Source organism: Myodes glareolus, chromosome 2 (assembly GCF_982192425.1).
Source record: "Myodes glareolus chromosome 2, mMyoGla1.1, whole genome shotgun sequence".
In the NCBI taxonomy this organism is placed as follows: Eukaryota; Metazoa; Chordata; class Mammalia; order Rodentia; family Cricetidae; genus Myodes; species Myodes glareolus.
In genome coordinates this window covers 66065589-66181628 of record NC_142027.1, presented here as the reverse complement: position 1 = coordinate 66181628, position 116040 = coordinate 66065589, and the positions used below count along the sequence as shown (strand labels likewise).

The 116040-nt window shown below is 43.0% G+C and overlaps 1 protein-coding gene across 1 annotated transcript; it reads left to right on the top strand.

Annotated features, from left to right (window-relative positions):
• Window positions 1–12618: 12618 nt before the first annotated feature.
• On the top strand, window positions 12619–107789 carry Hacd2 (3-hydroxyacyl-CoA dehydratase 2). The gene is made up of 7 exons (XM_085685499.2): window positions 12619–12798; window positions 16188–16305; window positions 33793–33811; window positions 67423–67511; window positions 96223–96344; window positions 98573–98751; window positions 105005–107789. The coding sequence occupies exons 1-7, from the start codon at window positions 12644–12646 to the stop codon at window positions 105085–105087; spliced, it is 765 nt and encodes a 254-aa protein (XP_085541625.1). The 5' UTR covers window positions 12619–12643; the 3' UTR covers window positions 105088–107789.
• The last annotated feature ends 8251 nt before the right edge of the window (window positions 107790–116040 follow it).

Here is a 116040-nt window from a genome sequence, read left to right as displayed (position 1 = left end):
CTACATCCAGAACAGACTCAAGATGACTAGCTGAGATAACCCAGCCTCACAGAATACTCTAGTCAGGACTTGACCATAATCCTAAGTTTTCTTTGGATCCCCATAAGTTTATCAGCACCCCCAATTGGCAAGAAGTAGCCTAGAAAACTATACCCACATTCCCAAAAAATGTATCATGGATGTTTGTCTTTGTTTTGTCAGTAGTTCTCAACTTGTGGATCACAACCCCTTTGGGGGTCAAGTGACCCTTTCACAGCCTAATACCATTGGAAACACAGGCATTTACATTGTGGTTTAGAACAGTAACAAAATTATATTATGAAGTTGCAATAAAATAATTTTATGGTTGGGGTCACCACAACATGAGGAACTGTATTAAAGGTCGCAGAATTAGGAAGATTGAGAATCACTGTTCAGGAGAAGGAGTCCTTATCTTTTTATGTAAATATTTTAGGAGATTGAGATTTGTCAAGGGGGAAACCACTGTTCTCAATGGAAGCATGGACAACAGTTCCATTTGAAGTGTATTGTTTCTCCTGTAACACACCCTACGTGTGTGTGTGTGTGTGTGTGAGAGAGAGAGAGAGAGAGAGACAGACAGACAGACAGACAGACAAAGATAGATTTTTCTGCACTGTGACTAAACATCCTGATAAAAGCACCTTAGGGGAGAATGAGTTTCTTTTGGCTCAGGGTTACAGAGAAATACAGTCTATCATTGCTTTTTTATTTAATTCAGTAGCTGCCCCTTAAGCAACTGCTGTCCTAATCGGCAGCTGCAACTTTGCAGCTTCGATGCAAGACTGTAGCCAGGCAGGAATTCTGTTCCCTCAGACACTGGCTCCATCACAGCCAACAAAGGGAGCTTCATCTAGAGCTCTATCCCTCTAGAGAACTCAGGATTCAAAGGGAGAGGTGAAGCTCTGCTCACTCAGAGAGGGTGCATAGGAAGTAGCAAACCTCCTCTTCTAGCTTGCATCACCCCCCAAAACAGGGCACCCTTTCGCTCCACCCCAATTAAAGAAAGCTTTTCCTCCCCACAACTTCCTGTCAGCTACTTGCTGACTCAGCCTCCTGACCACTGGTAAATATTATTTCATCAAACACATCTTTGCAACATTAAAACAAATGTTGCAGAGCCTAAACAAATGTAACACATCTTAAAATAATATTCTACAACATATCATGATAAGGAAGACATGGCAGCAGGCAGGGAAGGGTTGGTAATACGAAAAGGAGGCTGGCCATATCGTGTCCACACTCGGGCAACAGAGAGTAAACAGGAAATGGAACTGAACTATAAAACTTCAAGGCCACCTCCAGTTACTCACATCCTCCAGCAAATGTGGTGATATTTCATTTGTATTTTAATAAATAAGGCTTGCCTGAAGATTAGTGCAAAGCAGCCACACTAGTCAGCCACATAGGTCAGGCAGAGGTGGCACACACCTTTAATCCCAGCAGCTATACTAGTTAGCTATAGAGGGCAGGTGTAGTGATGCATGCCTTTAATCCTAGCACTAGAGAGGAAAAGGTAGGATGAGACAGTAACTAGTCCTTTTTCAGTCTGAAGATTTCATGGAGGTAAGAGCTCTCTAGCAACTTGGCCGCTTTGCTTTTCTGATCTTCAGGTTGAACCCCAATATCTGTCTCTGGGTTTTATTATTTGTGCTACATTTGTGTCCCAGTGTGGTGCTTTGAGTTTGGGAAAGGCTGGTTCAGTAATCACACATTTGCTAGAAGTTATGGCCATCATGGGTATATCTGTACAAATAAAGACAGACAATGCTCCAGCATGTGTCTCTAAAAAATCAAAACTGTTTTTTGCTTATTATAATATAAAGCATATTGTAGGTATGCCACACAATCCTACAGGCCAGGCAGTTATAGAAAGACCAAATCAAACTCTAAGGGATATGTTAAATAAACAGAAAGGGACATGTTAAATAAACAAATACCCTCAGAAATAGATTGCATAATACTTTCTTAACTTTGAATTTTCTAAATGCTAACGAGAAAGGAACAATAGCTGTAGAAAGATATTGTATAGTAGAAAAAAACTACAGAATTAAATCTGTCAATATACTTTAAAGATGTACTGACCTCAGAATAGAAACCAGGACATGTGTTACATTGGGGAAAGGGTTTTGGTATTGTTTCCACAGGAGAAGAAAAGCTATGGATAACATCAAAATTGATGAAGATTTGATTTGAACAAGAAACACCTCTTAATTGGAAGAAATGATAGTTCATTAAGCACAATGGTCATTTAATCTAAACTAATGTATAAAACTAACAAATGTTTTTCATTTGGACAGATGTAACTTGCCAAAAAAAGAATCTCCCCAAAGTTAGGCTTAGGGAAGTGTTTTGTTTCTGTCTTTTCAGGAAAATAAGGATATTCAGTTAAGGAATCTGAAGACCACTGGATAAATGAGACAAATCATTCAGAAAAAAATGTCTCAAGAAAAAGAGTAAATTGGCCTATTGGTTTATCACATTTCCAACAAGATAAAATTTCATAAATCTTCCCAAATGTTTGTTTCTGCTATTCTCTACAGACATAAAATGCAAATGATCTTTTCATACTTCAAGTCTAATTAAAAATTAAAGCTTCCTTTAGAGTTAGAGTGTGGCTCTCTTCTTCTCTAAACCCAAACATGCTGTCGGGGACCAGCTTCAACAAAAACACCTCTTGTCAGGGTAGGGGTGTGGGATTCTAGAAATATTAGTAAAGAATATGAAGACACATGAAAGATAATAAGAAGAGAAACCACAGAAAGCACCGGGAGGGCATTCCAGTGAATCCTGAAATCGCCGAATTTATCTTTCCATACGTTCTTATACCCAATACAAATGGAGGGGGGGAATGTAACAAAAGACTTTATTAACATGATATAAAGGATATCTCAAACAGTTAATTGCTTTAACACTTTGAGACATCAAAACATTAGCATTTTGCTATTTAGGCAGTGAAGCAGGCCCCCTCATGTTACAGATATTCTAGGCCCTGTATGCCAAAGATGGATGAGTCAACTTTGCAGAGGAACTTTGGGTGAATGTCCAGGGAGCCAACTGTTTCTGTCATTTCTCTCATTTTTTGGAAGTTGCTTTCTCACATTTCCTGTTAACTCAGTTAATATTATTTCTTTCTTGTATCTATGAGGGAGTTGAAGACTAGATATTTATAGTTATAGTTTTCCTTGTTTACCAGACACAGAAAGTAAATTATTATATAAAGTAAATTAGGCACAAGACTTTGGACTCACCAAGATAAGACAGATCTGGAATATTTTCTTTGAATTTGTCAAATGCAAATGGACTAGACATTGTTGATGTATTTATTGCCTGTATATATTACATATAGTTATCGTACTTGTTGTATATGGTTTTTATTATATTAGTTATAGCCTTCTTTTTTATTTTAAGCAGAAAAAGGGGGGAAATGTAGTTCTATTTCATATTTCATTTGTATTTTAATAAATAAACTTTGCCTGAAGGTCAGTACAAAGCAGCCATACAAGCCTGCATGGTGGTTGCACACACCTTTAATCCCAGAAGCCATACTAGTTAGCCACAGAGGTTTGGCGGTGGTGGTGCATGCCTTCAATCTCAGCACTAGAGAGGAATATAAGACTGGATGTGACAGGAACTCGCTCTCATTCAGTCTGAAGATTTCCTCAAGGTAAGAGTTCTCTAGTAGCTTGGCTGCTTTGCTTTTCTGATCTTCAGGTTGAACCCTTGTATCTGTCTCTGGGTTTTTATTGTTCATACTACAAGCAAGACTCTACCTCCCCAAAACCCCACAGCTTTGCCAAACAGCTGGGAATTAAGTATTTAAGAACTTGAGCCCATAGGAGACATCTGATATTCAAACCACGACAATGTGTGTGTGTGTGTGTGTGTGTGTGTGTGTGTGTGTGTGTGTGTGCCATCTGCTGATCACTAGCACTCTGTGTAGATGGGACTTGAGACTCGACACAAGGCCCTGCTTAGTTGCTGCTTTTGCCAGCAATAGTTTGCTGTTTCTGACTCCTTTGCCTCTGCTTGTCCCATGTATCTGACAGAATATTGTTTTCATGTTAGGACACATGCCAGCCAGTCTTGGTGTGTCTTAGACCATTTTCTGTTGCTATAACAGTAGTTTGCTACTGAGTAGTTTGTATAAAAGAAAGGATTTTATTTGGTTCATGGTTCTGAACATCTTCTTGAAGGAAGAGGGAGGACAAGTAAGCACTGTGGAAGAAAACTTAGATCTCCTTGAAACCCTTTGCTCTCTGAAAGTGAACCCAATTCATTTGGAAAGTCATTAATCTCTCAACAGCCTAATTGACTTTTAAAGGCCCACTACCTACACTGCTACAGTGACAATCAAACATCCATAAGGGTTTCAGAGGGGACAAACCAGATTCAAACCATAACAAAGGACTAGCTCACTGGTAGTTTAGGGCGGACTTCATTGTCAACCCTGTGACCACGTTTTCTTCCCTCCAAGGTTTTAGAGTAGCTAGAACTCCAAGTAAATGAGATTCTAAATGGTAGCTGTCTTCGTGGTTGACCAGGGAGCCCCCAAACACGCCATTGTAGACCCTCTCCTGATAATCAGGTGGGAAGTGACGCTGAGGTCCTTTCCTGGCTTTCTCAGCACAGAATTCCTCTCCCTCCCCATCCTCAGTCACAGGCAAAGAAAACTAGACAGGAGCAAGAACAGTGCTCTGCCAAGCAGAAGGAGCGGCCCGAGCTGCCTTTCACTTCAGTGACTACACAACTTTGTGTTCTGAGCAAAGACAAGGGTTCAATGACTCTCCCAGATCTTAAGTAATTATATTACTCAGTTCTCCTTCCCTTGGATGGACAAGAGCCAGATATGCTTATTTTTGATATTCCCTAAGATGCTCGTTTCTCATCAGAGCCAGCTCACCACACTTCCTATTTGGAGCGTGTACACATAAGGAGCCTCCAATGCAGCCAAACAGTCCTTTCCCCAGCTCTTTTGTCTGTAAAATTTGAACATGAGATCTTCCAGTCAGATGATACTAATTAAGGCCTTGACACTGGAGTAGCACAACCAAATGGCAGTCTAGAATCTTCCCAGGGGTGGCAGGAGAAGCAGTAAGGGTGGCATCCAAGGTCCAGTGACGGCTGTGCCGGTGACCACATTCTTTCTGTGTATTGATTTGGTCTCTATTTGGGGCCGCTTCTTTTCCCACGGTTCCTGTCCATGTCCAAACCTCATTCTTCAACTTTTCCATCAACTTTATGAACTAGTCAATGTCCTTTCGATAAAGTCTTCCTCTCTAACCAACCAGAGTTAGGCTCCATTGTTTAGAAACCTAGAAATCTAACTGGTACATTACAACTTCCATGCAGAAACTTGCCCTTTGGTGGGAAGGCAAAAAGATGTGGACGAGGTCCACACTTTTACCACCTCTGTGTAGTATGCAGTCAGAATGATGACTGTATGATACAAAACACAGGGTGAGTTGGAGAAGGCTATGTATAGTGTGAGTTCAAGTGTGTCATACCTGGAGGAAGCTAACACTGCTGTGGTTTGACTGCCTTCTTCAAAGTTCAGGTCAAAATGGTATTGTCATTGTAACAGTGCTAAGAGATGAGACTTTGGGACCTGGAGAGATGGTTCACTGGTTATGACTCTGTACCGCAGTCAGGCAGTAGTGGAACATATCTTTAATCCCAGCACTCAGGAAGGAGCAGAGGCAGGTGGATCTCTGTGAGTTCAAGGTCAGTCTAGTCTACAGAGCGAGTTCCAGGACAGCCAGGGCTACACAGAGAGACCCTGTCTTGAAAATGAAAAGAAATCAAAACAACAGACTTGTGTACTCCTTTTGCAGAAGATCAGAGTTCAGCTCCCAGCACCTATGTTAGACAGCTCGCATTGCCTGTAACTCAAGCTCCAGCAGATCTGATGTCTCCGACATCCATAAAACTTGCATTCTCCTATATATACCATATACATAGATATGTATGTATGTATGTATGTATGTACATACTTTTTAAGAGACAAGGCATTTAAAAGGTGATTAGGTCATAAAGGTTCTTCTAAATGAATTGACAGGTTAGTTATTGTAAGAATGGATTTTTGTAAGTTGGGCTCCTTCCTCGTCCACTTTTTTCTATATCACATGTACTTGTTTAACTGTCTACCATCTTGTGCAGCATGAAACTTCTTATCAGGTGCATCCCTTCAATCTTGGAATTCCTAAACTCCAGAAGTATGAGCAATATAGATTTCTATTGTTTATAATTTCTTCTTTTGTGATACTGGACATCAAATCCCTCCAGGGCCTTGGCCTTGGTCAGTGTGTTATCACTAAACTACATCCCCAGTTCCAGTTGGCATATTGAAAGACTCAGACTGTGAGACCTGCATTTCGGGAGGGCATTCTTGCTGTGTCATACTGTTGCAGAAGGTGGGAGGGCAGAGATCTCAAGAGAGGTGGGAAGGCAGATCCTCTCACTAAGAACACATTCTCTTAGCCCACTCCGGAGGTGATGGTATTGACCCATGAGTCTTCATGGCTCCACCACCTCATCAGACTTCCCTCTCACCAGTGTTACCCTTTGAATTAAATTTCTAGTGCGGGAAAGCCGGAACACATTCAAACCATTGCACATAGTTCACAAAAATCATTGCCAGACTTCAACATGGAGATAATATTAGAACTTTTAGAAGCTGGTATAGACGAGTAACTTTACCAGATCAATGATAAAATAATTTTAAGACTAGATATCAAAGACACCAACCAGTAGTGAAAAGATTGATACAGTTTCAGTAACAACAACAAAGTTTTGTTAGTTGAGACATAAAATAAAACAAGCAAAAAAATCTAGGCACAGAAGATATTGGCCACATGAAAAATAAAAAATTAGTCTCCAAAAGGTGTGAAAATTCCTTCAAGTAAGTAAGATATACTCACACTGAAAGCATGAGCAAGACGTGGGGACGCTGGGCTGGGGAGAGGCTCTGTGCGGTGACAGTGCAAGAAGGCCTCTGTTCAGATCTCCAGCATCCGCATGAAAACCAGGGATGGTGCGTGGAACTTTCAAGGGTCCACAGCAGAGATGATTCCCTACAGAGGATTTTTATATGCTTATGCTAGGAACCAGCTAGCATATGGACCACTTAGAGCCCCTTTAGGGATCCTGGAGGTCTGGCTTCCTCTGGTTACCATGGCCTCCAGGCCTTAGTTCCCCCAGCCTCACTGGTATTAACATTTCTCCTCAGAACTGATCTTGACTTTTTCTTTCCCTAACTGATAATTATTCTAGCATTGACTTACCATTCTTTACTACTACAAGCTCTTGCCACATTATCCCTCATCTTGGATATATATCTTACTGTCCAGAAATGGTTTAAAAGGAATACTTGTCATTTCTCCAATCTTGGGGTTTTGATTTTCTGGTAATAAAATATGGAAGGCAAAATAATGCATCCTTCCTAAAAGTGTCCATTTCCATTTCCCCACACTATGGTGGCCTAATGTAATCATGAAAGTCATTACGAGAGACCGGCTAATGGATTAAAATCAGAGAACAAGAAAGAGAATAAGAAAGAGGTAGAGATTGGAGTGAGGTATCCATGACCCAGTGAATGCTAACGTTCTTAGAACCTGCAAGAAATGGATTCCCTCCTGGAACCTCTAGGAGGAACTAACCTTGCTGATACTTTAGTTTTGTTCCTTATTAATAATGTTGTACTTCTGACCTCCTTAAGGGAGTAAGTCATGCTGTTTAACCCACTAAGTGTGTAGTAATCTGTTACAAAGGTAAAAAGAAAGTAGCATGCATGTGAAGGACACTTTTCTTTTGGGATAATATTTCCAAAACCATTTAAATTTACAATACTTTGTTATCTTGTCTTAGTTCAAGTTTAAATCCCTAGCCTGACACTCAAGATGCCACTCTTTACTAAAAATCATTTTTGTCATCTCAGCCTGGTTAGCTTTCTGTGGACACACCACTCACCCATGAGCTCTTCTCACTGCCTTTTTATAACACTTCATCACCCTCTTCATCACTGTGTTCAATACCTTGTCTGAAAGCCTTTCATGACTTATTTTTCCTCACAGTAAAAACTGCTTTGAGGTCTTCAAATTGTTTATATAGATCACCCAAATGTGCTTATAGTCTGTCGTTCACATAGTGCCAGACATAATGCTTCAAGATGTAATGTTTTCCCTGCTGGACTTATGTGTTATGTTGGCCCAGTCCTCCTTGCTATGATCCCATTCCTCCTTTTGAAGAAGGAACATTTACTCTATGTCATTTTATGCTGGAAGTATGTAAATCTTATTTTATAAGGCTTATAATCAAGAGTCCCAAAGAGACTTTGGAATTTTGGGCAATGTGTTAAGACTTTGAGACTCTTACAGTTAGAGTAAATGAAATTCATACCATGATGTGGCACATAGCTATGAACCTAGGGGCATCAGGAGCAGATTGCTATGGTTTTAGTTTGAACTGTCCCCCATAGGTTTATGTTTTGAGTATTTTACCCCTGCATAGATTTAATGTTTTGGGGGAGTTGTAGAGCTGTTAGGAGGATGGCCTAATAGCTAAAAAAGGTTTCTAGAGGTGGGTCTTTGAAGGTTATGGCCCTGCCTCTAGTTCCAGGCCCATACTGCTTCCTGGTCCTTTGTAAGATGAGGTTTTTGCCGTATGCTCCCACTTGCACGAAACCTGCCATATCTTCCCACCATTGTGAACTAAGGTCTTCTGAAACTGGGGGCCAAAATAAATCTTTCCTCATATAGTTTTGCTAAGCATTTTGTCACCACAACATAAATATAACTAATACAACCATGGCTGTTTGCTTTTTTTTTATTCACAGTATCTATACACATAGAAGAGAGGGTGGTTACCACAACATGCAGTACTGCATCATTTTAAGTAATCCAAGAAAAAACCACAAACACACACAAAATCTAAGCATCTATAAGTCAATTTCATAGTAGGGCTATGATCATAGTTCTAAAATTACCAAGGTCAAACCAGGCCATATTATCTTGACAGGTCGGTGTATTGGACAACAAAAGAGAAACATATAAATAACTCAAATGAGCTCCCACCAACAAAATACACCACTGTTTGTGTCTTCTAAAACTTGTAGTGTAGTGGGAGACTGAATCCACACAAGTAAGTATGAATTTGCTTTGATATTTATCACGAGAAATACGTAGACACCACAGCTGGGAGATCAATTCATTCCAGAAATTCAAAGAAATGAATTTAAGAATGTGATTGAAAAATTTAATTATGAAGACAGGGACAAATGCTGTTCTAGGTAGATGGAATAGCATGAGAGAAGTCATCTTTGCAAAAGGAAAGCTTGCTCACCAGAGGAGCTAAGACAAAGATGCTATGGCTAGGCAGAACAGGGTGTGAGTGAGACTTGAGTAGGCATGCAATAAAAACTGTTTTTGCTTAAAAGGTCTAGCTCTCCCCATGGGGCCACAAGGTAACTAAATGCAGGATGAAACCCTAGCATGTCTACCTTCATTTCTTCCTCTGTCTCCTTTGCTTTGAATCAGTTAGTTACCTGCTTCATTTTGCTCATGGACAGATTAATCAAAGAGTGTCTACCTAAAACATGTTGTGGTGGTTTGAATAAGAATGCTTCCCCCACCCGTATGTTTGTCACCAAGATGTAACATCAGTTAAAAGGATTGGAAAGATTAAAAGGTATGGCCTTGTTGGAGGAAGTGTGTCACTGGGGGTGAACTTTAAAGTTTCAAAAGCCCAGAGTCTCTCTCTCTCTCAGTCCATGGACCAGGATATCGCGTTCAGCTACTGCTGCGGTGCCATGTAAGTAACCCCCTGTTAAATGCTTTCGTCCATTAGAGTTGTCTAGGTCATGACGTCTCTTCACAATAGGACAGTGACTAAGACACATGGCAATGCCTGTCTCAGCACCCTCTAAAGCTAAAGGCACAACAAGAATGGTAACTGATAGTTTACTGTCAGTTTTTTACATTATCATGTTCAGAAACCCTCAGAGTACCTGAAGGCCTCCCGTCATTGTCCTAATACTGTAGTCACTGTGGATCCATCAACAGCAGAGCCTTGCCGACAGATCATCCTACCATGAGAGTACTCTCAACCGAGAACAACAGTCTCATAGGAACCAGCCTGTCTTCTCAAAGGATGAGACTTCTCCCAGCTACTTTACCGTAGCTGAGATAATGATCAGCTCAATCCTACATTGGCCAAGACTGCTTACCCATGAATGCTTCTTGCCCCATGTTCCAATTCTTCTGTTTATACCCAAGGCTTGTATCAGTGCTCCAAAAGTGAACTTGGAATCACTGCACCCATTGATCTATATTTCCCAATGTAGTCACATTGATTAAATCTCTTTTCTCTGATCTTCATCATCACCATCATGTGTGCATTGGGATGAGTGGCTGTGAATAGAATGTTGGCACTTGGATCCAGGACTTTTTACCTAAGGCTCCAGTAACAAGACCAAAGGGGCTGGTAGAGAATAAACGGACTGTTCAGATGATTGAAGGTCACATTGAATTTTTTATACTGTATCTTAACTGCCATTAAAAATCAGTTAAGTGTCACGAAAGAATAGGATGAGGAAGTAGTAGACATGAACGAATTTGTACTTAGAAAACCTATATTTTTGCAGAACTGAAGGGATTGGATATAAATGGCTAGAAGAAGGTATACTGAATTTTAAATTGATTTTCAATTTTATATATTTGTGCTTCCTACTTCCCCATTAAGTACATTATATTGGAAAGTGAATCAATTAAATGAATGAGAGAAACTTTTAGGTGAATGATTGCTTTGCAGAATATTCCATCCTTTATGAAAAAGGGGGAAAGGTTTTGCTGCACTTTTGATATGCCTACTTGTTTTTTATTTATTGTTGTTGTTTTTGCCTGCATATGTGCATATGCACTGGGTATGTGTCTGGTGCTTTTGGTCAGAAGAGGGCAATGGATCCCCCTGAAACTAGAGTTGGAGATGGTTGCGAAACATCATGCGTATGCTGAAAACCAAGCCTGCTCCTTTCTCCCTGACTTGTTCTTTACAGAAGTCAGGAAAACAAGGTCATAGAATGTTTTTACAATCTTGGAGAGCAGTAAAGAATGAGAATTCAACAGTTTCTCAGTTTCTACTTCTCAATTTTTTGGGGACCTCGTGATTTTAAATCCTATCATCATCCTGATGCTCTCAAATCTCTCTCTCTCTCTAGTCTTTGAGTGTTCCTTAACCTCAGAGGCTAAATTTAATTATCCAAAATCTCCACTTGGAATTCTAAAAAGGATTTCAGACTGAACATAAAAGCCCTGATTTCTGCCTTAAAAGTCACTGCTTTCTCAACAGCTTGTTCTACCCAATGTCTCTTTTGCCTTCCATTAGAATTTAATACTCTAGACATTTTACAAAATTCTAAAATAGTCTGAGAATTCAGCATTCGTCTTTTCAATTATCATCAAACTGGCCTAAATCACTATCATAATGTAATAATTTTCTAATTGATACTACTTTTACCAGCTAATGCATGTTTATTCATATTCCTTCTGTGTAATCTCTGGGAGACTGAAGACTTTCCTCTCTTTCCATTAGTATGATAAGCTCCAATACAACCTTGTAGATGCTTCATAAATACTTCAGGGAATCACTGCATATTTTATTACATTACATAAATAGTGACTTATTTAATAAGATGATTGGCTGCATGAACACTGATAGCACGGTACTTTAATGAAGAAACACCTAGAAAAAGGAGTGGGGCCAGAAGATAAAAGCAGCTTCCAGAACTTGTTTCTGTTTTAACTCAGTAGGAGAGTTTTCCACCAAGCTAAGACCCTGTGGGTATAAACAACTCTTTTACACTACACATGGTTCTCAACTAAACACTGTCCTTAATCCTCCTTCACAAGAATCAGGCCTATGAATGGAGACGAACTGCCTAACTCTTGGCGAGTTCGGAGTCTCCACTGTGTAGGTTAATTAAAAATCAAAAGACAGGGAAGACACTACTGAAGGCTGGCTCACTAACCTGGCTACAGTTTGAAGAAAAAGATGCATGCGGCAAAAATACTGGTTCCTTCTGCTCTTTTGACAGGGTTGAAAGCTTAACAGACGTCAATCGTCCTAATCTAAAATGACAAGCTACTTGGGCAATTGTGTACAGGGGTGAAGATATGACACCTGGGAGAGGCTAAGAGAAACAAGGACCAGGGTGTATCATTTGGATCCAGAAGGAAGAAATGGTTATAAGATAGAGAATGGCCTGAGACAAATTATCCATCTGTGCGTAGGGCAAGGCCTGACCTGTGGGCCCCAGGTTCACATGAACCTATTCAAACATGGCAACATGGCACTGGACGCCGACACGGGCAGCGTGCCGGAAGTGGGGAGGGAATGACCCCCATCCAAGGTGGCCGCGGTTACGGCGACGAGCCGACAGGCGGGAGCGTCTGGGACTTTTTTCTTTTTGCCCTCATCCAAGATGGCGGCCTCCGTGGGCGCTGTCCCGGCTCCGCCCCGCGCCGCGGCCCCGCCTCCTCTCCGTCCCTCCCTCCGCCCCCTCGCAGCACCCGGTCGGGGCTGAGGTGCACGCGCGCCGGCGAGCGAGCAGAGCGGGCTGCGGGCGCTTGACATGGCGGCAGTGGCGGCGACTGCGGCGACCAAGGGGAATGGGGGCGGCAGTGGCCGAGCCGGAGGCGGCGAAGGCAGCGGCCCGCGGAAGAAGAAGGGCCCCGGGCCCCTGGCCACGGCGTACTTGGTCATCTACAATGTGGTGATGACGGCCGGGTGAGGCTGGGGCGAGCGCGGGGAGGCGGGGAGCGAGCTCTGCGGCCGGGCGCCGTGCGGTCCGCGCGCGCGGCCAGGAGTGGGAACCCGCCCCCGGGGCCGCCGCGGTGCTCGCTCGGTGCGGGCTCGGCGCGGGCTCGGCAGAATGCGGGGAAGGCTGGCCCGGGGCTGCCCGGCCGGGGCCTCGCTGGGGCGGCCACAGGTGCGGCTCGGGGCGGAGGGAAGCGGAGCGGAGGCCAGCCCGGCTGACCGGTCACGAGCCGCGGCGTGGAAGCGGCTATGGCCGCGGCGATCATTCATTTCAGCGGTCGTTTTCAAAATCCAGGCAGAGCTTTGCATCTCGGAGGGAGTAGGAACAGTTCAAAGTTTCTGACCAGCCACCCAAGTCGGAGCTGTCCGATGGACGGATTTAGACTTTCTAGGGAGGACTGGGCCAAGTTGAGGTTGGGAGGGAATGGACCCTCGAAAGGACTTTACCCTCTTTCGGTCTGCCCCCTAATAATAGCAGGGTTTTACTTCTAGTTCTCACACAACTTGCTGTGCGACTCTGAATGAATCTGCTGCTGTCTCTGGGCCTCTGGTTTTTTCAGTGAGGGGGAACTGGCGAGGTGAATCCAGTTTCGCAATCTGGTGGCTTTGGTGAGGTGGATCCCAATATGATTTGTTAGGCAATTTCTAAGTTGTAAAGCACATTTTCTTACTTTCCCTTACTTCTTTCCCCTTCCCGTTTCCCTTGTTTTTTAAGACTAGAGCTCATTATGTAGTTTTGCCTGGTCCGGAACTTGTGATCCTCCTGCCTCAGTCCTCTGACTACTGGATTAGGGGCCTGTGCTTGACTCCCTAGCAAGCCTTCGTTTGTTTGTTTAGTGGTCCTGGGATTGAACCTAGGGCCTGCTTGTTTGCACTCCACCTGAGCTATATCCCTAGCACTATAACCATTTTTCCCCAACAATTTCTTCTTCTTTTTGTCTTTCTTTTTGGTTTTTCGAGACCAAGTTTCTCTGTAGCTTTGGAGCCTGTCTTGGAACTAGCTCTTGTAGACCAGGGTGACCCTGAATTCACAGAGGTTTGCCTGCCTCTGCCTCCCGACTGCTGGGATTAAAAGGCATGCACCATCCCCGGCTAATGTTTAGATAAAACTTTCAAATATACAGAAAAGAATTATGGACTGTATATTGAAAGTCCAGCTTTAATTGTTTTATAGAGTAGGAGATAGGTTGGCAGGGTTCAAATTTTAAAATACACACAAAGACATACATCCAGTGCTGTTCCACCCAGATCACCTTACTTTTAAATCAGCTAATTTTTGTATCTCCTTCAGATGTTGTTATTAGCACATGCTAATATACACTTACACAGATGTTATAGATTTATAGTTAGTATGTTGCTTTTGAATGAAGAAATAGGCTGGGAGGGTGGTAGGCTTATTGCTAGATTAGAAATGGGGGTGTTAAAACATAGGCTCAGGATGGGCACGGTCTATCTCCGAGTTCAAGGCCAGCCAGGGCTACACACAGAAACCCTGTGGGGGGCGGGGGAGAGAAAGAAAGAAAAAAAGAAACATAGACTTTAAGAAGTTGTAACTTGCATAAGATCATATACAAGTTCTCAGAATCCCTGAATCTAAACTCAGGTTAGTGAAAAACTATTGCAGATCCAAGTTGTCTTTCGCATAAATGCCCCCAGATCAATTAGAGTGATTTTTTTTTTTAGGCTATTCAGAAATCTCTATGTGCTCGTGTGTGAAGTTCCTGTACTAGCAAAGGTGTTAGTAGACGTATTGCATTGCTTCTCTGAGGAAGAAGGAACGTCTTTTCCTGGGTGATGAGCTTGAGATAAGAATGAGGAGTGAGATCTTAAACCAGGAAGAGAAGTTGGGATTTTGAGAGGGAAGTTATGCCTAATACTGATAATAAACCTGAGCATGAATTTATAACAGGAGTCTGACCAGTTCTACCAGTAAGGAATTCATTTCTTCTATTCTAAACCCTTCTGTGATAGTTTGTAGGTATAGAGTGTGTCAATTTAGTTAAATTCAACTGTTGTCTCTGAGATGTGCCTTAATGACAGAGTTACTTTTGCTTCATTATGGAATTTAACAAGGAATACCAGGGCCGGATGTTTATTTTTGAGAAGGGAGGTTGAGCAGAACAATAATGTTCGCAGCTGTATGTTCCTGCGCCTTCTTGTTTCATGTTATTCTAATCAATAAGCCTATTGATCTCTCTTCTCATTTGGTTTTGGGAAATTTAAAACTATTCTTTTTCAAAGGCAACTTTTATTCATATTTCATTGGCAATTTAGATAAGAAAGATTATATATGGGCATGTCCCCACTGAGACTCTTGTGAAAATAGTTTGAAATATTTTCCAGTCTTAATATTATTATTAAAGGTACTTTAACAGCACAAAACGATTAAAATCGAACCCTTTGTTCCCCTTTAGACTTTTCTGGGATCTGATTTAACTGCACAAAGACCTTCTTAGCGTATTCCGTTTATATTGACCTTGTCCTCAGCAGACACATTTGCCGAAGAGTCAAGTTCCAGATGAGTGAGGTGCCACCGTGCAATTTTCTTTTAACAGTATGCTAAACTATTTAATTTTCTTTTAACAGTATGCTAACACCTATTTGTGCTACAACTTGGCCTTTGTGAGTTATAGTCAGTGCGCCCATCACTTTTATACCACACTTGAAGTAATTCACTTGCGAGGAAGAAAGTTTTGTTTGGGCGCACAGTTGTGGAGGATCCATCCCACAACTGAAGGATCTCCTTGTGTTGGTCAAGTGATAAATCAGGAACAAAACTGTTCACCTTGTGACCATGCCACAAAAGAGTAAAAAGGGCCGGGATCTCACAGTCCTCTTTCAGGGCATGTCCCCAGTGACATAAAGACTTCTCACTAGGTCTCACGTCTTAAAGGTTGACCTCCTTCCTCCCAAGAGTGTTTCTCTGGGGACTGTGCACTTCACATAGGTGTGGAGCAGGATAGTGGCATTAGAGCAGTGGGTCTCAGCCTTCCTGATGCTGTGACTCTTTCATATAATTCCTCATGGTGTGGTGACCCCCAGCCATAAAATTATTTTTATTGCTAATTCAAACTATAATTTTGCTATCGTTACGGATCATAATGGATACCTGTGTTTTCCATTGGTTTTAGGAGATCCCTATGAATGGGTTATTTGACCCTCAAAGGGGTCTTGATCCACAGGTTGAGAACCACTAGTAGAGTCAAACCATAACATTTGATAAATCTAGAATCCTTTTTGTTGTTGTTGTTGTTGTTGTTTTTAAAAACAAGCTGTGCTTTGTGCTTTTACCATACCTTTTTATTATCTTCCACCTTACTCTTTGTTCTCTCTCCTAATTGTGCTCTCTTTTTTCCTAGGTGGCTGGTGATAGCAGTTGGGTTTGTGAGAGCATACCTGGCTAAGGGCAGCTACCACAGTCTTTATTACTCAATAGAAAAGCCTTTGAAATTCTTCCAGACAGGAGCCTTACTGGAGGTATGTTTGAGATTTTTGTTGCTAATTTCAAATACTATAAAGTAGAAAACATACTGTTATTATGATAAAACATATTGAAATTGCCTTGTCCTTGTTGGATTTTGCAAACAAAATTTAGAAATTTTGTTTTATGAAATCAGCACCTCAACTGTCTTTGAAATTCTAAAAAAATTAAAATTCCACTTAATGTATTGCTTGAAATATATTTTCTATCCAGCTTTTATAGGAAATCAAATGACATAAGCTTATACTAAGATTTTGAGAAATTCTAGGAATGCCCTTGTGAAGTGTTGACAAGCGCATACTTTCAGGGCCCGTGTAACAGGGATTGTTACAGCAGGAATGGTGGGTGCTGGCAGATATATTAGTGATAGGTGGGAGACACAGCAGAACCTGTCCAAAGGCATCTAAACTTAAAATAATTAACTAAGGCTTTGAAGGACAGACAGTAGAGATTCTCAGTGCAGCTCGTGGTTCTGTGTTTTTCTTGATCCTCTCTGCTGAATCGATGTAGTTTGGGTTATAAGTATAATTGGACTTTTGAGTTAGGTCTGACAGAAAAAAAATCCAACTCAAAGAATTTTAAGAATAAAGGAATCTTTTGGTCTGAAGCTGATAGATATACAAAGTTTTGGGCTGGAGGGATGGCCCAGCAATTAAGAGTCCTGACTGCTCTCCCAGAAGACCTGAGTTCGATCCCCAGCCCCCACATGGTGGATTACAACTGTCAGTAACTAGTTCCAAGTAATTTGAGGCCCTCTTTTGACCCCAAAGAATGTGGAAAAACACTGATAAAAATAAGTTAGTAAAGTAATGTTTTAAAAAGATAAAATGTTAACTTACAAGATAAAGGGAACCAGATTGGGACTGAGAACCAGTGATTTGACATTAGAACTCTGTTTCTCTTAGGCTCTGCTACTGTAGACATCCTTTATGTGGTGGGAAGGGCTTAGTTTTTCTGAGCGGCTGTTTCAGATATAGTTCTAGGAAGGGTTCTGTTTGGCCCTGTTTATACCAACTTGATCAGCAGGCGTAGAGTGTGTGCCTGCTCTTCTGGCCAATGGATTATAGAATTATAGATTTTGGTAGTGGAAAGAGGGGCTGAGGGTCATACAAACCAAAAGCTACATAGTTACTGTAGTGGGAACCTTTGGGTAGTATAGAGGGCATGATGCTCAGTTTTATTCCCCTCATTCTCCAGGGCAAACCCAGCATGACTTTAAAAACACCAACTAGGGAAAGATGTTGAAGCTCTCCGGTTCTCACACTCACTTTTAAAAGCAGAAAGTCATAGCTGCTGCTGCTGCTTTAAAGTAAGCACTCTCGACTTCGGACCTATCAGGGATGCTGTGGTGACTTGAGCATCCCCTGAGCACCTACTCCAGCTGGGCTGTGGATTCATCTTTTATCCCTTGTTCACCTTTTTTGATTTGGAAAAGAGTTAGGCTAAAGCCGATTTCTAGTTTCTTCCTGCCCAAACAGTATGAGTCCAAGAAAACCAACAGATTCTTGTAGTAGGCTTTCTTGGACTGCCAGTCCCCAAATCATGACATGGAGATTTATTATTAATTATGAATGTTTGGCTTTAGCTTAGACTTTTTTCTAGCTTTTTTTTTTCATTTAAATTATCCATTTCTGTTAATCTATGTGCTGCTGTGAGGCTCATTTACCTTATCTGTTTACATACTGTCCATCCTGCTTTTTTGCTTTTCTCTGGCTGGCTGCCAGCCCCCACCAGCCCCTGCCTGCCCCCTCCTCTGCTTAGCTATTGGCTGTTCAGGTTTTTTTTTTTTTAACCAGTCAGGTGCCATAGGCAGGCAAGGTGAAATAGCAACACACCTTTACATAGTTAAATAAATGCCGCATAAACAAATATGACACATCTTTATATAGGTAAGCAATTGTTCTGCAACACAAATGCAACACATCTTTGTATAGTTAAGCTAATATTCTGTTCCACAGCAGACTCTAGTGTGAGTCATTTTAAGCCTAGAGCTGGGGTTTCCTGAAATGGGGAAGAGATAAGTGATACTTATCGTAGTCTCTTGTCACCTTGTCACACAGTTCCCTCAGTTACAGAGACACACATCTGAGATCAGGGCCGTCAGAAACTGCCTCTGTGCTTGACATCGGAGGGCTTACTCAGGGTTGAACACGTCAGTGATTTTAAGGGGATTTCCTTGAAGATTTTGTAATGTACAAATATAATTTTAAAAATGTAAATATGTGATATCTTAGGGAAGGTAAGTAAATTAAATAGTGCGTTATAGAATTCACTCCAGAGCCAAGTCTTAAGACTTTGAAGGATGGTTGGCCTGTTCATCTCTGTTGAATTTTTAATAGGAATTTAAGAAATTAATTTTTTTTTTTTTGCTTTGTCTTTGTCAGTCTCCACTAAAATCTTATTACATGACAAGTCCTGGATTTGGTTTTAGGAAAAGACTCTGCCCTAAAATGGAAAAGTCTTTCGAGCTACCCACCCCTCAGAAGAAAGAGATAGTAAAAAAGAACTGTGTGTGATGAAGCTCTGACTTATAAAAACAAACAGGTGACCATTGCAGAGGTCCGTAGTGGCTGTGGAGAGCGCCTGCACAAACACACTTATGTGCAGTGCCTAAGAAGGGTTTTATCACATGCACAGCAAGCTTTGTATAATCGCTAGGTGTGTGCAGCTTGGTTAATTACTGTATCCCATTAACAGGATGAGAAAATTAATCTAGATAAGTTAGCTACTCATTTATTTGTGTACTGATGGATGTTCTTCCGTGGGGCCTTTGGGAATTTTGGCTTAAAAGAAAATAGAAGTTAGTTGTTCCTAAGAAATTTCAACTCTTCTTAGGAATATATAAAGGACTTAGAAGCATTTACTAAGCAAGCCCAAATGGTCATGCAGTGATGTGGGATACCAAAACAAAATAAAACTCAAAATAATCTACTTTCTGAAGAGATTTATTTGTTTATTTTTGCACAATGGATACATTGAATTGGTGGTACACGATATTGGTCTTTTTGTGTGTGTGGAGGTGGGGTACTCGGGGTTGAACCCACGACCTTGCACACACATACCAGGCTAATACTTTTAACACTGAGCTATGCTGCCAACCCACTGGTAAGGAATTTCAGTAAGATTGATAGAAACCTACTTATCCAAGAACATTCGAGTGTTTTTTTAATGGATAAATTTCCAAATTATTCTACAGGTATTAATTTAAGTGTTTGGTTAATGAGTACTGTGAAAATTGAACCCTTACTAAAAAGGAACTAACTTAAGGCCTAGGGAGGGGCTTTGTGGCAGTATACTCATCTAGCATGCACAAGGCCTGGGAGTCACTCTACAGGAAAAAAAAATTAGGAGCCTACAGTCTTGTTGGGTAGGTAATTGTAGGAAGGCTGTTGGCTGGAGATCATAGAAACTTCCTCACTTAATCATCAAGAGGAACTTATTAGAAGTATTTTAGAAAGTCCAAGGCAGGAATGTAGCTGGGCCGTAGGAACGGCTAGAGTCGTTCAGGTGTTCTTGCTCCCTTGCTTACGTCTGCTGTTCTTCTCTGTCTGCAGACTAGTTTTCTGTTTCTGTGTGCCAGGTGACGGTAACTGTTAGACTCCTAATGTAGCTCTTCCAACCAAGATGAGGACAGCTAGCTAGAAGCAGAGTCTTGGTCTGTGTTTGTAGTGAGGAGCTAATAGATACAGCTTGAATCAGTTGTGCATCCTGGACTGGTCACCTCTATAGACAGGGATCGAGGCTGTAGTAATTATCCAGAAAGACAGGAGGAAAGGGACAGTCTTTAGAGTAAGATTCCGGATAAAGGCGGGAAGTATTTTACTAAACTTTTCACAAGACCCTCAGCAAAATGAAAATATCTTGTATTTTATTATGTATAATATGTGATAATATATATTATTACATATAATAGTTAATATTTTATTTAGCTATGAGTTTTGTTTTAGGATTTAAGTAAGGATGTTTTCCCATATTTTCCAGGCTGGTCTCCCCATTGTGGGTTTAAGCAATCCTCTGTTGTAGCTTTCCAAAGCACTGGACCTACAAACACACACCACTGTATCTGGCTATAATATGATTTATAAGTTGACCAGTGTAAAATGGTATATGTTGCACCTTGGATCAAATCTTGAGTAATTCTGTGCTGATTAACATAAGCAGCGCCAACATATTTTTTAAAATGCTATTCATAGATAACAAAATGTGATGTGTAGATATCAGAAACACAAATTGTTGGTGGCATGTCCACCCTGGCTAAATCATGAAAACACACTGTGTAAAAAGAAGGCAGACACAAAAGGTCAACAGATAATGTGACTCCTTTGCATAAAATGTTCAGGACGCCAGTCTGTAGAGGCCGAGAATTGACTGTTAATGGGTAGAGGGTTTTCTTTTAAAGGGATAAAAATGTTCTAGTGTCATGGGGTGGATTTTGTCGTCTTGTAAATTATATCTTGGTTTAAAATGCTATTTGTCTAAATGTGCTGTGTGTGGGTCAGTTCCTTCTTACTTTTGCTTTGTTTCGTGGTAGTCATTGATAAGGCAGACTTTTTCTATTTGTCTGAGCAGAGATTGTAGTGTGTGGTAGAGTCCGAGGTTCAACTCCTTGTACACAAACAAATACTTGGTTGATGTTACAGTCATGGTAGTTTGTTTTTTTTAATCTTGCTTTGGTTTTTGGTTCAACTGGGGTTGAACCTAGCATTTCATCATGCTAGGTAAATCAACATTGTACTACTGTGTTATATCTCTAGCCCTCCCTTAAAAAAACAAATAAACAAAAACTTTTTATTGGACAGGCAAGAAGGCTCATTGGGTGAAGGCATTTGCTGCACAAGCCTAGGCACCTGAGCTCATTCCCTGGAGCCCACATGACGGAAGAAGAGAACTGACTCCACAGAGCTGTCCTCTGACCTCCACACATATGTGTCCCCACTGTCCTCTGACCTCCACACATATGTGCCCCCACTGTCCTCTGACCTCCACACATATGTGCCCCCACTGTCCTCTGACCTCCACACATATGTGTCCCCACTGTCCTCTGACCTCCACACATATGTGTCCCCACTGTCCTCTGACCTCCACACATATGTGTCCCCACTGTCCTCTGACCTCCACACATATGTGTCCCCACTGTCCTCTGACCTCCACACATATGTGTCCCCACTGTCCTCTGACCTCCACACATATGTGTCCCCACTGTCCTCGACCTCCACACATATGTGTCCCCACTGTCCTCTGACCTCCACACATATGTGCCCCCACTGTCCTCTGACCTCCACACATATGTGTCCCCACTGTCCTCTGACCTCCACACATATGTGTCCCCACTGTCCTCTGACCTCCACACATATGTGCCCCCCACTGTCCTCTGACCTCCACACATATGTGCCCCCCACTGTCCTCTGACCTCCACACATATGTGTCCCCACTGTCCTCTGACCTCTACACATATGTGCCCCCCACTGTCCTCTGACCTCCACACATATGTGCCCCCCACTGTCCTCTGACCTCCACACATATGTGCCCCCCACTGTCCTCTGACCTCCACACATATGTGCCCCCCACTGTCCTCTGACCTCCACACATATGTGCCCCCCACTGTCCTCTGACCTCCACACATATGTGCTCCCCACTGTCCTCTGGCCTCCACACATATGTGCCCCCCACTGTCCTCTGACCTCCACACATATGTGTCCCCACTGTCCTCTGACCTCCACACATATGTGCCCCCACTGTCCTCTGACCTCCACACATATGTGCCCCCCACTGTCCTCTGACCTCCACACATATGTGCCCCCACTGTCCTCTGACCTCCACACATATGTGTCCCCACTGTCCTCTGACCTCCACACATATGTGTCCCCACTGTCCTCTGACCTCCACACATATGTGTCCCCACTGTCCTCTGACCTCCATACATATGTGCTCCCCACTAATAGTACATAGTTCAGGGGAAAAAACTTTCATTTTTGAGATAGTGTCTTGTTAAGTTGCCCAGGCTGCTCTTAAATCCCCTTTGTAGCCCAACCATGCAGTGAGCTCGAGGCCCTGCTGTCTCGTTCTCAGGAGTGAAGACAGTGGACCTGCACCTGTAGACTGGGCCAGAATGGCAGTTTAAAATGACTTCTGAGTAAAGTTGGGTTCCTGCATGCGTTTGGTTAAAATAGGAGTATATGTTGACTGTGGCCCAGGACTGAAAGTGAGCTCTCCAGCAGGATGAGATTGTTTGCACAGACCTGTTGGGCTGGTACAAACCGTGGAGATTGCTATGTACCTCATTTGTCTGCCTCTGTCCTTCTGGCCCAGTGGCCCACAACAACTCTTTTATGTCTCACTGTCCTCCAGATCTTCTACTGTGTAGAGCCCTTATCGATGATAAGGGGAAATATACAGGCTCATTTCTTACCTTTCCTAAGAGCTTACCTATTGCTGGGTTCAAAGTGGCAGACTTAGTTCTGGAGGGCTGTGAAGGACCGCAGACAACTTCTGCCAGATATTGAAACCCTGGTAGCAATTCTTGCTCTACCTCTGTATCTTGTCAGAGTCTTCTTGCCTACTCCATCCTTCAGATGGAATAGGAGATGGTTTTGAATGCTTTTTATGTAGAGGGCACTCTTAATCCATATGTCTTTAAGAAAAAAGCTCCCAGCTCCCGCCCCTGGCCCTGTGGCTCAAATCTTGCCTATTTCCTGTGTTTTACTAATAGAGCTGTATGCTTCAGGCACCTACCAGTCAGGTTTGCTTCTGTGAACTGGTGTGGGGATGGTTCACAAAAGGCCAGGGTTTTGTTGTTGTTTTGTTTTTGTTTTTTGTGGGAACCTGTTGGTTTTCCAATAGCAGTTTTATGTCTTAAAGGGGCATTTGAACCAATCTACATGCACTTGTTATATTCCCTCTGTTCTGAAGATTGCTTTTAAGAGAACAGATCTAGAAGAGTTTGGGAGGGCTAGCAGAGCCAGTCAGGTGAAGACATCTAGTACAAACTTGTTGAGCAACAAAGCCCAGAAAAACCAGCTTCAGAAACGATGTGAGAACTGATAGGAGAAACGAGCCTAGATGTAAGCAGTGTCACAACATTTGACAGGAGGAGGGAGTCTGTAGGGAAGAAGACCCACCCACACAGGTGTCATTGCTTGACAACTCAAGCAAGTAGAAGTTAAATAATACAGTGCTCAAAGAACTGAGAAAGCTAATGATTTTAGAACAGAATGTGCTAAAATTAAAAAACAAATTCCACCCCCCCAAACTAAATCTATTGATAGTGACTATAGGGCAGGAAAGACAGGCAATAACCATGAGACAGTTAGTCCCAGTCATAGAGCAGCCCAGGTAAGAAACGGTGGTGACACAGGCAATAACCATGAGACAGTTAGTTAGGTCCCAGTCATAGAGCAGCCCAGGTAAAGTAGATCAGAGGAGAAGCCATTGAGAACTTTGCAGAGTTCACCATGTAAGGCCTAAAAAGAACACTACACAGGCTGCCTGGCACAACGACGATGCAGTATATTGAACTGGCTAGTGGGTGCAAGGTACTAGAACGGAGGCCCAGTCTGTGAAGATGTGGAGCCGCTGAATTAACCACTAATGTTAAAACCAGTGCGTCCATAGAACTGAACGAAGACATAAAACCTTTAAAAGAATAATAAGGCTACCACAAAAAATAGGAAAAATTGGAATGTGTAATTCAAAGTAATCGTGAAGAAAAAAAATCCAGAGACCTTTCTGAAGAAAAAGTCTGGTTTTTGACAGTTTATGGCACACCACAGAGGCGCACTTCTGCCAGGAAAAACATTTTTCCTCTTTTTGGATTTCTCTTTAAGTTCTTAAACTTAGATCAAAAATCTTAATTCCTAGAAGAAAAGAAACTTGGAAATGAAATAGTAAAAGTGAGTTAGGGCCTTAGACTTGGACCTTCCTGGGAAACAAAATCCACGTGATGTTGGCCGGGAGCAGTAGGTCCCAAGGAGACAGCACTATTTCCTACAGGTGGGGGATCCTAACACCTCCAGAAGCAACAGGCTTGGGAAGAGAGCCAATTTAGCTGTTACATAAATAATAAAATCTTAAGCTATGTGTGTTTAAACTATCTGCTTAATAATGTTCCAGATCTGTATTGTCCAATGCAGTAGCCACTAATCACATGGTTATGGAGCCCTGAAGATATGGTTGGTGGGACTGAGAACTAAGTTTTAAATTTTGTTTCCATTTTGGTAGGTATGTATGACTAGTGGCATCTGCACAGCCCAGGATAGGTAGACCATGATCCAGACTGCAAAGTATCCCCTGGAATTCCATGACTTGGTTCCTATTCTGCCAGAACAGAGTGAAGTAGGAAGGTGGTGACTGACTAAGGGGGCTGACATGCTGTAGACGTTACATCACTTTAGAGCAATGAGACTAATTACTGAGATGCGTGAGTGTTTTCTGATGGAGAAAGGCTCAAAGGGCATTGTCAGTGCCAGTGCTGTCCATGCGGAGTGCAGGGGTGCTGAGTAAGAGCTATCCTCTTCTACTTTCTGTGCTTTGTATGCATTTGTGTACCTCTTTATATGAATCTTGAAAGACAATGATTATATGTAATAACATAGGAGATAAAGCAGGATGGGTGAAGAAAGTAGGATTAAAACCGTTTTGAATAAGGAACGCAATAGCTGAGGTAGTTCGTGGGTTCAGTCTTGAAGCCTCAACTTGAGAGCTTGGGGTCATGGAAACGTACCTGAGATCTGCATTTGCTGTACAGAACCTATCAAAGTGGAAAGTGAGAATGGGAGGGGCTTCAGAGATGGCTTCAGTGCTCCTCTAGAGAATCCAGGATCCCAGCACCCACAATCCACCTTGCTCACAACGGTCTAACTCCAATTCCAGGTGATCTAATGCCCCTTCTGGCATCTGTGGACACCAGGCATGCACATGGTAGACAAACAGACATGGAGGCAAAACACTCATATGTAGAAAATAGAAATAAATAAATCTTTAGAAAAAACTGTGTGTGACAGGAGAATTACTATAAACTTACAAGACGATAGACAGAGAGCATAGTAAATGCTCTTGCATAGCATATGTGAGGCCCTGGTTTCAACTCCATTGCCACAAAAAAGTGAGTGGAGAGAAAAAGAGAAAAGAAAAGCTAGCTGAGATTAGATGGGCATGGTGGTACATAACTGTAATCCCAGCTGAGTCTGGAAGCCTGGGAGTTTGAGGCCAGCCTTGGCTAAGTAGTAGGACTGTGTCAAAAGAGGAGCAGGCAGAGGGGGAGGAGGGAAAGAAGGCAAGAGGAAGATCCCAGCATAAGCTAAAGCTGATTTCACAACAAGCAGAGATTAGGAGTTCAGTGTGTCTCTAGCAGGAACATGGGAGATCATTTGATGAGTAAATGTTTATCTGAACAGAGAATCAAAATGTGTAGAAAGGCTGGCAGAAGTGCTTGAGAAGTGAAAATGGAGTCTAAGATTCGTCATGCTGTGTATGCAAACACTGCAGACACGAATCTTAGCCCTAAGACAGTTTTTGTCATTGATTAGCACGGTGACCCTCTTTCTCTTGAGCCTCAATTTATTGTGAGCAGTTAACACACTGTATTAAATTACCTCCCAATCTTAAGTTCCGTGAAACTTTAGCACTTTACTCTCAGAAAATGAAATATAAGCAAATAATTAGTCACTATAGTGCTACAAGATGGTGAAATTAAGAACAACGAGAAAATATTAGCAATTAGGGAAATTTCACTTGTTTTCTCCTTCAAGGATGTAAAAGGATTTTGGAAAAACACTTGGTGTCTCTGAAGGTGATCAGTAAATATTTCGTTTTGTTTTTTTGCTTAGATTCTAAACATTTGAAAAGGAGTTGCCTGAGAATGTTAGAAGTAGCCTGTGTAGTGAAGGCTAGACTGGAAAACATGCTTTCATCCCTCACTGAACCCCAGAAGTGACTTCACACACTGCATCACAGGTGGTAGCAGCCAAGTTGACCTGGAAAAATCCATGAGAACCAGGGTTCTTTTTTCAAGAACTTTTATGAACACATTCATTGTAGAAGATGATAGATTTCACTATACATTTTCACATATGTGTATCACACACACAGTGGTCGCTTGCACCCCTCTTCCTCTCCCTGCCCTACTGGTCTCCCTCCACACAAGGCACTTTATGGAATTGTGGGTTAGACTGAGTTCAACACACCCTATTTATTCCTGCCAATTTGACACCAGGATGAGTCATCCGCTTTTCCTGAGTAAATAAATTAAAAGGTGGAGAAAGACCGGTAGGATTTGGCAGAAACCCTGCTCTTGGCCACCCAAAGAGAGAGAAGCTCTTCCTTCTAACAGTAAATGCTGTATATATTCACTGGATGGAAGATGGTGAAGGAGGTGATGCATATTGTTCATATGCTCCATCCTCAGAATTGCTTGTCACGTTTGGTGTCTGTCCCTCGAGACTACATGTTAAGGCTGGGAGTATAGCTCAGTGGTAGAGTACCTACTTAGCATGTATGAGACCCTGGATTTGGTCCTCAGCACTGGGGGAAAAGATTACATGGTATATGCATAGGTTTAAAGTAAAATGAGATTATCTGTACATGGTATTTTATTTTCCAAATTGAATCAAATTTTAGTTAATGTACACAATTAATTATAGACAACTATAGTAGACATGATTGAGTTACCCAGCTCAGAATTTTGTCCTGTCTGGAAGTTTTCTCTGTTCTTGAGACTGAACTCACAGCAACTGCATCCCTTGCCAAAGACTCCTTTTCTTAAACCATAGCCAGTTGAAGCAGGTGTGCATACCTGACCCGTACTGGGCTGGTCAGGTTCTTATCCTCCCACATGGGTTCCTGTTCGCCTTGAGACTTGTTAAATTCTGTGTGAGTGTTTTACTGTTATTTTCTTAACTGAAATTAAAATGGTTCAGTGGTTAGGAGCACTGACTGTTCTTTCAGAGGACCTAGGTTTGATTTCCAGCAACCACATGGTGACTGACAGTCATTTGTAACTAGAGTTCCAGGGAATCTGGGGCCCTCTTTTGGTACTAGGTGTGCATACAGTACACAGACATAACTTAAGGCAAAACATCCATGCACATTAAATAACAAAATATTTTTAAGTGAAATTGGAAAGGTTTGTTGATAACTCACAAAATTTCCTCAGTTCAAATCATAGGAACTTTTTCAAAAGGGTATTTCTAAATAGCCATTATACAAGATGGCATTTGATACTGAAGTTAAAATTTAAAACCAAAACCAGTGTATATTTTGGTTGGTAGATATTGTAGCATTTGAATCCTCTGGGAAAGGCCAAAGACTTAGACTCAACTCAAATTTAGATTAAGTGAGTTTATTCTTACTGCTAGCAGAAAAACAATGGCCTTAGAGCCAAACAGTATTCCATGCTAAATGGGGGTAAAGAAGAGGTTTGTAAAGGTGGATAGCAAGGTGTCCATTACAGTTATCTATGGAATTCATAGCTGGGCTGTTGTAAAAAGGAGCGCAGGCTGCCGCCCGACTCCCAGCTAGCTTTACCCGAAATAATTACACGGAAACCGTATTCATTTAAACACTGCCTGGCCCATTAGTTCTAGCCTCTTATTGGCTAACTCTCACATATTGATTCAACCCATTTCTAATAATCTGTATTGCCACTTGACTGTGGCTTACCAGCATGAGTCTAACCAGCGTCCATCCCGGAGAGATGAGCCATGCGTCTGCCTAACTCTGCTTTCTCCCAGCATCCAGTCCTGTCTTCCCCACCTATCTAAGTTGCTGTCCTATCAAAAGGCCAAGGTAGTCTCTTTATTTAACCAATGAAAGCAACGCATATAAAGAAGACCCTCCTATACCACTAGGCAAGAAAATTGTTCCACTTCCCCCAGTTATTTCTTTTCCCCATTGTATAGTAATAAAAAGACCACTTCATCCCAGTCCCAGAGTGTTAAGTAGGTTTGCAAAGCAGAAAGCAGGAACACCATTATCCTATTCTTAATGCATCTTCAGGCCACTGGGGTCTCATAGGCATTCCAGGGCAAAAGTCAACAGCCCTTAAGGGTTGCCTGGTACCATATTAAATTTCTTTAGCCATCACAGGGGAGTTAGTGTGTGAATTATTACACAGGTCTGAGCACTTTGGGGGCAGTGTCACTGTAATTTAGCAGGCAATTACACAATGTCATCATGTTAGGACAGGCTGCCACATCCCCAGGCTGCTGAGAAAACCCAGTCCAGGGGGACCAGCAGGGCAGAAAATATTTGTAGCAACATCCTGGTGCCAACGTGGCGCTCAAACCCATGACCCTGAGATTAAGAGTCTCATGCTCTACCAACTGAGCCAGTGGAACAGAAACTTGAATTTACAGGTATGCGTCTTCTAGTCCAGTGATTTTAATCTATGGATTCCAGAGCACTGGCACTTCTTAGGACAGCGGTTCTCAACCTGTGGGTTGTAACCCCTCTTGTAGGTTGAGCGACCCTTTCACAGGGATTACTTAAGATCATTGGAAAACACAGATATTTACATTATAGTTCATAACAGTAGCAAAATTACAGTTTTTCGTTGAAGTAGCAACGAAAATAATCTTGTGATTGGAAGTCACTACAACATGAGGAACTATATTAAAGAGTTGCAGCACGAGGAAGGTTGAGAACCACTATCCTAGAAGGAGGGAAATTATAAGGGTGTCTTCATTGTCACAGTCGCTAGGGACAGTGCTCACTTGATATGCCATGGTGTGTGAAAGAGTCCAACTCTATAAAGATTTGTTCTGCCTGATCTCCCCATCTCCCCAGGCTAACCTCTTGTAGTATATACTAATATTAAAAACCTCCACAGGATGTTAGAGAACAGGCTTAGAGCTTTGCTGTAGGCTTGGCTGCTGCACCCCTTACAGTCAGCAGTTTGCAGCAGCACTCACTCAGCTTCCAGTTCTGTAAGTTAGAAGCTAAAGCCCATGGATTCTCTGGTCAGGGACTCACAAGACTGAAATTAAGTATCAGGGAGGCTAGAGGATGTCCTCAGGGTTCTTGTTTCCTAGTTAGCTGTTGGCTGGCAGCCATTCGTCACTCAGGAACTATTCTGCAGTGTAGTACAAATTCTAATTGGTCTTAATAATAAAAACCTAGAGTCAGTTAATGCTGAAGATCAGAGCTTTAAAGCAGAGTGACCAACCACTAGAGTTCTTAACCTCTACCAATGCTCAGACCAAAGGGGCGATAATGTCTCTACAAATCCTCAGACGAAATCCTCAGACTGTGTCTGTCTATACAGATCCTCAGACTGCGTCTGTCTCTATGAATCCTCAGACTGCATCTGAGCTCCTATCTCCTCCTGCTTTATATCCCTCTCTCTGCCCACCTATATCCATTTCTGTCTCCTCTTTCCTAGTGCTGGGATTAAAGGTGTGTGACTCCCAAATACTGGGATTAAAGGTGTGAGCAGGCCACCACTGCCTGGCTCTGTTTCTCTTTTTAGACTGGATCAATCTCACGTAGCCCAGAGTGGCCTTGAGCTCACAGAGATCCATCTGCCTCTGTCTCCCTACTGCTGGGATTAAAGGTATGTGCCATGCCACCACTGCCTGGCCTATATGGCTAACTAGTGGCTTAGCTCTGCCCTCTGATCTTCAAGCAATCTTCATTTATTAGATTACAAACAAAATATCTTTACTCTGCAGTCCTTACACACAGCCCCTTCAGCCTCTAAGCATGCTATATTGAATCTGTGTTTTTTGAGTGTCATTGATTTCCCTGTGACAACCTGCTACAGAAGATTCTTGTTCTCTTTCCAGTTCTGAGACTCAAACCCAAGGTCACATGCATGCTAGAAAACTCTTAAAGTGTGCTTATGATTGGGTTGTGTCCACCAAAATCATCTCTGTACCCTAAGATCAGTTGACTTAGGTACGGTGGCCCATGCCTATAGTCACAACAACTAGGGAGCTGAGGCAGGAGGATTACCATAAGTTCTAGACCAGGTAGCTATATTGTGAGTTCCAGGCCAGCCTGGGCTACAGAGTGAGGTATTATCTATAAATAAACAAATATTAAATAAATTGTCATTTTAATTATATTTGCAAAATTTCTATCCTACAATATCTAGGTCGGTGTTTGGGTAGACAGGCAGCTATAATCTTGGGCGATTGTCTTTAGAATTCTGTGTGCTGACACCATCAATTTGAAGGAAAAAGCTAATATGAAATAAAGATACTACCTCAAAATAATTTGTTTTCTCTCACATTGTGTTGTGTCTGGAAGAGCTTTGGCACTCCTAGCGTGCATACTTACAGAGAAGGTTTCAGAGGGCTTGTGTTGTTACAGCCCAGAAATGTTGGGGTTGTTACTCAGATTTTAGCCATTAAATCAGTGGGGTAGCTCCGGCTGGGTGGTGCACACCTTTAAACCCAGCATGCAGGAGGATCTCTGTAAGTTCAAGACCAACCCGGTCTGCATAGAAAGTTCCAGGCTAGCCAAGGCTATACTATGAGACTCTGTCTCAATAAAATAAGGTGGGAACACCTTCTTTAATATAGACTAATAATACTTCATGTTATCTGTGTGATGATAAGAAATTTCAGGCCCAGGCAGTAATTACATATGCCTTTAATCTCAGCACTTGAGAGTCAGAAGCTGACAGATCTCTGTGAGCTTGAGGCTAGCCTGGTCCACAAAGCAAGTGCTAGGACAGCTGGGGCTGCACAGAGATACCCTGTTTCAAAAAACCAAAGAAAGAAAAAAAGAAAAACGAAAAACAGAAAAGAAAAAGAAATTTCAATTGTGAAATAGTTTTATTTTGAGATAACTTTGGCTTTAAAATTATTATTGTTATTATTTATGTGGTTGTGTATGTATATACAAATATGTGGAAGTTGGAAACAAGAGAACACCTTGGGTATCCACCTTAGTTTTTTTGTGTGTGGTTTTATTGTTGTTGTTCCTTTTAATTGGTTTTTTCCCCACTAATTTGGAACTTGCCATGTAGGTGAGGCTTTCTTCTCATCAGTACTAGATTACCAGCCTGGTTTGTTTATTGTTTTATTTATGTGTGGTTCTGGAGACTGAACTCAGGTGTCTTGTGAGCACTTTACTGACTGAGCTATTTTCCCAACTCTGTTTTAATTTTCTAAACATGACCCAACCTAGCAATAACTACGTTGTTGCCCCTTGAAGTTCTTTATGTCGTTTGCTGAGGTGGTGATGGTTTGTTTTCGCAATTTATCTTTCCGTCCTTTCACTATTTAAAGAATATGGTGTGCAAGAAATTTTTCCACACTCGGCCCAGAATTTCAGAAGGATAAGTTTTCTGTACTTTCTTAGTTGACTCCTTGGAGTAACCTACAAGATAAGTTTCGTGTTGTATTTATAAGTAAATAAGATCTGGTTAATCTGAAATGGAATTGCATTTGTGTGCTCTGCTGTGTTTCTGTTACTACTTACCTTAGTGATGGTTTTGTTTCTCATGTTAGTTTGGACTCTTCTGTTAGTATTTGCTAATTCTTACTCAGGGTAGTGTCTGAAATTCTTATTATTTTTTAAGTTTTATTTATCATTATATGGGTGTGAACATAGGAGTGCACATGGTGGCAGTCAGGGAATACTGGAGTCAGCCCCTCCACCTGCCTTTCCATGGGCTCCTTGCATGGGTGCCTGGCTTACACAGCAAGACCTTCACCTGCTGAGCCATCTCTCTGGCCTCTGAACATTTTATTTTTAAATCCAAATTTATTTATTATAAGTTAGTATTGTATCTGCTTTTTGTAACATATTTATGTCCAAAAGCATTTACATACTGAAATATGTATTTTTAATTAACTTACTTTCTTCTTATTTCTTCTTTGTGTATTAGTTAGGATAGTTTTTGAAAATTTTGTGTAAGTAGGTCATGTCAGCTGTGAGTTTCATTAGGAAGGGGGCGTTATAAAATACGTGTGATGAGAAAGGATGGAGACCTAGAAAACAGGGTGGCACAAGTTACTGTCATCTTTTCCTACAGTGCCCTGTCCTAATGAGCAGTCAGGATGTCTTGTCGCATACATGAAGAGAATGCACGCTGCTTTGTCTCCTCAAAGGCTGCTCTTCATTCATGTCCTTCATTGCAGCCCTCACTTTAATCTAGATTTGTCCTCTCGTTTTCCCAAGTTGTGCAGTAGGGGCTTGCGCTTCTCTTGTAATAGTCACACATTTGAGACTTTCTGGGCGTCTTTTGAAAGGGATAACATGACTGGATGGATGGAAATTTCTCTCTTCTCTTTTCAGGTAGCAGGGACTTTGGCATAGCTCAGTTTTTAAAGCCAGGCTCTCTCCCTCTGCTCTGCTCTCTGCATGGGATTGGGGACGTTAATGAAATAAGTAGTCTTTAAGCATAGAGCTGATCAGGGATAGTTCAGCTAAAGTCTGTCTTGTGACATTCTTGCCTCCAGGGCTCAGAACTCAGAAATAGTGGCAGAAAACATAGAGAAGACAGAAAACCAAGGTGCAGATTGTTGCCCAGGCTATTGCTGACCGCTGTAGCAAGCTCTGCAGCATTCTGTGTCCTGGTGTTCCCACCCACTGCCCTAACTGCCCTGTCTACCTGTCAGGGTGACTAGCAGGATCAAATAAATAACTGCTAGAGATGTTTTGTAAAAGTGATACCAGGAACTGCAACATACTTTATTCTTATCGCCCAGAAGAACTCTGTTCATGAACTCAGTCCTATAGGTGGCATCAAGACAGTCATCACCAGTGCTAAAGCAACAGGGATGTAGAGGGACACAGTTGGCCAATTGGGAGGCCATTGAGATAGGGTGGAAATGGCATTCTCACTCCAGGTGCTAGAAGTGAAAACAAGCAGGAATAGGAAGCCAGTTGAGACTTGGAGGTGAAGAGTCGTTAGTCCAACAGCCTGGGAGTCCAGTGGTCTCGGGTAATGGAGAGAGGAAGGAAGCTATGTGCCTCATTGAGGTAGCCATTTTGAGATGCTGATGCAGTGCATGCAGATGTCCAAGGTGGTTTGGAAAGTGGAGCTGGAGCTGGGAGACAAGTCGAGAAGTTAGACTAGGGAAGAACTCTGCAGCAGGATCATTGAGTGAGGCAAGACAGGAGCAGGGATGGAGCTTTGAAGAATGAAGAACAACCAACAAAGGCGCTACTGGTGCCTCGTTGTGTGGTCTGTGACAGGTCTGTTCTGCACGTTATAGGACACAGGAGAGGCTGTGCTGTGGCTGTGCTTGTGAGCTGACGAGTTATAAAAGAGGTCATTGACATCCAACAAGCCACTGTGTGACCATTAAGTCTGTACTATCTCTCAGAGATACTCAAACTAAAATGAACAAACAAAACTAGTAACAAGTTATAAATAGCCTGTAGCAAGGCTTAAAAGTAGAATGTTCGCTTTTTCGGGTTAAGTATTGCTGGCCACTGCTGTTCTGTTCTTAACTGAAAGAGCAATTTATGTGCAATGAAACTGTAATATTGGTCCTCACTAATTTTCTTCCCCCTTTTTGTTTTCTCTCTAGATTTTACATTGTGCTATAGGTAAGTAGAACCCCACCTCCCCACACCCATACATTCTGAATGCATTAAATTGTGCCTTTTTTAGATTCATAGATGATGGGCTTGGTTTGGTCCTTAAAACTCAGATTATTTAATTACTATGTATACAATTGCTCATTTAAGTAGTTTTGCTTTCTGACGTAGAAAGTATTGTTTAGATGTTGTCACCACACACCATTATCTGTTGTAGCTCCTTTCCTGTCGGTTTAGGAGGTAAATAGGGACGCTCCCCCACGTTTCTAAGCATGACTCGGGTTCAGGTGCTGTGCTTTGTTGGAGAATTCCCACGACCCATACATGAATGCTCTGTGTATTGAAAAGCATAACGGTTTTAACACTTATGTACAGGCGTTCTAATGAAAGTAGGTCGTGTGCATGGTTGGCCAGTGGGTTCCTTTTTGTTGGGAGAGCCATCACATTTTGCCCTGAAACTTGGAGGCATAGCTTCCAGTATGGGATAGATAGACACCTGTAATTAAACAAAGGTCAACCTCGGAAAGTGGATAGACCCTATAAAGCATACCCATAGCACTCTAGGTTTGTCTGACAAAGGGACAGTATGCAGATGATATTTATCGAAAACCAAAAGTCTGAAAACTTGAGAACTGTGGCTGCAAGCCAGTATCGCCCGGTCAGTTTACCTCACAGCTGAAGTGGACGTGTGTACTGTTGTATGTATAGTATTATTTTTATTAATGTTTGAATATTTTAATGTCCCAAATTACTTTGATTATTTTAAAATATGTTGTTACACCTCTTTAAAATTTCTATCCCTGGGAGTAAATACCAGTAGGTTCATTTGTTCATTCATACAAAATAAACAAAAAAGCCTCATCAAACTCCTGGTGGGGCTGGGTCCCAGCTCCTGCCTGAGATAGCAGGGATGGAGAATGGGAGCAGCTACAGACATGGTTCGGGGAAGCCATGCCAGTTGGGTCCTCCATTCTGTGGCATAATGTGCCCGGAGGACTGGTGTCTGTGTCACTCTCTTGTTTGTTGATACTGCTCCCCTGGCAGACTGTGAGCTCCTAGGAGGCCCCTGATACATGGGTGAATCTTGCAAAACCTTTCTTTTTTCTCAAGGACCCTGTTCTGTCAATGGGTCTTCCCGACTTCGTCATTGTTCTTTGCCATTGTCTGTGTTCTATTTTCACAGATCACAGAATGATCAGAGTTCTTTATCTTACAAATAATGATTTCCAGCACTTGAGAGGCAATAGGAAGAGAATCTCTGTGAGTTCCAGGCCAGCCACTTAATGAGACCCTGTCTAAACAAAGAGCCAAAACTATAATGTTGAGCCAACCTTTGAGTCTGCAGTTTCCTCCTGGGTAGTTCCCCCTTGTCCCATCACCTAAGTGTATGGCAGGTTCTTTCCCCTTCTCACTGCTGCTTATACCATGTCGTGTGTAAATGTATACACACAAGTATGCATCTGGAGGTCAAAGGACAAGCTCGTTGAGTCCTGGTCTTCTACCTTGCTCGAGACAGGGTCTGTTGTTGTTTGCCACTGCATGCGCCAACTGACTGGCCCCAGGCTTCCAGGGATTTTTATGTCTTTTCCTCCTCCTATCTCCCCATATAAGAGTTGAGATTATCTTAGTTTTCCTTTGCTGATGCTGTGACAAAATACACTGACAAATGCAAGCTAAGGAGAAAGAGTTTATTTCGGCTCACAGTTACATGGAAGTCCTCTGACCCCCTTTAGGCATGTCAAGAGGCCCTTCTCTAGGTCGTGTCCAGTTGACAACACTTGCCATCATAACTGTTGTACTCTTCTGTGTTGAAATTTTTCGTGCGTTCTTGGGAATCTGAACTCCAGTCATTCTTAAAGTTAGTTAGCCAGCGCCTTTAATCCCAGCACCCTAGAGGCAGAGGCAGGCTGATCCCTCCCTGTGAGTTTGAGGCCAACCTGGTCTACAGAGTTACTTCTAAAGACAGCCAGGTCTACATAGACAGAACCAATCTCAAAACCCAAAGTTCTTAAATTAAAATATAATTATATCATTGCTCCTCCTTTCATGATCCCTTTCCCCCTGCTCCCTTTCAAATTCATGGCCTCTCATTCTTTAAACACACACACACACACACACACACACATCATACACATATATGAAAGTAAATATGTTAATACAACCTGCTGAGTCTGTTTAGTACTGCTTATCCATACATATTTTTAGTGCTGACCACTTGGGATTGGATAACAATTTAAGGGGCTCATCTGGAGAAGACTAATTTTCCCTCTCAGCAGTCTCTAATTGCCTGTAGCTCTTCATCTGGGCATGGGACCCCATAAGATTTTTCCTATCTTGCTCGGCTCTTGTTGTTAAACAGCCATATTGAGATTCCATGGGCTTGGCTTCCCTGTCAGATCTAGAAGACACAGTCTTGCAGCAGACTTTCTGATCCTCTGGCTCTTGCTGTCTTTCTGCCCCTTCTTCCTTAATGTTCCCTGGGCCTTAGGGGCAAGGGTTGTATTATCGTGTTATAGATACCCCAGAGTCAGCTGTTCTCTGCCTTCTGACTAGTTGTGACTTGATTCATTGATGAAATGTGAGTGATACACATCCCTGCAGGTGTGAGGTGAGCGCCAGTCTTAGCATTTGATGGCTGGTGCTTCACTCACTGAGCTGGGCTCCAGTCCACTTTGTACTTCTTTTCTTCCTTGGGTACCCCTGCCTCTTGTCCTGTCGATGTTCTTAGGTTCCGTCCTGGCTCACTGAGCTGACTGAACATGCCCTCTCCAGGCGGTGTCTTCCCTTCTCATGGTGTGAGGTGCTCATAACCCCTCTTGTCTTAATACCCAGCCACACCTTGTACCCACACCCCAGACCTGCCCACTGATCTTTTAGGTCTCTACTCCTGCATGCACACGAGGGTCCGCTCCTCAGCAAGACCCCACATTGCCAGATTCATTCTGCCTCCATATTCTCTGTCAGAGGAGCCACCAGCCACAGCCTTCCGTCACCCAGCCTAGACCTGGAGCTCATCACTAACACCTTCTCTCTCACACTCTAGGCCTGGGCTGTCACTTAAGTTTTCAATTTTATCCCCTAAATATTTTTCAGATTATCTTGTTGACAGTCTGAAAAATTGAAAGCTACTTCTCCTGTGAGGGTTTTCAGTAGATCTCATCACACTCCCATGTAGATGTTCCTGAAGTAGTGACACACAGTCTTCGTGTCAGCAGCTGCCATTTATTACTTGAGTTTGTTTTGTCTTACTCCATTCTCCATTTACAATTGGCAAGACCAGTGTAGATCTCATCTGTTCTCACCATAGATAAGTATGTGAGCTAACACAGATGTTAATCTTCGCTAATGTATGTCTCCAACCATGGAGTATATTGGTGTGTGTGTGTGTGTGTGTGTGTGTGTGTGTGTGTGTGTGTGTATTAAAAAGGGGGAAATAAAAAGGTTTTATCTTTGTGGTGGTTTGAAAATGGCCCCCATAGACCCATAGGGAGGAGGTGTGGCTTTATTGGTGTAGATGTGGCCTTCTTGGAGGAAACTGTGTCGGTGAAGGTGGACTTGAGGTCTCAGAAGCTCAAGCTATGTCCAGTAGCTCTCTCTTCCGCTGCCTGAGGATCTGGATGTAGAACCACCTCTCCAGCACCTTGTCTGCCTGTGTGCTGATATGTTACTGCCATGACAATAATGAACTAAACCTCTGAACTGTAAGACAGCCCCAATTAAATATTTTCTTTCTAAGAGCTGCTGTGGTCATAGTTTCACTTCACAGCAGTAAAACCCTAAATAAAGAGTCTTGTGTAACAGTTCACACAGCCAAGTGTTGAACCCACCCCTGTGCTGCCCACGTTCCTGCTTCACTCTGTCCCTGAGGCCTTAGTTAAGGGATGGCTCTGAACGTGTTGCTTCCTGCTTAAAACCGTGACTGGTTTTCATTTCTTCATGGTCTGCACCCAGCCTTCCAGTCCGCATTAGGGCAGCTCTGGCTTCCTGCATCTGAATCTGTGTCTGGGCTTTTCCCTCTCCTGGAGTGAGCCGAGCACATGGCCAGCTGACTGACTTGTCTCTTTCCTTCTCTACATTCCCCTGCTGCCCTCTGACTATGTGGCGCACTGTTGGTGGCTTTGCTGTGAGACCCAGTGCTGTGTCCTCTTTGTAGAATGTGTGCTTTGTCACTGTGTTTCATGCCCTCACTAACTGTTTGGAAATCAAAAGCTGTTCTTACCGGTCCCCGTGTTCCAGCACATAACAGTAGGGATTTCCTGTACACCTAGTGTAGCCTCGTGGACAGTGATCATGGGCCTACCAGATCCTGGTGGGTTTCTAAAATATATTCCAAAATAGTTTCAGTTACTTTAAATAATTAATAACAATAAAAATGAGCTATTTTTAGTATTTATCTAAAGGCACTCATAAAACTGCAGTTTATTTTTGGAATAACAATTGATTTTCTTGCCGTTTTGGAAGTTTACTACAAGCACTTGATCTTTTAGAAACTTGAAGGCTTAAAATATTTTTGTTTGCTTCTAAACTGAAAAACCTGGACCTTGAACAGACTGGGGGTACTTGTGAACTGTGTGGCTCCCATAAGTAAGGCAGACTTTATACACCATCATTTCTCTCTCAGTAAAAGGAGCTCAGGACCCTGCTGGACAAGGTTGTGAAAGTCAGACCAACAGTATTGAAGAACACGGCGCACAGTGCCTGAAGCATGCCGGCCTGAAAATGAGAACAAATAGCATAGAGTGTCATATGTTATTCTGAAGCCAGTATAATGGTCAGTAGTTAGATTTATCTAAGTGTTAGGGTGTTGGCTCAGTTGGTGGAAACATTCACTGTAAAAGTATGAGGATCTGAGTTCAAATCCCCTGTACCTATGTAAAAAGCTGGGCATGACTGTACATGCCTGTAACTCCAGTATTGAGAGGCAGAGACAGGCAAATCCTATTGCATACATCATAAAGCTCACACACGCACACATACATGTACACCAACAAAAAATAATCTCTTAAGGGCTAGTAAGATGCCTCAGTAAGATAAAAATACTTTCCAGGCAAGCCAGAAGTCTTAAGTTTGATCCCTGAGACCCAGGAAGAAGGGGAGAACCAATTCCTGTCAGGTGCCCTCTGACTGCCCACATGTGCCGTGATATGCACATGCCTGCATTCACACATTGCCTTCCCCCTTTTCTCTCTCTTAGTTACTCTTGCTGTGAGGAAACTCCATAACCAAAAGCAACTTATAGAAGCAAGAGTTTATTTTGGCTTAAGATTCCAGAGGGAGAGTCTGTGGTGGTCAGGAAGACATTGCAGCAGGCTCAGGAAGTTGGCTGATCACATTTCATCCACATCCAGGAAGCATAGAGAGAATAGGAAGTGGGCGGGGTTACTAACCCTGAAAGCCACCCACTGTGATTCACTTCATCCAGCAACAAGGCAGTATCTCCTAAAGGTTCTGTGCTTCCCTAAACAGTATGGCTGGTGAGTTGGGACCAAGTATAGGAGACATTTTTATTCAAACCACCCAACATATACGATCACATGTGCAAATGAAATCTAAATGTAATTAGATTTATTTAATTATTTTCTTATTTTTCTTTAGTTGTGATCTTTCTGTGAGCAGTTCAGAGGCACTTACTTCTAGCCTGAACTGGCCCAATCTCACTGCTGCCTGGGCTGGAGAGATGGCACAGCACTGGGCGCCCTTGCAGGGGACCTGGGATCCTTTTCCAGCACTCACTAGTATCTCATAACCTATAACTCCAGCTCCAGTAGATATGATGCCCTCTTCTGGCCTCTGCAAATATTGTACACATGTGGCACGCAGACATACATGCAGGCAAAACACATGTACATAAAAGATAAATAAATCTTAAAAAAAAACCAAGAGCAATAAAATCCCAGGAGCTACCACATGTTGCTGCGCTAGGGCCACCCATGCCATGCTGTACAGTGATAGACCATATATGCTCAAACACTGAGCCAAACTAAAGCCTGCGTTACTTCTTGCTAGTTTATGTGCTCATAACAATAAGAGAAGTAGCTAATACCCCTAACATTTGCTTCCAGCTTGTACCCAGCCCTCAGGGTAGCTGGGCACACAAACAGAACTGCTTTCTTTGAACCCAAAACTGCTTTATTTGGTTGTACTTAATGTGGGCGACATTTTAAAACTGAACTTTACCAAAATAGTAAGGAAGGAAGAAAAGGGGGATAGTTATCTAAAATAAAAACTTCATATCACCAAAAAACAAGAGTTATAAAGCCTAACTCATGCTTAGTCTCTGGGAGCCAGCACAGCCACACACACCTTTCTTCAAGTCCTGACCCCTGTTCCAACCCCACATTTTTATCCTCCTTACAGATAAGAATACAGACCATTTCTCACTCAGTCTCAGGTGCGGCCTTTGTCTGGACTACAGTGGTACAGGTGGAGTAGGTCAGAAGAATGGAGAATCATGCTCAGTCGGCCAGCTTGTGCTCCATCTTCAGGTTTCTAAGGCTCGGCTTTGGACAGCTATCTTTCATCCGTTCTGGTGTTACCTTTGCCTTTTACCTCAAATACAGTGGTTTCTTAGCTTCCACACTGCATACGTTCATGTCGGGATGGTACTGACCAAACTGAAACCTTTGCCAACTCAATTACTTCCTTTAGACTGCATTGGCTTAGCCTCCCTGTCTTGCTTACAGTTCATTCTGTTGCTTCCTGATGTATTTTCCTTCCATGATCCACAAAAGGAAGGGAGGGAGGGAGGGAGGGAGGGAGGGAGGGAGGGAGGGAGGAAAGGAAGGAAGGAAGGAAGGAAGGAAGGAAGGAAGGAAGGAAGGAAGGAAGGAAGGAAAGAGAGAGTTGCCCCTGCATGTTCTGCTCCCGATGCACAAGTTTTTCACTCTTGTTCTCTGAACAAGCTCCCTCTTCACACCTCTAGTTTTGCACATACAGCTTCTTTGCCAGGAACACCCGGCTCTGTTACTTGTTCCCTGCGTGGAACAAACATACTGAGACTAGGGAAAGGGGAGAGAAGTAGAGTGTGCTCCTTAGGACCCCAAGACACTTGGACTGGTAGACTACCTGGTACCTCACAAGCACTTGGTAGTTGGAACCCAAAACCTGTGCAAAACAGTACCTGGGTTTGTGTGGCCACTTCCGGTTTAGAAGGGAACATGTGAAAAGAGCCCAGAAGCTGCGCTCTGCTGCCCTTGAAGGAGAAGCCAGGGCCTCGTGATCGGAAACATCTCTAAAGGTGTTGAAAATGCCATCCTCATATACCATTAGCTCCTTCTAGTCTACAAGAAGCTGGTGTGAGTGAACTGTATTCTATCTAGGTGCCTAGTCAAGCATTGATCCTCTAGGCTGAGATCTGAGAAGCTGGGATGTTGACACCACAATACCAGGTTTTCTGAATTCCATGAAACTAAAAGATGCCATATCCTAAATGAAATTAGTGATCTGAGCAGCAGTGTAAGCAGTGTTTATTACATGTTTTGGTGAGTCCACGTGTGTGTTAGGAAGCTCAAACATGGTGGTATTGCTACCATTTTTTGGTGCATTTTAAAAGTTATTTCAAAAAGCAGAACTGGGATAAAATAAATGCAATTTTTTTTTCCTGTGTGCATGTGATAAGTCTCAGTAATCAACTTGACATGATCTGGAATCACCTGAGAGGTGGGCATCTGGAAATGCTTATAGGAGACTATGTTAAGTTCATTGAAGTAGGAAGCCACCCACTGTAGGTTGTACCACCATTCCTGACTGGAATCCTGACTGTATAAAAAGGGAAAGTTAAATGTGTACATCATTCATTGTTTTCTTCATCTTAACTGCAGACGCAGTGTAACCAGTTGCTCCTTTTTCCTTAACTTCACCACCATGATGGGCTGTACTTTGAACTGAGACACAGTAAACCCTTCCTTAAATTGCTTTTGTTGATATTGTGTGACAACAGAAAAGTGACTAAGACAGTATGTGTGCTTGCATACATAGGCAGGTGCACATATATGCATATAGAGGTCAGAGGTTGGCATCAGGTATGTTCCTCTTAATTTTTGAGGCAGGGTCTCTAACTAAATCTGGAGCTCACCAACTCAGCCAAACTGGCAGTTTAACATGCTCCAAGGATCTGCCTGTCCTCCTCCACCTCAGCTCTGAGCTTATAGGCATCCGGCACCAAACCCAGCCTTCACGCGGGGATCTAATTTAGATTCTTAGGCCTGCATGACAAGCACGGTGAACTGAAGCAGTTTTCTATACCATATTGCCACAGTCGTCACTAGGTGGCACCCTTGTGTTAGTAAGAAAATACTTCTTAAAAATTTTTCGTAGTGAACCACTAACTGAAGCAGAGGCGTGAGTACGTTTTTTTTCCTAATAATTTTTTATTACTTTACAAATAATACCATTCAAAATTTTCACTTCCTCCCGCTTCCCTCTCACTTCCCTTCACTCCCTCCCCTTCTCCCTCCAGTCCTAAGAGAGGACAGGGTACACTGCCCTGTGGGAAGTCCAAGGCCCTCCCCCCTCCATCCAGGCTTAGAAAGGTATGCATCCAAATAGACTAGGATCCCAAAAAGCCAGTACATGCAGTAGAGACAAATCCCAGGGCCATTATCATTGGCTTCTCAGTCTGCCTCAATTGTCAGCCACATTCAGAGGGTTCAGTTTGATCCCATGCTTGTTCAGTCCCAGTCCAGCTGGAGAGGCATGAGTAAGTTAACCAGAGAAAGGGGATGCTTTTCTGTTGCTGCCTCTTGATTTAGTCATTAATGCTGGAGATAATGAAAAACTGGAACTTTATGTGTTATCTGGGAGGTCATTATACAGTATTTCTTAACTCTCTTTTAAGTTGAGCATGAGCTTGGTTTGTCTATGAAGGCAAATGCTCCACTTCCAAAATTCCCTGTGAGAGAGTTGTGGCAGTCGGAAGGCAAGAAAACGTTCCGTTTATATTCTTAGCTTCAAAAGCTGGATCAGACCAGTGAAGGTAGAGAAACACTGTGTAGTGACCAAAATGAGACATGTAATATCTGTTGATCATAGAGGAGGTGTGAATCGTCTTTCAGAATTATTCAGGGTCAGCAAGATGGTTTAGTGAGTAAAGGCCCTTGCCACCAAGCCTGACCTGGGTTCAGTCCCTGGAACTCATAGACTCCCACAAGTTGTCCTCTGACTTCTACACATGTGCTTTGGCACGCACCCCCCTCATCCAAAAAGAAGTTGTTATTAAACTGCGTAAGTTATTTGTTGTGTAGTTCTGTGGCAGGGTACTGGGTAAATAATGAAGTAAATGGAGCACGTTGTTTGAGTGTGTGCAACCTCTGCATCTTTCTCTTTGCTAACAGAGATGGTCTTGCTATATTGCTGCACTGGTCTGACCTGGATTATGATGTTTATTATATTATATTCTTGACACTTCGGTTGTGAGCCTCACCTTTAATTGCTGTGCTCTCTCTCCTGCCTACTTCATTATATTCTTCACTCAATATGGTAAACCTTTTCTCAACTCAGTTTTTATTGCACAAATGATTTTGAATAACATATACTTTTTCGTTTATATTATCTAGCTATATAATTCAGTATATATTTTCTTTTTTAAAAAGCTATTCTGTTTCATTGCTTATATTTGTTGTTCGTTTGGCCTGTTTAACTTTCCTAGAATTATCAATATATGTCTTACTTCCCTATGATCTTCTGTGGCTTTTGTTTTACTAAAAATGTTTGTTGTAGGTCATGTATGATTTCTCTTGCCTATAGTCTCAGCCCTCAGTGGCCAAGATAGGAAGATTACCATGAGTTTGAGGCCAACCAGTACTTCGTGTCTCAAAAACAAAAAGTGTTCGTAATAGTTGTTGCATAGGTATTTCTCACCGCTATACTTTTGTTGAAAAGTATGGCTTTTAGCATTTAAAGAGTGTGTTCTGGGGCCAGAGAGATGGCTCAGGGGTTAGTAGTGCTTGCTGTTCATTTGAGGACTAGATTTCGGCTCTTAGGACCCTTGCTTGGAGACTTTCAAACATCTGTAACTCTGGCTCAAGGGGTCCATTGCCTCTTGCTTCTGTGGGTAACAGTGCACTCATGTACATACAGTCTCTGTCCTGGTTACTTTTGTCAACTTGGCACAAGATAGAATTATCTGGGAAGTGGAACATTCCCTCATTTGAGAAAATGACTTCATCAGTTTGGACTCATGGTTAATGATTGATGTGGAAAGGCCCAGCCCACTGTAGGTGGTGCCAGCCCGGGCCAGCTGGTCCTGGGTAGTATAAGAACACAGACTGAGCAAGCCAGTAAGTAACAGTCCTCTGAGGTCTCATCTTCAGTTCCTTTTTCCAGGTTCCTACCCTCTTTGAATTTCTATCCTGATTTCCTCTGTGATTCACTGCAATCTGGAGACGTAAGCGTAATAAACTCTTTTCTTCCAAGTTTCTTTTTGTCATGGGATTTTTGTCACAACAGTAGATGCCAAAGTAGGACATACATGATAAACACATGCATAATAAAATGTATCTAAATACAGTCTGTCTCTGTCTCTGTCTCTCTCTCTCTCTCATACACACGCACACACACACACACACGGGGTTGGGAAGGGGAATTGAACCCAATGCTTTGCACATGATAAGCAAGTGCTCTACATTGAACTATATCCCCAGAGTCCTTTGTACTATCATTTTTAGCAGCATCTTGCTAAATTGTTCTGGCCTTCTACGTGTGATCCTCCTGGGCCAGCATCCCAAGTACCTTAGATTGGAGGCATGTACACCACAGGTGGTAAAATTAACTGCTGTTTTCCCCCTCTCATTCTACTTTGATATTTGGATCTTTACCCACACTTTATTTTGTTTCCATTTGCCCAATATCCTTTGTTCATTCTTTTATTTGTGCCCCTTTGAATCATTTTTGTAATGATACAAGGTCAGGTCTTCTTTTGTAAGTCAATTAAAAACCTCTTGATAAATAAGTTGAACTTATGTGTAGTTGCTGATATGACTATTGCTCTGTCGATTTTTAAAATATCTTTTATTTATTCTTTGGCAATTTCATACATGTATACCATGTATCTTTATCACATCCACTCCCAGCTCCACCAGGACACCCGCCCCCTTGTGTATCCCTCCCTCCTCATGTCATCTACTGGATTTTGTAACCTGATGTATTACAGACTGGAATGTTAATTGGGTTGATCTCATTCCAGTCTCATGCAGGTACTACTGCAGTAAGTTCATGAGTGCAACAGCCGTGCCATGTCCAGAGACAGCATCTCACACTACTTCTTCCCATCTTTCCACCCATTACCTGGGCCTTATCAGAAGTTGATACAGATGTTCAGTTTTCTCAGCACTTTGACCAGTTATGTGTGTGTCAACTGCTGCCCCTTGCAGAAGCAACTCTCTGACCCAGTTGAGAGCAGCACTAATCTATGGGTGTAAACATAAGTATTTGGAAGGCAGTTTGATAACAAAAGCAGCAGTAGTAGGTCCCTTCCTACAGCCTGTGAGCTTTTCATCAGGTTTACACTAGGCATGAATTCTCTCCTGTGGAATAGGCCTCAAAACCCAGAAAGTAGTTGGTTACTCTGATAACCTTCATGCCCTGTGGCACCAGTGGACACATCATGCCTGCATGATGATATTGTAGCATTCAGGGTTAACTAGGTGTTAACCACTGGTGACTTTTCTGCTCCTGTGTAGATCCTTTCTAAAGTAGGAAAGCTAGTCAGAAGTGGGGAAGTTTTCAGGTCAGTTCCAGTTTGGTTTCTCTTAGGTCCTGCAGCCCAAATGTTGTGTCTTCAACAATAGGGGCCTATGGTGAGCAGCTAAGAGCAGTGGCAGCAGCCTGTATTCTTTTGGAGGTCTCTGTCGGTTTATGTTACAGTTTCTACATCTACTCTGTTATGTTTACTGACCTGACGTGTTTTCTTACTCATTTAGGAATTTAGAATTCTTTCCTTTTCCTAGTGATGATCTTTGGATTTGTGCCCTTTTTTTTTTAATGTCCTCAGTCCTCAATTTTTTTTTAGTTTATCTTTCTTTGTCTAGCTTATCAACTTTATTTTATTTTATTTTTTTTGAGACAGGATTTCTCTATATAGCCTGGCTGTCCTGGCACCCGCTCTGTAGATCAGGCTGACCTCAAACCTCTCAGAGATCCACCTGCCTCTGCCTCCCAAGTACTGGAATTAAGGTATGCACCACCACTGCCCAGCTAGCTTGTCAACTTTAAAAGCTGCCTTCTGACTCCACCTGTTGCCTTCCTGCTTCCCTTCACCTTCTCCTGTGAAGAAGAATTTTATTTCCATATTTCCTCTCATATTTTATTCTCATATTTCCTTTTGAGACTATGCACGCATTTGTATCTTTTTCTTCTCTAGATGTTAGTCTTTAGTCTACACATATTAAATGCTCACTGACCATCCTTCGCTTCAACCTGTTCATCAGCTTCTAGAGGGTTGGAGCTTCCTTGGTACCATTGGGACTTTTGACAAACTGGAGCTCTTACCCTACCTCCCAACTGGTAGAATTGCTTATTACTGTTTTCTGAGTGCTGGCAAAAGACAAGGCTCTCAAGTCAGGCACAAAGGACTTTATTACTTTATTTTTTATGACAAAAGCAGTAATCAAAGCTCTACATTTATTTGCAATGGTTCTTTATGCCTCTCATGTCCCGTGTAAGTATATATGAATGTTTACATGACGGCAGTTTGTATTATGGAAGAATGGGGAACTTAGGAAATCTGCATTTAGTAGATGGAAGCTCTTTGGGGGAGTGCTCCCTCATTTCCCAAGGTTGCTTCCTGAAAACATAACCCCAGGAAATTGCCTGGGTTAAGAGTGAGACTGTCTCAAATAAGTCAGCCAGTGAGTTTGACTCTGCAGTAAGACTGTTAGAACTGCACACGAACAAGGATAATCCAGGGGGTCTTCCTGATTGTCTTTTCTGGAAAGCTTTTCAAAAAGGGCTTGCAGGCAGTTTCCCCTGAGTTCAGACTTGTAATAGGCATTCTTGCTAGCCTTTTCTAGATCAAATACTCCACTCTCTCTTCCCTTGAATTTGTTGAAAATGCAACTGTGTGTGTGCGTGCGTGTGTGTGTGCATGTGTGTGTGCATGCACACATGCACACACACATGAATGCAGGTATCCATGGAGGCCAGAAAAGAACATTGGACCCCTGGAGATGGAGTTAGAGGAGGTTGTAAGCCACCAGACAAGGGTGCTGGGAACTCAGGTCCTCTACAAGAGGACTTTGCACTCTTAATCCCTCAGCATTCTCTCCAGCCCAATCTTTTCAAAATCATAAAATGTTGTGGTTGTGTGAGGGTGGGTGGTAAGATTGTTTCCCTAGAATGTGGTTCAGAGTTGACAATACAGGCACAGTTTTTTGTTTTGAGACAGGATCTCATGTATCCCAGGTTGGCTTGAATTCCTGTGTGGTCTAGGACGACCTGTAACGTCTGGTCCTCTTCTGTCTCCAGAGTGCTAGTATAACAGGCACACAACACCAAGCCTGTTGATATGGTGCTGAGGAAGAGCTTCATGCATGCCAGACAAGCACTGCACTACACCCAGCCCCCAGCACTCAGTAGATCCTAACTGTTTGTGCCTAACGATGATTGTGCCTTCTTTTTCTAGAAAGTGTTACTAGATTAGAGTTTAAAATTTTTTAGTTTTGTTTTGCAGTTTTCTTTTTCAGTGATTTCAAATACATATGTGCTGGCTCAACTTCACCTGCCTGCTCTTTGAATTCTCCCTTTTATCCCTTTTGATTTGTTCTCTTCAATGTCCTGGATGTTTTATCTCCACTCTTGAGAATCCTCTGTTAAGTGTTCATTTGAACTTGTCTTCCTTTGGGCATGTTGAAACTTAAGACTTCATCTCCACATTAGTTTTTCCTTAAGTTTTCTTAAGTCTAATCAGTTTTTATTGCACTTCTGGGTTTTTGTTTGTTTGTTATTGTGGAGTCTTGCTTGAGGTTGGCCAGGGATGGGTGTTAAGTCCTTATTTAAAGGTTCTTTGTTTTGTTTGGAATGCTGTTAGTCTCCTGTAGGTCATTTTGGGGGGGGCATTTTTCATTGAATTGTGGGTTTGGAAGTGTGAATGGGTGGAGTCTTGCTTGAGGTTGGCCAGGGATGGGTGTTAAGTCCTGATTGTTTAGTTCTCCTTTGTGTTATAGTCTCCGATACTTGCTGCCTCCTCTCCTTTACCAGTCGCTAGAGGGCACCTCTGGCTTCCTTTTGCCCACCACTTCGCAGTAGGAGAATCCTTTTCAGATTTCAGATTGCTGCTCCTGTGGGCTGACACCGTCCCTCTGGTTCTGTAGTTAGTTAAGAGGTGTTTTTCTACAAAGGGCATATTGTCCTCTTCAGAGGTAATTTAAGTCCGATTCTGGCCCTCTGTACTGTTCTTCCCTCCGTCAAGCCGTTTCCAAGCTCTCCTTTTACAGAGATTTGCAGTGGAAACTCGAGGTAGTTGTGTTGGAATTGAAGTCTTTTGTTTTTCACCTCTACTAACCCATATCTCTTAGTTGTGCTAAGGGCATGGGTATTGTGTGGTTTTATTTGTTGTTATCTTTGTGCATTTAAGTTTATGGTATTCAGTTGTACAGATGTGTTCTAGTTTAGATTGGTTTGGTTGGTTTTAGTCAATTCTGTGTTTATTGAGACTGTAGTAGACTTTCTTGGTCTTTTTTTGTTTTGTGGTGCTGGGAAATAGAACCAGAGTCTTGCACATTGTAGATTACAACCATACTGTAGTTGTAGTTTTGCACAACTAGATCAATCTCTGTTGGTAACTCCTAGACACAGGTCAAGGGCAGTGTCATTTTGAGACTTTCACTGGTTCACATTTTCCAATTGTCCTCCAGCAAACCCATAAGGATCTTATGACAGGAGCTGTGCTGACAGTCAGTTGAGGGTGCACAAAAGCAAGACCCCGGCTCACTCCTAAAAGGGTGTGAAACAGACAGTGTGGTAGACCTTATGCTCAGAGAAATGCAGTGGGCACAGAAAGTGGCCTCAGAGCTGCTTGGGGCATTTTCTACCGTAAAGTCTTCTTTTTCCACACTACTTGCAAACTTCATTGGATACTGGCCCCTCCCAAGGAAAGCACTGTGGGCTCACCTAAGCTGTGGTCATTCATTCTTATAACACAGCTATCTTCATATGGGTTCAGTCACCTGCTCCTGTTCTGAGATTTTCTCCCTGAGTTTCTCAAATACCAAAGTTCCCTGGACTTTGGGCCTTAATCATCGTCTGCTAACAGTCTCCCGGTGTGACCTTATCACTCCTCTGTGGACCAATGGCTCCCCGTAATCACTTCTAGGTCACACCTTGGTTCTGCCTTGCTAATTCTGCAGACACCATAAACTCAGCTTGTCCAGAACCTCTCTCATGGCTTTCCCCTGACCCGTCTTTCTCCTGTTCTCTGGATCTCCTGTGCCCTACCCATTTCTATCTAACTAATCCTCAGTCAGAAGGCTTGAGTCAGTCTTTGCCTTTTCCACCGTCTGCCACCTGCTTTTCTCTCTGCCTCTTTCCTTCAGGGAGCTTTGTTTCCTTGTTTCTGTCCATATTTTTATCCTTTTTTTTTTTTAAGATCCTTTTGGAGAATAGGTGAGAAGGCTTAGCAAGTAAAGATGTTTGCTACACAAGTCTGGTGACTTGAGTTTGATGTTCAGAGCCCACACAAAGGTAGTAGGAAAGAACCAACTCCACTGAGTCAAGCTCTTTTTGTGTGTTATGGCACACAGTGTGAGCGTGCTCACACACTATTACAACAATTTTTAAGAATCTTGTTTGGAGGCCGGAGAGTTGGCTCAAACGTTTAGAGAACTGACTGCTTTTCCAGAGATTCTAAGTTCAATTCCCACCAACTACGTGGTGGTTCACAATCATCTGTAGTGAGATCTGGTGCCCTCTTCTGGCATATTCTTATAGGCATACATGCTGGCAGAATACTGTATGCATAATAAATAAATCTTTAAATATTTATATGTAAATTTATATAAGAATCCTGTTTGATCTCATGTCTGCTTTTTTTTTAAAAAAAACTATTTCTTCCTTGCTTTTTCTTTATTTTCTTCAATCTTGCTCATTGTTTTCTGTTTCTCCTTTTTCTGCTTGGTTCCTCATGTGTCTGGTCTACATTCTCTGCCCTTAGACTTTGTCCAGACGCACTTCCCAGGCACCATTTGGTTGTGACCTGTCCTTTATAGAGCTCAAGTTCAGATGGGCAACCAAACTCAAAAGCCTGGCTCAGAGAGGATGCTTTAGCTGAGAAATAATGCGCTGCCCCTTTCCTTCTAAACCTAGGAGACAGACCAGCCTGTCTGTGGAGGATGTAGGAATTCCCAGGTGACATTGGTAACTTTGGGACGGAGAGCCCTCCCAGGAAGAGGAAGCCTAAAAGCTGATAGAAGGTTCCCTAGTGGTTAGGAATGGGGCTTCAAAGGAATGTCAGTCTGAGAGCAGCAGTTAATCCTGGTGTTTTTCATGACAGCTCTTCATAGCCTTCTGAAGACGTGGTTTGTCTTTAGTTCTTACACAGTTGTAGGTTTGAGAAACTAATATTCCAGGAGACAGTTGAGTTGGATAATGTGTTTTGAATTCCTAAGTTGTTCTATTAATGGCAGCTGCGCAGAAAGGAGCCAAGGGTCTATAAATAATGGCAGATTAGCACCTTGAATAGACTGTCGGGAATCAAGTAGACAGCTTATTCTTATAGATCTTCGGAGGTAGACTACATTGCTTCTTTATTGACTTAGATGAAAAGAAAAAAGGGGTGTGTGAAATATTAGAGCAAAAATAATCGTTCATTTTTTATACATTTCCTGGTGTTTTGTTTTGGTTTGCTTTACTCTCTGTTACAGACTGAACCCAGGGCCTTCATGCATGCTGACTGCATTATCTTCTATTGAACTATACCCTGTAGCCCTTGCTTAATTTTTGATAGAGTAGAATTTCAAAAATTAATTAGTTCAGTTCATTGTGCTTTTGAAGGGACATAAGGGATTTGTTGTTCCTTCTGAATTGATCAAAATAGTTATTGCTTCCAGGGAATGAGCAGACACATGGAGTCATTAATTATACAATTGACAACTAACCTACATGACTTGATTGGAAGTTGGATTCTGATGAAAGTGCCTGTAGTAGTCCTTTTGCTTAGTAATAGTTTTCTATTAATGTGTTAAAAGTTTGCCCCCCAAATCATCACTTAAAATAGTATGTGTTTGCAGAGTAGTGGCTCAGGACTTGAGAGCAGCTCAGCTGGATATTTCTAACTATGTCCTGTCATTTCAGTCAGTGTGTCACCCAGGGTGACCGCCATTTAGATCCCGGACTAGGACTGAAGGGTGGCTGGTAGCAGGAATTCTTTCTTTCACTGCTTGGCCTCTCCAGAGAGGTCTCCTGGGATATCTCTCAAGACTTGATAGTTGTCTTCCTCCAGAGTGAGGGAGCCACAGTGGCCTCTGTAATGTAGGCTATAAAATCACACACCGTTGGCTCTGCTTTTTTCTTTGATAAAAGCATGTTACTAAGTGCACACCACAATCAAAGGAAGAATTAAATTCTACATCTGACGGAGAGAAATATCAAAGAATTCGTGGACATATTTTAACATCATTTAGACTTGTTTTGACCTGTGTTTTTCCTCTCTATTCTGGAGTTAAGTTTGAGGCATAGAGTGCCCTTAGTAAATGATGGCTTCTAGTGGTGCTGGTGTAAGCAACAGTGTGGCCTGGTTAGTGTCTGTCTGTAAAATCATGCTTGGGCTGCACTTCTCACCCAGTGCTGTCCTCTGTGTTCTACCTTGAACAGTTGTTTAGGAATACATGGTAGAAGCGAAGTGATGACTTGCCACAGAGTCCATCTGTAATGGGCAGTATGACAGCTTATATGCACGTGCTGAGGGTTGCTTTTGGACAAGTAGTCTGTGCTCATTGCTCAAGATTTATCCCCATACTCAGAACTTTTGAGTTCAAAGCGTACTTTTAACTCTGGGGCTTATTTCCTTTTCTTTTGGTTGTTGTTGTTAGCTTTGTGTCTGATTGTTTAGGTAATACAGTATAGTGCTTATGGGTAGGGTGTTTTTTCCCTAAAGTAATCTGTGCCTAAGGGGAGGGGGGACACTTACAATGCTTGCAAAGAAAAGAGGTATTAAAGGGCAATCTTTAAATTAAAGAACAGTTCAGTTCTTTCACTCAGTACTGCTTTTCTGTTGTCTAGATCAAGTGAGCTGCCACATTCTTGGCTCCAGAAAGATGTTTTTAAGTGCTACTCATGAGTACCACGTGCCAGGATTGTAAAAGGAAGTGGGTTTCAGTTTTTTTGGATATAAAATATTAGTGATATGGGTGTCACATTTTTGGATATAAAATATTAGTGATCTTTTAAACATAATGAACTGTTTTATAGATGGTTCTAAAAGAAAAAAACATCCACTAGATTTTTAGTAGTGGAACACATCCACTACTGTGTTCTTTTCTGGTGGTGCTATTTGTTTTGTGTGCAGAGAGTATAACTGAGGTAGCCTCTGGTGGAAAACCACTGTTGACTCTACTCTAGTCTGACCTTCTGAACCCCTAAGTTCCTTGAAGCTCATTTCCAAGCTAATACATGGCAGGGGCATTGCATTTAGCTACGCTAACCAGAATTCGGGCCACTGTGGGCTTTAACCAAACAAGGATTTGTTTTTCCTAGGTGGGAAATCTGTCTTTCTACTCTTTCATCCTCAGTGTGTGGCTTCTGTCTTTGTGCTGTGGTCCAGTAGTTACAACAGTGGCAATTTATGTGGTGTCATATTCATATCACAGGCACAAAGTGGCTACTCTAGCAAAGCTTTCCATGACTTCCTCAAGGTACAAGGGATCCCAAGGAAGCTAGTGTGTCAGCAGTGCCCAAACTGTAACATGAGGGGCCGGCTTGTTGGGGTTTCTGTCCAGCCCAGTACCCCAACAAGCCAGCAAGTCCCAAGGAAAATCACACACAGGACTCCATAAGGTTATAAACTGATTGGCCCATTAGGTCAGGCTTCTTGTTAACTCTTATAACATATATTACCCCATTATCCTTATCTATGTTAGCCACATGGGCTCAGTACCTTTCTCAGTGTGACAGCTTACATGTTGCCTCTTCGGTGGTCTACGCAGGAATGGTGGAGGGAGTTTCCTGCTTCCCAGAATACTCCTGTTCTCATTGCATCACCTCTACTTCCTGTCTGGTTTTCCCACCTATACTGCCTGCCTGACCAATCAGCGTTTTATTAAAATATGATTGACAGAATACAGACAATTCTCCCACATCACCCAAACCAGTGTTGTGTTGTGGGCAAGGGGAGGTGCAAAGGGTAAGAGATCAGACTGTTCTGCCACAGAGGGTTTGGATTGTTGCTAACACTGTGAGCTCACAGCAGTACAGCATCCATGTGGTAATAGAACATAGTGGTGGGATAATACTTAATGTAAATGATTAATGTTTTTTTATTTGCTAAGCTTAAATTAAAAAGAACACTGATTTGCTTTTAGGCAGCATACATGTTTGTGAATCATAGTAATGACCTGTGTGCAATCTCATCTTCCTCCAGGCAGTCCTCAACTAGTATAAGGAGCAGTTAATAAATAAAAACTTTAACATATTATGTTTAATTTAATTTTTTATATGTGTTTGAGTTTTGCTTTTCTGTTAAAAAGATTTGTAAATCAGTTTGTTGCAGCTTTTTTTCTGGAAATTGTACCCATTTTAACTCAGTGGCTATTAAATCGAGTTGTAACATTCTTAAAGGAATAGGCTTTATTTCTAATATAAAATTAACACATGCATATTGTTTTTAGAAAATAAACTAATGCCAAAATATGTGAAGAATGTGAAAATCACCCTTCACGGTGGTCATTAAGCTGACTGAGCAGGTAATAGCCTGGAAGTCTGGTGACCAAGTTCAAACCCTGGAACCCATGTAAAGATGGAGGAAGAGAACAGTTGTCCTCTGCCCTCCCCTCACGTGGTACAGGACACCCCTCATAATAATAATAACAACTTAAGAATCATTTGTGATCCTATCACTAAGAAATAATTGTCATTGTTGTCTCTGTATTTTAAAATCATAGGAAACATGTTTAAAATTATTTGTGAACATAGTTCAATATGAATAAATATATTAGCTATGTTAGCTCTTGACTCAAAAAGTTAAGAAAACCTTGGCTGAATAACTCTATTTCAACTCCATTTAAAAGTAAACACGACTTAATATTTGGTTTCCATTATTCATAGCTGAGAAATGTTAAAGTGGCATTTCTGCCAAGATTGACGTTAATAAAGTCTTACTGACTTTGATTTATCTTGTAACAAAAAGTTACAGCTTCTGCTCTGAGCTTAGGATTTTTGTTCTTCTCTGGGGCCATTTATTTATTCTAAAGAAGCCACAAGTGAAGTATTATCAGAGCAATGGCAGATGATTGATGGGAAATACACTTTTCTTGCAGTGACCATTTCAGGCTCTGTGTGGGTGGGTCCTTTGTGCCTGAACACTCGTTTGCCTATCGTTTTCAACTGCAGATACATTCCACCTCTCCAGTTAAAATTAGCCAAGGAATTGTTAGCTTCAGGTTATAATTGCTTTCTCTTCTCTTCACTTTTCCAGCCTCTGCAGTACTTTGACAAGCTTCACTCCTCCTGCAAGCAGTGTTTTCAGTGTGTGTCTTTTATATGCTGTCGACAGGCTCTTTCCATGTTCTGTTGGCCTCCTACTCAGTGAACACCCCCACCCCACCTCCATGAGTGCAGCAAGGGGAAACAGACGGCAAAGACATTTGAACTGTGCATGTTTGCTGTGAATAGCCCTCATGAGACCCTTTCTTTTATTCCTCTTGCCTGTGCAGTTAAGTTAACCCCAAATTGTTCTCAGTATGTTGGTTGTGGGTTCAAGGTTCAAATAACGTGGCTTCTACATTGATAGAGTCTAGAAATGAAATGATATAGTCTAGGGGTCTTAGTTGTTTTTTGGTTTTTTTTTTTTTTTTTGCCAGTTAAGAAAATTAAAAGTCAGGAAAAAATCTGATACACAGCAGGTAGTAGCAGAGAAATCTCAGGACCATGGATAGAATCAGCAGTTAAAGAAAGGCATTTATTGAGTGTGAGGAAACAAGCACATAGCAGACCAGACATACAGAGAAAAAGACCCTCCACAATGCAGGGGGCAGTAGTGGAGCACAGACATGGACGCAGACAACCACCATGAAGACCATGACAATCTTTTCTCCCGGCCTGGGGTTTTAAAGCCTCTGGAGGATTTTTCCTCCCCAATTTAGGATTGGTCAGTTTGAAGAAAGTTAGGATGTTTGATTGGCCTAGAACTGTTACGTGACATGTCCTGAGCAGGCCTTGAACTTGTTGAGCTGGTCCATCAGCAGGGGCCTGCTGGGGGCAGACAAAAATAGACAAGGCTTTTTTAGATAGATAGATAGATAGATAGATAGATAGATAGATAGATAGATACATACATACATACATACATACATACATACATACATACATACATAGAATAGTAAAAACTGTCAGACAGGAGGGTGAAAAAGAAGCTAGCTATCTTGGAATTTCAGCACCTTTATTACCTAGCCATGACTCCTCTTCCTGTCTGTCTGTTTGTCAGGGAGTCAGTGTAACTTCTAGTCTCTTGCTATCATAATACTGAAATTCATTTTGATAAAAACGAAAAAAAATGACCATAAAATCTCTAGTTTTAGTCAACAAGTTTAATTTTTAGTTTCCAGATCTGATCCATATTCATGTCATTGTTGCAACTACACTGTCTACTAAGTGAATTCTGAGATTCTGTTTTTTTAATCTGCTCAAGCACACACCATCTTTGCAATGATACTTATATGAATTTGATTTCTCAGTGGATAATTCATTCACACGGCACAACATTCAAAAGTTTTAAGAGGATATTCAGAAAAGAGTGTCTCCACCCTACCAGTGTCCCCCCCCCCCCCGTCTTTTTCCTTTTGACATAACAGATGGAGCAGATCAACCCAGTGCTGTTTATATAATGCTACTTATGTCATAGTTCAGCTGTCAGTTTTGTTTGGCTCTGGCAGTTTTACTTTAAAAAAAAAAAGGTGCTCTTGCTGGTGAAAATGTGTGACCCATCCATATAACATAGTCAGTAGTCTGGTGTAAACACCTCGTGTTCTATATACCGTGGAGATAATCAGATGGGAATATCACTGGAACACTGACTCTAATGGAGGTTTGAGTAGGCCGCCATGACTTTGGCTTACTGTGTAGTCCTAGTATGTTTATGGCTTCACCTTTTTCAAAATGACATTCTGTTATGTTATCTTCAGAAACATTGGAGGTTCATGTTATATGTTTCATGTTTGTCTTTTGCTTATTCAGAGGCTAGACAATGATAGCAGAGACCCCCCTCCAAAGTAAACAAGTGAAAATACTGTTGGAAGGAGCCTTCAAAAGGCTTCCCCTTCCTTTCAGAAGACACTGAGTCTGTACTAAACCCAGGTTATTGGAGCTGTGTTACATATGAAAAGCTCAGTAAATGGAAGAATAAGCTGCTATTCACAGGGACGTTGACAGTTGCCATCTGGAGCAGGAAATGACTCTGAAATGTCCAGCAACCTAACACCAGCACAGCAATGGCCGTTCAGTACATGAGAACATGGTTCAAAGAGCCAGTCTCCCGGCTCCTTATTGGTTACCAGCCCTATTATCTCCTTGTATTGGCTAGAAAAGGAGCTCAGTGTCAACACCCTACTCTACACAAGCGTGCTAGCCTCCGTGTCCACCCACATAGGTGTTGCTCCTTCTTTGGTTGTATGAAAGCTCCCTTGTCTGTTTTCCCCCAGCCCAGCCTCCCCCCTTATTTTGTTCCCGTGTTCTAGTGCTTTTGCAGCTTTTCTTCTGAGGTTCCGTAATAGCAGGAGGAGTCGACTTCTACACCAAGAGGTTGAGAGTAGAGACAGGTAGCCTGACAAAGTGGAGAAAGGGTCATTTTTAAAGTCCCTTTTTAATATTAATGTGAAAATGGATTTCCCCTAAAATTCCCAGGAAAAAGTAGTATTCCAAGATGCACCATGCATCCTGTGGCTGTGTTCCCTAAGGCAGAATTGCTTCTATAAGGAAAAATGTCTTAGGTTACTCTTGGCTCACAGTGTGACCTAGTAGTGATCAAACTGTGTCTTCCTGTGTCTTTTGGATGTCACATGAAGACATTCAGGAGTGTACGTGAAAATTCTGATGTTGAGATGCAGACTTGGTGAGATGAGGGCCCTCGCTCTGGTGTACACAGTCATATAGTAAACAGCTAGGTGGAGTTGCCTCAGAGTTGAATTTGAACAGTTTGAATGGTACAAACTGTTGTAATAGTCTTCACACCTTGAGGGTACACATGTTCCATTTATTTGCACCTCTGCTGTTGAAGTGACTGTTCCCAGTTCACAGGATTTTATGCTTACTGTACATTTGTTACCAAGAGTGACACGTGTAATGTTATGTGTTGTTTCTTCTGTTTCTCCTTTGTATTCATTTCTATTTTAATAAAAATTTAAGGATGAATGAACTCATTAGAACATTGTCCTTCTGGCATAGAGAAAGTGCAGTGCCTGTATACACTAGAGAGCATAGTGCCCATGGATGTTGGCGCCAATTTTTGAAGTGACAACCTCAAATAACCCCCCTCCCAGAGGTTATTTAAATGATGTAATTGTGCTGTTGATTCCCACCTAAGAGTCCACCAAATTTCTTTGGTTAAAACTCAGTAGTATACGTGTGGTTGTGTAAACTGTACAGCAGTTGCTTTCTGGAGATGGCTGGGTACTCCAACCTCGAGAGGCACGGTCACCTTTCTGCTTTCTGGGAGAGGAACAGAATGGCCCACTCACTGTCCAGAGCAGCCTACATCATCATAGTCAAGCCCAGTGGTATCAGTCTGTCTGCTGTCTGCTCTGCCTGCTCCTGATTCCACTCATCTTTCTCCAGTCTTCATTTCTCCTGCACTGTCATTACCTGCTGCTTAGAGACAGTATTGAAGAGAACTTCTGTGTTAAGATTAGAATTGGTTTACATTCAGAATTATCTTTTAACTTGAATTAAGAATATTACTTTTAATTTTGAAATTTAAGTCATATTCCTTATAAAGAATCACGGTAACGTGGGAAACTACAAAGAGTCTAGAATCAGAGTAGGGTTGGAGATCCAGCTCCATGGCAGACACCTGACAAATGTGCACCAAGTGCCCTGGAGAGTTTTGCTTTTTGTTTTTGTGTAGCCTCAGTGTAGTCCCATTGGCCTGGAACTCACTAGGTACACAGGCTGTCCTTGAACTCACAGAACCTTTTTGCTCTGTGTGTGTGCATGTTTGTGTCCATGTGTCCGTCCCTGGATTTGCCCTCCAGTACTGGTAGGAAAAGGAAAGAATTATTCTGAATTTTACTAGTAAATCTCCATTAACTTTACATAAATATTTCAAAGAGCATTCTTTTCTCACATGGTAACATGGGGCAGGGAGTTAGTTGATAAATGGAATATTCAAGATGGGTAACCTTTCTATGCTAACAAAAAATCCTGTGTGTTTGGGGTTTGCCAAACTAAAGCTTCTTATCCCACAAGAAGCTTACAAGAGCATCCCTCTAAGGAAGACTTCTGTGTTGTTTTTCATCTAATACAGTGGCTGGCTGCCCCTTAAGCAACTCTGTCCTAATCAGCAGCTGCAACCCACAGTTACCAGCAGCCGTTTGGCTGCGGCTGGCGGGAATTCTGTTCCCTCACACACCGGTTCTCTCAAAGCCACTGAGGGAAATTTTATCTAGACTCTACCCCTCTATAGAACTCTGAATTCAAAGGTTGAAGTGAAATTCTGCTCGCTCAGGGAGACTCAATAGCAAGTAGTTAACCTTCTCTCCTTGCTTGTGTCTCCCGAAAACCCACAGTCCTTCTGCTCAGCTCCCACTTTAAATAAAACACTGGCTCCACATGGTTCCTCCCTACCACTTCCTGTCAGCTAGTTGCTGACTCAGCCTCCTGACCACAGATAAATGTATCATGTCTTTGCATTATAAACAAAGGCAGTAGAAAAAAATGTAACACACCTTAAAATAATATTCCACAACACTTCTAAGTTCTCTATTTTGATTTACTTCACTTGGATGGATTCTGATAGCTTGTGTGTCCTCAAGACACACATTGAGTCAGCATTGTATGTCAGGTTCTTTCCTGTTGTAATGATGTCTTCTTAACTTTTGCTTCTACACAGAATATCTTGGGTAGGTATACTACTCTTAAACACACCTGCCCGTTCTCTTTGGTTGCTGCTGATGGTGGGTGGTATTTAACGTTATTACTTATAATTGGTATGCAGCTACCTGGTGGGGAGGTTCTGTGGTCTGGTTTCATTTGCTAGCATCTAGCTTATTCTCTGGCACTGACTGCCTTTTGTACCTAACATTGGTTCCGGTGTCCTTGACCTTGTCCTTGTACCTTGCTAGTTGGCTCCTCCCTGGCTGTCGCTATTCTATTCTCTTCCCAACCCTGCCTTGCCTTTTCAGTATTTAACCTTCAACCTTGTCTTGTTTGTCTGTGGCCAGTCTACCAGCCCCTCTAAACCTGCCTACTGAGGACTGCTCTGGGCAGGAGGATTTCCAGGACTTCTCTACCCTGCAGGGCTTAATGACTTAGTAAATCCTCATTTCTATATAAATAGGCAACTGGTTGCCAGATTACCTATATACAGTTTACGCACACAGTGTGTCTTTTATTTGCTAAATGCTCTACAAGTTCATTGCCCTTTCAACAAAATTCCTTCATTATTTCTCAAATTACACCCATGCCTAGCTAAGGGATTGTGTTGCTGATAGAAGTTTCCTTCCTTTCTTCTTCTATCCTTCCCTTCCTACCTTCTTCCCTCCTTCCTTCCTTGCTTTATTTTTTTGTTGTTGTTTTGAGACATCTCACTATTTGCTCTGGCTGTCCTGAAACTAGCGCTGTAGATCAGACTGACCTTGAACTCACAGAAATTTGCCTGCCTCTGCCTCCAAGTGCTAGAATTAAACTAAGCGTGATGGTAACTTTCTTTACCTGTGATGTGATCATACCATTCTGTCACTTACAAATGCCAAGCACCTTCATTGCCTTCAGAGAGAATTTTCAGTATTAGAGGTGTTTTAAAGAATGTTCCCTACATGCCGTGTTTAAGCTCACACAGAACTTTGTCTTCTACAGTTGGGATCCTACCAAGGGAACAGAACCTGGCACAGAATAGGTATTCCAGAAATAGTTGTTAAATAAAATGACAATAGGTGCCAGCAAATTTTTATTGAATAAATTTTAAAATGGAGTTTACTAGTAAGATTGCAGAATCCCTGACTCCTGAAATTAATGAAAACATCTGCAGCTGACTTTAACATGCCATGCATTGTGTTCCAACAAGGGCCTCAGCACAGTGGGACCAGTGCAGGAGCAGAAAAGAAAGGGCATCTAGTGGGCCTTTTCTGTCTGTATTCTGATTGCCTAGGATTTATGCTTCAGGTTTAGCTTAAAGCTTTCTGGGTACCAGGGTGACTGAGTTATACAGTTCTTACCGTTGGAAAGGAGCAAAGATAAAGGTCTAAAGCAGGTTTCCCATCTGGAGCTTTATGGAACTTTATGGAAGGGTTACAGAGAGTTAGGGCAAGCATTGCACTGTGCAACATCCCTCCAGAAAAGAGCATGGGGTTGACAGTTTCTTATGAAATGCATGTGATAACCACAAGCCTCACTCTGGGGCAGATGCTTCAGAGATAAGATGTGTGGCTTCTGCTGTTCGTGTAGCTGGAATCTAAGCCTGACTTGGAGCTCCCTACAGAAAGGCCCCTCCTCTTGCTTGTGTTCAGATGTAAAGCAGTCCCACCAGTGTGATTGCTCACTGTCTCACGGACACAGTCAGTAAAGTGAGTGACAGAATTTCCCCAAGTCTCCTGCAATCGCCCCACTCTCCTCCCTCCCCGCCTTTGACATGCATTCCAGCTTTCTGGACCACCAAGTTGATCCTCCTCATCTGAAAAACAGCTGCAGCAGAGATTATCTCTGTCTTTTATCATCAACAAAAGGCTGTGATGTCAAGTTCAAAGAAAACTCAAATTCCCCAAACTCCAAAAAGCAGTGCATATATCCAGAAATGACAGTCTTGGCCCATCTCAAGCAGGACTATAGAAGGATCTCTGGCAGTTAGATAAAATCCAGCATTCTTCAGGAACTTGTGAAATGGGTTTTCTCTTCACCAAAAGGAGTCCTTCTCCTTGTCTCTGGAGAAGGGACTTATGGCTCTCCATTGACATACCTGTGGCACTTGTCATCATATCGAAGTTCATGCTAGTCTCCAGGCCTGTGGTGCCTATTCACAAGTACCCATTATACATTTCAAAGTCCATGCTAGCATCCTGGAACACACACTCTTACACCCTGCCTACTCCTACCCTAAACTGCTCCGGCTCACAGATTTCCCTCCCTGCGACTCATACTCCATATTATAACCCAACCACTCTCACTATTCTCCCAATCGCTGTTTCTATTCCTGCTTCCCTAACTCTGGCCATGTCCAGTCTGTGTGTCTTTCTATCTGCTCTGGACACATCCAGATGCTTCTGGATGTTCTCTTTTGTCTTATTCGCAGAACCGCCCCCCCCCCCCCCACTGCATGGAGGAGCCATCCAGCACTTTCTTTACTACATACCCTTACATACAATTTTGTGTTAGCTTGGCACAGGCTAGTGTTGGGAACCTCAATTGAGAGGGTACCCCTACCAGACTGGCCTATGGGCAAGCCTAGGGCATTTTCTTGATTGATGATTAGATGTAGGAGGATGTCACTGTGGTCCTTGGTACTGTAAGAAAACAGGCTCAGCAAGCCATGGGGAGCAATTCCAATTAGCAGCACTCCTCCGTGACCGCTGAGTCAGCTCCTGGTTCCATGTTCTTTCCCTGACTTCTCTGATGATGGATACAAGTTAGATGAAATAAACCCCTTCCTCCTCCAGATGCTTTTGGTCATGGTTTTATCACAGCAATAGAAACCCTAAGACATTGCTGGAATTTTTCTTTGTTATTAAGACAGAATTTTAATATGTTAGTCCAGGCTAGCCTTGGACTTAAAATCCTTATGCATTAGCCTCCCAGTCCTAGGACTTCAGACATGCACCACTGTGCCTCGCTCTTTCTGGCATATTTTGTTAGATGGTTTCTTGTGTTGTTGTTATGCAATGCTGGGGTTGAGCATTGGGCCGTAGGAGTGCTATCCAAGTGCTCAGTCCCTGAGCTCCATCCCCAGGACCCCCACGGCCGGCATTTCGGTTGTCCTAGAGGAGCAGGCGTTTTGAGAGTGTGCTTAGATCAGGGCCTCAACAGCCGTTTGCTGGGTGTCCTGTTGAGGTAAGTTGCAACTGCGCCGAGAGCTGGAGTGAAGAACCAGTGTGGGGAAATGGTAGCGTCTACAGAACCAGGCCCCTGGCTACAAGTGCAGGAGTGCCTAAAAGCAGGACCAGTCGCCAAACTAGAAAACATTAATTAGCCTTTTGTGAATGTTTAAATTTATTGCCAAAGGCATACATTCTTGGATATTGCTGATTAGGAATTCAAATTGATAACAAACTATTTGGAAAGTAATTTGGCAATGTGTTTTCAGAGCCTTAAAGCTGTTCATACCGTCTGACTTAGGACTTGTGCTCTTGAGAAACTACCCCAAGAAGAGAGTCCTTGAACAAATCCATGCTCAAAAATTCTAAGTTATTTATAGTATTTTATTCCTTCGCTTAACTATAGCAAGGAATTTGAAGTAATTTAAATGTCTGATAAAAGGAGAATGGATAAATATATTCACTTAAAGGAATAGTATCACTCAAGATATTTTGAAGGGTGTCAGAGAAATATGCAAGGAAAAACAGTACAAAGAACACAAGCATTAGAATGTCTCTTTAAATATGCTCAGAGGGCTTTCAAGGGTACTCAACCTACCAGTAAAGTACATGCTGGGCCAACCTGAGTTCAGTGACCTGGTTCCATCCCTGGAACTCACATGAATGTGAAAGGAAAGACCAAACTCCACGTGAATGTCATGGCACACACATCACATCACACCGTACATATGCAATGATAATAAATACATTTTAAAGGTAATGGAAAAGAATAAATCGTTGTTTTGGATTTCAAATTTTGTTTCTAAGGAAAACTTCCTGATATTTTTTAATTTAGTGTTTTTTTTAAAGAAAGCAAATATAAATACTCTTATTACCTAGAAAAGTGTACTTTATGGTAAAGAAGGGGTGATTAAGAATTCCTTGTTGGGCTGGGCACGGTGGCATGTGCCTTTAATCTCAACAGGCACATCTCTGTGAGTTTAGAGCCAGCCTGATCTACATAGTGAGTTCCAGAACAGCCGGGGCTACATAATAAGACCCTGTCTCTAAAAAAACAAGATTTCCTTGTTAGAGACTGGAGAGATAGCTTAGCAGTTAAGAACACTTGTTCTTGCAGAAGGCCAGAATTCAGTTCCCAGCTCACCACCATCCATACTTCCAGTTCCAGGGCATCCACCCTCTTGTCACTACCTCAGACATCAGGCACACCTGTGGTGCACATACAAGAGATGTGCGGGCAAAATATTCATACACATAAAATAAATAAATCTTAAATAATATAAAAGACTCCCTTGTGGGCATGGGTTGTAGAATGCCTGCCTCTCTGTGCAAGGCCCCGAATTCCATTGCTGGGGCGGGAAGGGTTCTAGTGCTCAGCTGAGTTGCAATTTCCTTCTACTCTTTATGTAAAGCCATACTTCTGAGCATCCTGATTTTAGCCTCAGACTATTAGAAAGCTACGCCACTATTTCAGATGAGTAAATAAATATTTGGATTATTACAGTATCTTACATGGTTTGATTAATGTAACTCAGTTTCCCAGTGCTGCGTTCTTGTTGGTGAGTGAGATCAAATCAGTTTTGAGCTTACAGCTCTGAAGTCCGGACTCTGAACCTTACCAAAACACAACAGCATGCTGGAGAACTGCAAGAAACAGCAGCAGCTCAGTGGCCAGCACACTGTTAATGGACAAGGAAGATGGGCAAAAATTAGGGCAAAACCATAGTGTTTGTAGTAAACTGGTCTTTAGGTTGGAGCAGGAGGAAAAGGAGCAGCTGGAAACATTCATCTCTCCTTAAGCAACAAATCCTTGCTACTCATAAAAATCCAATTCTCCAGCTCTTTTGTAAAACTTACTCAAAGTGTTAGCTAAATGTTTGATTTGCTAATTAGTTTCTTTAGCTGTGTTACATAATTATGTAACTAGGCTTTGCACTTCACTCATATTATTTTTAATAACATCTCTTTATTCAGATATAATCCACCCCTTTAGAGTGTAAAATGAGTTGTGCAACCATTACCACAGTCAATTTTAGAATATTTTCATTACCCCAAAAGGAACTCCATTAACAGTCACTTCCGATTTCCCCCAAAACTCCAGATAACCACAGATGTACTTTCATATAAATTTGTATGGCCTTTTGCCCTTGATTTCTTATAATTCAACATAGTATCTTGAAGTTTCATCAATATTGTGGCATATATAAGTGCTTCATTACTTTTTACGTTTGTTTCATTTTTAATATATTTTTAACTATTTGAGAATTAAATTCAAACATGTATATTTCTATTTTTATTCTATTTTCAGTTTTTATTTATGTGTGTGGATGTTTCATTTGCCTGTGTATCTGTGTATCACTTGCATCTCTGGTGCCCACAAAAACCAGAAGAGGGTATCGGATTCCTGGAACTGGTTTACAGACAGCTGTGAGCTGACATATGGGTTCTTGGAATGGAACCTGGGTCCTCTAGAGGAGCAACCAGGGCTTTTAATTTCTGAGCCATCTCTCCAGTCCCATGTTTTTATTAACCTTTAAGAGTATACCACATTTTGTTTACCCATTTACCTGCTGATAGACACTTATTCTCAGTTCATATACACATATACACCACTATGAACATAAATAAACAAATTTTTGTGGAAACAAATTTTGTTCACGTGCGCGCGCATGCGTGTGTGTGTGTGTGTGTGTGTGTGTGTGTGTGTATGCACATGTGCATGCCTGTATATAACTCAGTGTTTAATACTCTGAGGCACTGACAACTGTCCAGAGTGGCTGTACTATTTCACAGTCCAAACAGCAATGCTGTGCTAACTGGCTCACCCTTTCATTCCATGGTCAGTTGGCTGCATTACTGTGGGACTATAAAGCAGGGTCATGGCAGAGGTAGCATGGGACAAATTTCTCTGATGATGGCAGAATGCAGGAAAAATCTCAGGACATGCCCCAGTGACCCATGTCCTTCAGGTAGAGCCTACCCCCTGAAGTCTTTCTCCTATCAAGGAACCCATCAGTGAATTAGCCCATTGTTGAGGTCTGGCACATTTAGCAGGATATAGCTTCATGGCTCAGCCACTTCCCCAAAGCTCATCTCTAAACATCGTTAAATTGGGCACCAAGCCTCATATCCAAACTGGAACACAGAGCTGTGTTCCCTTTCTGTTTGGTGTCCTTTGAAGCACACAGCGTTTGGATTTTATTAGCCAAATATATTGTTTTCCTAGTGCCATATCTCATAAACAATTATGTGATTCAAACCTTCAAGATTTGTACCTGTTTTCTACTGAGTTTAGGGTTTCAGCCCTGTAGGTGGTGTGTGGGTGGGTGTGGTGAGTGGGTGTATCTGTGTCTGTGTGTGTTCATTTGCACATTAATGGCAAGGACTCAAACCCCCAGTGCCTTGATAGGGAAGTGCTCTGACACTGAGTTGAACCCCAGCCTTGAGTTAATTTCTTTGTTTTTTTTTTTAAATATGTATGCGTGTCAGTGTTTCTGTCACGTGTATGAGTGCCCAAGGAGGCCAGAAGAGATGTCAGCTGAACTTACTGGGCATCCCACCCAACATGGGGGCTGAGACAAACAGGAGGAGCAGGAGGCATTCTTAACCATTTTGTCATCCTAGCTCCTGAGTCAGGTTTTGTGTAAGTTCTTTGATTTCACCTGGGAGTACCCAATTGTACCAGTTTGTTGAAAATAAAATCATTTTTCTATCAAATTGTCTTAGATGTCTGCTGAAAATCAAGTGAGTGTAAAGGTGAAGATTCTTGTCTGGACTCAATATGTATTCCATTTACCTGTCTGTCTCTGCATTTGTAGTTTCTTCAATTCATTCTACATGCCTCTATATGCCTATATGCCGAACATCGTGTTTGGCATTCCCATGATACCTGCTTTAAGAAGCAAACTCTCCCTCTCTGAAGCCCATGTTTCTTTTTAAAAATCCATTTTTTTAGCATGATATAGCATCCCTTAAATAGATGTAAAGTGATTTCTTGTTGTAGCCAGCTTGTAGTGACAATTGTAGCTCCATCTGACTCGTACGTGGTCTTTGCAAGTTTGTCCTGCTATATAAATGTTCAAAAGGCTGTATTTTAGGGAGCTTGAAGAATTGAAATGGTACAGGATTGCCAGTGAGTATGCTGAAGAATAGAGATGGTGCAGGATAGAGATGGTCCACTGACTGTGCTGAAGATAAGGTTGGCTTTAAAGGAGACAGATACTGACTGGGATTAAGGCTCCTGGAAGGTACAGAATGTCCTGTGTTCAACCTCAGGGGTCTAGCAAGTGAGAATAGGCATTGGCAGTAGTGAGGTCAGAGGGAATCAGAGGGCTGCTGGCTTTCAAATATCATTTTAAAAGCAGTTCCTTGCTAGTTTAACATCACAAAGAGAATGTTTCCAAATGATGGCTTATTTGGGGTGGCGCACCTTTAATCCCAGCACTCAGAGGCAGTTGGATCTGGGATCTCTGTGAGTTCAAGGCCAGCCTGGTCTACAAGAGTAGGCTTCAAAGCTACAGAGAGACCCTGTCTTGAAAAACCAAAAAAAAAAAAAAAAGAAAGAAAGAAAGAAAAAGAAAAGTGGCAAGAATGTTGTAGGGGTCATGGTTATAGCATTTGAAGCCAAAGAGGTATAAATTTAGTAGAATTTGATGATTACTTAAAATAAAGATGTTATCATGTTATAAACAGTGTATTGGTGTATTGAGAGGATAATTAGACTTATGCTTGCAGTGAACAAGGTGAGAAAAAAATTGTTTTAAGTTAATAAGCTTTGATTTTTGCTAGTCTTGTTGGCCAAATATTTAAGTTTTATATTCAGGAACTTTCAGCATTCTTAGGCATAAGTAGAACTGATTTTCTGCCCATAGTTGCTTAGTCATCATGAAAACCATATTAGAAAATGAGCCATCAGGATCCTTGTTTAATGGTCAGGTGGTGGTTTTGTTTTGTCTCTAAGTATTAAAAATATTGTAGTTGGTCACTGACTCTGAAGGCTTAAGAAAGGTAGCCAGCCAACTTCCTCAGTTGTCATGAACAATGTTACTGCTTGGGGCAGGGAAAATATTTCAGTGATATTGCCAGACTTAATCTATAGCCACATAGTAGGTATCAGTTGCTGGAGATTGTGTTGATTGTAGACATTTGAAAGTTTTGGAAAACATATTATATGATAAAACGTATTGTGTAATTTTTTTAAAAAAAAAGTACATTAATTTACACATCCTAAATTTCTTCCAGGAATTGTGCCATCTTCTGTTGTCCTGACTTCTTTCCAGGTGATGTCAAGAGTTTTCCTAATATGGGCAGTAACACATAGTGTCAAAGAGGTGAGTAAAGGGAATATCCGGAGTGAGTCTTCTTGTACATGTTTGTTCTGGCTGAAGACAGAACTCAGATCATTTCAGAATTACCAAGTTAAAGTTCATGCATACTGCTGCAGTTAGGTCAAAAGTGAAAAACATAATCCCAGTCTTCACTGTTGCTCAGGAGAGAGCTAAGTCAGCATTGAAGACCTGGAGTCTCAGTTCCCATAGAGGTTGGGTGTGCATATTGTCAGCAACTCAGTTGTTTGCCTCGGTGTCTGTCTGTAGCCAGCTCATTGGCTTCTGCATCGTTTGGAGAGAATGGGGAACACTTCTGTTTTTGTGGTACCAGGAGAAGCAAACTTGTTTCTGGCCCACTAGTCTGAACTAACATCATTGCTACATGTGTCAGGTGGCTCATGTAGGTCCAGGAACCCTCACCACCAGAACTGGGAGAAAACCATCAATCCCTCAGGTGTGAATCCCTAGCCAAGCATTGATTTGTTTCACATTGTTTTGAGGAGGATTCTGCTGTTTTAGTGTCAGTTTTTTTTAAACACTGTTGTTACCTGGAGTTAGAGCATTGGCAGGTACAAAGACTTATCTTTGGCTTACAGTCTCTACAGCCTGTTAGCATCACCATGGGATTCCCTGAGTTTCTAGCAATTGCTTATCTATCTGTTAACTTTAATCTTGTATATTCTTTGTTCTTTAGTCTGAAATCCTGTCAAAACTATAGTGTTGGTCATAATCTCTTTTGACAGTCTCATTTGCATTTCAGCTAATGAGGCTTTTTTTTTCCTAACTTTTTAAAAATTGACCCACATGATATACAGGTAAAAATGTACATAGCTAGTGAAGTCTTAGCCAAGGTTTAAACAACTCAGATTAATAAACTATCATTTTCTTATATTCACATGGAATGAACAGATCCATGGACTTATTAATCTCTCATTCTTTCAAGATCTATCTAAACTTACTATGCAGGAAGCATGCAAAATAATTGTGTACCTACTTTTAGTAACCACAGTTTTAAAAGTTGTAAAAGGAAATTAAATTCTAGTATTACATACAACTCTCTGTTCTCATTCATAATTGTCACAGAGTTAGGGAAGTTGTGTTACTTATAATACCATGTAATGTCTTCATTTAGAGTTCTTTGTTTTGTTTTGTTTTTCTAGACAACATTTCTCTATAGCTTTGGAACTGGCTCTGTAGATCAGGCTGGCCTCAAACTTAAAGAGATCCACCTGTCTCTGCCTCCCGAGTGCTGGGATTAAAGGTGTGTGCCACCACTGCCTGGCGACTCATTTAGAGTTCTTTTACATGCTTTTTTCTTTCGTTTTTGTTTCTTTGTTTTTTGTTTGTTTATTTTGTTTTGTTTTATTTTTTGAGACGGGGTTTCTCTGTGTAGCCCTGGCTATCCTAAAACTCGCTCTGTAGACCAGGCTGGCCTTGAACTGAGAGATCTGTCTGCCTTTGCCTCCGAAGTGCTGGGATTAAAGGCATGAGCCTTTAATCATCATTGCCCGGCCACGTATTTTTAATGCATATTTCTTCCTCTTACATTTTTTGTATACTATACTGTATAGTACACTATATATTTATACAATATATATCTATACTGTAATTTTTTTCATTGCAACCATTTTATTTGCCAATGTTTTCAAATAATCTAAAATATTTCCTAGTTGTAATTCAATTGTATTCTTCCCCAGTGCTATGGATTAAACCCAGGGCCTCATGTGTGGTAGACAAGCATTCTACCACACAGCCGTGTCCCCAGTCCTCTTTTTCACATTTTTGTTTTGAGGTAACATCTCACTAAGTCGCTCATGTCACCCTTGAATTCTTTTGTCCCACATAGATCTTAAATTACTGTGTTCTTAGGGCTAAGCCTCCAGAGCGGTTAGAATTGCATACCTGTATCACCAGGCCTAGCTGCTTAATTACACCTGAAACAGGTGATTATGTGGATTCAATAATGAGATGTAGTATGTGGAACCAAAATATTGTCCAATAAAGACTGTTCAGACACTTTGCAAATACAGTCCGATATTGATTATCCAGGTGTTAATGCCTTAGCTGCCTCCGTGACCACTCTTCTGCTTATTAACATGGTTGCCAAAGCAGGTGAACAAGCTCCCAAAAATACTTGCAGTTCAAATAAAGCAATTCCATTAGATTCCCAGATTTCCTTAACAGACCATTGAAACAGATTGTCTAAAAGCTATTAGATGTCTTTGTAGATTATGGGTGCTAGACTTGGCCATCAGCTCAGGTAACCACACTGCCTGCTAGATGTGCAGACTTGACATTTAGCTGGTGGTTCGAAATATAATATCACATTTGAGCGTTATTGGATATACTCATTACATACAGATACTCACAGCTGTTTCTCTGCAGCCAGAGTGATCCAGTTTCTGCTAACGTTAACCGGCCAGTTTCTGACGACCTAGTGTAGTGAATTTCACCGTCTTCTTGTCACCTCTGTATCCTTGTGTTTCAGGATCCTTTTGTTTAGTGCACTCTATTGATTACTTGGCTTATTCTTTTCTTGAATAAATAGAATTCAGCATTTTTGCTGACCCAGGACTTTATTTCTTTGCCCTAGACAGAACTACTCATTCGTCATTTTGTTGATTCCAGTACACACACACACACACACACACACACACACACACACACACACACACCAGTTGCCTGACAGCTAAATTGAAAAACCTTTTACTGTGTTTTAGGGGCCAGACTGTTTGCTATCTCTTACCTGTCCTTAAGCCCCGTGTCTTAGCCAAACGCTATTTTTTCTGTCTTGAGCTTTCTTAGAAATTGTAATTCCATTTGTTGTGTCCAACATTGCATATGACTTCCCTTCCATTTCCTGAAGCATCTGAAAAGTCGCTGTGTTTGTCTTATCCCGCTCTGTGCTGTAACCCTGAGAACCACATAAATACGGTATCAGTTTCTATAGCTCAGTTTCTTTGTCATAGTCTTCCCTAAAGGGGACAGCAAGTAATCCACTTGCTCAAAAGTTACATTCTCTGTGGGTTTGATTCTTACTCTGCCTCTGGTGCTAATTCCTCTTATGTTTTTGTTGTTGTGTTGTTTTGTTTTGTTTTTCAAGACAGGATTCTCTGCGTAGCCCTGGCTGTCCTCGAACTCACAGAGATCTGTCTGCCTCTGCCTCCTTGGTCCTGGAATTAAAGGTGTTTTGTTTTGTTTTGTTTTTCTGTAATTTTGTGATGTGCTGAGGTCGAACTCATAAAGCTTTCAAGATCTGACTTTTATGTTGAAGTGTACTCCTTCCCTTTCCTTCCTTCCTTTTAAAAAGTGGGCTCTTATGCAGCCCAGCTTGCCTCAGAGTTAACTCTCTAGAATCTTGATCCTCCTGCTTCCACGTCCCAGGTGTGCTACCACACCAGGCTGAGTTGTCACATTGTGGAACTAAAGATGATCAGAGAGTTTTCTCTTACACCATAAGGACCCAGTCTCAGCTTGTGACACCACAGTAACAAGGTTGTTGAGAAAGTATCTTAGGTGGGTCTGCCTGGTGATGCTCACTTTTAATCCCAGCACTTAGGAGGCATAAAACGGGCTGACCCCTATTTGAAAACAGCCAGGGATAAATAGATAGGCCCTGTCTCAAAAGAAAGAAAAGTAAGAAAAGTATCTACTATACTAAACTTTTCCTTTAGCAAATATCATTCTTACATTTCCTTTTAAAGAGATTATACATATGAACAAAGAAAAGCTGTGGTGCAGCAATCAGCATGGAGGTGAGAGGGCAGTTACAGGAGGCAGTCCACAACTCTAGCTGACCTAATCTGTTCCGAGGTTTCCTTCTGTCCCGAATCTGACCTGGTTGCTACCACATCTGGCTTTTGCTGGTACTTGGTCCCTCACTCCCTCTTTGGTCTGAGTGTGAGTCTTCTCATTGAACTGAGACAGGGCCAAGATTTTTAAAATGAATTGCAATGGGCAAGTGTTCACTTTCTGTTTCTCACTGTGACTCCCTTCAGAAACAAAACTCACTTGCTTGTTCTGAAACAGCTAAGCTTGACCTCAAACTCTTAGACACACAGCTAGACCACTGTTCTGTTCTTTCCTTGTCTCGACCCTCTGAAAATCCAGTCCCTGAGTTTTTAGAGCACTGTTCTCTTGGTGGAGAAGCCCCAGGTCTTCTGTGGAGAATAGTTGGGGAAGTTCAAGACTTCCAGCCAAGCGCCATGGAGAAGCTCTACCCCCTTGTTGGGGATGACTTGCATAAAATAAAACTGAACCCCAAAGACAGAGCCTCGACTCCTTTCCTTACCATTTACCACAGCTGGAGCAAGGGCTGTTTCCCCACATTTTTTGAATCACTGCAGGCAGCTTATTTTGCACCTCTTTGTGGCACACTCTGGGCTTCCGGACATTTATGCCATCAGATTTATTTATGCATATGAGTACCCTATTTGCATATAGTCCTGCGTGATAAAAGAGGGCATCACATCCATTTAGATGGTTGTGAGCCACCATGCGGTTGCTGGGAATTGAACTCAGGACCTCTGGAAGAGCAGCCAGTGCACTGAACCTCTGAGCCATCTCTCCAGCAGTACTCTACTATTCTTGCCATTCATCAAAATGATTACAAGTATGTCAAAATCAGTATTTAAGAAAGTAGTGTCCGGTGCCTTATTATTGTTGTACTGATTATTGTTTGATGCATTATAATTTACAAAAGTTTTATCATTTGTTCTTGACTGTGCTCTCTGGAGGTAAATTGGGCCCTCTGTTAGTTTGGAAGCTAGAGAGGCAAAGTTACTATCACACCAGCAAAGGGCAGATTTGGAGTTGGTTTTGAGTCCGGGGTCTTGACCCTGCATCACAGTTGCCTTATTCTCACCCTTCTCACTGCCTAGGACCCAGGCCGTGCTTCCTCTTCAACACTTCATTTTGCCGTGTGCGTACGAGTCTCCCACCAAATCAATTGCACACCTTGTGCATATCAGTGGTGGGCCTCCCCTCAGGACTTATCTGCAGCACTTTGCTTTTGAGTTTTTGTTTTGTTGTGTACTTTGTTTCCTTTTGTGTTATAGGGCCTTCTAGTTTCCTTTCTGTTACTGTGATAAAAACACCTTGCCAGAACAGCGTTAAGGGAGAAAGGGTTTTTCCACTAGAGTTCCAGATTTCATTGTAGTGTGGGTAAGTTAAACAGGAGCATGGAGGAGCTCATCACATCCAGTCAGTAGCAGGAAGACAATAAATATACATTGTCCTTTTACTCAGCCAGTCTCTACACTGATAGGGTCCATGACCCAGAAGAAGGAAATGGTGCCACCCTCAGTGGGCTGCATCCTCCTACATCAGAACAGTCAAGACAATCACCCATAGGCATTCCCATAAGCCATCTTCGTCTAGACCAGTGCTCTCAACCTTTCTAATGCTATGACCTTTTAATACAGTTCTTCATGTTGTGGTGACCCCAACCATAAAATTATTTTCATAACTAACTGTAATATTGATACTTCATAACTGTAACTTTGCTACTATCATGAACTGTCATATTTTTAGAGATAGAGATTTGCCAAAGGGGTTGTGACCCACAGATTGAGAACTTCTGATCTAGACAATCCCTCACTGAGACTCTTCTCGGGGGATTCTAGGTCGTGTCAAGTTAACAAGTGAAATCAGCTGTCTCACAAAATCTCATAGCTCCTAAGCTAGCCTTGAATTCCCAAGTAGCTGAGGATGCCCTTAAACACTTGTCCTTCTATCTCTACCTTGAGAACAGTGACCCCAGACATGTGCTGGAAGGCGAACACTACCACTGAGATCCCCGTCCTACTTCTCAAGTTTCATTACTGCGCTAATGGCCCTTGGGTGAATCTGTCTACTTCACTAGCTTATCTGCTTTAAAGTTGTCAAACTTTTTAAAGTTAGGATTCATGAACCATTTGGACCAAAATTACTAAGAATGTTTATTTACAATGCAAATTTCAGGTCCCACTTTGAATATAGAGAATATCTGGGCCAAGGGCCAAGAAATGAACGTTTTTCAGATAATCTTATGAGTTCTAAGCTTTGAGAAATGCCCTAAAGATACCTGTGTTCTGTTGGTCTTACTTCCCATTTCAGTCCTCATTCCCAAATTCTTACTTAGATTATTTTCAAATATTTATTTATAAAAAGGAGAAGTGAATTGAGGACACTAAGGGAGCAGCAGGCCAGACAGAGACTACAGCCCCGCAGTCTTGTGTAAAACTTGTGTTCATATATGTTTATCAAATGTCAACAGATACTTTTTAAATGCTGTTATTTGAATCATGCTAGACAAACTTTTTAATGAAAACATTCTAGTGAGTTACAACAGTATTTCTCACATTCTAGTGTGTACAAAAGTAGACTAGACATTTTGGTAGAATATATATTTGATTTGTAGAGATACAGGATTGGGTCTTTCCTGGATATGTTCCTAACGTGCTCTCATGCATATACCTATACACAGACACACATACATACACATATTTTTAAGTTTTTAAAAGATTCACTTAGTTATTTCCTGTATATGGATTGTTTTGTCTGCACATATCTATGTTGCATCACATGTGTGCCTGATGCCCCATGGAGGCCAAAAAGGAAAATTAGAACCCCTGGAACTATAGTTTGTGAACCACAGTGTGGGTACTGGGGACTGAACCTGGATCCTCCACAATAACACAAAGCATTCTTAACCACGGAGCCATCTCTCTAGCCCCACATATACATCTTTTAAAAATAAAAAATAAAATAAAAACTTCAAAAAGCTACATCCCTTCAATATAGAGTAACCTATAGAAGGGAAGACTTGGAGCATACAAAGGAGGTTTGGGATCAGTGCAGTACGAAATTTAGCAGGGCAGACATCTGGGGTGCGTGGGAGCTCCAACAGCCTTGAGCAGCCCTGCTCTCCAGGTCTTCTCATTTGTACTTCATGTGTTTTATTTCTCAGGCTGGCTCCACTGGGCTCCATTCCTGGTATGTCAGTTAACGTCTGTACTACTGGCAGAGATACCTAGGAATGGAGGGTTCTATATTTCTCCCGTTATCACGTCCCTATACAAAGTCCAGGCATTCTAGCTCCTTAGGAGGGAAGTCAGTGGCTGAGGCTGGGGGATGTAGCGGGAGTTATCTAGCATTCAGTGGGCCCAGTTCATAAATGAGATGTGGCAGCATATGCATGCAGAAGAGCCAGAAGTTCAAACTGCTCATCAGTTAGAAAGGGATTTGGAAGGTAACATGGGATATTTGAGGTCCTGTCTCAACAACAGTGAAAGGTTGGGCTGGAGAGATGGCTCAGCAGTTAAGATTACTGACTACTATGCCAGAGGACTTAGGTTCAGTGCCCAGCACCCACAGCTATCTATAACCCCAGATCCAGAGAATCTAATGCCCTCTTCTGACCTCCACAGTCACTGCCTGCACATGGTACCTGTACATCCTGGCAAGCCATAAAATAAGTCAACTTTAAAAATAATCAATGGCCACACCTTTAAATGATAATAATGCCTTTCCCTGGCAGCCAGGCTGTACTGGTGGCCTCCCTAGAATTTCCTCCCTGGTACAGGCAGGTCACAGGATGACAGAGGCTACAACAAAGCCATCTGGGATTCCTAATTGGGGGAGATAATGTAGAGACAATCCTAAGATAGTGGGCTCCAGAGATCCCTATTTCATTCCTACAGATTTAAGGAGATCCTTAGAATTCTTTTAAACCACTCAGTACAATTCCCATGTAGGCTCTGGTGTTTTCTTAAAGGAAGCTGGAGAAGTAGTCTGCCTTCAAGGATTTGAAGTCACAGCATCTAGGAAACGAAACGGCTTCTCATTTGTTCTGTTAGAGAGGTGTTGGGAACTACATCTGCTTCACGCTGTGTGAAGTCCTAGCTGCATGGTGCCTACAACAGCCCTGGGTTGTGTAGGAGGTCTCCACCTGAGACAGTGCTGTGCAGAAGCTCTCTGCCTGGGACTTCTCTAGTTGTGCCTGCCCTGGACAATCTACTATTATCAGGTAAATGGAACTCAGCATTCTATGCTGGGTCCTCCAGCTAGGTTCACAGAGTTCCCATGCTGCCCCTCCTGCCACTGGGGGTCTATATTCACAGCACACCACCCACAAGCATGGTGAGGCAGAAAGAGCAGCTGTGAGCCGGGCAGTGGTGGATCCCAGTGCTCAGGAGGCAGAGGCAGGCAGATCTCTGTGAGTTCAAGGCCAGCCTGGTCTACAGAGCAAGTTCTAGGACAGGCTCCAAAGCTGAGAAATCCTGTTAAAAAAAAAATCAGCTTTGATTCCTTATTATTCAAGGAGGGGGATGAGATACTGTGTCTATACAAGTGTCATTGTCTTGAATGCTGTGCCTGGACTGTGCCAGTCTCTCTTGCCCCCTCCCCACAGTGATACTCCAGCCATCTCATACTGTTGAGACACAGCTCAGTATCCTGTAGTCCCCTTGAAAGCTAGGCATCTGACATTCTCCCATTCCATCTCTTTCCTTACTTTCTATTTTAAATATTCCTGTAGGTGGATGCACATCACCTTCACTTTTAAAATTAGCCCACTCCTAGAGGCAAAAAACTTCATTATTTGATTGTTAATCAAGCACTGTCAAACTTTAGACAGCTCTTGGGTAGAGGCAGCACTCATTTTCATGTCTGATCTTTGGGGGCACTTGGTGATTGTATTTCTTACCTGTGCTAAATTGTTCTTTTGCCATTATCAGTCTTGGGTGATTGTGGCAAAACCAGAATGTTTTTTTTTCCTCTGTTATCTGCTTGCCAAGTTCCAGTATTCTACATCAAAATATTGCAAATACTTAGGTCCGTTAGGCTTGGCCTAGGTTCACTTCTGCCATTTCAAGCTGCCTCTTTCTCCCAGTCAGCCCTCTCAGCTCTTGTCAGGCTCTCCTGGAACATGTTTGTCACTCAGATTATGATGTCCTCTGTGAGAGTTCAGTCATTGTTTAAGAACTACAGCAGTCTTTGTAAACTGTTCAACATTATCATCACTCCATACAGAATGCAGCACAAACCCCTCCCACTCCCCTGGTCAGTCTATAGTTGAGTAAGTCCAAGCTCAGCAAAAGCAGGAAGTTAACTAAGTTTTCTTTAATATTAGTCTTTTTCTTCTCTGGACTTCACACTGTGCCCTGCATCGTCCTCATCCTGCTAAGCTCATTCCCCTGCAAACATCCAGCACGTGAAGCTCCTCCTGGTACTTCTTTTGCTTTCTTATTCCTGAGGCTAAAATCTGACACAGCATCCCCTGGTGTCAGATTCATCATGAGAGGAAACAACACCAGATCAGTTCTCCAGAAGCCTACACACTGTCTTCATTCTGAGAAATGCCATTCAGAGGAAGGGCTAGGGCTGGTAGGGAGTGTCCGGGCCTCTTGGCTGAGGCCTCTCAGGAGTACAGCCAGGCTTGCCTTGGCCTGCCCTGGCAGTTCCAGTCCTTTCAGGCTGCAGAGTGGCCTGCTTCTTTCTCTTTGCTTCAGGTCCCGGATTTCAGGGAATTTTGTGCATTTTGCATTTTAGTCCTTTAAAATACTAATGGTTCTTGTTTATAATGGCTATTAAGGAGTGCTCTGTATCATTCCTATCTTTGATAATTCTAACAATAGCTTTTTGGAGTACATTCTCTTCAGGTATATACACTATTGGGTGGTGTCTTAATATATGCATTGCAGCTGTCTGTCCGTAGTGGGCAGTGTGTTCAGGGCCAAATCTGGTCACTTGCACAGAAATGCTTGGCTTTTGACACCAAGGGAACAGGAGTGAAGGAAGAAAAATATTGCTTGAACCTAAAGTAATAGTTTCCCAAATAAACAAATGCAGTTTCTTGGCTGGGAGTGACCTGAGCAATAACATGCAGAACAAAGCTTGTATCACATAACTGTGCCCATAGTTGTGATGTCAGTAGAGAGTTGTTAGCAGCTGAACGCCAGCACTCATCCACACTTTTCATGTGAAGTGGCTTAAGATGCTGATTTACACACATGGTGTATGCAGCCTTCTGAGCCTTTCTTTATTTCATCCAGTTTGATTCTCATGTGTGTGGTTTCTCATGGTTAGTGAATGACCATGATACTTTTTCAAGAAAGCAGTCAGAAAACTTAGGAGAACTTGGAATGCTGTTCTTTAAATAAAAGATTGTTTATTTTAAACAAATCCTGATAGTGGGGGTAACATTCATGGTCCTTTCACCATCTGGTATAGAGGTAGAAATTGGTGGTTCTAACAACCAGTCATGAGGCCACATGGGCCTCACCCTTTAGAGAGATTTTCACTGTGACAGCATGTCCCAGGTTCACCCTTGTTGAGAAACATGTCACATGCCTTTTCTCTCCTTTTTGAGTTAAATAATACCAGTGGCGTACAGTCAGTGTTATCTGGATGAATTTAAAGATCCTTGTTTCCCACTGTCAAAGTTAAGAGATTGGCATGCATCGTGAGCATTGCTAAGATATGTCAGCCAAGAGAAGTTAAAAGGTTTCACCTATACAGTGTGTTTAAACAGGAGTGTTCTGCAGTACATTGGATGACATTCTTAAAGCATTGATTAATATTCATGTGGAAACTTTTTAATATGTGGGAAGAACTCTCTCTTATTACCTGCTTCTTTGGCAGAGCAAGCAGTGTCCTATACACTGTAGCTTTTTATAAGCACATTTATTTTGAAGCCTGGATATGAAAGTCAAGACTCCTGAAACTTTCCACCCACTGAGAGCTGTTCTACACAGTGAACAGTCAGGTGTCTGTCCGTTAACAGTCCTGTGACCTACAGGAGAACTCGGAGAAGTTACTCCTATCCTTATAGAAAGACAATGTGTTTAGGAAAGAGGGCTCAGTAACCATGTTTTACTTTACATTATCAGAACACCCATGTTCAAATTGTCACAGTAATGTATCATAAAAGAAATAAGGCATATTACTAAATTGTCTGCATTTTCCAGAGAGGACCCTTTTCAAGTCTGGCGTAAAACCCTGGTGCACTTCTGGACTTTGTAAGATGGACTTGATTCTTGTGTGGGTGTCGTGTGTGCATGTGCAGGGCCTGCTTTGCCACAGGGGGAATCTAATCACCAGTATCCTAGGCTTGATACGTGGTCCAGCTTTAACTTTTGTTCTCTCAGATTGCTGCCATAAATTTATGTTTGAAACAGGACAAAGTCTGTCTGCTTCTCCCTTTTACCCCCTTTGCTCTGACTCTCTACCAAAATAACCTGAGTTTGAAAGTTGTCTCTTGCCTTCTGCGCTGGTGGCTGTCTTACTGGGTCAGCTGTAAAAGTCTTCTCTTGAGTTCATGATTTCACAGGAAGGTCCACAGGAACCCAAGTGTAGAAGCTGATGAGACTGCAATAGCACTATAGCCCCAGAGAGCTCAGCTAGTCAGGCTGGTAACGGCACTGGTGAGAGCAGGCCATCTCATAAAAGTAGCCAGTGTGTACCTCAGCTAGTCATCTCCGCCAGACTCAGTCTGAGTTTCTTATAAAACGGCAAAAATACAGATTTTTTTAAAATGTGAAATCTCCCAGTTTAAAGAACAACCAAACGAACAAAAACTAGTTTAAGTATGTTTAAAGCACTGTACAATTCCAAACAGGACGTCTGTGGACAGAGACAGCTGAGTACCATTCTCTTCTCTGTTCCAGGAATTGGTACTTAATGATAGCTTTGATTTTTATTTCCTGTCGTTTGAAACTTTTGTACTTATTACACTATACATAACAAACACAATATGTGTTGCCAATGTGATATCTTCTAGTGTCTAGTTGTTATGTATCTGACAGTGATAGAGACCCTCCCTGCCCCTTGGAGTACAGTTGGAAGTGTGCGTATACCCAGCTCTTTCTTTAGGATCGCAGCAACCTGATGCTGGGGACATTTGTTCTCTGTTGTTGCTGTACTTACAGAAATATTAGTTCACAGGATCCTCACATTGGATTAGATATATGGGACTACATATACATTCAGATGTAATCAGATATACTCAGCACATGAGTTATGCTGAATGTGGTAACTGTGGGAAAGCTTTTTAGTTAATAGTGCTCTTTGAAAGAGAGAGACCCGGCTAGGACTGAGGAGCAATGTTGGCAAAGGTCAGGAGTAGTGCAAACCCTGCAACCACACAAAGACAAGCCCCTAGTTTCCATATGAGTAAACCAGGGTTCAGAGAGAATAACTTGCTCAAGAAGCACATCTTAGAAGTTGGGAGGTCTCTTTCCTTCCAGAGTTCCAGTAGGAACCAGAAACAGTGACATAGTGACCTAGCTAGCCTATTTAAATAAAGTACCCATGACCCTCTTTCATGCATTCTGGAAAATGGGCTGAGTACACAGAAAGCCATAAAGCTAGACAAAAGAAACATTCAGATCAGACCTGCATGCTTGGCAGTGTCGTGATGCAGAATTGGTTGTGCATTGCTTGTTGACTGCATGCCTGTATGTCTTTGTTAATGCATGATCAGAGTAGTTGATTTCATACCTAAGACCAAGATCATCATTCATATCAAAAGTAGTCCTCTGGGCTGGTGATGCGGCTTAATGGATAAAGGCCACCCACCACCAAGCCTGATAACCTGAATTCAATCTCCAGACCCCACATGGTATCAAGAGAGAATTGCCATTTGGAAGTTCTCCTCTGACTTCTACACACACACACACACACACACACACACACACACACACAATAAATAAATAAAAAAAATATTTTCTTTTCATTTTGTTTCTTTGTTTCTAAAGTACTCCTGGGGCCAGAGAAATGTCTAGGTGGGTAAAAGCCCTATCGACTCTTCCAGAGGGTTCAGGTTCAATGCCCAGCACCCACATATCAGCACACAACTGTCTGTAACTTCAGTCTTGGGGGGAAACTGAAGCCCTCTTCTGCCCTCTGTAGACAGTGCATGTATGTTGTACACAGGTATACATGCAGACAAACACCCACACTTGCAAAATAATAATTCTGACCTGGCTGTGGTGATGTGTATCTGTAATTCCAACCAACATTTTGGAGATGAGACAGGAGGAGTCTAAGTTTGAGACTAACCTGAGCTACTTAATGAGACTCTGTCTCAAGCTACTGTCTCCCAAAGTCCTTAGTTATTATTTTACAATGGTAAGAATTTTTTGATCAGTTTCCTTTGTCACTATAAGTTAAGAAAAATGTGTGTTGGCAACAACACATTTTTCTAACCTCTAAATGGGGTAAATAGTGATTTTTTTTATCATGTAGTTCATGTTTTCCATTAAAAATAATAGTATTTTAGCCAGACATGGTGACGCATGCCTTTAATCCCAGCACTCAGGAGGCAGGGACATGCTGATTCTGTGAGTTTGAGGCCAGCCTGGTCTACACAGTAAATTCCAAGGCAGCCAGGACTATGTAGAGAGACCCTATCTCAAAAAGCAAACAAAAAGTATTCTGGTTTGTTGTATATCCTGTCATGGATTTAATCTTAAAGAGTACTTTAATATATAAAATTGTCCTGTTAAAAGATGAAGAATTAGTCGAAATGTCTTTTTTAAACCACTATATCTGTATTTGTTTTACCAAGGATAAAATTCCTTTAAATAAATGACTAAAAAAGTTACTTTTTTATTAAAACTAAAGAAAAAAACCAAGATTGCCCATATCCCATTTTTCTGTCCCAGTCGCTCAGCCCTTGTGACTGACTAGGTACCCAGTACAGGGGCCTCAGTGTCCTTGGGGCTAAGTGCTGGGATACGGGAGAAACAGAAACGCAGCTGCTGCCCTCAGAAGGGCGTCCAGCCTAGCACAAGTCAGACCAAGTCAAGCGGGCTGCAGACACCACCGTGGGATGAATCATTATTGAAGCTGAGGAAAAGGGGGTGCTCTGGCCACTAGTCCTGCCTCCACTGAATGCTTGTGTCAGTCTGTTAGCACCGCTTCTAAGGAAGCCCGTCTTGCACACTCATTTCTTCCTTCGTGGAGATCTAGAGGCTGCTGTGAGTCAGCATGTACAAAGTTCTTAGAGGAGCTCTTAGGGAGCCTTGGCTCCTAGAAGGACTCAGTGAATAGTCACTGCATTCTAGCCATTATATAGTCTGACCCTTTCAAGACAGTGTAGTGGCGACTTCCTGTGTAACTGTTTTGAAGCTTTTTCTATATCCTGAGGTTTCTAGCAGAGATATAATTGACTTTTCACATAGAAAGTAATATGTTCCTTTACTTATTAAAATAGTTTCACAGTAGCTGGTGAAAATTTCCACATAATTACTTTTATCCTACTTAAGGAATAATTATCCCTGCTAATGGGAACTATCATTATCATAATCATGATTATTATCCTAATCTAAAGCATTTATTAAGAATTTGATTTTAGTTTCTAACTAGGCTAACCCTTCTTCAAAGCAAGTTTGTAGCCTGCCCTGTGTTTTTATGCTCTAAGACAATAATAATGCCAGCCCAGCACAGGGCCAGCATCTAACCTGTTAGTCTTTTTCCAGGACCCTGATTGGTAAGTTTCTTTATACATGTTCATATCTTTCCTAAGACTGCTTCATAACCCACCTCTTCCAGTGCATCCTGAGCTCTTAGGGCTATAAAGTTTATGTATAAGCCTGGTATTAGTTCCTTTATCTCTAAATTGATTCCCGGGATAGTTGCTGCTGCTGCTGCTGCTCCTCCTCCTCCTCCTCCTCTGTTTTCTTCTTCTTCTTCTTGGTGGTGGTAGTGGTTTTCTTTGTTTTTTGTCCTTATTCATTTGTCTGTTGTGTATGTGGGTACAATCAAAGTTTAGAGGACAACTTGGGGATGTCAGTTCTTTCCACTATGTGGTCAAACTTAGGTCTTTGGGCTTGGTGACAAGTGCCTTTACACACTGCGCTATCTCACTGAACCTTCCTTTCAGTTTTGAGAAGAGATCTCATGGTGTAGCCCTGACTGGCTTGGAACTTACTATAGATAAAAGTGCCCCCAAACTTGGACAATCTTCCTGCTTCTGCCCTACAAGTGCTGAGGTTAAGGCATGAACTACTGTAGCACGAATAATTAAAAACCCAAAGGCAGATATTGGGGTTCAAGTTGAAGATCAGAAAAGCAAAGCAGCCAAGCCACTAGAGAGATCTTACCTCTACCAAGGCTCAGACAAAGGGGTGATCCTACCTCTGCAAATCCTCAGATTGAGAATGAGACCTGTCTCCTCCCATCTTATATTCATCTCTAGTGCTGGGATTAAAGGTATACACCACTACTACCACAGCTAACTAGTATGGCTGCTGGAATTAAAGGTGTGTGCCACCACTGCCTGGCCTATGTGGCTGACTAGTGTGACTGCTTTGCACTGATCTTCAGGCAAGCTTTATTTATTAAAACACAAATAATACACCACTATAAACCATCACACCCAGCTATAAGAGTTTTTTTCATTTGTTCTTATGTATGTGGTGTGTGTATGTGTGCTTGCAATATGTGTGGGGATGGTGCACGCAGGTGCTCATGCATGTGGAGGCCTCAATTGATGTGTCTTTCTCAATCTCTGTCTACCTTATTCTTCTGAGGAAGCATTTCTTAGTCAAACTCAGAGCTCTCTGATAAGGCTATCCTCACTAGTCAACTTGCTCTTTGTCTTTTTGTCCCCTTGCTTATATGACAAGCATTTTAACCACTGAGCCACCCCTATAGCTTGCAGCTAGATGATTTTTATGGGTTTTTTTGTTTGTTTGTTTATTTTAATTTTTGGAGACAGAGTCTCATTATGTAAGTCTGGATGTCCTATAGCTCACTATGTAGAATAGGCTATTAGGAAGAATCACAAAGATGTGTGTGTGTGTGTGTGTGTGTGTGTGTGTGTGTGTGTGTGTGTGTTCAATATAATCAATTTATTTAGAGGTGCTGGGGAGAATAGACTCACAAGATCTAGAGAGCTGGGAACTGACCACAGGCTGCAATCTTCACAACTCAAGAGAGAGCCTGCCCATCTCTCTCTCCCATTTTAAGAGATCACAGCTGCAGACAAGTAGCCATGCCTTAAGGCTGGTACAACAAAACTATTGGTGAAATGAATTCCTACAACACAGGCTAGCTTCAAATTCGCAAATATCCTCTTACCTCTCCTTTCTAAGTACTGAGATTAAAGGCATCCACCACCATGTCCAGTCCTCTAGATGATTTTTAAAGATTATTTATGCTGGGGATGTGCTCAGTGATATGGTGCTTGCCTAGAATGCATGAGGCCCTGGGTTTAATCTGATGTTTGTCATTAATTTTTCACATAGAAATTAATATGCTCTTTAAGCTATTAAAGTGATTTCACAATAGCTGATGAAAATTTCCAAGGAAAAAAGGAAGTTTACTTTTGAATAATTTCAAACTTGGCAGAAAAAGCTGCCACAGCAGTACAGTGAGCTCCTATATATCTTTCTCCCATTAACATTTTACTACATCCATTCCAGTGCATGTCCATATGTGCATCATTGTGTATCATCTTCTGATCCTTGAGAGTAAGTTGTGCGTGACATTCTGTTGCCTCTAAATACTTAGGTGTGGGATTCAGATACTAAGCACCTGTATGTAGCTCTCCAAATAAGGAAGTCAGCTTGATACAACATGGCTACCTATTCCATGGGGCCCATGTACACTTCACTAACTGCCCAAACAATGTCCTTTTTAAAATGGCAATACATATGCATGCATATACAGACAGTGTAGCTATATAAGTACTTCTGGAAGTATATGTGTGTGTGTATACAGGGAGGTGTGCTGTCTGCCTTAGGTGCTGTCTGAGTACAAGAACACAGAGGGAAAGGAGAAAAGATGATAGGGTATGTTCCTATCAGGCCTCTCCAACCCAGTCTGGAAAGCTCCTCAATATTTCACATGTGTGCACCCATGCTCACATCATTGGCAGCTTTAAAGAGCGTATTTTCTGGTGGCCTCTAACATAGATCCACCCAAAGTTTTCTCCTAACAATCCAAGCCATGCATTCTTGGCAGAAAACCCACAGAAATGGCCCCATGCACTCCTTAGGAAGTAGTGTTACAAGGAGCGAGGCCCCTTGTTCATCCCTGCCGCCCGGCTAGCTTACACCCGAAATAACCACACAGAAACTGTTTTCATTAAAACAGCGCTTGGCCCATTAGCTCTAATTTCTTATTGGCTAATTCTTACATCATAATTTAACTCATTTCTATTAATCTGTATATCACCACGTGATTGTGCTTACCGGCAAGATTGTAACCAGCGTCCATCTCAGGCAGAAGATCCATGGCGTCTCTCACCCTGCCTACCTAAGTTCCACCAATGAAAGCAACACACAAACAGAAGGAACTCCTACACCAAGATAGTATGGCAGCCTTCCTGCACCAGTAGTTTTGACCCAGACACCAGCTCCTCATATGTTTGCCAGGTTTCTCAACCTTAATTTTGCCCACTGCTTCTGTGATGGCTACCAAACATCTGTCTGCTGTTTCTTCCACTGCTGTTCTACCATAAGGAGTAACTTTTTTTTCCTGTTTATTTATGCATATCAATTTTTACTAAGAAGTTTTCGCAAAAATCAGTGAATTGTGATTGTTGTTTATTTTGATGCCAAAATTATAAGTGATTTTGGCAGTAGAGGCCTTTTCCTGGCCCTTTCATCTTAGCTCCATCATTCAGTCATGCTTTATCTTATTCAGTGAAAACATTTCAAGACCTACCCTGTACTTCCCTTGCCCCTGCCCTAGAATTGGCCACTTACTAAGGAGCCTGGTGTTCCTTCTAGTGGAGAATTGTATTGAGAACCACAGTCTGAAAATCCCAGCATGGAGGAGAGTATGTATAAAGCCAGCCCTAACCAAGAAGGTATTTGCAGTTGATCACTGCAGGGATAGGAAAAAAAATCAGCCAGTGAAGTTACACTGGATATATCAACCACACTCCAGGGCAGACTCTGTGTTCAAAATAGTTACCAATATAAATCAGACCATGTTTTTTGTGTGCTTTTTTTTCTTTTGGGTTGGGGTGGAGCAGTTTTGTTATTTGTCTTTTTGAAAGAGAAAGATGAAGCTGGGTAGGTAAGAGATGAGTAGGATGGAAAAAACATGAGCAATATATATGAAAAAATTTTAATTTAAAGTTGTATTTTAAAAAGAATTGCAGTTTGAGCAGTTGAAGAGCTTACAGCAGACATGCTGTTGATTGCTCATGGGCACTTTGAGTAGAGAAAACTAAGGCATACTTTCTTGTGTGTATGAATACGTGCACTCACACATATACATCTAAATGTACTTCCATAGCTAAATTCTATGTGCAATGTGAGTTTATGTATTTGTTATGAGGTCAGACTGATTCCTCCAATACTCTGGTCTTTCTAGTACTCTCATTTCACAGTTGCAAATAGTGTGTGTCTGTCTCTCTGTCTGTGTTCCCCTTTCTGGATTCCCTGAACTAGAGCACCATATGGGTGCTGGGAACTGAACTCCTGTCCTGTGTGAGAGAAGCTTGTGCTCTTGACTACTGAGCTATCTCTCCAGCCAGAAGAAGCCTATTTTTTCTTAACACATTGGTTTATTTTCTCAGTTAGTTTACTTTACTCCTAGGACCTTAAATCCCAACCATATTGGCCATTTATTTCATACCTGTGTAGCCCAAGAACACAAATCAGAAATGTTCAAAGGTTTGGATTTTCTCAGCTTTACTCTCCTTGTCTGTCAGATGAGAATTCATGAGGCAGTTTATGTACAGAAGTGTTTGGTGTATAAGAGCTCAAACACAGTTAGTATAATAGCTTTATTGTTGCCTTTATAGCTACTGAAAAATCATTGCTTCCAAAAAGAATAAGAAGTTGAATAGGCATTTCTTTTTTTCAAAGAAGTGGAACAAACACCAACAAGCACAGGAGAATACACCCAGTGTCGGGGACCAGCCTCCACAAAAATATCACTCGCCAGGGTAGGGGCATTGGGATTTAGAAATATTAGTAAAGAATACGAAGATGTGAAAATAATAAGACAGAAAAACATAGAATAGTATTGGAAGGGAGTTCCGATGAATACTGAAATCTCCCGCATTTAATTTCCAATTGCTTAAAATACCCTGACCCCAAGAGGTAGGAGTAAGACAAAAAAACTGCATTAACATGATACAAGGAAATGAACATACCAATTAAAGGTTGCTGGCTAGTCCATAGTTAAACATTCTGTTGCTAGAACAAAACAAGTCACGCTCATACCCTAGACCAAACGTTCTGTAGGCAAACCAGTCCCTGGGTGGAATCCAATGTTATCTCCTTAAAATAATTGGAACATTAGTTGGATCCTTAGACTTCTGTTTGAAGTAGAAACATATCTACTTCTCTATTCCTGAAACACAAGCTCTAGCAATTAGCCACACCTGTTGACAATAACCTTGAGAGAACAGAACTCTGTTCTAAATCTACTTGGGACCTTTGTTTGAGGTAGAAACACAATAACATCGAAGGAGTAGAGGTAAGTTCCAACTCTCTGACCTTTGGTCAACTGTGGAAATAGGCTCACATTTTTGGCCTACCACAACCCAGTATCACTAGTCAGGAGAGCATACATTGAAGCCACAACAAGGGGTCATGTAATGGTCTGTCCTGTCTCTTTAAGAGACAAGACCCTTCACCGCCACCACTCGGGGACATGCAGCAACCAAGATTTTTAAAAGTTTTCATGTCATGCACAACCCAAATTATTTACTATATAGGGCCTTTTACAGAAAAATTTTGTCAATACTTGGTTTAGAACATTGTTCTGAACCACATAATGCCCCTCCTACTGCATACATGCAACTGCATTGCCAGGATTCCTATGTTGATGACAAGACCCTAATGTTGATGGTATTTGGGCAGGGACCTTTGGGGACAGTTTCATTTAGCTGAGTTCACGAAGAATTTAGTACCCTTTTAGGATACCAAAAAGCTCCCTTTCCACCCTCTTGTGAGGCTGCATCAGGAAGCCAGCTTGCAAGTCAGAAAAAGCTCTCACCACAGCCAACCGTGCTGCCTGCCACCCTGATGGCCATCAGCCTCTGGAACTGTGAAAGAATTGACTGCCATTGTCTAGGGTATGCAGCCTGGGCAGCCCGAGGTACAGACCCCCTTCCTGGTGTTTCTGAGAGCAGCCTCTAGTCCCGTGTCACATCTTACTGCACCCTTACCATTTCACTTCCCCCCTGCTGTCGTCTCTAAGAAGGCTTGCCATAAAGCTTGGTCTCCGGAGTTCTCTGAAATAAATGGAGTGATAAACAGCAGGTTTCAAAGGACTGAGAAGAATGGGGTTTCTGCAATAGCTGCTTTCTTATGTACACCATCTGTTTTTCTTCGACTGTGACAAAATGACAGCTTTCTGTGCGCTGATAGTCCCCATGCCTTTTAAAGTCAGACAGATGATGCTATTTATGTGTAAAGGTTTCTCTCTTGCACCCATTTGTTTCTCCAGCTTGAATTGCTATGTAAACTCCTGTGGCTAAACCACACAAACCACCTACACACTACCTCCTCCCTGGCTTCAGATCAGGGACAGGACCCCTGCCCGTGGTGTGCAGTGGGGTCTAGCCCATAGCACATTGCACCGGTGAGGTACCTCTGCCCTCTGTGTGCCCTCACTGTGAATATGCATCTTTGAACACAACATGAGACACTTGGGGGACAGGGAAGTGTCTCAGTTAACATATTGTTTGCCTAGCACATGCAAAACTCTCAATTCAAACTCCAGCTCTGTATAATCCAGTATTGTGATGCCTGCCTGTAATCCAGCACCCAGGAGGTACAGACAGATGGATAAGAAATTCAAAGTCATCTTTAGCCAGCCTAGGGTACAGACCCTGTGTTTAAGATTAAAGATACCTGGGGAAGCCCACCCTAGCCCTGCCCTCTGTCCTTTCTGAGTTTCAGTAAATCCCAATTATCACCTTTTTCCTCTTTTGCCTTATATGACATTTTTCACCCTTAAAAGTCAATATTATTTATTTATTTATTTATAATCTTGTTTAAAAAATCTTTATTAGTTTTTAACATTGTGATTTTTAAAAATATTTTAATTATTCACTACTTTTTGGTAAATTTAACAAGTTGTGCAACCAACATACCTTAATCTAGTTTTAGAACATTCTTTCACTATAATATAATGCTTTATACCCTTCTATAGTTCACTGTACACCCAGCCCCTAGCCACCACTAATCTACCTTCTGTCTCCAGATTTGTCTTTTCTAGACAATGACTGCTTACATTTTGCTTCTTTTACACAGTATGACACATGTTTTATTTTGTTTTTTTTTTAACTCATTTAACTTGTTTGTGTTGTAGTACATACAGATTTCTTTCCTGGAAGTTGCTGAATCACATTCTGCTGTATGACTGTATTATGTCACCAGTTACTAGATATTTCAGCTGTTTTAACTCTATAAACTGCGATAGTTCTGTGAATATTTTAATACAACCCTCTCCCTTTTTTTTTTTCCTGAAAAAGATTCAACTATGTATCTTAGGCTGACCTCAAGTTCGTGATCCTCCTGCCTCAGCCTTCTGAGTCCTGGGATTATATCCTACCATACTCATCTTTAAACCTCTCTCTCTCTTTCTTCAGAAAATAGATTCTTCTCTCAGACATTCTGACCACAGTTTTCCCTCCCTCCACTCCTCCAGATCTCCCTACCTCTCCTCTTCCCTAGATCCACTCCCTTTCCATTTCCCTTCAGAAAAGAGCAGGCCTCCAAGAGAAAACAATCAAACATGACTAAACAAGATACAATCAGACAAAAGTCCTCATATGGAGGCTCAACAAGGCAGCCCAATTGGAGGAAAAGAGTTCCAATAGCAGGCAAAAGAGTCAGAGATATATCCACTCCCACCGTTTTTAGTCCCACAGAAACATCTAGCTAACAACCATAGCATATATGCAGAGAGCCTGGTGCAGCCCCAGGTATGCCCTGTGCTTGCTGCTTCAGTCTCTGAGCCCATGTGAGCCCTGCTTAGTTGATTCAGTGGGTTGTGTTCTCCTGGTGTCCCCCATCCCCTCTGACTCCTATAATCTTTCCTCCGCCTCTTCCAAGGGGTTCCCTGAGCTGTGAAGGGAGGGACCTAATGGAGATCTTCAATTTAGACTCTTTCTCTCTGCACAATGTCTGACTGTGGTTCTCTGCACCTGCTCCTATCTGCTGCTGGAGGAAGCATCTCTGATGACACTGGACATGGCACCCATCTATGAGTATAGCAGAATATCATTGGGAATCATTTCATTGTTTGTTTGACAGTCAAGTTTAGGGTTATCCTAGGTCTCTGTTCCTGACCATCCAGACAGTATAGGACATGGGCTCCCTCTCCTGGTGTGGGCTTTAAATAAAATTAGACATTGGTTGACCACTCCCACAAGTTTTGCACCACCATTGTCCCAGCAGATCTTACAGGCAGGACAGACAGATTGTAGGTTGAAGGGGGGCTAGGTTGGTGTCCAGGTTTCTCTTTTGGCAGCCTGCAGAGAACCTTCCCACCCCAATGAGACTATAGCACAGGGGTGAAGGCTCATGCAAGCCTAGCTCAACCTCCCTACATTCAATTAGCTCCTCTTATTCTTGATAGCTAATAAAACTATATGTCTCTAGGTCTTAACTTGAAATAGCTGAATTGCCAGTCGTGGCTCATTCCTGTATCCTCAGTACTTAGGAGTCAGAGGCAGGAAGACAGTGACAGATTTGATATCTGCCTGGCTATTTAGTGAATCCTAGACCAGCCAGGGCTACACTGTCTCCAGAACAAGTAAACAAAGAGAACTGAGCTGAACTCTTTTGACACACTTGTCCTTTTCCTTCTCAAAATGCCTTCCTAAACTACACTAGCTTAACTTCTATGAATGCTTTTAATCGTTTCTCTTTGAATCACTACCCTCTATTAGATAGGCGTCTTTCCATTTGGTGAAATAGTCCCAACTTTTGCTTTCAAAAACAAAAAATTAGTTTTCATCGAATGTAAGAGGCGTTAATTCCATACAGCCCTGGAACCAGACCTGAACTGGAACTGAGAAAACTGAATGATGGGACGTGGTCTGCTGAAGACCCTCTAATCAAAGGAAAATATAACATTCCAGTCCCACTCACCCAGCAACCAATGATCTTTTATTCTCTTTACTGCCTCCTACTCCACCCCTGCCTTCTTCTGGGACTGGTTCTGTTTGCCAGTCCAGTGACTTTCCAGGGGAAGGTAACACCATTCCTTCCCGAGGCACTGCACAGGACCCCTTGTCAGCGCCCATTCAACTCACCCACCATCCTCTCTGGGACTCCTCCTTGTTCCTGGCCTCAGTTTGGATTTAAGTCCATGGCCCAGAATCCTGTAGCTTAAGGGGGTAGCAGGTGTTCTTAGTCATCTGGTTTGTTATGTCAGTTTTCTGATTTCAGACCAGCATCTGTGCTTTTTGCTTTTATCTACTAGTCTCATATTAATGATGTCCTTTTATGCTCTAAAGTACATGCCCTCTGTTTCCTTTTCTAGGATAAACTGCCAACTAGTTCAAGGCCCCTGGCTGGGGTCTGATCTATTTAGAACATAGTCTTAGGGACAGGACTACAGTATTAAGTGGCTGAATGCTGAATGTGTGTTTTGTAATCGTTCATACTCTGTTTGCTCCCATTTCTGGGGTTCATAAGTCAGTGTCTTAGTTAGGGTTTCTCTTGTTGTGCAGAGACACCATGACCATGACAGCTCTTACAAAGGAAGACATTTAATTGGGTCTGGTTTACAGTTCAGAGGGTTACTTAGTCCATTGTCATCATGATGGGAAGCATGACAGTACACAGGCAGACATGGTACTGGAAAAGGAGCTGAGAGCTTTACATCTGGATCTGAAGGTGGCAGGAAGAAACCGAGATACACTTCCTCCAACAAGACCATAGCTCCTAATAGTACAACTTCCTATGAGCCTATGGGGCCATATTCTTTCAAACCACCATCTTCCGTTTCCAGGCCCCTATAAGCTTGTAGCCATATCATAATGCAGAAATGCATTAAGTCCAATTTTAAAAGTCCCCATAGTCTATAATAGTCTAAATCCTGTAAAAGTCCAAAGTCTTTACTGAGACTCATGCAGTCTCTTAACTGTAACCCCCTGTAAAATCAAAATGAAAAGAAGATCATATACTTCCAACATAAAATGACACAGGCTACACACTATCATTCCAAATGGATAGAACGGGAGAAGCGTGAGAAAATACTGAACCAAACAAAGCAAGACCAAACACTAGCTGGGCAAACTCCAAACTCTGCATCTCTATGTCTTATGTTAAAGCACTCCAGATTTCCAGCTCTTTTCAGCTTTACTGATTGCAGCACACTTCTTTCCTTTGGGCTGGTTCCACTCCCTGTTAGCAGCTTTCCATGGCAGGTATCCCACAACTCTGGCACCTCCAACATTTTAGGGTCCCCAAGACAATCAAGGCTTCTCAGCTTCACACAATGGTCTCTCTGGGCCACCATCCAGGGACACTCCTGACACACATCTGGCCTCCAGTGGCTTTCCTTAGTCATGGGAAGAGATTCCATAAGCCCTTTCTTTCTTCTCTTCTTGACTCTAGAGACAGCCATGTGGTTCTGGAGCTGTCCAGCTCTGCTGCTGCTGCGGCCAGATCTCTGCTCCTCACTCCATTACATCTCCACCAACCATGGTTTCCTTCACTGCCTGAGCATGGCTGTCCTCAAACTCATGCTGTGGATCAGGCTGTCCATGAATTGAGGATCTGCCTGCCTCTGCCTTCCTAGTGCTGGGATTTAGGCGCTTACCAGCTTACCACCACACCTGGCTCTAAGCTTTCTTTAATTCCTTTTCACAAGTTGGAAGCTTAACGGGTGGGATCTTGTCCTGAGGTCACCACTCCCTATAACTTTAGATTATTCTCTAATCTGTTTATCTCCTTTAGCACAGACCTTAGCTCCATTTCACTTCCTGACGCCCCTTTTCTTCTCAGGTTGTACATTTTGTGTTTTCCTTGCTCAGCTTGTTCCTTTTCGCTATAAATCTGCATAAGAGTGAACACTAATCACCACACAGAGCCAATACTAGGCTGATTTGATATTTCCTCGGCTAATGCAATTAATCCAAAAATTCTTCAATTTACCCTCAGGCAGATATTTTTGGACAAGGACAGAAAACAGCCACATTCTTCACCAAAATGTCACAAGATTAATACCGCATATTAATCTTCTTCTCTAAAACCTCTTGAGCCAGTCCTCCACAGTTCAGATCACCCTCAGCACCACTGTCTTCCATGTTCCTACTAGGATGGGCCATTAAGCCCCACTTAAAGCACTCAACTGCTTTTCTAATCCAAGGCCCCAAAGCCCACATTCCTCCCAACAAAAGCATGGTCAGGCTTTTCATAGCAATACCCTAGTTCCTAGTATCAGCTTTACCTGAGTTGGAGTTTTTGTTGCCGTGAAGAGACACCATGACCATCAACACTCTTACTAAACACACACACACACACACACACACACACACACACACACACACACACACTTAATTTGGGCTGACATAGTTTGGAGGCTTAGTAGGCAGGCATGGTGCTGAAGGGGTAGCTGGGAGTTTTACATCTGGATCCGAAGGCAGCAGGAGGAGACTGAGACACACTTTCTCTAACAACACCACACCTACTTCAATAAGGCCAGACCTCTTAATAGTGCTATTTTCTTTCAAACCACCATAGCCAGGGTATTCTTCAGTCTGTACTGAAGTCACATCATTGCTGAATTGTGGAAGACTTGTATTTCTTTCTGTAGATTTTGACATATTTAGTTTTTTTAAGTTATTTTTATCATGGAGAAATAGGTATGACATTTACCATTTTGATCATTTTTGGGTGTCAGTTAAGTTACTTTAAATGTATTCCCTTGATTGCCTTCCATCTGTAGAATTTTCTTCAATTTCCCAAACTGAAACTCATACCAGTTAAACAGTATTTCCCCATTTTCCTGCCCAGCTCCTAGAAACCTGTCTTTACTTACCTCTGAGTTTGACTTCTCATGTGCTCATGTAAGTGGAATCATACAGTGTTTGTTCTTTTGTGAAGGGCATATTTAACTGAAATAATCTTCAAGGTTCATTCATCCATGTTGTAGCATCTGTAAAAATTTTCTTAAGGCTTAATTTCCTAAATATTTCCTATTCTGTGTGTTCATACATGCATGCAGTTGTTGATATATTTATCCATTAATGTTCTCTTGAATTCCATCCACCTTTTGACTGTTATGACTAATACTTTTGTGACATGAGTTACAGACACCAATTCCAGTCTTGCTGGTCATTGTCTTTCTGTTGCTGTGAAGAGACACCATGACCATGGCAGCTCTTATAAAGGAAGCATTTAAATTGGAGTAGATTACAGTTCAGAGGTTTAGAGGTCTATTATGATGGTAGGACATGGTGTTGTGTAGGCAGACTGTGCTGGAGAAGGAGCTGAGAATACTACATCTTGATGTACAGGCAACAGGAAGTGAACTGAGACACAGGGCCTGGCTTGATCATATGAGACCTCAAAGCCTTCCTTCACAGTGACACATGTCCTCCAACAAGGCCATACCTACTCCAGCAAAGCCTAATTGTACCAGTCCCTGTGAGTTTATGGGGACAATTACATTCAAACTACTACAGTCATCTTGTTGATTTTAACTCATTACATTTTGCCCTTGTTCCTTGTTTTTAAATAATTAATCTGCAAATCAGAAAGATTTTACCTCTAACTTTGTCCAAATCTCTTTTTTATTTTAATCTTATTTTATGTATATGAGTGTTTTGCCTGCATGTATGTCGTACACCATGTGTGTGCCTGGTACCCACAGAGACCAGAAGAGGGTATTGAATCCTCTAAAACTAGAATTAAGAATGGTTGGAACCCACCATGTAGGTGCTTGGAGTTGAGCCTAGGTCCTCTGGAAGTGCCCTCTAGGCCACCTATGTAGTTGCTCAAATCCTTTCTTGATACCGAGGATGAATTTCTTATTGATCAGCAGTTATAATTATACAACATGGCCATTCCCCTAGTCCCAGCCTTTAAAAGAGACGTACGTAAACAGAGACTGTGTAAAAGCTCTGTTCCTTCAGACCACCTGCTTGACTGGGTCAAAGTGAGAAGCTTGAGGTTCATCTGCTGCTCATTTGTTACCTGCCTATGTGGGGGCCACTAACACGACATAACCAATATTAAGATCTGGGTCTAGTGAGCTGAGTAGGTTGAATCCCTTTACTCCACAGATAACTGTGGAGCTTGTTCCTGGGAAAAGCATCCGGTGCTTTGGGGAAACAAAAAATAAGTTAAATCACATACTCTTTCAAGATGATATAGAGTACAAAACACTGGAGGAGCTTCCTACTGGGGGTCTTTACACAAGGATTTAGCCATAGCTGTAAAAAAATAATAATAAAATAAAACCAATAAAATCCTACATCAGTGTCAGATAAAGAGGCTTACAAAATCCATGAAAAAGCAACACGTCCTCCGAGCTTAGATTTTAGTATCAGTAGGCTTTACTCAAAGCTTCACGGGCAGACTGAGACTCTTTGCATGGGCTTTGAAGGTGCTTCACTCTGGCCTTACTGTGGCTAATAAAAAAACACCAGGAAAGCAGAAAGTACTCCTGCTCTTGACAGTATAAAATTCTTATTATTTTTAGAGAATAGTAACCATGCATTTATGAAGTTCTTTGTCAGGGCAATTTAGTTAATAGCTATGTAAATGACTACTTCTTTCATCGTGTAGGTGGATTGCTCCATGTACACTTTCTGAGAAAGAATGTAAGTGCTAGAAACTGTTGCCTCTGCAGATGGAAAGAAGCAAAAGTGAAGGCTGGGATGCTGTACCTTTGTTACTAGGTGTTGGGATAAGACAGAAAACAGTACATAGTAGTCTGCTCAGTTTACTGAGTCTGATTTCTAACACATCAACTCACCGACCATGGAGGGCGTGGGATACAGTGTCTCTGTTGTGTTTCGCTCATGAAAAAAATCATCAACTAGAGTGGGATGGGAGGGTGCTGCAGTTCATATTATAGCCATAAGTTCCCCTGCATGGGGACAGCATCTATAAGATACATAGTGGCAGTTTAAAAGGCTGTCATTTTTCCAGCATAAAAACAGGCAGTGTCAAAGCTCTTTCGGTTCTAGCTGCCTCCTTTGAGCCACAAGACAGCTTTTCTCCTCGCAGAGGGTGTAAGCCTGGGCTCGGGGAAGAAGTCATGAGTGCCCCACCATAAACGCCTGCCTGATGAATGGTCTACACCTTTGACCAATGATCTCCCTTGAGATCATCCTACCCACCTGTGCTTTAACCTCACATTCTCGTTCAGATTCCCAACTGTGACACCGATTGCATTCAGATTCTTGGTGATGGGTCCTGAGCTTCCCACCAGCTTGTCCTCCTAGCCTCCCTGCCTACCTGCTTTTGACTCCTACCAATGTCACTCTACCTTTCCCTCTCAGAGGAGCCAAGAGCCTTGCTGTATTTGCCACCCCACCCCCCCAGGAGATCCAGCTCGGATAGTTCCATCCTGCTGGCTGGCCCATAAGCTGAGCCTCCTAACACCGTCCCTGCAGGACTGTTGGAATACCTAGGTTTTGGTCAGCGAGCCCTTTCTGAGCTGTGCTCCAGCCATTGAGAACAGAGATGGGTGGTTGTGGCTGAGCAGCCCTGCAGGCACTGCAGACTCACTGTAAATGCCTCTTGCCATGTGTTCCTTTGTTTGCTCTGACATCTTTTTCCTTTCCTTCCAGGTGCAGAGTGAAGACAGTGTGCTTCTGTTTGTTATTGCCTGGACAATCACGGAAATTATCCGTTACTCCTTTTACACATTCAGTCTATTAAACCATTTGCCTTACATCATCAAATGGGCCAGGTAAAGAAGTGCATAAGCAAAGACTAACTTTGAAAGCATCCATCACTGTATTCTCCTCTCACCACCTGAGTATTGCCTCCAACTCCCCCAAACTCAAACTGAATGAGGTGGAGGGTCTTCACCAGAATGGTCTTGACTTTCATCTCTAGAAATAGTTCTGCCGTCTCTGTGCTTTACTTAGATTATTTTTATGGAAATCAGTTCTTTTCTGTTAAGTATTCAGTAGAGATTTAATATCTGGTTTTTGTCCTTATTCGATTTAGCTGATGAACTTGCCCCATTGTGGTGATTTCTGGTTCATGTCTACCTCTCCTAGTCTTGTTTTTTCAAGAAACTATGGTCATTTTTACTTAGTAGCAAACATTATGTGGTTTTCTCAGCTTATGAGTTTTATTTTGCTTTGATCATTTTAAGAATTCAATTGAAGAATTCAGCACAGTGATTCAAGCCTTTGTAATCCCAGAACTTGGGAGGCTGAGACAGGAGAATTGCCCCAAATTCTGGCCACAGTATGAGATCCTTGTCTCAATAACAATAACAAAATTCTGTTATGACTTTGGCAAAAGCCTGATGGCACATCTGTGTATCCAGTTACAGTTGTGTGCCTTACGGACTATGGGGTGAGGAGGACACAGCGAAAAGCTCCAGACTCACTTTGGAGCTGAGACTCCTCATTTCCTGGAAGGGAAACAGCTGTTGTTCAGTAATTACTTTAGGAACAACATCCAGTTTCCAACATTTCAGGTATATGAGCTTCTTTTATTATTTTCTGAAATAAATTATATTCAGGAAAAAGGGGAACTAACAGCTCCCCACCCACCTGCACCGCCACTGTGCCGGCTGTCTGTCTGTGGGGAAGGTTGTTGGCTGGGCCTTCGCTTTACTCTTGGAGAATTCTTTTTTTAATTATGCATACAGTGTTCTGGAATGGCACCAGATCTCATTATAGATGGCTGTGAGTTACCATGTGAGTGCTGGGAATGGAACCCAGGTCCTCTGGAAGAGCAGCCAGTGTTCTTAATCTCTTCAGCCCCTCTTGGAGAGTTCTTTGGCTCATTTTCCTCTGTGGTCTATGAACAACTCTTTACCACTACCCTGCCTAATGAGCTAGGTTGGCAACAAAGAATATGGCTTCTTTCTCAGCAGATTCTTGTGCCTAGAAGTTTTGTCCAGGTTAATCTTGAGCCATGAACAGGCACAGGTTTCTTAAATCAAAACTGACAATTTCCACAGGAATGCTGATGCCTTCGAATAGTTTGTAGGCCAATCCTGTGCTAGTAGTACCTGCCCTCTGAATTCTTTTTGTTTAATATGTATGAATGTTTTGCCTGCAGACATGTATGTGTGCACATGTATGTCTGATGCCTGCAGAAGTCAGAGGGTTTGGAGCTCTTGGAACTGTAATTATGGATAGCTATGAGCCACCATGTGGGTGCTAGGAATTGAACCCTGGTCCTCTGTAAGGGCAGTAAGTCCTCTTAACCACTGAGCCTCTCTCCAGCTCTTTTGAATTATTTTAAAACAGATAAAACTTTTTTTTGTTGTTTGTTTGTTTTGAGACAGGGTTTCTCTGTAGCAACTCACTTTGTAGTGAACTCACTTTGTAGACCAGGCTGGCCTCGAACTCATGGTGATCCTCCTTCCTCTGCCTCCCGAGTGCTGGGACTAAAGGCATGCACCACCACCACCCAGCCAGATAAAACTTTTTAAAGTGAAAATAATTGTACGAGCCTCTCATGCAGCAATAATTATAATTGTATGGGTTTATTTGTAAAATTAAAGGCTATTAGAAATTTAATGTTAAAATTAGTCAAGATTCTGTTTTCACAGTAGCATGTATAGGCATTTGGGAAACAGCAGAAAGTATGTGTGTAATGTGCTGTTTTCTTCAGCCCACATGCAGCTTGGTGTGCCCTAGGAATTCCTGGGTAGCTGTTCCATCTCCTTCCTCTGTGCCTCCGTGAGGAAGGCCCTTCGTTATGTCCTAATGCCCCTTTGTTGGTCTCAAGAGGCATGTTCTGAAGAAGCCAAGTTTTGAGGCTGGCTTAACACATTGACTTTGCTTTAGAACATTTAGAAACATGTACCTACAATGGGCTCTTTTCAAATTGCCTTGTAAAGGCTGAGTATAAACAGGTGATCAGGACATGCAGAGACAATGCTTTCTGAGAAGACAGTACTTCTAAACATGGCTTTGAGCCACACAGTGAGGCTTTGTTTTGTTGCAGGTACACGCTTTTCATCGTGCTGTACCCAATGGGGGTATCAGGAGAGTTGCTCACAATATACGCAGCTCTGCCCTTTGTCCGGCAGGCTGGCCTGTACTCCATCAGCTTACCTAACAAATACAACTTCTCCTTTGACTACTATGCATTCCTGATTCTGGTAATGATCTCCTACATTCCACGTAAGTATATTTATGCGCAGAAGTCAGCTCTGCAGTAACTAGAGTTACGTCTTTGCTTTATATCTAATATAAACCTCATTGATGGGAACACTTTGGTTTTCATTGATCACCAACTATTGATGAACCCTTGTTAGTGTGTGGGTTTGAAACACTGAAGAGGAGGCTAGGTCAACCCTGTATTAGGGAGAGTATTGAGGAGAAAGCAGAAAGCCACTGAAGGCCTTACCTTGCTTTATTCTCCTATCTCTTAAGAATTGTTTTATTATGGTTTGTGAAACATGTTGTAAAAGATGTTTGCTTTGCTCGCTATATCAAAACAGGCAGCTCTGCTTCATCTTCCGACCTTAGTAGCTGACTAGAAGAAACAAATAACAAAATGAAAACAAATGTCCTATTTTTCTACATTTCTCGTTTTCTTGTTGAGCACAAAACCCTCAGAATAGGACACAGTGTTCCCTTCAGTGTGGTTTCCAGTTATTCTAATAGAACCACTGATGACTTAGATGTACGGAAAATTCAATGTACCTCTGAGTACACAGGGACGGACCGGGAAGGGCACATCTGACAGTGTCATAGGGTCTTGTTGCTGATTACGAGGAGTGTTTTCCTCAGGTTCTGCTCAGTTGTAACTCCTCTGGTTGATTTCTGTATTCCAAAAAGGACCTGTTAGACTCAAGGACAACCCCAGCTAACTCATCTTCTCAATTAGCTATACTGTAGCCACTGTAACTCTGAATCTCCCTTAAATCCCACTAAGTTCACACAAGGATAGATTTTATTTCTTTAGCCTCCAGCACTATCTGAGTGAGTCATCCTAACTATGTTTGTGTCCCTCTGTGGAAAATTGCGTTTTACACATTGTGAGGAGGGGAAAAAACTCCATCCAGATTTCATCTGCACGTTTGTCTTGAAATTCTCGAACACAGTAATCCTGCTTTATGGTTTGGTTTCCCCTCTATTCATTCCCAACCCTCCCCTTTCGTGCTGGGTCCCTGGCAGCTAACAGCCATTTCTCTTCACATGGGAAAGGGCCTGGATGTTGAAACAAAAGACAAATCTAGAAGAGTAAAAATGTGCATTACGCAAATGCACGGTTTTTTCACTTTTCAACGTTTCCTTCCTGGAGCTTCGGTTTTTCAGCTCCAAAGCAGCAAGGAACAGCAGTGGATTTACTACTCTCAGAATAGCAACCCCATGGGCACCTCAGTTGTTTGTTTCTATTCTGATAAGCAGGAGATTTGCCCCACACTGTGTGACCAGGAAGAGCAGGGAAGGTGGCATGGACACCTCTGCAAGAACTTCCACACTGCTGGTGATCCAGGGTCCCCCTCAGGGTTCCTGCCAAAGTCCCACTGCTGGTAAGGCCTTCACCTAGGAGCAGTTCTCAAGGCGGCCTCACTCTTCTCTCCCTGGTGGCCAGCCTTGCCAAGCCTTCCTGATGACCTGCTGCTAGACTGACTGTCGGGATACTGGAGCCCTGGTGAAAACTACAGCCAGCACTGTGGGGTCCTCCATCTTGACCTTCAGGGACAGGGGAGCAAGCACAGACCTAAGGGCAGAACTCAGCTCTCATTCTCGTTCTTTTTTGAGGAGTGGGATTGCTGGGCCTTAGCACATCTCCTCTACAACTAGCCTGTGTCTACAGCCCTGAACTAGATTCACTGTCTTTACATTTATATGTTTACTTTTTTATTTATTAGGAGCACATGTTTGAAGTCAGAGGACAAAAGTGAAGAGTCAATTCTCTCTCCACATGACCAGGGTCACAGTCATGGTGTCAGTTCTCTGTCCATGTGGCCAGGGTCACAGTCATGGTGTCGGTTCTCTGTCCACGTGACCAGGGTCACAGTCATGGTGTCGGTTCTTTGTCCACGTGACCAGGGTCACAGTCATGGTGTTGGTTCTCTGTCCACGTGGCCAGGGTCACAGTCATGGTGTTGGTTCTCTGTCCACGTGGCCAGGGTCACAGTCATGGTGTTGGTTCTCTGTCCACGTGACCAGGGTCACAGTCATGGTGTCGGTTCTTTGTCCACGTGACCAGGGTCACAGTCATGGTGTTGGTTCTCTGTCCACGTGGCCAGGGTCACAGTCATGGTGTTGGTTCTCTGTCCACGTGACCAGGATCACTATCATGGTGTCAGTTCTCTGTCCTTGTGACCAGGGCCACAGTCATGGTGTCAGTTCTCTGTCCTTGTGACCAGGGCCACAGTCATGGTGTCAGTTCTCTGTCCTTGTGACCAGGGCCACAGTCATGGTGTCAGTTCTCTGTCCTTGTGACCAGGGTCACAGTCATGGTGTCAGTTCTCTGTCCTTGTGACCAGGGCCACAGTCATGGTGTCAGTTCTCTGTCCTTGTGACCAGGGTCACAGTCATGGTGTCAGTTCTCTGTCCTTGTGACCAGGGCCACAGTCATGGTGTCAGTTCTCTGTCCTTGTGACCAGGGCCACAGTCATGGTGTCAGTTCTCTGTCCTTGTGACCAGGGTCACAGTCATGGTGTCAGTTCTCTGTCCTTGTGACCAGGGTCACAGTCATGGTGTCAGTTCTCTGTCCTTGTGACCAGGGCCACAGTCATGGTGTCAGTTCTCTGTCCTTGTGACCAGGGTCACAGTCATGGTGTCAGTTCTCTGTCCTTGTGACCAGGGTCACAGTCATGGTGTCAGTTCTCTGTCCTTGTGACCAGGGTCACAGTCATGGTGTCAGTTCTCTGTCCACGTGACCAGGGTCACAGTCATGGTGTCAGTTCTCTGTCCTTGTGACCAGGGCCACAGTCATGGTGTCAGTTCTCTGTCCTTGTGACCAGGGCCACAGTCATGGTGTCAGTTCTCTGTCCTTGTGACCAGGGCCACAGTCATGGTGTCAGTTCTCTGTCCTTGTGACCAGGGCCACAGTCATGGTGTCAGTTCTCTGTCCACGTGACCAGGGTCACAGTCATGGTGTCAGTTCTCTGTCCTTGTGACCAGGGCCACAGTCATGGTGTCAGTTCTCTGTCCTTGTGACCAGGGCCACAGTCATGGTGTCAGTTCTCTGTCCTTGTGACCAGGGCCACAGTCATGGTGTCAGTTCTCTGTCCTTGTGACCAGGGCCACAGTCATGGTGTCAGTTCTCTGTCCACGTGACCAGGGTCACAGTCATGGTGTCAGTTCTCTGTCCTTGTGACCAGGGTCACAGTCATGGTGTCAGTTCTCTGTCCTTGTGACCAGGGTCACAGTCATGGTGTCAGTTCTCTGTCCTTGTGACCAGGGCCACAGTCATGGTGTCAGTTCTCTGTCCTTGTGACCAGGGCCACAGTCATGGTGTCAGTTCTCTGTCCTTGTGACCAGGGCCACAGTCATGGTGTCAGTTCTCTGTCCTTGTGACCAGGGCCACAGTCATGGTGTCAGTTCTCTGTCCACGTGGCCAGGGTCACAGTCATGGTGTTGGTTCTCTGTCCACGTGACCAGGATCACTATCATGGTGTCAGTTCTCTGTCCACGTGACCAGGGCCACAGTCATGGTGTCAGGCCAAGCCCCTTTATCCACCAAGTCATCAAGACTGATTTTCAGTTATAGGCGGGCCATGTCCCTTAAGGCATCAGGTCCTCGGAAGCTAGAATTAGTTAAAGATGGCTTTAACTGTCCCACATGGGTGCTGAGAACCAAACTCTGGTACTCTACAAGAGAAACATATGCTTTTTACAGATGACCGGTCTCTCCAGGCACAGAACTCAGTTTTCCTAACCTTAGGTCTCTCCTCCTCCCTCCTTTCTGCTCTCCAGTTCAGACCCAACAGAAGATAGTAGATTTCTCAGTTGCCTGTTCAGGTTAGTATCTTCTTCAAGGCTTTCTTTCATTAGCATGGCTAGATGTAGCAAAAGTAGCCATGTGTCCTGAATTGTCCATCCTGATCACAGTGGTCATTCTGAGAGAGACAGTATCAATGCTTCGACTGCCAAGAAGCCACCCCTGGAACAGAAACAGCCCTAGAGCGTCCAGCGTCCAGCTTCCCACATGCATTCCTCTCTCTGCCTAGAGCACTAGGGACCTCTGCCGAGTGTAAGAGAACGGAAAGGGCCACGTCTGGGCCAGCAAGATGACTGTGGATAAAGTGCCAAGTCTGGCAACCTGAGTGCCATCTCTGGAATCCACATGGTAGAGTGAGAGAGACGACACCTACAAGGTCTCCTGTGACCACGGCACATGCACAAACACAATGCACACATACTAAATAAATGTTTATTTAAAATTCTAAATTTAGGAAAAGCCTCATTTCTGTAGTGTGACCCTGCTGATAGCCTCAAGCTCTTTCCCATGAGACTGAAGGAACACATGACCATCTTCTGCTTCTACTACCAGTGAGGGTCTAATGAATAACCTCTAGTACTAACCTCTGAAGATACCGTGGGGCATCGCTGTAAAAGCCCAAACGGAGACGGTCCTGTAGCTCCTGTGCCACTACAGGACTGTATGAGCCGGGAACTAAGCTGGAGACTTAAAAGCGTACAGACAAACAGAGACAGACAGACAGAGACGCCGACACGGCTCATCCTTGATACAAGAATGCCAAGTGCGGATCTTTATTGTGCTCAGGGACACCTTATATAGGGATCCTTAGCCACGCCTAGTTCTCGGGATCTAGCAGCTGCAGGCACAGGTGTTTCGGTCAGTTCACTCCAGCAGCCATAGGGTCTGAGAAAGTCAAGAGGCCAGGGATCTTTAGCTCCCAACACATTGCCACCCCCTGTAAGTGATACAGTACTCACAAATGCAGCCAGTCCTGGGCCTGCTCAGCTCAGAGAGTCCCTTTCCTAGGGAAAGCTAGCGATGTGACTGGCGCCACATTTTTAAATGATTACAATTAGCACTCCCTATGGCTTAATTATATCCTTATTTCCAGTTTTTAGATTATAGAGCTTGTCAAATTTTCTGGCTTTCGTACTAAAATAGTTCTGTCATTGTTGAATTCTTTGAATAAGCTGAGCCTCTTCCACAAGTAACTTCCTCCCTGGAAATAACAAATGGGGTGGCAACTGGGCTTGGAACCTGTTGGCCACATCTCTGAATACCTCCTGATATCTTGAAGTTCTTTAAGAGGGGCATTTAAAATTTGGTCAGCTTAAAGCCAAGCATAATGGTGTACATCTTTAATCTCAGCGCTTGGAAGGCAGAGGCAGGCTGATACTCTGGTTTACCTAGCAAGTTTCAGGACAGCTGCGACTACAGGGAGACTCTGCCAGGAAACCAAAAAACAAACAAACAAACAAAAAACAGTTATCGGCTTAAAGAATTAACTATCTCAGAAAAGCTGGCAATAGTAGAAGCCCCCTTCCCTCAAATACAGACTATTCTCTGGAACACAGAGATGGGGCCACTGAAAGGGAAGGGAAGGGTCCTTACACGGTGTTTATGTGGTGACTGGGTGTCCCCGTTTGCAGTAGCCATGTGAAGACCAGGTTGCTCGATCAGCACTTCTCCGTTGGGCATTTGGTTTGTGATGAACAGGTGTTAGGGATATTTTGGCATCCCTGTTTCATATTCTAAATGCCCATTACTCCAAGCCCCTTGCCAAACATTCTCTAGGGAGGCAGTCTCTCCTCTAAAACCAATACCAAGGACGGAAGGCTTTCCAGTACCCCAAATACTGGCTTCCCTTCTGTAATGACTTTTTCTGCACCCCCAGCACTGCTTTGTTATGTCTGTGGCCCTCTTCTCCCTCCTCTTTCTGCCAGTCATAGAGGAGCCTTTCTCAAGATGTGCTCTGAGGTGATAGCTAGGGCCCCACCCCCAAGCAGTGCAGAGCCCAGGACCTGATCCCAGGTTCCCTGTGAACACCCAGGCATGTTGTTTACCCTCTCTGGGGCTGTGATTTCCTCTTCTGAAATCGGGACGACTCCATCACATGTCTTTCTCTGGGGGTTCTGAAATTAACTAGAATAAATGTGGTTAATGGAGCGTAAGCAGGGTTTGGGCCCATTGCTCAGTGACAGAGACTTGCCTCGTGTGACACTGTTTTCAGTCTCCAGCACGGATGATAACTATGTGGTGACCTGGCATCTTGACTCTTATGGTGGTGGCAGTGGTGCCTGCCATTCCACTCCACACTGCTTTCCCCTTCAGCTGAAGCAGGAGAGTCCCCATGTTGTCCCTCCCTCTTCATGCCTGTTTTATTAGTGCCATTGGTCACTGGATGAAAAAGCAGTTGCCGTCTGGAGCCATTCTTTGAGTGAGTGGAGCTTCCAAAGGCTCCTAAGCCACTGTTGTTTTCTTGTCTTCCAGTTTTCCCCCAGCTGTACTTCCACATGCTCCACCAGAGAAGAAAGGTCCTTTCTGGCACTGAAGAACACAAGAAGTTTGACTAGCTCTCCACACCACTACCCGAAACCAAACTTTTCAAGATCAAAAAATGCTGCAGACTTTTTGAGTTCCCAGTACATTTCATAGAAAATAAGTAAGAACTATTTTTAAAATATTAAAAACAAAATAAAAACCAAAATCCAGTGTCACATGGGCCTGGGATTTTATAAAAAATAAAAATAAAGATAAAAATGCAGAAAGCTGTTAGTTCAAGCATCCTAGCCGGTCCTTTCAGCATGCTCTAACCAGGAGTTCCCAGTGTCTGTGATGGTCCTAGAAGGGGTTGGTATTTATCTCCTCCGTGTCTTCATATACCTGACACATAGAGACCTGTAACACTGAGTTCTCGAGAGTTGCAGTCTGCAGTGTGTTTAGCATTCCCTTCTCAAAGTGCTTGACGGCATGCTGGAAACTCTTTGTAATTATGAAGCGGCAATTCATCCTCTGGAATGCTCTGAAGTTCTGGCTAGGACCTAGCCCCTCATATCTAGTGAATGAGTTACAAGATGTATATGCCTGTGAAGCTTCGGGTAGTGCCTGTAACCAGAAAACCACTAAAAGCCTAAGTCTTTCATTTGTTCTCAATTGACTCGTTACTGCCTGCCACTAAGAACCGTGCTTGGAGTTAGTAAGTGTGTATACTGTAAAGACCCTTACCTGGAGCTTAGCTTCTGTAGGTTCTAACAAGCCAAGGTGTGAGAGGGGAGGCTCGGTACCTAGTAAATGCCCAGTACCTCCATTGTACCCAGCTCGGAGCACAGATGTGTACTGACCCAGAGCTATTCTCATTGGCAGACTCGAAGCCCACATTATTACACAGGAGGAGGAAATCTGTAGTTACCACCATAGTCCAGAAAAGCATTCAGAAATAGATATAAATCTATACTTACTTTTTATTTTAGCTTTTGGCTCTTCTGTTTGGGTATTTTTCCTGATTGTGGCCCTGTGTTAATTCCCACTGCCTTGTAAGTTCAGTGACACACATGTCAGAGCAGCCCCCAGCTGGCTTTCGACTGTGGGCATTGTCTAAGGTGTCCTCCCAGCACTGAATTGCCTAACTGTCTATCGAAGTCCCTTTAGGAAAGGTTTGGAGGAGACAAGCAAAACTCGAGTTACTGCCCTGCCCGCCGCTCCTCACAGTGCACTCAACAAACTGTCCTTTTAAAAATAGAAAGCAAAGTTCTGATGAAAATGCCAGGCCCATTTAGATGTGCACCTGATTTTAGAAAGCACATTATTAGGATCTCTTCCCTTGTTTTCTTTTCTGTTTAAGACTTTAAAAATCTTGCCATTGTCATTTAGAATATAATCGTTTCAATCAGAAGAATATAATGAAAACTACATTTTCAAATGTGTATTTTCATAGGAGCTTGAAAACCCAATGCAGGCAGGTGTGTGATAAGTTATTGTCAAAGGGAACATTAGAATTCTGCCTCCAGTCAGCTCTCTTAACTTGGCTGTGTTGAAATCACAATCTATTCTGGTATTTGATAGACAAATATGTGGGAAAGATTTTCTTCAACTTTATATTCCTCCAAACTGTACTTCTGTAAAACAGAATCAACTTGGGTTTATCAGTCTTGTATCTGACTAAGATTGTTACAGTTGTGTCGGAATGGCTGCAAGAGGTGATGTGAGAAGCAAACCGTCCAGCCCAAGGACAGGGTCTTCCTCGGGCCTTCTGCATCGGCTGAACTACATCGAACTGACCGTGGGTGGTGAGAACACCATCACCAGTTCTTCTGGACATGAGCACTGAAGGCACAGCAGATGTGTGCAGCTGTCGGTCACCTCTCTTGGCGGCTGAGTTTTAGTGTTTTGTTTTTCCTTTCCTTTTTCATCCCTAACATGAATTAATTTCTTCTTTGAAATTAAGGTAATTTTGTTCTTTTATAAATTGAGAACATCCAGTCCCTCCAAGTGTCACGTCTAATAGTGAGCTGTGACTGAGGAACGTGCTTCTCAGGGTACTTCAAAGGGTACTTTGTCAGACTTAAGAGTCAGAGGCATCATCTTCCCCACACCCATGATGGTCTCAGATCTTCCCAAGGGGCCCTCTTGAAGGGAAGGACTCTTTGAGGTGCACAGCAGTGCTCTGTAGACTCGTGTTGTTAATCTACACCGTGCTGAGGTGGGGACCACTCATTGCACATCTGCTCCGTAATCAGAGGCCCCGTGGAGTCAGTCACAGAATAAGCGCTGTTCCTCTAAAAGCCAACTGAGCGAGAGGAGGATACGAGCGATGCCAGCCCGAGAGGCCCGTGCTGCTGCTTCACTCCTGCTGGCTTTTCATTTCTAATAAAAGTGGTGTCACTGTGGTCCGTCTGAAAATCACATTCAGTTCTGAGTTTCAGATCAACCATTATGAAACATCAAAGTCAGTACATACTGCTCCTTTGAAATTTGGGTGAAAAAATTATACAACCATATATATAATCATTTTTGTATTTTTTCTATGTTGTGAAAACCAAAATTGTAATTTTATAAGTCTTTGATTCACTAAAATTATATAATTTAAATGTATTTTTTGTATATTTAGAAATAAGGAGCTCAAAGACTATGCTTAACTTTCTATGCATGCATTTGAAAGCTGTTTTTATCTGATATTAATGTAGTAGGTTATACTCATCAAACACTGATCTGTGTTGCATTCAAAATAAACTGGTGTGTGCTCTGCCTGGGTCTGATCTGGGCCATGTTGCAAGAATGTGGAAACTCCCATTCCATTACAGACTCCAGCTTGTTCTTTGATGATTTTCAAATCTGTTTCTTATATGTTTTCTGTACTTACAGAAAAAAGTGGACTTTATTAAGATGTTTCTTTCTACCAGTTAGTCTTCAGGTTCACCAAGGCAGGCTGCCAACAGGCCGCACAAGGGTGCGAGTACCCCGCCCCCCGGCTAAAGAACCAGAAATCTAAAACATTAATCAGTAAGAAGTGAAGATCGAAGATCCTTTGTCCTAGAATGGAGTTTTGTTTATTTGTTTGGGGGGGTTTTCTTAGGTTGTTTTCTTGGCAGATAACTGTTTCCCAGCAGTGTTCATCTTCCATAGAAACTAGATGCAGTGAAGTTCAAGTACCTCACCCTGAAAGTGGTTCCAATTCCAGAAAGTTCCTGGGAGTTTTTCACGTGATCAAGTGTAGGAGGGACCTTGGTTAGGATGCCCTCCCGCTCTGGATCCACCGTTTCTTTCCCTAGAACAGTTTCCGTGCACAGGCTCATCCAGTCCCCTGGGTGCTCCCACCTAAATCTGCAGTGTTTCTCAAAGTTACCCACTGTCTGGTATCCCACGGGAGAAATCTGCTCACTGCAAGGCAGCCTGAGTGCCCCTCTCCCGTGCAGGACCCTTTGTTTCTCACTTATGAGAAAAGGAATCAGCCGACGACTGAGTCAGTCTTCCTGTACAGTCTCAGGATGGTGGTGAGAACTGGCGCTTTCTGGTTGCCGTTGTTCTCTGTGGCAGCTATGTGTGCTCTGTTGATATAAGCCTTGGCCTGAAGACTTCCTGGTGTGATTGGGAACCCTCCTAGTACACAGCCTTCTGAAAATGCTGCTGGGCGCTGCTCCTTTAAGGAGTGAGAGCTAGCATTGCAATTCATCATATCGTTATTTTTTAATCCCAGCCTTACAAATAGCCTGGCTCCTTGTCAAACCATTTGATGGTGAAGAAACTGTTTAAGTAGCTATACCCCAAAATAGCCATACCTATTAACATCTCCTTGTATCTAAGCCAGATCAGGGGAGAGCCATGAAGTTCTTTTGTGTTTTTAACTAATGCTTTCTTTGAAAAATGTGAGAGACTCCTTGATTTTGTTTTTATTTTTTCCATTTAGAATGGCACTCATGGTGTTACATGGGCAAATCTCCATACCAAAAATAAAAAGGCAAATTTGCCCCGTGACCCCCCATTGGGTAATCTATCTAAAACAGTGAGAAGCTTTGTATTGAAGCATCTAGTGTCCATTTTGTAAACCGCCTTGTTTTCTGGGATCTCCCTAATTCCAGAGCATAGACTCCTGTCCACCGCATCACTTTCACATCTGTCTGGCAGTGGACGGATGGAATCCAGACCTGCTGCAGTTACAGCCTTGGCCAAGGTCTGGAACGCCATTTCCGCCAGCGAGTTGTGGTGGCCAGCCGTTCCCGCTGGGGGGCAGCACCTCACAGGCTATCTGGTTTTCGGGAGCACTGGCGGCATCGCAGAAACAGCTTCGGCCCAAGGATAAGAAGGGCAACAAGGCACACAGATGAAAATTAGTCACGCATCTATTGTCCATATAAAGCAAAGTCAGGTTGAGAGCACATTCTGGGAGTGTGCAAAGAAAAAGCAGCTTGGGTGCATGCCTTGAGGGTCGCGTTTTTCCCATAGTGCCCTTCTGTTTTGCACAGCCCAGAGCTTTGAGAGACAGGGTTGCAAGCAGGTGTTAGCACTGCTCTGCAGCCAAGTCTGCATGTGATTATCTGAAATGCCCCAGGAGGTCCTTTCCCACTCTTGCTTTGTCTCTGGATATTTTTGGAGGGCAGTCTGGGCCATGAGAAAATGTCAGACCACCTTATAAGGCAGTGTCTGGACCTGAGAATGCTGTCTGCAGCTTGCTGGGTACACTGTGGACTTGAGTTAACTTGACTCTTGAACTGTGAGTTTTCTCACAGATTCTAAATACTCTGCCCATGCCATGAATTATTCTCTTTAAAAGACTGAACCTCTTCCTCCAGAGAGCTGTTTAAACAACCACCACATCGAAGTGACCAAGCAGATAACCCAGGGCTAATTCAACCAGATGTGTCTGCCATCCACCACAGTTCTGAGTGGCAGGATTGTGGGTGGATGTGTTGGGGTGGGGGTGTCCGTGGTTTCAAAGACTGAAACGCTGAAAATTTTCTCCTGTCAGCTTTTACTCTGAGTATATAAGAGGAGGTGCTGTGTTAGACTTTCCAAACCTGTTTTTTCCCAAGGCTCTCTGAACGCGCCTTGAAAATTATGACTGCTGGTGGCAGCCTTCCAAAGGATAGCCACCTGTTCTTGGGGATGGTGGGAGTGGGGTTCAGTCTGGGACCTGGGAAGCTTGCTACTTCAGTTTCTAGGTGGGTTGGGTTTTTAGATATACCACTCTCATCAAATAAGTAAATGGATGCTTAGCCTAATGGTGCAGGTATGCTTCACCCCAGATGGAGTGTGCCGGTTGCTGTTGTTCCGTGGGTGTAAAAGGTGTCGCTAGTGCATGTGAATCTGTCTATGATGCCCCAAGTCAAGTTCAGTCAAACCCTTGGGACTCCCTGCCTGCCCAGTATGAGTCTAAATAAACTCCATCCCCCTCAATTCCCTGATTTCACCAAGAAAGCAGTGCCCTAGACTAGGCATGTTGCTCACACCTGTAATCTCAGCATTTAGGAGACTGAAAGCAGTGGATTTCTGAACTATAGAAAGAGATGCTGCCTTAAAAAAAAAAAAGAAAGAAAGAAAGAAAGAAAGAAAGAAAGAAAGAAAGAAAGAAAGAAAAAAACAGGCAGGTGGTGGAGGGGCCATCAGAAGCAATCTTTCCAGTTTTTGCTACCAAAATCCTAAACCTGTTTGGGAAACACTTTGCCTCCTCTTAATCTTTACCCAAGGCCCATCCCCCCACTCTACTCTAGACATTCAGTCCGAGTCTCTTGGTACTGTCTCTAGGCTCTTTCCCACCCTGCTTCTCTCTCCCTCTCCTGACATGCTATGCCACTGACATGGTTCTGTCACTGTGTTATAGGTCCAGGGCACACTGTTTAGTCCTTGTCTTAGGGCTGGGCACCCAGCAGTCTCAGACTCTGGGTTTTGGAGTAACCAGGAGGCTCGGCAATGCCCAGTGCTAGCCCAGGACTCTTATTTCTCCTTCATGGAAAGTAAACAAACAAAAAAAGTGTCATGGCTAATCTCTCCAGGGTGGAATTCCTCTAGGCTGGGAAAGAGGCTCAAAACATTCCTCCCTAAACCAATGAGAAGTGGTCACTTCTAAGGAAATGTCGAGACCTTCTAAACTCCCTTCAGATGCCATCCCATTCTTTATCCCAGCACTAGCGCGGGGAGGGAAAGACAGATGGAGCGCCTGTGTCACTACACCTGGCTCCAAGCTGGCTTTGGCTGGTGGAGGGCTAGGCCAAGAAGGCAGGGCAGTTCCCAAGGAGAGCTAGGGAGAACGCCCCCACTCCTCTCGCTACTTAAGCCTGGGAGAGGCCACAGAGATCCCAGCCCAATGCACTGACCTCTTAAGGCCCATCAGCTGCATCCATAACCTTGAGACTCAGCATTAAGATCAGCATCCCTCTTCCCTGGGGAGAAGCAAAGATGCTGTGAGAGTATAAAGGAAATCTTCCTGGGAGCCAGCACCCTCCCGCCCATCGGCAGCCATGTTGGAGCTCTATTTTCTCTTGTCCTGTAGCCTACACTTCTTGTTTTCTAGGCCAGTTGTATTGCCTCCTTCCCAACTTGGTTTCTCATATACTTGGTATGCCCCCAAGAACTCCAGGCACTAGTTAAAATCAGCCCTGAGCTACCCCTACACCCACCCAACTGGCAACACTGAAGCCTGATTTTTTACTAGCGTTTATGAGTGATGGGTGGTTTTACTTGCAGGGGCATATGGAGAAATTTTGCTGCATGTGTCTGTACCCACAGCATGCTTGTGGAAGTCAGAGAACAATTGGGGTAAACCTTTCTCCTTTCCTGTGTGGATTCTTTGGTTGGAATTCAGGTTGTCCTGACTGGCAGCAAATGTGCCTGGTAAGCCATCTATCTCCCTGGCCCTCTTGAGGAGAGTTTTTGAAGAACACTGTGGGACTCCTGGACTTGGTGGTTCCTGCAGTGAGATTTCATTTGTATTTTAATAAATGAAGCTTGCCTGAAGATCAGAGAGTAAAACAGCCACACTGATCAGCCTTACAGACCAGGCAGTGGTGGCACACACCTTTAATCTCAGTAGCCACACTAGTTTGCCATGGAAACTGGGCGGTAATGGTGCACACCTTTAATCCCAGCCCTAAAGAGGAATATAAAAACGGGAGGAGACAGGTTTCAGGCTCAGTCTCATTCTGAGGATTTCTGAAGGCGGGAATGCCATTTTTGGACTGAGGTAAAGGTAAGAGCCGGTGATTGACTGCTTTGCTTTTCTGGTCTTCAGCTTGAACCCCCAATATCTGTCTCTGGATTTTTATTAATCGTGCTACAAATTCCATCTCAGTTTTCCTTCTCATTCTAACCCAAGGCCTTCGACCTGCGGGGCTAGAGCAGATCTGACTTGTGAGTACGTTCTGTTGGACCCTCATTGTCTCTTTATAATCAAATCAGTTGCCAACAATTTAAAAGTATAAGATACCATGTAGTCTTCTAAAATAATCAAAAGCTGAGGCATTGGAAGTTCCCATCGGGCCTTGGTGACAACCAGGGAGGGAACTAGCTCAGGCTCCAGTACTAGCTGTCCAATCCTGCAGCTCACCCTGGCACTGCCCATCCGGGTCCTGGAGGCTCCTGGAGCAGATGCTAAGAGGAGAAGCAGATCTCCTCAGACTTTTGACCTCCATCAGGAATCCATAGCCACCGAGTTCACCCTTCAGATTGGAACTCCCCTCTCCTGCCCTGCCACAAACGTTCATCCTCCATAGTCCTCTTCCACTGCTGTCTTTCCTTTCTCTGATGGCCTCAGTCAGCCAGCCACACAAGGCAGGCCCTGGAGCCATCGTCTCTCTCCTGGGTCTTCAGCCATCCTCACTTTTCTCAGTTGCTCAAGCCTGTTGATTTTAGCTCCTGAGCATCCACCATCCACCTGCTTCCCTCCTCTGCTCCTCCCCACCCACCCCCACACTGCCTAAGCACCCACTTTTAAAAAACTATAAAAACAAAATCCAAAACAACAACAACAAAAAAGGGGGGGCACAGTGGTGCTTCCCTCTAATCCCAGCACCGAGGGGACAGAGACAAGGCTCCCTGGGGCTCATGTCCAGTGAAGTGAGTCTAGCTGAGTTAGACAGCTCTAGTATCAATGAAAGCCCCTATCTAGAGAGAGGGAGAGAGGGAGAGAGGGAGAGAGGGAGAGAGAGAGAGAGAGAGAGAGAGAGAGAGAGAGAGAGAGAGAGAGTCAGTTGAGGGAAACACCTGATGTCGGTCCATGTGCGCATCACACATACATACAAATAAAGTAGAATATTAAAATATGCTCATGAAAGCTGGTTGCTGAGACTTGCGCTGGCTCCCCCTTTGCCCTCCGGACACCTTTGATGTCCCCTGGAGAAGCACAGTTAGTGCCTTGAAAGGTGGAGGGCCTGAGAGGGTGCCGCCTCCTAGATCCTGGGCTACAGCGTCCTGCACGGCTGCCTTCAAGCTGAGGTAGAGCTTTCCCCAGACTTGACTTGTTCCTCAGGCACTTGCTATTGGCAAAGCTGCTAGCCACTGGGAGTCGCCCACAGGATTCCCGGAGGCCTAGGGTAGATTCTCGGCAGCACCCAGAGCTGTCCCCAGAACTGAACCCAGCCAAGCAGAATGCCCAGGGGTGCAGAGGTGGGTGAGATCACCAGTGGGTGAGATCCCACAAGGGGATCTCAGAGAACTACTGAAGCCATCTTTCTTTGGCACATTTCTGTTTCTGAGCTGTTAGTCAGACTCCAGGCGCCTCTCTGCCTCCCAGCAAAGTGTGGATGGGCATGACCTGCCAGTGACTAGCACAGTTCACCCCATAGACAAAAGAAACGAGAGTCCCACCCACTCCATGGAAGGCTGTCACTGCCCCCAAACCCCAGCCCACCTCTAACCTAAGGGAACTATGACATCAGAGCTGGAAGGTGCCTCAGCCTGCTCTGTCACCTCCGGGCTTCTGCTTACATAAAGATGGAAATGATGCCAAGGAGGGAAAAGGTGTGGCCCGTTAGTGACAGAACTGCCACTTGTCACCCTGCTCCCCACAGCCTGCGCGATGGTGTGCAGGCCACATCTGGGTGCTCCCCACAGCCTGCAGGATGGTGTGCAGGCCACATCCGGGTGCACCCCACAGCCTGCGTGCACAATGGTGTGCAGGGCACATCCAGATGCTCCCCGCAGCCTACGCGATGGTGTGCAGGCCACATCCGTGTGCCCCCCACAGCCTGCGGGATGGTGTCCAAGCCATATCTGGGTGCTCCCCACAGCCTGCGCGATGGTGTGCAGGCCATCCGGGTGCTCCCTGCAGCCTGTGGGATGGTGTGCAGGCCATATCCAGGTGCTCCCCACAACCTGCGGGATGGTGTGCAGGTCACATCTGGGTGTGCCAAGTGGGTATAACCTGCTCCTTGGTGACCCAAGCTCCTTGACTAAGGCAGCAGAGCCACATCTGTCAGGGGGTGGGGGGCACTCCAAGTGCATTCCCTCCTGGAACTTGCAGAATAGACCCCATTTGGGACCAAACAACCCTTTCGCAAGAATCGCCCAAGACCATCAGAATTGTAATATATATTACAATTCACGAAAGTAGCAAATTTACAGGTATGTGTACCAACAAAAATAATTTTATGGTTGGGAGGTGTCACCACAGCATGAGGAACTGTATTATAGGAACCTTCCTAACACTGAGGACCATTGTCATAGAAGGAAGACCCCCTCCAGGCCCTGGGAAGAGCATTGTGTGCACTCTCGGGCCTTACTAGAGCCCTCATGGCTGTGCCTATGGAGCAGAGTCTTCCATGAGCAATTGAGTGAGCAGATGAGGCTCTGGTCTCCTTCCTTTGTCAACAAGGTGAACTGCCCAAGCCACTGGCAGGAAATGCTTGCTGGGGAGCAGAGAGAGGCACTCGTAGCCTCATTAGAACACCCCCAACGTCTGGAAGCTCAGGAGAGACAACCACCTCTGTGCCCACCAGCCCTGGAAGGGCCAAGGGCAATCGGAAGAGGAGTGCGTGCTGTGACCCCCACTCAGACCTTCCTAGAAACCTTGTGGTAGTTCAGCTTTCCCTGGACCCGCAATGGTCTCCTGAGGGCCGGTCAGCACTTAGGAAAAGAAGTCTCCAGACTCCTTCCTGAGTCAGCCTCAGCGCCCCGCCCCACACTGGAGACAAGGAACATGGGGTGCTAGGCTCCTTGTCACAAATCTCCATTCCAAGCCAAGCAGCTGTTTGACTTGGCTGATATATTTAGAAAAGTCAGGCTCTGGTCGCTCCCTGCTCTCTCCCAAAGTGTGAACTGCACCCATCACGTGGAAATGTGATTCACTTCTGAGCCGCTTCCCACCACCTCCGAGCATCCCTCCTCTCCCACCCTGCCTCACTCATCCCCACTGCATGCCCATCTCCTCCCTCTGCTCCTCTCAGCTCCATGTAGGGAGCAGATGCCTCTGCCTGGTAGAAAGCAGCCCTGGCCAGTGGCAAAATGTCCCTTTTGTGTTTGGAGACGGCAAGGCATTGTTCTCCAAAGGCTGTTTCCACTCTGAAGCCCTCCTGGCCCTCATTTTTACACACACACACACACACACACACACACACACACACACGGTGCCCTCTTATGATCTTTAGGAGCTCTGTGCCCAGGTAGCCGTGAGACCCTCATATGAATCAATATGCCAAAGCTTGACTGTGCCTTCTGCCGACTGGGAGCTTTTTCTTTTTCCTCTAAAATATTTTTTTTCATTTTAAAATTATGAGAGATCACATTTTTTAAAAAAATTAATTTCCTGCTTCTCTTGAAGAAACATGTGGTGTTCCTGACACTTTAGGTCCTGCTCCTTGGCTCCACAGTGGCTCCCTGGGGAACAGGCAGACACCTGTCGTTTAGAGAGAAGGGTCCCTGAACCACCTCATCAAACTTCGATGTTCGCATGTGTCTTCTGGCTGGCAATGGAGGTTTTGGGGACAGACAGCCCACACAGCCTGGGCCTTTTATGGCAGCAGGTGACGAGAGGCACAGGGACATGAAGGAGGGCCTGCTCTCATGTCTTTTATTTCCTGTTCTCTATGTCCCTTGGTTTT

Excerpts from the sequence above, each read along its gene's own strand:
- Hacd2 (XM_085685499.2), top strand. The coding sequence starts at position 12,644 with ATGGCGGCAGTGGCGGCGACTGCGGCGACCAAGGGGAATGGGGGCGGC. Across the intron at positions 67,512-96,222 it reads TAACACATAGTGTCAAAGAG|GTGCAGAGTGAAGACAGTGT; the intron begins GTGAGTAAAGGG and ends CTTTCCTTCCAG. Across the intron at positions 98,752-105,004 it reads AATGATCTCCTACATTCCAC|TTTTCCCCCAGCTGTACTTC; the intron begins GTAAGTATATTT and ends CTTGTCTTCCAG.